The sequence below is a fragment of the Pipistrellus kuhlii genome, unplaced genomic scaffold, assembly GCF_014108245.1.
Source record: "Pipistrellus kuhlii isolate mPipKuh1 unplaced genomic scaffold, mPipKuh1.p scaffold_m20_p_14, whole genome shotgun sequence".
Taxonomy (NCBI): domain Eukaryota; kingdom Metazoa; phylum Chordata; class Mammalia; order Chiroptera; family Vespertilionidae; genus Pipistrellus; species Pipistrellus kuhlii.
This window is the reverse complement of record NW_023425449.1, coordinates 21,210,347-21,346,992: the sequence shown is the minus strand read 5'-3', so window position 1 is coordinate 21,346,992 and position 136,646 is coordinate 21,210,347. Positions and strand designations below refer to the sequence as shown.

The 136,646-nt window shown below is 38.8% G+C and overlaps 1 protein-coding gene across 7 annotated transcripts; it reads left to right on the top strand.

Annotated features, from left to right (window-relative positions):
- Positions 1 to 26,822: 26,822 nt before the first annotated feature.
- On the top strand, positions 26,823 to 128,293 carry ENPP2 (ectonucleotide pyrophosphatase/phosphodiesterase 2). Of its 7 annotated transcripts, none has more exons than XM_045581394.1 (27): positions 26,823 to 27,023; positions 52,044 to 52,146; positions 62,599 to 62,754; positions 67,024 to 67,149; positions 69,492 to 69,552; positions 71,377 to 71,474; positions 71,698 to 71,777; positions 72,715 to 72,834; positions 79,920 to 79,975; positions 85,654 to 85,719; positions 86,523 to 86,595; positions 91,029 to 91,184; positions 93,252 to 93,360; positions 96,400 to 96,525; positions 99,857 to 99,888; positions 100,581 to 100,708; positions 102,877 to 102,964; positions 103,112 to 103,199; positions 104,244 to 104,428; positions 107,839 to 107,890; positions 113,074 to 113,148; positions 114,476 to 114,612; positions 115,785 to 115,920; positions 116,952 to 117,029; positions 120,787 to 120,919; positions 122,880 to 123,036; positions 127,690 to 128,293. In XM_045581394.1, exons 1-27 carry the CDS (start codon positions 27,003 to 27,005, stop codon positions 127,858 to 127,860), a joined length of 2,811 nt encoding a protein of 936 aa, XP_045437350.1. In that variant the 5' UTR covers positions 26,823 to 27,002; the 3' UTR covers positions 127,861 to 128,293. The 7 variants fall into 7 exon arrangements, with proteins under 7 accessions (XP_045437350.1, XP_036292743.1, XP_036292741.1 ...); XM_036436850.2 differs by lacking the exon at positions 26,823 to 27,023 and adding an exon at positions 51,678 to 51,825 and having other exon boundaries at positions 104,244 to 104,416; XM_036436848.2 differs by lacking the exon at positions 26,823 to 27,023 and adding an exon at positions 51,678 to 51,825.
- The last annotated feature ends 8,353 nt before the right edge of the window (positions 128,294 to 136,646 follow it).

The window sequence follows — 136,646 nt, the reverse complement described above, 5'->3', positions numbered from 1 at the left end:
GTAGGAAGACAGTGACAAATAACTACCTACATAATTTAAGCATCTCTTATGTATTCAGCACTATATTGGGCACTATGTTATTTCTCAATAGCATATTAATGTATGTTTCTTATGAGCAACTTTTTTTTTATTGTGAGTTTTCAGCTATTCATGCTGATGATTAGGAGCAAACTATATTTTTGAAATAGGTAATTATGCATAATCAATCCAAAGTTCTAGTGTCAGTCTCTCTACTATCATTCCCCAGAGGCAGTCACTGTTGCTGGTATTACACACATCTTTCTGGAATAAGTTTATATGGTATATACATTTTTAAAGCAAATGATACTTGGAGAAATTTTTTATTTTTGTATAGTTTATCTTTTATTACTATCACATTTTGTGTCATACTAACAAATGTCTTCCTCAATGCATGATTATAGAAGAATTCTCCCATTTTTTCTATTTTAAAAGCTTTATGTTTTAGTTTTATATCCTTTATTCAACTGGAATTCATCTGGAATGTATTTTAATAGATGGTAGGGTACTTTCTTTCCCCCTCTAGAATGCTACCCACTACTGTGTATTTAAAACAACATATTTTTTTCTCTAGATTTCAAATGTTAGGTACTAAATTTCCTAATGTATTTCTGTTTCTGAACTTTGTAGTTGGTTTCATGGATCTGTGTGCTGAACAGCCAATGCCACACTGTTTAGATTACTTGTAACTACCAGATACAGTAGAGCTAGCTTCCCCTAATCTCTTTGTCAATTTTTTTTTGTTTTTATTATTCTTGTAGGTTGTTTTCTTTTCCTGGTTGACTTATTGATTTATATACTGTAATATTCCTTATACTGTACATTTTTATGGGTTTTGACAAATACTTGGACTTGTATATCCAACCACTACTCCAGAATTCCCTTCTTGTAGTCAACTCTCCTACCACCCAGTCCCTCCCTGGCTTCCACTGGTCAACTTTCCATCCCTATAACTTTTAATTTTTCTGGGTGTATTTTTCTATATAAATATTGGAATCAGTCTACCTTCTCCTTGAAGTTGTTTTTGTAGTAAGTATTGGTTGTGTGTTAAATCAATAGCTAATGTATTGTTGATGTTACTATCAATATAGTATTTTTTAGTTACATCATAAGGTGGTTTATTTTATGGTCTGGCATTCTATAAATGGTGGGGGTTTTTCATTATAATATGTATATTCTTTTAAGCTGATTTTGTACTTGATTAATCAGGGTTCACAGAGAAACAGAAACTCACATCTTTGTTACAGAGTATCAACTCACATGGTTATGAAGGCTGAAAAGGCCTACAATCTGCTATCTATTATACAAGCTAGAGACCCAGGAAATCAGTGGTGTATCCAAAGGCCTGAGGGCAAGAACCCACAGAATAGAATTCAGTCTGGTTCTGTAGGTCTGAGAACCAAAAAAGGCAGAAGATTGATGTCCCAGCTCTCCTACAGTCAGCCTTCCTCCATGTTGATGTTCTATTCAGACCTGGGGAGGACCATCTGCTTTACTGAGTTCACCAGTCCAAATGCTAATGTCTTCCTGAAACACTCCCACAGACACACCCAGAAATGATGTCTAACCTGCTATCTGGGCATTCCTTGACCCAGCCAAACTGATAAATAAAATTAACCATTAGAGCTACATGACTCAATCCTCATTACTTACAATATGGCTAATGCATTTGTTGGGTTTTACTTGAAAATAATCAAATCTGCTAATGATGGTACTTTTATTACCTCTTTCCTAATTTTTTTTTACATTTAATTTTCTAATTTCTTCTTTTGTCTGACTTCCCTCTCTTGCTGAGTGTGCCTGGGAGCTGCAGGGATGGGCATCTTCTTTCAACAGCATCTCTGCACTTGGCAACCCTTCCATGTGTGTTGAGGGTTTGCATTTCAAATTTCTTAGAATGTGAAGTTTACAATTTTTGTTTCTTGTTCTCCTTATTTCTTTTGGACAGTTCTTAAGGAAAGGATCTACTACCCATGTCTTGTAAAAGTAAAAAGATACTTTGATCAGAATACCATTCTTACATAGAAATCCTTGTGAAAGCTCTTAACCTCTGGCATCCCTGCCTTTGAGTGGGGGCTGGCCTAAATGACTTCTGAAGAAGAGAGTAACTTCACAGTTAAGAAAGACAGACCCTACCTTAACCAAGTGATCATGGGAAGCATCACCAGTGAGAAGTTCTGTTAGTATCATGTCCTCCTCCATATGCCAAGATGCAAAAGGCATCTCTATAGTTATAAATAACCACAATCCCAGGCTACCCAGTCTAATCATGAGAAAAAACACCAGGCAAACCCAAACAGGGATATTCTGCAAAAAATTCCACAATACTATTAAATTCATGAAAATGAAAGAATGACTGAGATACCATCATAGACCAGAGGAGATCAAGGGAACATGGGTTTTCCTGGATTGAATGCAGCAATCAAAAAAGGACATTAGTGAAAAAACTAGGGAAATCCAGATCCATGTTGGAGTTCAGTTAATGGACCAATGTTGATTTCTTAGTTCTGTTCATGTACTGTGAGAATGTTAACAGTAGGGAAAATTGGGTGAAGGACGTAATTGCTGAGAAGGAAATTTACTAATAGAATTGTAACCCTCAGCTATGAATATATTTTGATCATTGCTGGAGCCTAAATTATGATGATGATAATATTGTCAATAAGACAGAGTCCCTGTCCTCAAAGGTCACACCACTGAGAACTGGTGCTTTCTCTTTTCTCATGTCTCACAGTGCTCACAGTATTCATCAGGTAGTGTGGCTCAGTGTTTTACTATAATGTCCTTTGCTTGGAACATTGATTAGAGTAATACTGATGTGCATTCACTTAAGTGATATTCTTTTTTCTCCCCTTCTTATTGAATTTATTGGGGTGACTATAGTTAATGAATTTATACAGGTTTCAGATGGATAAGTCTACAACACATCATCTGATCACTGTACTGTGTGTTCGCACCCCAAGTCAAGTCTCTGTCCATCACCATTTATCCCCCTACCCTCCTTCACCTCTGGCAATCACCATGCTGTTGTCTGTGTCCATGAGTTTTTCCTTTTGTAATCCTTCCTCTCCCTTCCCCTTTTCACCCAGTTACCCTACTCCCTGCCAACAACTGTTAACTTGACCTCTATCTGTGAGCCTGTCATTAAGTAACATTGTTAATTGGATTGGTGTTAATAGTTACACGTTTGCATGCCAGTGTATAGATTGATGTGCAGCAGTTTGTACAAAGGAGAATTGCACAAAGTATATTATTTCATTTTCCTACTCAAACATCAAGGAGCAGGCTCTAGAGCACTTTGCCTTTTCAACAGATATATCTAGCTGCCTGTACCAGATATTCTGTGTAATGTTAGAAATCCCAAGTATAGTGCAGAAGGAGGGAAGGACTCAGCAAATTGAGTGGGTTGAAAAGGTTGAAAAATGTTATGATTCCTCAAGATAAACTTTTACTCCAAAAACATGTTGCTTGGGTGTGAGAAGTCCTTCCCATTTGATTATGAGTCACTGAGTGAGGGTGGAGGTCATCCTGTTATCCTGTTTATGATGCTTATTCTCCGTTAACCATCTAGTGTCATTGCAAGTCACTATTGGCACTTACAGGCTCTGTTCTTATTGAATTGAATATAAAAGCAGAAGGTGATTTTATCAGCCAGAAAGTAAGTAATATTGTGGAGAGATCATAGTTCTGGGAACCAGTAAACCTGAGTTCCCTGTCCCAACTTCACGGGTGAAACAATCACCCAATCTCACTGGGGCTATTTCTTTGAAAAATGAGAAAACTGGATAAGATTGTCTCAAAGTTTTCTTGCCAGTTGCTAGATTCCTGTTATTATTCTGTTTCCATTACACAGTAAATACCAAGAGAAGGTTGCACTTTGTGGAAGAAAATATATTGTAGGTTATAAACTTTTTATTGCAGCTTTTATATATAGACATCCTTGATTGGTTTATTTGCCTTTTCTAAAAACATATATTTCAGTCTCAGACCATCCATGTATGTTCAGTGCATGTGCATAAGACATTATGAAGTTAGATATATGAGGATGAACAATTTCAGTGGACTGTACATTATTTTTCCTGATCTCTTTGGATAGACCCATCTCCTCCCAGACCAGCTCACAGTGATGTTCATCAGCTGCTAGGCTTGGCTTTTAAGAGTTTTGACAGATTGCACACTCTTCGAGCTCTCACTGAGACAGTAGGTATCCCTAATGCGAGACTCCAAGGACAGTTTAAGGCCCCTGTCTTCAAGGTGTTTAGGTTCCAGTAGTAGACTTAAAATGAATGCATGAATAGTAATAATAGAACTTGAATCTAAACTTTTGAGATACTTGAAGGCAGGCCATGAGGGGAGTAGAGACAGTTTGCCAACTTCTGCAATTACAGATACACTCTAAAATTTTCTAGTGGAGATTGGTAGTTGCACACATCCTGAAACTCCTGGGTCCTGCCTGTAATGCTATAGAAGAGCCCCCTGTTCTTGAGGTCCAGTGTCCAGAAAGTCTATCTGGGACTGAGAGAGTGAGGCTAGATTGATTCTATGACTCCTGAATGCTAATCTTTGCATATCAAATGAACACAATTCAGATAAAGGAGTGAGGTTTAATAAAGCTCATTCCTTTTACTTTGAGGACATATATGGCTACTATGGTTGCTTGGTGCTCAAAAGTCCTGTTTTGAAATAATGACAGTGGCAGTTGGTTGGTTGTTATGACTGTCATTTTAATGTTCCTACTTGGCAAGGTCAAAGTTGATAAGTCTTGAATTCCCCAGGTCTTGCAAGCACTGCCATCAGTCCTTTGTCAGCATAGCTATTGTCTTCTTGGAATGTGTCTTCTGCTCTTTCACCCTATGGGGGGAAGTCAAGGCGGTAGTCCTCTGCTCATTTTATGGTTGAGCAACCAGACTTGGAACCATGTGTTCTACATTTTCTATTAATGTATTACAGGCTGGTCCTGACATTTATTAAAAATCTGCTCCCCAGACCCCCTTGTGCTCAGTAATTACATGGATAGAGTTACTATATATGAGGTCACATGTTCCTTCCACCTTGCAAATATAGAGCCAAGTCCTTTCATGTGGGAGGGGAGACATCATCCTCTATGTGTTGTGGTTTTAATTAGCAATGGTAAATGTTTTCAACTGCAAAATAAAGATGTCTGTTTTCCTGGCGGAAGCTCCTAACATCTCTTGACTGTCTTGCTTTGAGGGGTCACTTCACACATCAGGTTTTGACTCTCATGTGGTTGTTTTCCATTCCTAGAGGAGCCAACCATTATCTGAGGATACCACTATTTGGTTTCCGTGCTTAGTCCAACAGTCGAGTTTCACAGATACTTTTCTATGAAATATGGAGTTTTCTATTAAATACAGATGTCCTTGTGCTGCCTCTTAGGTAATTGCCAGGTGATCTGAAACCTGAACAGAAGAGCTGGCTGCTTCTCACTTCTTTTCCCACTGATTCCTGCAGGGGTCCTGCTGAGGCATACCTCAGCACGTCTAGGAAAGGGGGAATGTGAATCTTACATAGAATACAAAAAGTGGTTTGGGAGCAATGGGACTCCTTATCTACCCAGTTGTCCTTTAGACCCTTTACATTGTTACTGCTTAGGCATTGGAGTCCAAGGCTGCCCTTGAACCTCATCTCGTATAAAAACTGTGTGAGTTGGGGTAAACTGTTTAACCTCTCCAGTAAACAAGAAAGCAGTGGGCATCTGTTGGCTCTGGATGAGGACTCTAGGCTGTGTTAAGAGCTTAGCATGGATTCTCTCAATTCTTCCAGTGTGGTAAACACAGCTTAAGTGCTCACCCACTAACGTTCATTCTCCCCGCCCTTGCTTATACAGTAAATCTCAATTTTGTGTGGATGAAAATGTGCCTCCTACATATTTTCAAGCTTCCTTATAGCTCAAGTGGCCACCTATGACAGAGATCTGGCTGTGGGGACATAGGGAGATATCTGGTGTTCTGCCTCAGCTTTCCTGATCAAGAGGACCCCTGTGGCTGATACCCTCTTCTGTTGTCTTTTTACCCGAAACACTGATGTGATATTAGGAACTGCCGCAGCCATCTTGTGCTCCTGAAGAAAACGCTGAAAGAATCACAGACACCAGCCCTGGCATCGTTGAAATGCTAAACCAATATCTGTGGATACATTTATCAGACTTGCCATTATATAGAAGAAAAAACCCTTAGTTTAAAGCCATTGAGGTCACTTGCAGTTGAATACCTTCCTGACTGCTACAGGAAATATTGTATTATCTCCAATCTTCAGATGAGGAAACTGAGAGTCAGCAATGTTAAGTAACTTGCCTGATTTACACAGCTAGCTATCGGTGGAACTGGAATTCGGACCCCACAAGGCTGACTTAGAGCCCGAGTTCTTAACCACTTATCTTGTGATTTTTGGAAAAATGCAGGAGGCAGCTGATCAATGATTCTCATTATTTTTTCTCTCTCTCTCTTTCTCTCTCTTCCTCTCTGAAATCAATTAAAATATATTTTAAAGAAGAAAAAGAGCTCCCGGTCTTGTCAGTTCCTCATCAGAGGATACGGTATTTTGCCAACAGACAGGCCAACAACCTTCCTGATCCCCTCCACCTTTAAATTACAGAGGGCAAGTCCCTAGTGAGTGCAGCCAAGTGCTTAGGTATTCTCCATCGAGCCCCCTTCCTAGGGTGGGGGCTCCGTCCCACGCATGGTAGTCTGAGAATAACGGGGCCCTGATCCCCCTCTTCCCAGCTGACTCAGAGGCTGAAGATTTCTGCCGGGAAAGGCAAGCTGAGAAGACCAGGGGCTACTATCCCTCCCCAGGTCTCTTATTTTGATGCTGAGATTCAGCCATTTGGAATCATTGGTGGCTTAGACTGCTATTGTACCTGACCTTGCTTTTCACCTCAAGGAGAGAAACTGCTGGAAGTTTACAACTGCAAACCATTTTTATGTAAACATGAACCAGAATTAAAAAAAAAAAATTCTTTGATACAATATAAAATTTATAATTATAAATCAAGCTTTAGATTAAAGCATATTCCAATGATTTGATCTTTGTTGCAATTGATTTAAAATTAAAGACATTGGTTTGCTGTTTAGCAGGTGGTTTTTCTTAGAAACCTTTCAGCACTTCCTCTTCTTGAGAATTTTATTCTTACTGAGTCAGCTGAACAGTAGTTGTACTTCCATTTATTATTTTAGTTTCGTGGTTTCCCTTTCCAAGGGGACTTCATTTATTTGACTGATATATCCTAAAGAAAATTGAAGAGTAATGTAGACCCTCTACCACGAGGTGGAGATAAAAAGTTGTGTGCATATATTTGCAAGATGAGGTTTAATATAATCATTACTATATACACAGCAATGCTGGAGATATGAAGATGTGAACGTGATTAAGATAGGACAGTCCCTTGTCCTCAAGGAAATTGTCATTTCAAGGGGCGGGTTGTCCTAGAAACAAGGAATTCTGATGCAATGTATTGAGTATTGTATTAGACAGAAGCCTGAGCGCTCTGTGACAAAGAGGAGGACACCACACAGGCAGCGTGGGCATGGAGCATGGCAGAGGATCTCAGTCAGGGAGAGCTTCTCAGAGGAGGCAGCCCAGACTTCAATAATGTGTGTTTGAGGCAGAAACATATGAACTTTGTGTGCTTTTTACATCCTAATTGATCTTTACTAAACAGTAAAGAGCATTTGAGAACAATTCTTAAAGAAAACATGCCAACAATGCACATTTTATTCAGGAATTTCAAATTCAATGGACAGATATCCAATGAAAACCAATGTAAGCGAAAGAGGGAATTTACTGAGACATCAGGCTCAGGCAGACTTGTATCAGAGAACTCCAGTGATGTCCCTGCTCTACTCTCTAGGGTTGCTTGTCTTTGTATGTTGGCCTCCTTTGCTCCTATTGCAAGTAGAATTTACTACCTGCAGCTGAGGTGTGATAAGGATGCCATAGCCCTGATGATATGGATGCCATAGTCCTGATGCACTAACTCTCAGTTTAGTAAGGAAGCTTTTTTCTTCTACCGTTTATATGGCCAGAGAAAACTTCTCAAAGGAATTTTTCTCTGGCCATCCTTGCCCATTCCGGGACTTGCTTGGGCCGTGTGCTCATCTTTGGACCACGCAATAGGCCAAGAGCATAGGGTATGATGATTTACCCAGCCCAAGTCACATTCCCACATCTTGTAGAGAAAGTACTGTGTAGACCACATCACTAGCACCACAAGTGATGATGTAAGTTGAGGAAGAGTTTTTTGTTGTTTTTTTCCTGATCTTTTAGGAAACATCTTTATTGTTGAAAGTATTACATATCCCTTTCTTTTCTTCCATTGACCCCTTCTAGCCTACCCCTGCCCTGCTCCAGGCCTCCACAATTGTCTGTGTCCATGGGTTATACATATATGCATACAAGTTCTTCAGTTGATCTTTTCCCAACCAACCCCCGCCCCCCCCCCCTACCTGCCTTGGGTTTCATTGCCAGAAGAAAAGGGCAGACTAAAACAATAGCTATGCAAGCAGAGAATGCCAGTGGTCCCTATCTTACCTATTTTTCTCTTTTTTTTTAAGCAACCCCCCCAGTGTCCACCGAGGACAAAGGCATATATATATTTCAGGCTCACTTGCAACCAGATGTGGCCATTTAACTAAATCTGGTAAATGAATTCATGTAGGATCGCTGTGTGACAGTTTCTGAAAATCTCTCTTTAAAAAGAGCTGTGATGCATCCTTTGCATCACTTTATTTCTTAGTTTTTTCCCCTCCCTTTCTTTTGAAAGTGAAGAGATGATGGCTGGCTTTGTACCTACCATATTGGACCAAGAAGCAAAGGCCACACCAGAGAGTCAAAGTCAAGCTGCCATACTTCCCTGGACTGCCTAGTTCCAAACTTTTCAGTGAAAGAGAAAGAAATACCTACCTTGCTAAAAGCACCATTTTTGACATACTCATCACAGTCCACTTCTGGGAAATTCACTACTTTCTCCTAGTAACTTTGCTTCTTCAAACCTTACTTATGTTTGAATACATAGTGGAATGTATTTATTCATTTAGTCAACAAATATTTATTGAGACTTAATCATGTGCCAGTTCTAGGCACTGGGTCTGCAAAAGTGAACTCACTTGTTCAATAGTCAAAGCTTACATTTCAGTGGGACAAGAATAAATAAGAGATGTACAATTTATAAAGGGTGTTGCATGCATGGTTCAGGAGATACAGAGGATATGGAATTGTTAGTATAATTTTATATGGGGTGATAGAAGATTCCTTCTTTCTTTGATGAAATATTTGAACAGGGATATGAATGAATGGAAGCTGTGATGGTTAATTTTATGTCAGCTGGGCTGGGCCACAGAATGCCCAGATGTTTGGTTAACTATTATATATGTGTCTGTGAGGGTATTTCTGGAAGGGATTCACATTTGAATCAGTAGACTTGAGTAGAGCTGATTGCCTGCCCCAGTGTGGGCGGACTCCATTCAATTCACTGAAGGCCTGAATCGAACAAAAGCCTGAGTAAGAAAACAATTCTCTCTCTGCCTGGCTTTCTTTTAGTGGGAATCTCGGGTTTCTCTCAGCTCTGGACTTGGCCTGGAACTGATGCCATCAGCTCTCCTGAGTCTCCGGCTTGTCCGCTGTGGATCCTGGACTTCTCAGCCTCCATAATCATGTGAGCCAATTCCTTAGAAGAGTAACTCTCTTTTGGGCATGGAAAGGCAAGCAGTGGTTCTCAAATTGTTTGGTCTTAGGTCCTCTTAGCACTCTTAAAAATTATTGAGGATCCCTAAGAGCCTTAGTTATAAGGATTCTATTGATATTTGCCACATTAGAAGTTATAAATTGAAAAAAAATTAAAATATTTGATTCATTAAAAAATATAAACACATTGCATATTAATAAAAGTAATATTTTTATGAAAAATAGCTATATTTTCTAAAATAAAACAAATTTAATGAGAAGGGTAACATTATTTTGCATTTTTATAAATCTCTTCAATGTCTGGCTTGCTAGATAGAGGTCAGCTGGATTCTCATAGCTGCTTCTGCAACCAATCCATTATAGTATGTTTTGGTTTTAGTATATGGGGGAAAAAATGTGGCCTCACTCAGATGCATGGTTGAAAAATGGAAGAATGTTTTAATAGCCTTTTCAGACATTTGCAGTTATTCTTCTTTGATATTACATCAAAACTCACCAACTGGGAGTTTTTTAAAGGGTAGTTGCAATGTGGAATCAGAAACTATATCAATAAAGTATTCTCTGTACTCTCATGAGAAAATGGGCATGAAAACATTAGAATATTAGCATAATTAGAATATTAGAATAAAATTAATTTTGATCTTTAGACTCCTGAAAGCATGTCAGAGACCACACTTTGAGAACCATTGCTTTCGAATAAGTGAGGAAAGAATGGATGAGGAAGTGCATGTAGGAACTTTCAGGTTGTGATGAAGACTTGGAAATTTATTCTGAGTAAAATGAGAAGACATTGCTGGATTTTGAGTGGAGAAATGAATTGGTCTAACATTTGAAAGGTATACTCTCTATATATATGGACTATGGAGGATGGAGGTGAAGGAAACAGGTCATCCAGGAGGCGGTTGCAATAATACAGATGTAGATGATGGCAGCTTGGACCACAGAAGGCATGAGGGAGGTGGTCTGGTTTGCCAGATGAACAGTCAGACTGACCTGTGTGTCCTAGGACCACTGTTGCTAGATGTATGATCTTGGACATAATAACTCTGTAAGTCTCCATGTCTTCATGTACACATCCATCCACAGGAAGCACTTGGCTAAGGGCCTGGTGTATTTAGTGCTTAACATTTAGTGCATTCAGTGTTTGTGTTGCTAATGGATAGGGTCACTCACAACGTTTGGTGCAAAGCTGGAAGACTCCCCATCATCCTGAGGGTGTCTTCCACTGGACCTCTGGACCGTGTGTGTGTGTGTGTGTGTGTGTGTGTGTACACTGCTTCTAAGACATAAAGAAGAAGAGAAAAAGGGGAGACCTGAGCAAGGAGATGATTTGAATGAAGGGATGGTTTGTGGCAGGCACATGCTTCCCTTTAGCCTGATGTTGTTTCTCAGGAACATCTGTTTTGCTTTAAGCATGGGGTCCCCTTAGGGAATGTTTTTAAAAGAGATTGACTTTTTCCTCGGGTCCCCCCACCCTGCTATGTGGTTTGGTGGAGGCCAGTGGCTTTCGGAGACTGTGCACAGGCAGCTCTGCCTCCTGGGAGCACCAATTTAGCAAGAATGATCATGGACCACTGAACAGTTGTCAGGAGGGAACAATTTCCCAACAATTTAAATCTAGAACAGATTTGAATTAATGCCATGGGATTAAAAAGCCCTCCTGGCTCCAGTTGAACAGAGAATGATGTTTGCAAATGCAGTTTTAAGCATGTTGCTCAGAAGGGTATTATGTTATAGTTTACCTTCCTCTAGAGTGTTAAACATTTTATGATTATCTGTTGGGTCCAGTATGGTTTGGATTAAATGATGCTGACAATTCGGGGAGAAACATGGTCTCTGATATATCCACAAAGTATAGGCTTTCAGTACCTAAAGGTCATGCTTTTATTTTATTTTTTTTATTGATTTCAGAGAAGAAGGGAAAGGGAGAGACAGAAATGTGAATGATGAGAAAGAATCACTGATGGGCTGCCTCCTGTACACCCCACTGAGGATCTAGTCCACAACCCAGGCATGTAACTTAACCAGGAATCAAACCATGACCTCCTGGTTCATAGGTTGATGCTTAACCACTGATCCACACCAGCCAGGCAATCATGCTTTTATAGAGTGTCCACTCTATCATTTCAGGACCTTGATACTTAAAAATCAATCACATATAATGAAATAATGTTTGATGTGCTTAAGGTAGAAGGCAGGATGGTGTGTAATGGTAAGAAGATGGATGATGAAGTCAGAAGGACACATTTCAGTCCTCTGCTTCCCAGATGTGTGACTTCAGCAAGTCACTAAAACCGCTGGAACCTCTCTTTCTCCATCTGTTAAATGGGTGTAGTAAACATGTTCTACTCAGGGCAGGTAGGAAATTTAAACTGCACAGTGGGTGTTGAATACTTAGCTCAGAGTCTTGAAATTAGCAGATGTTCTGAACACCAGATCACCATCCTCTGCTCTCTTAATGGTCTTGGGCAAAAGGAATGAATCACATTTGTCCAGCCCAAATCATTAAGACACTTGTTAGAAATCTTCAGTTCAAAACGAGGCATCTTGGGTAGCTTTCCCATCACATGGCAAGTGCTGGGAGGCAAATCCTGCAGAGAACTCAGGGTATTGCCTTTTTCACTCTCCATGGCTTTCCTGTGATTGGTGATATTCTGCACCGGGAAAAAGCAAAATAGAAAACAATAGCAAAGGAAATCAATAACCAGTGACGCCAAACAAGTCAAGCCTGAGTCACAAGTTTAGTAGGTAGAACATGGGATAGGAGACAGCCTCAGCGTGGGCTAAGTCTCCTGAGAGACTCTGAGAGTTAAGAAAGGGAAGTTTGAGATTCCTGGACAGATAGGAAGACAGGCCAAAGGGCCGGGCACAGTAGCTCCCTCAGGGTTCCCGGGACCCAGACTGCTTGGGAGGATCACAGCGCCTGGCTCCAGTGAGAGACCACATGTGGGCCCTGTGTTCACCTGTTCTGCTTGATGGGACTGCACCCACAGGACTTATGTCCAGGTGTCACCCTAGCTACTGAGCTCAGCTCCCAATTGTCTCCCTTCTCCTCCTGCTGAAATGCTCAGGGTTGCCATGGGCGACCACCTTTCCTTTACATGAAAGTGTTTTTTTTTAATTGATTTCAGAGAGGAAGGAAGAAGAACAGAAAAATAGAAACATCAATAATGAGAGAGAATCATTAATTGGCAGCTTCCTGCACTCCCCACACGGGATAGAGCCCGAAATGTAGACATATGTCCTGACTGGGTATTAAACCATGACAATCTGGTTCATAGGTTGATGTTCAACCACTGAGCCACACAAACTAGGCTTAATTACCTCTTTAAAGGCCCTAACTTCAACATATGAATTTTGAGGAGACACAAATCATCCTATAGCATGAGACTTCACACCTTTATCCTCAATTCAGGAAGGGGAGAGGCTTTAGGGCGTTTCTTTTATTAAAGTTTACCTTTGATAGGTAAATAAACATATGATCTTCTGGCAAATTGAAAACCAGCCTGGAAAAGGCAAAGCATTACAATTTTCCATTCACTCAGGATTTCATTGTTTGATGACGATGGTGATTTTCCCATTTTTGGCACTAATCTCTGTTAACCATCCCTGACTGTTTTGTTTATTGAGTCCTTAGTTACAGCCTGGAGTTGACGTAGAATGTCTTCCTCTGGAAATGTGTACACGTTGTACAAGCTCTAAAAGGAAAAAACATGATGCATGTGCTGGCTTGAGCTGAGCTTTAGTATAAAGAAGGATTGCAAGGGTGTCAAAGAGGGGACAGATGATGTTGAGCAAGTTTATTCCAAAGGACAGAGATGAATTATTTAGATGTGAACAAGAAAAAAAATTTTTTGACTTGGCATCAAAGGGAATAACATGATATTTAGATTGTTGGATATGCTATCAACAAGAATCTCTATGCTTTTTAAAGATACCTCTGTTACCATAGAAAACATTTTCATTTATGATCTTAATTATGACCTGTAAGAGCTTATGTGAAATAATGAAAGAGAATGCAAAATTCCATCTCTGAGCCAATATTATTATAACTTTTTTTTCTTTTAACTATCCTTATTCTGTGCATGGAACACTAGAATGGGGCTATTTTGTTTTGTTTTTTCCTTTTTAAAGTTTTATTTTTGTTTATTATTATTATTATTATTATTATTACTATTATTGTTATTGTTATTTGTTAATCCTTCACCTGAGGATATTTTTTCATCAATATCCTTTATTGATGGAAGGATATTTATTTTTAGAAAGAAACATTGATGTGAGAGAAACACATTGATTGGTTGCCTCCTGCACATGCCCTGAACAGGGCATGGCCAAGGACAAGCCTACAACCAAGGTACATGCCCTTAACTAGAACCAAACCTGGGACCCTTTGGTCTGCAGGCCAATGTTCTATCCACTGAACCAAACTGGCTAGGGCTAGATTGAGGCTGTTTAGAATAGTACAACCTATAGATTTAAAATCTAGTAATGTTATTAACTTGATTTGTTTTCATTAAGAAAAAATAATTTTGCATAAAGCATACATAGCATAGTTGAGTTCTATGAGATAGTATAAGGCATCTATTTCAACTCCCTTATCAGGTGAAGAACTTGAGGTTAGCCGATGTATATAGCTCTTGTGGTCATCAACACAAATGAATTCAACATTTTCTATTTAGGGCTTATTCTAAACTTAGATTCACAGAGCATTTGTGCTAAATAGGACCTTAGAGGATGATGAGTCCAACTCTCTTGTTATACTAAAGTAATTAGTTATTAATTTATTGTTATTATTATTATTAATTAAGGACTTTGAAACTCACAAATGTGAGACAGTCTGCTGAGGTCACAGGAACTGGAACCCTTCACAGAACTAAGAGAAGGGAACTAAAAATATATCTATCATGTTAATAGATTTAAATGGGTTAAAATGACCTGTTAAAAGACACAACGAATGAATAATAAAATAAAAGCCACATCTGATACCTTATAACAAAATAAACTCATGATTGATTGAAAATATAAACAAAATAGGAAGTCATAAAAGTATGAGAGAAAGCATGGGTTCATTTAAAAATAACATTGGAGTGGAAGAGACATCTCTAACAACTGGCCAGGTCCCAGAAGTCATAAATGAAATCATGGTTGACTCACCTATTTTCTTAATATATAAAGAGCTCTTATAAATGAGCAAGGAAAAGACCGAAAACTAATAGAAAAATTGGCAAGGAAAAGAAAAAAGCTTTTCTCAGAGAAAGGAGTACAAATGGTTTATTAACAGTCACTTTTCTTCACTTAGTTATAGGAATGTAAGTCAAGATAAGGGAATTTTAAAAGCTTAACTTATATTGGCCAAGATTTTGTAGTTTGATAACAGAGTAATGTCAAGGGTATATGGAAGTAGATACAGTCATACGCTGGTGCTGGGAGTATATAGGCACTTTTTTTTTTAATGGGCAAGTTGAAAATAGCTCTCGGATTTTAAAAGCACATATCCTTTGACTCAGCAATTCTGCTTTTAGTCTTTCTTTTTCTATAGGAATATTCTCACATATTTGCAAAGATGTGACTCCAAGGATGGAGTGAAACCTTGTTTGTAATAATAAATAATTGGGAATGATTTAAATATGTATCATCTAAGAATTAAGAATTTAAAGGATGATATGACAATCTAAAGTGTGGTATGCATATACTATTTAAAACACTGAGGTGACTTTATATTGGCTGAAGTGGAAAGATCTCTGAGATGCATTGTAAAGCAAGAAAGAAGCACTTACACTTGAGTGTATAAATATTCATTTACAGGAAGATTTATAAGAGGACTCATATGTAAGATTTCTGGAGGAAAAGGGAATAAAGGTTTACTACTGAGGAGTAGACCCAGTAGTTTGGGATAAAGAAAGGGATTCATGCTTTTGTACTGTTTGGATATTTTTGTATTAATGTGTGGTTTTCATAATAAGAATAGAAAACATTAAAACAAAATACAGATGGTCCCCAACTTAAAATTTTTCTTTTACTTTATGATGGTGTAAAAGGGATAGAAACTAGAAAGTTCCAAATTTGAAACCAAATCCAGTAGAAACTGTACTTTAAATTTTGAATTTTCATCTTTTCCCAAGCTAGCCATAGGCTGATACTCTATCATAACGCTGGGTAGAGCCCCAGCTCCCAGCTAACCACAAGACCTTGAGGGTAAACCACCGCTGTCTACAGTGCCCCATGTTGCCAACATTTTTTAGGGATTGTGTCCTGAGCAAGTTTAAGTAGGTTAGATATATTAAATGCACTTTCAACTTAGGATATTTTCAACTTAAACTGTGGGTTTATTAGACATAACCTCATCAAAGGACTAAGAGTATTTGTACAATAAAATACAAAAGAGGAACTTTCAAATTGCTTTAATGAACCTATAATTTATAGGATTAAATCCAGAGCTCTGCCTCGCATGGCAAACTCTTGGGAAACTAGCCCAGTTGCCCTGGCCAGCTATCTCCTAGCGTTTCTCTCATTTACCTTTCCTCTAGCCATGTCTAACCAATTATAGTTTCTTGAGTACATCGTGGCCTCAGTGTCTTTATTCATTTACCCCTTTTACATGAAATATCCCTGATTCCCTTCGAGAAAATGTTATGTGGTCATTAAGGGCCAGTTCAAATGGTGTCTCATCTATGAGATCTGACATGACTGTTCTGGGCAGAATTAGCTCTTCCATCCTTGCTCTTGTAGCACTGTAATCTGAGAGAGGCCAGATTTGTTGTGATCTCATCTACCCAGTGACAGGAGGGTGAGGTGACTCTATCTGAGCCCTTCACAGAGCACCCTGATCTGGTCTCCAGTTGTGGGTGAATCAGACCCATTTCCTTGGAACTCCTGAGAGTGGGGATTGTGTACAGTGACAGTTTGGGCTCCACACTTGCTCAGGCATGTCATCCTACAGAAGGAAAGGGGCAAGAAGGGCCCATGCATGTCTGCTAACATCACACTCATGTATATGTTACCTCATTTGGTCTTTACTCTTCAAAGTAGGTCTTATCATTCTTGTTTTGTAAATGAAGACATCTGAGGCTTCAAGAGGTGAAATAAATTACTCAAAGGAAGTGGTGGAGTTTGGTTTCAAATTTGGGTCTTTCTGGCACTAAGTCCTGTGCCTATTCCATTCTGAAATCTGTATTCTGGGAAGGGAAAGAGGGAGGGGAGGTTCTGAGTGAAACAACAGTGTTCTCACTTGAGAGGATCATTCCCAAACTCTCTTCTTTTGGGATGTGGAATTGGACATGGACTGGGTTAAGGGTGGGAGCATGAAGGATTGGGAAGATGGGGAAAGTTGGGTGGGGCAAACTTTCCTCTGCATGGCATTGACTTACTAACTCTCAGTCTGCGGAAGTCCTGGATTTGCAGATGTTCTCCTGACCCAGGTCCTGTCCTTCCAAAGGCCAGCTGGAGTGATTCTGTTTTCTGAAATTACAGAGGGAGGAGGAAGATTAATCCTTGGCAAACTTTGGGGCAGGAAATGTGAAACACGTGCCTGCCTGGGGTCCCTTCAAATGTTTCTAATCAATGAACCAGATTGCACTTGAATCTTTTATGGCTTCTCTGAAATTTATAGTGAAATTGAAAGCCAACTGTAGCCCTGAACCAATTTGTGGTTGCTTTAATAACTAGCCCCTTTCCTGACTTCTTCCACCGCGTAGTGAAAACTATTATTGCAGTAAAATTACTTAGTCATACTTTCCAATGGGTTGAAATTTTTTAGCTGGTCATATGGATAAATCGTATGTGAATACTAGAGAAGTATGTTTGTATGGGTCTTTGCATGGAATTTGACAGAAGACACAGTTGAAATTGGATATTGAAAATTCTATAGGTAAGATGTACCTGTAGAATTCAGTTCAGTTCAAGAAACACTTTGAGCACCTACTACAGGGATGCCAGAAACTGGGCATACAGAGATGGTCTCTGCCTTTATTTCTTAAAGTCTATAACTTAAACTGGACATGTCTTAAAGTGAACTTACTATCTTTACAATCCTGAGATCATATGATGGCACCATCAGTAACCAGTTGCTGATGCCAGAAACCTTGAAATCATCCCTGATTTCTTCTCCCTCCTTTATAACCATGCTTAATCAAATGCACCACTAGTCTTTGGGACCATTATTAAGTCAAGTAAGGATGACTTGGACACAAGCACTGGGATACTACAGCAGTAGGTCTGATAACCTATATGGCTACTAAGTTACTAGTGGGCGGGAAGGGCATACAGCTGGACAAAGAAATACATCATATCCCAAGTGGGATGGAGCAGAACTGCACAAAATTTCATCACCCTACAAAGAATGGTACATAATTTAAATCTTATGAGTTATTTTTGGATTTTTTAATTTAATATTTTTGGACTATAGTTGATGATAGATAATTCAAACTGTGGAAAGTGAAATACAGCTAAGGGGGGATGACTTTACAGGTCAGTATGTAATAAGTTTGTGGAGCTCTTTTAGTCAAAATGTGATGTTCATTGGATACATAAGTTCAAGTTTTCTTTTTTAAACATATTCATGTGTCCATCCATTTAGTCATTTATTTCTTTAATCAATAGACATTTATTGAATACATTTTGAGGTTTCAAAGAACCATGGTATAGTCCTTGCTTTCAAAAAAGGACAGAGAATTGGGCAGTTATAAAACTGTAAAATAAGCACTCAGTTATGAAAAACATACGGTGCTTTGAGAACCCATATTAGGAGCACCTAACCCAGTCTAAGAGGGCCAGAGAAGATGACACTTAAGTGGATAGCATGGATAGCAGCAAGAAGAATGTTAGTTGCCCAGGGGAAAGGAGGAATGAAAAGAAGTTCAAGTGGAGGAGAACATGGGCCAAGCATCGGGAGTAGAACAGAGGGAGAATTTTGAGATGCCAATGCAGTGGGAATGTAATGCTTAGGTTAGGATGGAAGCAGGTATAGGGGGATTAGATGTGAGCCTACAGCAGGAAGTGATAGGCCCTCCAGGATATACCTGTAGCCTTTTTGGGGTCTGAAGCAGAAATGGACCCATGCTGGGTTTCATGGCTAGCCATGTGGAACATGGACTGGTTCCAGCTCATGCATCTCCTTAGCTGTGGACCTTTGTCTTCACCAAGTTATTGCTAAACTATTTGAAGGAGTTAATGCTTTATTTTCTGAACAATCAGGAAATCCTGCAGGATATTAAGCAGACTGAGTGGATGGCCAGGTTAGCATTTTTGGACAATCTCTGTGGTTGAAGCATGGAAGATATATTAGAAGACTTCAAATTGGAGTAGAGAAGGATGGTTGGGTGACTCTCAGTGATCCAGATGAGAGATGATGTTGGCCCGATCTATGGCATTTGTTGACATTAGTGCCATTATGAATAATTAAGAGAAACTCAGCAGTAGCTAGGCAGGAATCATAGTCTTGCTCTTTCTTATCAAAAGTCTGCCTTTGTGAGAGACACAGAACATTGAGGCTTGCTGGACTGTGGTTTTGACTCAATGAGAAAACTGTGAGTTTTTTAAACACACACACACACACACACACACACACACATATAAATATATATATATATGTATATATATATATTTGCATTAATTTCATATAGAGGAAGACAGATAGAGAGATAGAAACATTAATGATGAGAGAGAAACATTGAAAGGCTACCTCCTGCAACCTGGTATGTGCCCTGACAGGGAATTGAGCCTCGATCTCCTGGTACATGGGTTGATATTCAACCACTGAGCCACACTAGCTGAGTGAAACTGGTTCTTTTTTAAAAAACACATACATTGAGGTATAATTTATATTTTAAAAAGCCACACACATCTGATGTATCTAATTTGATGAAGTGGACACATGTATATACTAGTCAATGTAACAAATATCCATCACCTTCAAAAAGTTTTTAATAATAGATATTCAACAAAGGACTAAGGACAAAAATAGAACAAGATTTTTTTGTGCCCCAACCTGGCCCAAATAAGTGTCCCATAAATCCTTTTGTTGTATCATAACGTCACCTGAGCCTGATGGGAACATCGATATTTGTGACAACTCGTTCTGTTTTTCCTCCCACTGGAAATGTTCTCACAAGGCAATTGAAGAATCTCATTCATTACCCCAAGAAGCAACTCAAGCTTTCCATGGTTGTGCAATTGCACCAAGTTAATTTTTTACAGGCCCTTGCTTGACCTAGCGTGGGCAAGATGTAAGCCAGCGCATGGGGATGTAATTAGTACAGTCAGACAACAGTGGAATAGCCACATTGCAGATTTGGGTTGGTCTGTATTTATATCTTCAATCACCAACTGAAGGGCTAGTGCTTGAGCTGGAAAACCATTAATGAACAATTTTCTCTAGTTTCCTAACCATGTTAAAAAAAAAAAAGTCTTTTATTATATTTCATCCAGGCCTTGGGGAACTTGATAAGAAATCTTCTCTGGGCCTCATTTCCTCTCTCAAAATTCATTTCAGACATAAAAATCCCATGCTTCTGAAGTGTCAGCACACAGTAGGTTCTCAACATATATCTGTAAAATTGGAGCAATGAAAATTGTGTGCTAGCCCAGGGCTATTAATGGGAGACACAGAAATAAATGAAGAAGGCCCTTATGTTTGACTTGTTCACAGCTCAGCAGAGGAGCTGGTCATATATACAGGTGACAACTGGACACTGTCTTACAGACATGTATAAGGAACTGTGGGATTGCGAACTGAGAAAGCAAAGAAAGAGATAGCTGAGCACTAATCCAGGGTTTGCTGGATGTGAAGGAAAGTCCTTTCAAAGCAGTGGAAATCAGATGAAGGCCCATTAATTACCCCCCATTACTCAAAATATAATAGACACTCCGTGCTTCCATGCAAGAACAGCTCCCCTAGAACCAGTAGGATAACTGTCTGATCAGTTGGTAGCAAAATTGGTATTTCCTGTGGCCACTTGCTAGCAATGGTGTGTCTGATCATTGAATTGTCTTTCCAAGTTCTGAATTCAGATGTGCTTAAGAGACACCCCAGGTGGACTTAGCAGAGGATGCTCCAGGCAGGTCTGCCAAATAAGAATAGTAGAAGGAAAAAGAAAGAAATTGCTGGAGAGAAGTGCAGGCGAACAAATGAGACCTAAGATCCATAGAGCCAACATTTTCTTCCTATTAGCGACACTGATGAGCTTTAAAAAATTACATATATATATATAATTTGGAGCAAGCGCAAGGGAGAGAGAGAAACATCAATGATGAAAGAATAATCGATTGGCTGCCTACTGCATGCTTCCCCCACCAGGGATCAAGTCTGCAACCTAGGCATGTACCCTTGACCATAATCAAACCTGGGACCCTTCAGTCCACAGGTCAACACTCTAGTCTCTGAGCCAAACCAGAGAGGGCGGCACTGATGAGCATTTGGTGGGAAAACTAGGTGCTTTCCATCAGCTTTTATGCCAGAAATCGTCCTAACCCACCTCCTCCCCACACTTTTCTTTAACGATTGCTCTTTAGCTTCTTGCCACCACCCTTACTGTCAAGCAGAACACAATGACCCTCTGTCAGTAGATACCAGCATGGTGTGTGACGTTTTTCTATAACTTCTTGTCTTATTTTTTTTTTAAAGCACCAGAACTCCCTTTTCATATTAGCTGTGGTCAAACTTCATCATTACAAGAGCATAAATATTCACCAGGCTTTTATAATGTCCCAGGTGTTGTGCTATGTACTTGATAGACATCCCCTCTTTACTTAATCTTTATAATAATGTAATGATGTGGTACTTGAGAGGCAGGAATTATTTTTATCTGCTTTTTAGAGATGAGGAAGCCAGGAATAAACAATTTCAACTAATATCTGGCAAACCTGGAGTCTGGCCCACCTAGTTTCCCCTCAGTGGGAGTTCCTTATGGCATAGGAGGTCCTGCCCCAACAGCCATACCACAGTGAGGCAGAGCTGAACCATTCTGGAATCCATCTCCTCTCCCCTTATTCTGTGGTAGTAAGTGTAGCTAAGCTTCTCTATCCCCTTTCCCCTAGCTCAAGAATTTAGATAATTTACCAGGTTTCTATGTAAATATTGTCTAAGAAATACTGCCTTGGTTTGTCCTTCAAGATCTCTGCCAGAGCCCACGCTCTGTCACATTGACTCAGTGTGAAACAGGTGCTTATAGCCAAATGAGTCTTCAAAAGTGGACCTTGATGCCAATCACACAAAACACACAGTTATTATATGATTCCGCTTATATTAAATTCCCAGAGTAAGCAAATATATAGGGACAGAAAGTAGATTAGTGGTTATCTAGGCTGGGAGCCTGGGGACACATGGGGAGTGACTTGATTGTGTGGATGATTAACTGTGAATATCCTATAAACTATTGAATTGTACAGTTTAAATAGAGGAATTGTATGTTATGTGATTCATAGCTCCATAAAGCTGTTAAATGAAAAAAACCCCAAACCAACCAACCAAACAAACAAAACAAAGAAACGGTAGAGCATCTCTTTAAAAATGCATTCAATGTAGGTCCTGCGGTGTGCCGTGTCAGCACAGCCAAGGGTTTGGCAAGCCTATGGGAGGGCTGGTGAAGGATGAAGAAAAGACAGTCAAAGAGAATAAGCTGGGTCTAAGTGGATCTTCTGTGCCTGATTGAGGCCACAGAACAGAGCCAGACTGCAAGCTGATGGTTTATTTTACAGTCATAGGTAAACAAATTTGGCAGCACTTGCTGCCCTTCCCACAGCCCATTATCTACCCAGGAAAGATCTAGGGAGCAGTAATAAGATCAAGTTTAATTATGCTTAGAGGACTGTCCTCTAAGCTGGGACTTGTTTGCGACTTTGTCAGCAGGTCATTCCGAGGCTTAACCCTACAACCGCTCCCTATTTGGAAGTGTGTCTCAGTCTGTTGATATTGTCCTGTGCACTAGGGGGTTACAGGTTTGATCCCTGGTCAAGACACATATAGGCATATAGGAGGCCAGTCAGTGTTTCTCCTCTCTCCCTCTCTCTCTCTCTCTCTCTCTCTCTCTCTCTCTCTCTCCTTTCCTCTGTCTCTGGAAGTCAATTTAAAAAGTCCATTCATTCACCTGGCCTGCATGGCTCAGTGGTTGAGTGTAAACCCAGGAACCAAGAGGTCACTGGTTTAATTCCTGGTCAGGAGTCACTCCCCAGTAGGGGGTGTGCAGGAGGCAGCCAATCAATGATTTTCTCTCATCATTCATGTTTCTTTCTCTCCCTCTTCCTTCCTCTCTGAAATCAATAAAAATAATTCATTCAATGTATTTATCTATTAATTTGTGAGTTCATTCCATAGCATCTGCAGAATGCCATCTCTGGCCAGACAGTCTGCAGCACATGGGGATACAAATAGACAAAAACGGTCATGACACAGCAGCAGGTGGCAGCAGGAGTATTCTTAACAGGGTCATGTGCAAGGAGAAAGGAGGCTGAGAGCCCTTGGGACCTGGGAAAGATATGGCAGAGAAGATGGTATTAAGCCCACACCCAGATTTCACTAGGCAGTCCAACAGGAGACTCCTTAGGTAGCCGAGATGAGGTCCGGGGGTTTTGGTAGAAATGAGAGTACTTGGCTTGTTTAGTGTTTGCATGCCTGGATGACATGCTCTACATGTGGAAGGACCACAAAGAGAAGGATTGGAAGGTAAGCAGGAGATAAATGACTTCCTGCCGTGAATCATTCATTCATCCATTCATTTCTCTATCAAGCATCCCCTGTGTCAGATTAGGTTGGATATCTTAAGCTTGGCTTTTAGAATTGCCTGGAAAGCTTACAAAAACTGATACCTCAGTCTCACCCCACAGACAACTGGCCTGAGGGTGATTTGAGCATCAGGAATTTTCAAAGTTCCTGGGGGCAATTCTCTTCATAGTCAATGTAGAAAACCAGTTGGCTGTAGGATGGAGATGGGGAGGGGGGAAGAGTAAGATCAAAGCAAAGATGGTCCCAGCACTTGGGAATTTAAAATCAATAAATGTCTTCTGAGAGCCTACTAGGTATACCCTGGGCAATGGGGATACAGCAGCGAGTAAAAGACAAGAGTTCCAGACCTCACGAAGGTTCCGACTGACAGAAGCAACAGAAACCAGGAAGTAAACCAACAGAGAGGTCTCTCATTACAACAGGGGATAAATGATATAATGGAAACAGAGATGGTTAACAGTTAACATCAAGAGAGAGGATATTTCTCCAGATTGGCTGGTCTGGGAAGGGTTTCTTTGAGATTATTTTAAGGCAAGTTCTAAAGGAAGGAACCAGCCTTGAAGACCCATGGGAAGTAGGTTTCAGGCAGTGGATATACGTGGCATATATTACAAGGGACAGCCACAAAAATGAAGTTCATTGTATGGGAGAGACTACAATGTGTTTTATTTTTCCTTTTCTGCCCAGAATCCAAGATACTGACTGTATACAGTCATTTTATAAATGTTAACTGAACATATGAACTAAGGAAATCAGTAGGGAAGAAATGGAAAGACAGGGGGATGGTGGATGAAAGACTGTTCTAGAGGAATTGAAGGAGAGAGAGTCCATAACACACAGAAGAAGGGGCACCCTGAGCTGAGGGGGAAGGAACAGAGACTGGAAGTCTCTGTGCTTTCTGCTGGGGAGAGTGAGGCTGATTGCTGAAGCAAGGCCAGCTGGGAGTGGGCTCAGTGTTCTGAAGAGGGGGTAGCAGTGACTTCATGTAACTGCAGAGGCGGCTGCCCAGGGACACTTGTACGGAATACAGTGGTGCTGGGCACCCAGCCGAGGCTGCAGACCACACGTAAAGGGTAGTGACAACGGACACGGTATGTGATGATGTGCAGCTCTAGTAGATAGCTACCTCCTGGGCTGGGGTTTTACAGGGGTGTGTGGCAGTGGTTGGACAGGAAATGAATACACTGAGGTGGGAGGAGAGAAGAATGGAAACCCATGTGAAAGTCTAAACTAGGACATAAAGGAAGCAATGTCTCCAAGAAGCTGGACAATACGTGGAAGGAACAAAGGACGAACTCGAATGCATCAAAAGCCCTAAGTATGGTAGGAAGAAAGGAGTGAGAAAAGTGGAAAAACAAGAGTTCCTTGTTACTCCATGTAGGCACCACACACATTGAATTACTACCTTTGATTGAGTTCTACTGTATGTCAGAGGAAAGGCAAAGGGTTTTACCTAAATAATTTCACTTAATCTTTATAGCAGAGCCCATAATCCTCATTTTACTGATAAGAAAACTGGGGCTTTATGAGGTTAAATATATTGCTCACATTTTGTAGGTAGAAAGATGAATACAACTATACCTGTCTGATGAAGTTAATGTGCCTGACCACTGACCTAGGTTGATTATCTATCTACTTACCTATCTTTTTCTTGTTGTAGAACAACATATAACTCCTGTATTATTTTTATTTTTTATTTATTTTTTATATATATTTTATTGTTTATTGTTTTGTTTTGTTTTTACAGAGAGGAAGGGAGAGGGATAGAGAGCTTGAAACATCGATGAGAGAGAAACATTAATCAGCCACCTCCTGCACACCCCCTACTGGGGATGTGTCCGGAACCAAGGTACATGCCCTTGACTGGAATCGAACCCTTCTGTTGGCAGGCTGATGCTCTATCCACTGAGCCAAACCGGTTTCGGCGACTCCTGTATTATTTTCATGTGAGTTGATATTATATTAACTTCTACATAGCCCACGTGCACTGCAGGATGAATTCCACATTCCCTAAAGCAACACAGGAGGCTTGTCAGAGTCGAAACTCACACCCTCTTCTCTGGACACAGCCTCCCTCGCCCTGTGCTCCCAACTGCAAGGACTATTTTCAGGTCGCCCAAGGCACAAGGACAACTTTTGTGCATAATTTTGTCTGGGTTGATGACAATCCTTCTCTTCTTGACAGACTTCTAGTTCTTCCAAACTAAGTATATATATAGCCTCCTTTACCTTTTTCCAAACTGGAAAAAAAAAAAAAAATGAGGATACCACCTGACACCCCAGGTGGCCCTTGGGCATCTTGCAGACCTCCAGCACAGGTCTCCTCATCACACTGAAATTCAGGGCTCTTTTTACCATCCCACAGCCCTGTTCCCTTTTGTTCAGCTTTCACCATTGGGAAGGACCCAGCAAACAAAGGGGAAAGGCTATGAGGGTGGCTGGGGATGGACTCTGGTAGTAGCCTCAAGAGTCCCTGGCTTGTACCACTTCTCAGAGTGGCCAGGCTGGTCCCCATGGCTTCCTTTTAGTGGCCGGTAAAGACAAAATTTAGACAGTAAAAAAAAAAAAAAATTGTAGTGAATAAATTCAAAATATCTGTGGGTATCAATAACCAAAACAGCTCTTATATTAAAACAATTTCTAACAGTCATTTTCATAATTGAAAATGATAATTGAAATAATGATAATGACAGTTGCTGTATATTATGCATTAGAGTTCTTTGTTGTGCTGTAAGTAGGTTGTGCTATAATTGAGTTAGTGTGGCTGGTCACCCAGCAGGGAGGTGAGTGGTCTATGCCTGTGGACAGGAAGGTGGTTGAGGGCCCAGATTTCACTTTCTGGTTGGGCGATTGGGCAAGTATCTTATTTTGCTGGAGCCTCTGTTTGTTTATGCTGCAAAAATGCAGTAACAGCAGAGCCTCCTGGCATTGTCCCGGAGGCCAAATGACAGCGTGGTTGTGAAAAGCCCTTTGTAAACTGTAGCGTGTTCTAGGAAAAAAATAAAATAATGGTGGCATTATCCCTGAGAGTGTGCGGGGAATTTATATAATAGAGGCCTGCCCACGGATAACCTGGAAGTGCTAATTCCGGGAACTCCTAAGCAACACAGCAGGAATCTTCTGCAGCGGAAACCCTTTTTGCAAACTGGGAAAATGTACTGAGCGAGGGAGAAATGGCAAATCAAACCTCCCGGAGACTCTCCTTGAAAGATTGCAAGATGAAAAATTAACTTGGCACAGTAGGGGGTGAGAATGTGTGCCGCTGCCCTTGATGCCTCGTCTTCAGCCTCGGGACACTCTCCTTCCCCAAAGCCATTTTAGTCAAAGGTCATGTGTGAGTCTTGTCAAAGGCCAGCTTCCAATGGAATCATTGTCCCTCGGGACAGCGGCCCCCTGAGCACATCTGCATTGGAGAAATCCCAAAAGCAAACGGCCAGTGCAAACAAGATCAGCCGGGGCGGCCTTCCAGGGGCAGAGCTCACAGGTCCACGGCCGCAGCAGAGGCTGCGTCCATCCGTCCATCCGCAGCTCCGAGGCCCCGACCCAACACCCAGACGCCCACAGCATGACCCGCCGCGCCGATTGGGTACGGTAGGCGCCTCTCTCTTCCTGTCCTCCATGGCTTGGGCTCCTGGGTCCGAGCTGCTGTCCTTGCAAAGGGCCTCCAGATTTTCAGGAAAGCGGTCCTCTGCTGGACTGCGTTCCCGTGCACTCAGCTGGAACAGTTTCCAAGCGCGCAATGCGCAGAGAGCTTAACTCATTCCTTGTGTTTGTTGCCAGAGAGCGTTTGGGTTTGTAAATCTGTGTCTCCTGTCTGCAAAACGAGCCGGTAGAACTTGCAGAGAGGGGCCGTGGACTAGTCCCCAAACTCGGGGCCAGTGGGAGCTGGCGTGGGCACATCGGTTGCATCCTGTGAACCCTGTCCTCCCGGGCCCGCCAGGCACGTTGGGGTTATTATTACCTGTTGGACATGGGCTTTTTGCAAGAAGGATGGCAAAGGGGGGCGGGAGGTAAAGCCATCTGTGTCAGTCATGTCCTCTGGGATACAAAGGCAATGGAATCATCTCGCAGATGGAAGGAGCCCCTTCTGCGCGCAGGGTCCCCTCGCGGGCTCCACAAACTAAAAGGGATTCCCAGGCACAAAGGCTGCGGCCAGCCTCTGAGCCATTTGTTACTTAACTATTTGAATAAGCCTTTCAAATCAACTGCTAATTTGGGATAAGAGTTGGAGGAGCCTGGGGTCTCGACAGAGCTGGAGGGCTTTTGATCTGGACTTGGAGATCTCCCAGGGCAAACAGAGCAGGTGGGGAGAGTCTGAAGGGGCAGTGGGCAGGAGCGGCGGGTCAAAGGCTTTCCCGGATGGCTCCGCTGCCTCGCTCGGGTTTCGCTTTAACAGGTTAAGCCTGGAGCCTGGTCTCGCTGATAAAGACAATGAGAACAAAAGCCTTCCTAAGGCTCAGCAGGACGAGAGGGAAGCAAGCTCCGGTGTTTGTTTATGTGTTTCCACAGAGGATAGGAGGTTTTCCACGTTTCCATTCATTAGATGTTTTTTGAGCTTCTGCTCCCCCTCTTACCCCTGCCCCCATCTCCTCTTCTTTCCCATCAAGTTTCTTAGCAACGTCGATCTCCAAGTCCTCACTACCCAGTTACTCCACCCAGTTACCAGACATCTGCCTTCCTTTCTGAAGACACACCTTGGTCAGGGCCAGCAAACCTTGATGCCTGAACCTTAATAGCTAAACCTTGCCCTCTGGTCTTCTCCGTGTCATTTTGAACTGTTGGTTATTCCCTCTCTAGTTTTCGTGTGTGGTTTTCTCTGTGCCAGATTCCATGATACACATGCTTCTCTGGTTTCCTTCTGACCTTTTAAGTTACTGTTTAATTCTTTTAAAGGACTTCCTTTCATCAATGTTGGTGTGTCCCATTATTCCTTGACTCTCCTCCCTTTCCCAACTGCAGACTTCCTGGATAATCTCATCCACTCTGGGGCTTTGGCCACAACATAAAACTCTATAGCCTAGCCTTTTATACAGAATATCTCCACTTTGATGTCTCATGGAGCACCTTAAAATCACAATATTCAAAATGGAATTTGTCTTCTCCCAGGCTAGCTTTTCCTCTTCCATTGCCAGTTGTCCAAGCCAGACACCAGAAACATCCTAGGTCACTTCCTCTCTGTCATCCGTGGCATGTTATCAGTCATCAAATCCTATCTATTCTTCCTGCTTAATGCAATTCATGCACATACCTTTGTCTCCTTCTATCTCTCCTGCTACTGTTTTAGTTGAAGTCAAATGGGAAGTTGTGAGCAGAAATTCTATTCTGCTCACAATTTCCCATTAGCCCCATTTGGAGCCAGTGCTGTCTACTCCCAGACCTCTTTTCCTTTTGCTATATTGTGTCAAATGCCTTTTACTTTCCTTTTCAATCTCATCTCTTTGTCATTCACTCTCTCTCCACATTTTAATGCACATGCTATGCACATTGTGTGCAAGTTTGGGCATAATAAACTAGTTACTAAACACAACTGTCCTCCTCACCCTTCTTTTGTCTATATCTAACTTTATATTTCCTTAAAGACTCAGCTAAGAGCCATTTTCTCTTAGAGATGACTATACCATCTGCTCCCTATCTTTAGAATGGATATCCAACATGCTTCCAGAGCTTCCTTTATTTTGTAAGAGTATTTACCATTTTTTATTGCAACTATCTACTTTTCTGTCCCTCACTGGTCTGTAAACTCAAGAGCAGGAATCAGCTCTTTTTGTCTTAGAATCCTTAGAACCTGGACTCAACTGGGATGTTCAATGAGGTCTTGTGAATTCTTGCACAATTCTTGTCAATGTCAGACACTGAATAGGATGGCAATTATACAAAAGCATATCTGGAAATTAACATGGTTAAGAAAAAAGAATGAAGACCAACCATGCTTATCAGGAAGAGTCACAACTTTCACTAATTTAACAAAGGAAAGGTTTTTGAGATAATACCCCGTCTCCATGTTTACCAGGTCCCTGTCTAATTTACATCTCCACAGATGTGTTTCTCCTATTGCTATCTGTACCTATCTTAACCTTGCTGAAAAGCTGCATGAAAGGACTTTTACAATTTTGCTTTGATTTTGTGAAGGTAAAGGGGTCCTTTTCAGGCTACAAACTGGCATGGGATGAAGGTAGTAAAGGCCAAGAAAGGTGCCTTCTAAGAGAGCCCTTTGGTAAGCTAAGGGACCCTGTCTATGAAAGGTAGATGCTGGTCTTTTTTTGATACCAGAGAAGATGTCCTAGGACCTTCAAAGGGACAAGCAGGTGAGATTTCAAAGGGCTTCTAGAGAATTATGGAGGCTTTGGGAGAGGTTTTGAGAGACTAGAGATGAGAAAATTCAGTTTTGATCTTCTGTGCATCCTGAAACTATAGACAGAGAGGTGAGTAATGATTAAGTTCTATAGAGAGTTGTTTAAATTGAAAGTTGTTCTTGTTTGAAGCCATGGTTCTTTTGGAGATTTGGATGTACATTAATCTCAGAGAAAAAATTCATTATATATATATATATATATATATATATATATATATATATATATGTAATATATAATATATATCCCTTTTCACAAACTCTCTGAGGGGTTCATATAAGTCCACCCTTTGGCCCTCTTCAGTTGTCATAAACCTCAGGTTAAGAATCTCTAAGCAGCCAAAACTGGTTTGGCTCAGCGGTAGAGCTTCGGTCTGCGGACTGAAAGGTCCCAGGTTTGATTCCGGTCAAGGGCATGTACCTTGGTTGCGGGCACATCCCCAGTAGGGGGTGTGCAGGAGGCAGCTGGTCGATGTTTCTCTCTCATCGACGTTTCTAGCTCTCTATCTCTCTTTCTCTCTGTAAAAAATAAATAAAATATATTAAAAAAAAAGAATCTCTAAACAAAGGATTTTTTTCAATAGATATTTGGGACAGTGATTAGTAGGAGCCAGCATCAGTCCAATGATGTATATGCTCTCTTTTGAGAGGATCCCAGTGGAATGTGTGGTATTGACCATGAACTCGGAGTCACAGGATCTGATTTCATATCCCTGTTCTGGTATTTACTAGTTATAAGTTTAATTTCTCTCTGAGTGATAGTTTTATTATCTATTAAAAAGGGATAACAGATGTTGGGAATTTTAGCTAAAATAAAGTATTTGGAAACACCTGGAACATGGTTATATTCAATTAAAAACACATTAACCAATTTAAAACATTGATTACAGGAAGGACCCAGATCTTGTGATATTTCTGAATTAGAAGGGTATATGTAGGCTGAATTAATGGCTGATTGAATGTATTCAATAAAGGAGAGATGATATCTTTGGTGGTATGCCACTGGGCTCTGATTTCATTCCTATTTTATTAAATAGCATTAACATCCATGGAGGCATAATACACTGATCACATTTGCTCAGAGAAAAGACATAGGAATTAGGAGTCCAAAAGCTATCAATAAGTTGTAGTCTATTTTGAGTTTTTTATTTTTGGAGGAGTGCGTATTGTGCATGAGTCCTAAAAGTCAATTGCAAATTATTAGGTATGTGTTTGTATGAGGGAAGGATGGAGGGGGCGGGGGGCAGTGAGAGGTAGAGAGAAAGAGGAATAGAGAGAGAGAGAGAATAGAAATTGGCATACAGAGGCAGAGAAGTCCCAGAATCTGTCATCTGCAAGCTGAAGAGCCAGAAAAACTGGTGGTGTAATTCAGTTCAAGTCCAAAGAACTAGAGAGCTGGTGGTGTAAGCTCCAGCCTGAGTCCAAAGGACGGAGAACCAGGAGTGCCAATGTCCAGGGGCAGAGGAAGATGGATGTCCCAGCTCACGTGGAAGAGCAGATTCCCTCCTCCTCTGCCTTTTTTGTTCCATTCAGACCCTTAATAAATTGGATGATGCCCACCTGCACTAGTCAGGGCCATCTTCCTCACTCAACGGATGCTAAGCTCTTCCAGAATCACCCTCACAGACACACTCAGAAATGTTTACCGCATCTCTAAGCCCAATCCAATTGACACATCAAATTCACCATTACAGAGTCTTTACAGAGGTTATCAAAGTGAAGTGAGGTCATCAGGGTGGGCCCTAATCCAATATGACTCGTGTCCTTATGAAAAGAGGAAATTTGACACAGACACACAGGTGGAGGAAAGATGAAGTGAAGAGACACAGGGAGAAGACGGCCAACTACCAGCCAAGAAGAGAGGCTTGGAACAGATCCTTCCCACACAGCCTCAGAGGAAGCCCATCCTGCCAAGCCAGCACTCTGAGACAATAAATGTCTGTTTTGTAAGCTACACTGTTTGTGATATTTTGCTATGGCAGCCCTAGCAAATTAATACAGATTTTATTAGGACTTAATCCCCTTAGCATGGTTTCTGCTGGTAACACGCCATGCAACATTATTTTGCTCTTCAATCACCAGAGATTTTGCTGTTGTTGTTCATGGAATGATAGATGACAGTGAATTGATGTTTCTCAGCAAAGCATTTTCATATCCATTATCTCTGTTGACCCTGACTGAAGCCTAAGAGATGGGGCTGCTTATATCCCTGTTTTAGGGACAGGTTCAGAGAGATTAAGTGACTTATTCAAGTTCGCACAGCTGAGACGTATGTGGTAGAGCTGACATTCAAGCATGGGCCTTTTGATACTAAATAATGTGCTATTTTAATGAATTAAAACATGACATCTCATGGACATGTCACATACCATCTTTCTTCTTTAAAGTTTAAAAAGAACTGGTTTGTGGCATGCTGAACTCCCCCCACTCCCATTAAATCCCTTAAAAATGATTTTATCATTCTACTTATTGGACAATATCTGCTGCCTGAAGGCACCTACTCCATCCCCATCTTCATTATCAAATATTTATCAAAAATTTAGGCGCCTGTGTTTATGGGCACAGAATATTTCTTCTCTACTCGGAAGCTCTGTTTACTGACAAAACAGGCTTTCTCGATAACACAATTTAATTACCACCACATCCAACTGCAAAATGTTGGAGCTGTTGGATAGAACTGATTTTTTCCATCATTAATACGGCTCCGCTATTAATTCAACATAGTGACGTGAGGGGAACCTCACATTTTCCAGGAAGCCCTTGACTTTAATCAGCAGGAACAAATGCAAGATTATGGTGCTTTTCCTTGGGTGACCTAAGTCTGTTCTTGGCACCCTCGAGCGCCCTGGCCCAGGCTGTCTCAGAGTGTTTCAGTGGCTCCTACCCAGGGGACTTATTACTTTTGAACCTTGGGGATAATTCCCTAAGAATGTAATCTTTTCTCCCCAAAAGAACAAAATGTTGCTTGTGTTTGGTTATTCCTTTTTTTTGTTTTTTTGTTATTCTTATTATAAATAAAACCAGTGGTTCCCCAAATTTTGGAACCATAGAGGTCTATAGGTAGGGTTGCCAGATTTTGGGAAAAACAAAACAAAACCACAGACAAGAAAACAAAACAGACAACAATAACAATAACATAAACAAACTCAGGATCCTCCAATTAAATTTCAAATAATCAGTGAATATGTTTTTAGTATAAATATGTCCCAAAGATTGAAAATACTAGAAAAAAATATTATCTCTGGCAACCCTGCCTATAAGGTAATATTGGGAAGGGGGGGTTAAAGTGTTGATAATTTTTCAAAAGTTTATGAAAATTATACATTTACCCAAGAAGGCTTCAGACAGTCTCATGCTGGCACCAGAATTAAGCTACCATTTTTGATGACTTGATGTATTCTAAGGATCATGCAAAGCACATACCTTATCTCATGTAATCTTCCAAACCAGGGGCTAGCAAACTACAGCCTGCAGGTCAAATCTGGTCACCACCTGTTTTTTAAAATTAAATTTTATTGGAACACAGCCACCCCCATTTGTGGCTGCTTTCACGCTATCCTAGCAAGCTGAGGAGTTGTGATACAGTGATTGTGGATGGCCCTCAAGACCTACAATATTTATTATCTAGCCCTTTACAAAACCACCCTCTGAAGAAGTAACTGTTATTTCCATTTTTAGAATGAAAAATGAAGGCCTGAAGAGGTTAACTGGGCAAGGTCTCATAGTTCTTAGAATTCAAACCAAGGTCTGTTGAATTGCAAAACTTCTGCTCTTACTACAGCTGACCTGAAGGTCATTGCCAGTTGCATTTGTCTTAAATGACTTTAGCAATGGGGAAACTGGTGGGTGACTTCTAATTAAAAATAACCATCTGAAAGACAAAGCAAACGGGAAAACGGGATGCTGTGTTGATTAAGTGCTGAGACCCTGGGGCCACACTGTTGAAGTCCCAGTGAAATTACCAGTTTCTCTGTACCTCAGTTTCTCCCCCAGTGAAGTTACCAGTTTCTCTGTACCTCAGTTTCTCCCCTCCCCCCATGAATTATAGATAATAATTATATCTATTTGGATGGTTGTGGCTGTAGTTTAATGAGATGATGTCTAAAGAGCAATTAGAAGAGTACCTGACAGGTGATCCACAAAACACTTGTCATTTCTATTTCAAATAAGCATTATTTCCAAGTAGGGACAAAGTAGAGTTTGAAAAAGTTGGGAGCACTGACAAGTGGTCTGATGACAGACACTTCAACAAGGAAGCTCACAGCGCACGGTGGCCCTGCTTGTCAGGTGACAGCTATGGAAGGTGCTTTTCCAGCTTCCTTGTGAGAGAGGCCTTGGGCCTGCACATTTCTGTTAGTCCTTGGCTGGCTACGTTGCTTTGTAAGTTGTGTTGTGAGATGTTACAGGATGTTCATCCCATTTTTGCTGAACCCTGAACTGTTGCCTCTGATATTTATAGTTCTAATTTCCAATCCCAGTGGCTCCAGAATGATTACAAATGTAGCCAGGCTGCCAGAAAATGGCTTTCCCAAATAACACAAGGCAAGCCTTTTTCCTCAGCAACACCTCAATCTATAATTTTATCCCAAGGCAAAATACAAGGGGAGAAAATCAGTTTTTACCAGTATTTCTCATCCTCCAAAGCATATTTTGTGTAAGGAATCATGAGGAATAAACTCTGTATTGCCCTGGCTGGTGTGGCTCCGTTGGTTAGAGTGTTGTCCCATGCACCTAAAGGTTGCTACTTAGATTCCCCAGTAGGGCACGAGCCCAGGTTTTGGGTTCAATCCCTAGTAGGGGGCATGCAGAAGGCAGCCCATTGATGTTTTGCTCTGATGTAGATGTTTCTCTCCCCCACTCCCTTCCTCTCTCTCTAAAAATCAATTTAAAAATCTTAAAAAAAAATCTGTATAAAGTGCATATTAAGCAGATTAGAATAGCCTTGATCTTTTGAGGAGATAAGAAAAGTTTGTTCCCTGAGAAAGAAGGGAGTGGAAGCCTTGAAAAGACTGGACAAATGTTCAACATTGTAACAAACAACTCATGACTAGTCAATATGGTGGCCAAGATGTCTGTAGTCTTTGTTAAAGAGAAGCAGAAGCATGAATGTGATGATGTGGACATCATCAACAGGGTTTTACAATGTTTCCAGCATGTTTTGGGTACAGGGGACAATGGGCCAGAAAGTGGCATTATTTTCTAGGGTTGGGGCTTACCATTCTTCTAGAATCTAGAGAATTCTTGAGAACTGGGGCCTAGCTGAGGAGAAATGGAGGGAGCAGGCCCCAGCAACACTGCTACAAATTTCACAGAGTGAAACTGCAGGACAATTGCCTGATTCCTTTTCTCTCCTGACTCAACAACCCCCAACATCGACACTGGTTACACTTTTTTTCCTCTTTCTTTACCATTGTCTTCCTTTGTTAATTTACTCAACCCCTATTTATTGAATGTTCCTGTGTGCCAGTTACTGTGCTAGGCTCTGGGGATACATGGGAAAGGACATAGACGTGTGGAGCTTACAGTCCAGTGGGAGGGGCACGTATGCCAGGAATTAGAGTGAAGAGTTTCAAGAGAGAAGGATGGAGTGAGAAAGAGCATACTGGGGTGGAGGCAGTGTGGTCGGGGAAGTTCTCTGCACTGAGAACTGAGAAGTCCAATGAGTCACAGTTTCCAAACTCAGCCAACCAGTAAGTGGCAGGACTGAAGTTTGGGCCTACATTTGCCTGACTCTAAAAACGATCTACTTTTCATTGAATTTTAACCAAGAAGGGAAAAAAGTTATACTTGTTCTCAGAATGTTTCCATTTAGCTGTGTTGTACTCCCACAAAACAATTTGAGCAACAATGAGGAGAAAAACCATTCAGCCATTCTGGGTTGGTCACAATGTGCTAATAAGTGCCAAGTGCAGCTGCACGCACCACTGCTGAGGAGTGTGGAGAGAGCATTGTTGAGCTGGAGCTGGGTGATGCATTAAGAGTCTGCCCCCTCTTCAGATGCGTCACAATGCCCTCTTTACTCCCTGGAATCGTGATCTTGATTATAATGCAGGGCGTGTGAATCCCACTTGTTTATTCCTTTCATTCTTAGACAAACACAAATCTAATAAAGAAGCAAGTAAGTTTGTCCAGGTCACAAGTCCGTGTGGAAAGGCAGGTGTTTCAGGGAGGTTGAGCTAATGCTAGCAGGTTGTCATTGCATCCCGAACTCTGAGAGACATGTGGCACTCTGGGGTTCAAAGGTAGTACTGCCCTCCATGCTAATTTTGTACTGCAAACCTCTGCCAAAGAAAGTTAAGAAGGTCTGAGACATAGAATTTAAATTTCTCTCTGTGTGGGGAAGGCAGCTGGTCCAGATGCAGAAAGTTTAACACTTTCTATAAAATAAGTTCTATAACTTGCAGGAGATGATGGCGATGCAATCCCTGTCTTTGAGGAAACTTCAGCTTAGTTAGAACAAATTCTGATCTGTCAAACTCAATAGCTGGGGCAAGGTATGGTGGAAAGATCAGGGACTTTGAACCACTAAGACTGTGTTCAGCCGAAACCGGTTTGGCTCAGTGGTAGAGTCCGTCTGCAGACTGAAAGGTCCCAGGTTCAATTCTGGTCAAGGGCATGCACATTGGTTGCGGGCACATCCCCAGTAGGGGGTGTGAAAGAGGCAGCTGGTCGATGTTTCTCTCTCATTGACATTTCTAGCTCTCTATCCCTCTCTCCTCCTCTCTGTAAAAAATCAATAAAATATATTAAAAAAAAAAAAAAGGACTGTGTTCAAATCCTTTCCCCATCCCCACCACTTGCCCTGTAACCTGGAGCAAATGATTTCATCTTTCTGAGTTTTGGTTTCTTTACTCATAAATTGGAATTTGATAAGTAATTCATGTACTTATATAATCACCTTAAGATGTTATTATTGTTGCTGTATTTACTAATGTTATTATTAGAATATGGCCAATCCCTATTCTAATACAGACCGGCTGACTTTGGGCATATTATTCCAACTCTTCTCTTAAATAGGATTATTCTGATAGTCTTATTTGTGTGGCTCAAGAGCTAACGGCATTTTTTCATCACTCACACCTCCCTATTTATTCTGTATTCATAGCTCATCACCAATTGATATAGTTATATATTTTGTCTTTTTCCATGCATTAAAATGTAAGCTCCCCAAGCAGGTATTTAGGTTCTCTTATTAATTGCTGGTATCTTTTGGGCCTAAAAGAGTACCTGGAACACATTAGGTTCTCAGTAAAATATTTGCTGTGTAAATGGATGAATAAGCAAATGAATGAATGCCAAATCCTCTGTTATATGTTTAGCAAGTGGAGGCTCCCAGCCCACAGTAGCTTCTCCTGTGCTTAGTGTCATTATGATCAGAATATGGTGTGTGTCGCCAGAGGAATCAATACAGAAAGGTTGCTGCCAGCTCCGACAGGTGATGATCTTTGTTCTTAGCACTGGCATCTTATGCACTGTGCTGTAGTTGGGCTGAAACAACCAGGTCATTGTCAATAGTAAGGTCACATGAGACTAAGCAAAAATCAGAGTTTCAGAATTTTTTTTAATCCATTCTCAGGAAGAAGTGGAAACAGCTGCAGAAAGGGAGGGAAGACTGGGTAAAGGAGAAAATAGCATCTTTTGCAAAATATTTTATCACATGAGGCCACAGGCTATATACATCTGTGACCTAGACTTACCCAGCCCCGAACCTAAAGGCGTGCAAAACCAGCTGCACTGCTCAGATGACACAAAAGAGTACGTGGGTATAATGGCTCCAACCTCCACTGGGTGCCCACATGGAAAACTTGACAGAATCTCTTCTGTTTCTGAACTGTGAAAGGCACTAGAGAAAACCCCCTCTACTGGCCTCCAAACTTGAGATTGGAGGACATTGTTTTAAAAGTAAGGACACAGACAATAGAGTGGTAAAGGCCTTGGCAGGGGGTGGGGGCAGGCTTGAAGAGGTCAGTGAGGGGAAAAGAAGGACATATGTAATACTTTCAACAATAAAGATTAAAAAATAAATAAAAGTAAGGAAACTAAATGTACCACAATGGTGTGGACTATAGCAAGAAATGCTTAGAAGTGGGACTCTGGTTAGGTAGGCAGATCTGAGTTTAAATGAACCTTTGTGAATGTGGGCAAATTAACTTAAACTTCTGTGAGTGTCTCAAAAAGAGAAAGCAGTATGTGCTGTGCAAGATTGTTGAGAATTCAGTGAAATCATTTCTGTAGGATGTCTGGCACATTCTAGGAGCTCAGCCAATGGTAGCGATGGTTATTGACAATGAGCCCCACAGGGATTCTTTTATTTCATCCCCACAACAACTCTTTGAGGAAGGCACTGGGATGATTCCCATTTTACATATGAGGAACTGGAGGTCCAGAGTGGGTTCCTAACTCCAAGGCCCACAGCTAGTAACCAAGCCCAGTAGCCCGGGATTTTAGTAATTAACAAGTTGTATAACATCTCTTCTAAGAGTATCAAAAGCTTAGCAGGACAACGTGAGGGCCAGAACTTACGTACTTCTGCATGTTCTTGCATAATACTCCAGTGGCAAGCTGGGGTTATTGGATTGCAACTTTGAAGTGGCTCTGTGTTCACAAAGGATTATGAGAGTCCTATAAAACTGGGAGAGGCAATATAAGGCCAACTGTCTCAGGCCCATCTTCTAGGTCAACCCAAAAGTATGTCACTACATCTCTTGCTTAAGTCTATCAAATTATTTTGTGAAAGATGTTTCTTCTTAACCTTGGCCAGTGTTCCATTTACTTGCATTAATTAAATCACACACACTAATTTTGTATTAGTCCATACCTAGCTATATCTATCTACATATTTCCTTCAAGAGACCAAAGAGTAAGAACAAAGTGTGTGCAAGGATCCTTCCCTTTCCTTTTGACTTATCCAAAAAACATAAAACTGAATTCTGGTTGTTTAATCATTTGAGTAGCTCTTTGCTGGTAGTTACTGAGGGAGAATTCAGCTCCCTAAGAGTTTTAAGAAGAGAGGAAAATAATAGATGCTCTGAGTTGGAAAGGACTTTACATATTGTATAGCCAATCTTCCTCTCAGTTTAGAGACTTTATGAGAATTCATTACCAGCAGCACCCAGCCTTTCCTTGAACAGTGACTGGGAATTTTATTTTATTTTATTTTATTTTATTTTATTTTATTTTTGGTAAGAGAACCCTGATAGCACCGATTATTAGAAAGTTCCTCTGATTATGAGATGAGGCATGCTTCTCTGTAACTTTTAGTTTTGCCCAAGGAGATACATACAATAAAACTCATATGCCTTGCATTGCCCTTTGAATATTAAAGAAAGACAGCCACACCCACCTTCTCCCACCGTTCATGCAGGGCACCTAGGTTGCATGGTCACATGGTCCTTAACCACTTGCCAGGAAGGGGAGCTCATTAAATACCCATTCTCTCAATACTAGTGAGAGTGAGCCTTTTGAAACACAAATTGGATTATGTCACTGCCTGGCTGGCTCAGATCCCTCCAGTAGCCTCTCTTCTCACCTAAAAGGAAACCCAAAGGTTCCACTATGACTTTTGAGGTCCTGTGTGAGCCAGCAGCCCACATCACCTCTTGGACATCATTTGCTATTCCTCCCCCCAATTTCTCCTTCCACTCCAGCCACGTTGGCCTTCCTGATCACACACAGGGCTACTGCTATCTCAGGGCCTTCCACTTGCTACTCCTGAAGACACCTGTTCCTTCCACCCACATTTATGTTCAGATATAATCTCTTCAGAGGGACCCCACTAACTGCCATGTACTATGTATCATGGACTGACTCAAAATTCAGAAATACCTTAACAGGTTGAAATCAAGAGTTGAAAAAAAGTGAAGAGAAACCAGATCAATCTATCTGGAATAACATCCTTGAAAAAGAATACTAGGAGAGTCCAGAATTGACAACAATTCTTGTAAAAAGAAACCTGGGAGTTTTTGTTACCTACAAGTTCTACAGAAGCCCATTTTTTTTTAAAAAAAAATATATATTTTATTGATTTCTTTTACAGGAGAAAGGGAGAGGGATAGAGACTTAGAAACATTGATGAGAGAGAAACATCAATCAACTACCTCCTGCACACCCCCTACTGGGTATGTGCCTGCAACCAAGGTACATGCCCTTGACTGGAATTGAACCTGGGACCCTTGAGTTCGCAGGCTGACTCTCTATCCACTGAGCCAAACTAGTTAGGACTAGAAGCCCATTCTTGACCAGAACTCCAAATAACTTCATTTTAGCTTAGGTTCATTTAATAAACAATCACTACCCAATTACTAAATCTGTGTTGATCCAATATTATATAAATCTTAAAAATTCTGAATTTCAAAGTTTAGGGCAGTTGTCTCACAATGCCCAGCATTTTCTTTTATCTCTTAGGAATTTTGAAATGACATGGCTATGACGCCCATGATTGTGGTCATTTCCTCATTATTAGCAATTCTTCTTTTTTGGAGATCAGAACAAGGTCAGTCTAGAATAGAAGTTTATCTGTGGCTTCTGATATAATCTGAATTAGGAAACATTATCAAGTGTTAAAAACTTATCAAACATTAATCACATTCTCTACTTTTATTTTATTTTATTAAAAAATATATATTTTATTGATTTTTTTACAGAGAGGAAGAGAGAGGGATAGAGAGTTAGAAACATCGATGAGAAAGAATCATCGATCAGCCGCCTCTTGCACACCCCCAACTGGGGATGTGCCCGCAACCAAGGTACATGCCCTTGACCGGAATCGAACCCGGGACTTTTTAGTCCGCAGGCCGACGCTCTATCCACTGAGCCAAACCGGTCCCGGCTCATTCTCTACTTTTAATAGACTCAAATTTCTTCTAGCAAATAGTTGAAATTTCCATTCCTTTTACATCTTGCTAGTTTCATAATCCTCATTGGGAAATCAGGGAGAAAAAGATGGTTCCCCCAATTAATAGGTATTTGAACATGGGCACATAGCCTTGACTCTTCTGACTTATAGGGCTGTTTTCTTTTTTGTTTCTTTTTTGTTCTTCAAATGCAAGGCATTGTTCTTTTTTAAAATTGAGGTATAATTGACATAATATTATTTAGTTTCAGGTACACAACATAATGATTTAATATTTGTATATATTGCAAAATGATCACCACAGTAAGTTCAGTTAACATCCCTCACTACACATAGTAATATTTTTTTTCATGTGATGGGAACTTTTAAGATCTGCTCTCTTGGCAACTTTCAAATATGTGATATGGTACTATCTATATATAGAGAAGCCTAAGTGACCGTTACAACTAGTTGACCAGTCATTATGACACACACACTGACCACCAGGGGGCAGATGCTCAATTCAGGAGCACTCCGACAGCCAATCTTTTGCCATCAGCCAACCTTCTGTGATCCTTCCTCCCAGCTGGCTGGCCCTGATGGGCCCCTATCACTGGACAGGTCAAGGGACCCGACCTGTGTATAGATTCATGCATCGGGCCTCTAGTTAACTATAATTATTAGGCTGCACATTGCATCTCCATGAATTTTAAGTTTGCACCTTTTGATCCAGTTTTTCAATTTCACCTACACTCACTCCCTATCTCTGGCAAGTGCCAATCTGTTTTCTGTATCTATGAGCTTGGTTATGTTGTTTGTTTTTAGATAACACATGTAAGATCATATGGTATTTGTCTTTCTCTGTTTGACTTACTTAGCTTAGCATAATGCCCTCAGTGTTCATCCATGTTGTTTCAAGGCATTGCTCTTAAATTCCCACAACTGTACCAATTCACAAATTCTGATTACAGTTTTTTGCCATTAAGATTCAAACCCCTTGCAAACTGGGTTCTCTTCTTAAGCTATTTTATGTGAAAGTAAAATGAAATAAGACACCTGATGAAAGTGGTATGGCAGAGGGCCTAACTTGCTCTGAGAAAGCCCCAGGAAATCCTTCTATTTCTAGGAATGTTCTGGTTTCATCATACACAGAGGATGGTTAAAATAGGTCCATACCACGAATCAAATGCTTTTTCCTGTTGGTAGGTTCAGAGGGCAACTGAGGTGACTCTGGAGACAGCTTTGAAGGCACTGACCTGAGAGCCAAAGGCCAAGGTTAATGTTCCTTTTCTGTGAGTTCAGAGGCGTTGGAATTTGCTTCTCTGCAGTGATAATTTCACTAGTTCTGCCCTGCCCTTTTTAGTCCCCTTCATCTCCTCTTTTTGAGGTATGTTTCTTAAACCATAAAGTCCATCCCTTTAAGCTGTATATTTTGGTAGGTTTTAGTACATTCTCAGGGATGTGCAAATATCACCACTATGTAATGTTTGAATGTTTTCATTACATCAAACAAAACTTCATACCCAAAAGCAGTCACTCCTGCATCACCTTGACAACCACTACTATTCTTTGTTTCTCTTGGATTTACCTATTCTAGATGTTTCATATAAATGGAATCATACAATATGTGGCCTTTATGTCTGGCTATTTTCACTTAGCATGATGTTTTTCAATGTTCATTCATGTTATAGCACGTATCAGAACTTCATTCCTTTTTATTGCTGAGTAATATTTTATTGCATGAATATATTTTACTCTATTTATTAGTTGGTAATTCTGCTATGAATATTTATGCCCAAGCTTTTGTGTAAACATAAGCTTTTAGTTCTCTGGATATATATCTGAGAATGGAATTGCTGGGTCATATGGTACCTCTATTTTCACCTTTTGAGAAATAGCCAAACTGTTTCCCAAATTGGCTGCACCATTTTAGAATCCTACCAATTATGTCTGAGGATTTCAATTTTTTTCTCTTACTTTCCAATACTCATTGTAAGAGTTCTTTATATACGCTAGTCACTAGACCTTTATCAGAAAATATTTATCAATTTTTTCTCCCATTCTGTAGGTTCTTTTACCTTCTTGCCATCTTAGCAAATTTTATGTCATCCAACCCATGAATGTGAATGTCTCTTCTCACTTCTTTAGGTCCCTTATACTATAATTATTTCAGCGATTCTCTCTTGTTTTCCATGTACAAGTTTCATACTTCTTTTGTTAAATTGATCCCCAAGTATTTTAGACATTTTTGATACTATTGTAACTATTAATACAATTGTTTTCTTAATTTCATTTCAGATTGTCCATTGCTAATGTGTAGAACTATAACTGATTTTTAATTATTTATCTTGTATCATGCAACTTTCTAGAACTTATTTATTAATTCTAGTAGCTTTTTATATATTCAATATAATTTTCTATATAGAGGGTCATGTTGTTTATGAATATAGTTTTTTTCCTTTTTTATTTGAATATCTTTTAATTGTTTTTATGCCTACTTGCCCTAACTAGAAGTGCAATACTGCATAGAAGTGGTGAGAGAAGACATGCTTGTCTTGGTCCTGATCTTAGGGAGAAAGCATTTAATCTTTTATTGTTATGTATAATGTTAGCTGTGAGTTTTTGTAAAGTCTTTTATCAAATGGGGAAAGTTCCCTTTTATTCCTAATTTGTGAAAGTCTGTAGCTATTGTTCAATTGCAATGGGAATCACAGAAATGGCAGTTTTGCTTCCTCCCCATGAGGAAATCATTGTGCTGCTGAGCATGTGATTATTCCATTCCAGTAGCAAGCATACACTTCCTTTTAGGTTTGAGTTCAAGCAAATGTCTTGAGTTGAAACTCAAATTCTTGGGGCTTTCCAATCCAAATAGAGGGTCTTTATTATTGTAGTTGAAACCTGTAATTGAAAGCTCCCTCCAGAGTCATCCTACCCTTTGCCAGGCAAGTGCTGCTCATTTTCTCCTGAGGTTAGTGAGGATGCAGAAAGAATGATTCATAGCATTTCTAATTTTAATTTACATATAATCTCACCATAAATAAAAAGGAATTTTCCTAGAACCTATGTCACTACTAAGCACCTATTATGTCACATGTGTCAAACACAAGGCCCGCGGGCCAAATCCGTCCCGCCAGGCCTTGCAATGTGGCCCGCACCGCGCTGTCATCACTGCACTGCGCTGCGTTTCCATCACAATGACAGTTTATGACTGTTCAGTAAACCATTCGGCCCGCGATTTAGGCTGGATTTTAGATTTTGGCCCCTTCTCTGATTGAGTTCGACACCCCTATATTATGTGCCCAGCACTTTGCTGAATGTTGAGAACATGATAGCAGATGCAGTCTTTATCCCCCTGTATATAATAATGGCTAATATTTGTCTATTTTCTATGTTTCAGGCACTGAGCTACTTATTTAACATGTATTATGTACTTTGGTCTTCATATCAACCCTGGGTGACTATCATTTTGTTGTTGTTGTTAAAAGTTACCCAAATGTTAGAGAACTTAAGCAAGGTCTCATGTTTGAAAGTGGCAGAAAACCAGGCTAGTCAGGCTCTAGAATCCAGGTTCTTAGTCTCTATATCAAGTGGTTTCTTTCTCTTGTTCTTTGGGCATTTATGCTCTTTTTGTTAAGAAATACTCAGATAAAACAGGGAAGCCTAGAGAGACAAGAGACAAATGTCTTCGGGTAGAATCTAGGTATTCATGAACTGAGAATGATGCAGTGGGTGCTACAGTTAAGAGAAGGAATATTGTGAAGATGCTGATCCCTGAGGAAGGCTATGGATTGACTAAGAATTGGATGAGTGCATTGGGAAAAGGAGGACTTCAGGGCTGAGAATCAGCATGAGGAGAAGTGTGGATGCAAAAATGAGCCTGGACTCCTTGGGGGAATAGCTTGATTGGAATGAGAGTATCCATGGCTCATCAATGAAAGATCTGACTTGAGACAATTTGGGTCAGATTTTGGGATGTGTAAACTACAACACAGTTTTGGGTCAGATTTTGGGATGTGAAGATTACAGCACAGGGTTGGATTTAGAAAAGTATTTAAGTGGTGGACTTAACTTAGTTATTTGTTGCTTTGTTTTCACAAATTACACTTCTTGAATTTCCAGGTTTCTGTGAAGGTGCTGTTGGGAGAAGGGATGTGTCTGGTTATCTAGAATCCAGGCTCCCTGCTCTGTTAAAGTACAGCCATTTTAAATTTAGATGTTGGTATTCCTTTTGAGATTTTAGTTGAAAAAAGGGTTTTAATGCTTAAAAAAAGGGTTACAAAGCACAGAGTTGGCCAATAATTCTGCTTTACAGATGAAGAAACGTGGGCTTGAAGTGACAAAGCCAGTTAGTAAGAGAGCAAGAATTCAAGTTCCAAGTCAAGTCTCAATGCCAAGTAACTTCATTCAACAAACATTTATTGTCTGGCTGTTGTCTCCCAGGAAAGATGCAAAGCTCTGTGGAGTGCAAGAATGACTGGTCCCTTCATTCTAAGAGAGACCACAAGGGATAGGGGTGCCTAAAAAGAGATTACAGACAATGTGGGAGCAGAGAAAAGGACCGAATTGCTTTTCATGGGAAGGAGATAAGCAGAGAGTGGGGAGAGTTCGCAGAGGAGTGACACTGGACCTGAATCTTCATGACTATGTTGGAGTTTTTCAGGGAGATTTGGTAGAGAAGGGCATTCTAGGCCAAAGAAACAACATATAATAAGGAATGAAGGTGTGAGAAAACACAGCTTAATTAAGGAATAGCAAATATTTTTCTAATTAAGAAAACTTAACATTTATTAATCATTCTTCTGTGCCACTCATTGTGCTAGGCATTTTGCATGGATTATTTCATCTAATACTCTTAAGAAATCCTATGAGCTGGAAACTGGTGAGAAAACCAAGTCTTAGGATGGAGAAGGGTCATGCAAGGTCTCACAGTTAAACAGTGGTAAGAGCTGGGATCTGAACCCAGGGGACTTAATGTTACCTTGAAAGTCCTATGCACTTTGGTAGGCAGTTTGGATTTTATCCTCTTGGTCGGTGGCTCTCAAACTTGTATCAGAATCACCTGGTAGGCTTGTTAAAAACCTGGATTCTGGGTTCTATCACCCATGGAGTTTCTGATTCTGTAGGACTGAAAAGGATTTGAATTTCTGGCAAGTTTCCAGGTGATTCCAACCCTGTTAGTTCAAGGATTACACTTTGAGAATGACTGTGATGGACAGCCATTAGAAGGTTTCAAGTTTGGGAGGAAAATCATCAGATTTGCATTTTATGTAGGGCTCTCTGATCAAGGAAAGGGAATAAATTACAGGCTGAATAAGAGAGAACTCAATGAACTGGTTTTTGAAGTGGGCAGAGAGGACATAAGGAAGAGCAGCTAAGAGATGAACTTCTAATACCCATCCATAAGCATGAAGACGATGGGATGAGTCTAAAAGGAAAAGGAAAATAATTTTGGTACTAATAGCATTCAGAAAGCTCTGATAAATGATGGTAATCATTTTAATTAATAAATAGAACCTCTGGGTAGAGTGTCTAATTTAACAGGTAGATGAAAGAATGGTTGTAGAAGAAAAACTAGTTTTAAAGTTTCCTTGAGTAGAAATGAAGAGGGGAGGGTGAATGTGTTGTTTGGGCAGCTGTGTCTTAGATGTGTTGAGTTGAGGCCCTTGTGGGGTGCAAGAGAGACTCCACATTGTAGAGAGAAGAGGACTAAGCTGGCAGAGGGGACTCGGATTCTAGTCTTGGCTCAATCACTTATCCATCACTTTGGAAATGACATGCACTCTTTGAGCCTCCATTTCTTCACCTGCAAGTGGAGTTAAGAACAGCTTTGCCACTTGCCTATGTAAGACTGGAAGGTAAAGGATGAGAGTCTTCATCCCTGTGATGAAACTTGGGATAAAAAACACTTTTCTCTGATTATGGAATGCTCAGATATTCCACAATCCACATACTCAGATATTCCACAATCCACATTACAAGTAGACTCAAGATGAAAACTTTCAAGAGGTTCACATACATGCTGGTGTGCCATCTGGCCAAATGGTGACATCCTTCTTGCATTCACCTGGCTGTCTCGCATGCAGGTTTCAGAGCAGTTGAAAAGACGAAGACTTAAATTGTGTTTTGAGTTTTAAAATGTTTTATTACCAGCTAGAGTTAGGGACAAAGCTGCATTATTGCTTTGTGGTAATTATTGCTTTGTGGTAATTATTTTTAAACTCAATCAATCAAGAACCAATGTATTTTCAGTGTTTAAAGTCAAATATAACTTTACTTTAAATCAACTTTCTCAGTTGATTTTTAGAACTACTGGCTGATGTTTTAAAGCTACTAGCCTATCCCTTATAACTATGTAATTCTAGAAGGTTAACAAATGGATGTCTTTCTTATAAGCCAATTAAAAGTTTAGAAGTGACTTGTATTTGGTCATCATAATGGTTGAATAGTTATTAACTCAGAAGTCATACTTAACGCTTTTTTGCCCCTCAACCCCATACCCAATTCATTAACAAGTCTTTATCCTGACTCAGCTGGGTTTCTACCTCTCCACTACTCCCATAACCTTTTGAGTGGGAGATATCATTATCTTTTGCCCCAATCACTGACATTATTTCCAAACTTATCTATTGTATTCATTTCTGACCCCCTCCAATTCTTATCCACATAGTACAGAGATTAATACCTCAAAATCCGATTAAACATTCACCTGTTTAAGCCCTTTTAAGCCTTTCCATTGCTTTTAGGATAAAGACAACACCACCCAGCATGACCATTGAGGCCCCATGTGAACTGGCCTCTACTAACCTCTCCAGTCTCATTTCATTCCACGCTAACTTTTGCTTTCCCGATAGAAGTCAAACTGGCTGTCATTTCACCTTATGCATATGCCGAGGCCCACTCTACACAGAACCTTTGTGCACCCTGTTCCCTCTCTCTAGAATCTTTCTCTCCTCTCTTACCTAGTTACTCCCAGGTCCCTGCACAGCACAGCTCAAGTGATACTTCACAAAATCTTCTCTGATCCTGCTGACTAGATCAATCCTGAATTACAGTAGTTCCCTCTTGTCCATGGTTTTGTTTCTTACACTTTCAGTTACACAAAACCAATCCTGGTATGGATATTAAATGGAAAGTTCCAGAAATAAACAACTCATATGTTTTAAATCGTGTGCCTTTTCTCTGTGTCTATTTGATGACAATGGAGGGCAGCGGACTATATCTGGTTCAGTTCCTGACATAATACCAGTGACCAGAACAGTGTTAGGTACACAGTAGGAGCTCATGAATATTTGCGCAATGATTGAATATTCTTAGCTGAGATTGTTCTGGTGGAGGGCCTTATGCTTAGATTCCACTGGCAGTAAATGAAACACATGGAAGTTTATGATATAAATTGAAGCCCTTGAAAGATGTGACATGTTGATTTCAGCTCTCAATTGTGCAATAACAGATAGCACAAGCCCTGTTTGCATTTGAATAGGCATATGCTATTTCTCCACTGGAGAACCCCCCCCTGGGGACATAGATTACTCACAGAACTTTGCATCTGTGGTTTAGAATCTTAAGTGGTGTCTACTTGGTACACATTCATAGTCCTGGATTGAAGGAGCCAATTGAGCCAGCTTGTTTCTCTATTAGCTGTTAGAATGTCTTGCTCAATTTAGATTGGCAAAGGACTGCTAGCCTGTTTTTATTCTGACTTTTCTAACAGCCCTCCACCACGTCAGAATTGAAACCCAAGACTTAACTCAAAAGTTTTAAAACAGACGCTGAAGAATACACCTGGAATTTGTCTTCTTTCTTTCATAGTGCATGTGCTGTCGTTATTGCTAACTGATGCCACTGAAATTCAGGTGGTCAGCGAATTGTCTAGCATCCTAGGGTTAGAAGTATTCTGGGAACGGTGTTAAAGTCAAGGCATGTTAATTCTGCATAATGAGACACTGGGTATAGATAGAGTTTGAAGCAGTTCATGAAAATGTCATAATTACTGCAGGCGGCAAGAGTGACAACCCTCAATTACATCTCTCTCAGATCTCACTGTTAACCTCAAGCCCTCTTACCTTAATCAGAGCTTGGGAACAAGGATTCACAGAGCCATTTCATGAAAAGGTAGACTGTGCATTTGTATAAATGCAACCACTGTATTGCAATTAAGCAACACACACACTGCTGCTTTGTGCCACCAGCAAGGTAAATAAAAGACCGTTCTGCTGCTTACAGTTTGGGGATGATTTCCATGGAGGAGAAGCCATAGTTTGTCCTGAAGAGATCTGAACTTTAATGTCCAATCCATAATAAATGCTATTAATATTATATTAAAATTACATTATGAATTAGATCGAGCAAGTCATCTTTCAGGGCATAAACAAATGAACTCAGAGTAATTTATTCTAATGCTCTATTTCTCTAAATGTGGTCCTTACATTACTTACATCAGAATAGTCTATTGTGCCAGTTCTTGTCTGGTTCTTAAACCCCTCCTTCCCTGTCCCCACCCCTTGGACCTAATACATCAGAATCTTGGGGGGTAGGCCATAGGCATCAACATTTTAAACAAGCTCCCAAGGTGGTTCTTTTGCTTAAGAAAGCTTGAGAACTACAGAGTGATTTTTAGGGCCTGAGACTTTCAAAGATTTGTTTATAGTTCTGGCTTTTCTTCTGCCAGGGGGCAGTGTTTTCTGACATACAGCTAGATTAGTAAAGCATCCTGGAAATGAATTTCAGTCTTTCTCATACATTTTCTTGATTACTGGCCCGACAGTGGATGACCTTATACAAAAATCTTATAAACTTCAGAGTAGGTGAACTTTCTTAATTTAGTTTTGTCTTAGGATATTTTGGACTTGTATTTCAGTCACTTTAGTTGAGTGTCTAGACCTACGCATTATCAGACTTTTGGTTTTCTCAAATTTGGACAATGAGAGGTTTTTTATTGTTATTTTTGAGAGGTAATTGTATTTTGTAATTGATTTGATGCCCAAGGTAGGGGTTTTGGTCATCTTCCTGAGAATTAATATATAATGATATCTTATTATAGTAAAGTTCTGGTTAACTATGGTAGATGGTCTTGTGTGTGTGTGGGTGTGTGGGTGTGTGTGCATATGCGTGCACATGTGCACTTATGTGTAAGTATCTGTTAATGAACTCCATATGCACAATGACCTGGTAGAAGATAAAGTTCTTTGGCAGAATGATGAACAGAAATAATGACTGAGCTCAATCCTCTTAGATAATTGGTAACAAGTGCTGTACAGAAGCCAATTATGGATCAACTTGGCTATTTTACTTATGGCTTTTTCCTCCCTGCACAGCTACTCTGCATGTCAAAAAAATTAAGAGATGGTGTTCAGCTCCTGAGTCTAATTTTATTTTCAAGGAGAGCCCTCATCCTTCTCAAACTGAGTTTCCACGATCAAATGTCAGACAGAATCTGGAGTCCGGCAGGGGCTAGGGAGGTTGGAAGGACAGGGAGGTAGGGTTTGAAGGACATTGGGAACATCGTGGCACAGGATGCCATCAAGGGCAGCCTTAATGTGTTTTTCCTTTTTGGTTTATAGTGGGTCTCTGTAAAAGCTAGCCTGCATGTTGAAATTGAATATAAGTAGGAGAAAAATCTTGCACAGTTTTTTGTTTTGTTTTTTAAGCTTTGCTGAATACCCCACTCCAAATCATTTCAGTATGGCACACAGATTAAAGTAAGAGACTTCTAGAGAAAAATTCATGAGCCAGCCCTCTCGCCAGACTGCACAACTAAAGGGGTTTTAGAAAGGCAAGGTAATGTTTGCCAGCGTTTTCTTTTTTTTTCAGTGAGCTGTTACTAAGTTCTAGGATATATAATGCCGCCCAGGCCTACTGTGCAGCCCACTATAATAAACAAGTTCTTGCTTTTGTGCTATCCTGCTTTATTTAAGCAAAGCCACCACTCCGCTGCATGGTGAGTGGTGTATTTGTTTATATACACGCATGTTCTCTGTGGGAGAATGATGGACGCTGGGCCGGGGGAGAGAAGAACCAAGGCCAAACCTTCTTCCCTCATTTGAATCCTAAAAGCATGTAGCATTTAAATAACTTTCAGATTTAAATGACTCGATTTCTTTTCGATGGCTCCTGGCTGCCAAATAGCTTAATAAAGAAACTTTAATGCTCACAATAACCTCAAAGGACACAATTTGGGCGGGGGGAGGGCTGGATGATAATGTAACTGGGAAATAACCAGGGAAACAGTTCTTCAAAGATAAATTCTTGCACCACTGAGATTTCCTTCCTAAATTCAATCACTAATAAAGCTTCCCCATCCACACCCCCACCCCCACTTTCCACTCACCCCACTCCCCACCCCCAACAAACACGCACCAAGCTGACAGTTTTTCGGGAAGAGGAGGCAGAAACAAATGATTTCCCCCCTCCTCCAGGGCAGAGGACTTTCTGCTGCTTAGCTGGCATTCCCCGTGGTTGTGATAAAAGTTACTTCTCTAAACTCTCACAACAGGGGGAAAATAATGCTGTCTCTTGTGTTAGTTACAATCTGGGGAGACTTGGTCCTGAGAAATGCTTGAGGAGTCAGGAGTAGCTGCGAATGTGGCAACAGGAACAGGTCATTTCAACGGCCAGAAAAAATAAATACACGAGACAGAGAGGGGAAGCAATGAGGTTTATAAATGATAAAACCTTCCTGTTTTTTGTTTTTCTTTTAAAATAGTGCGGTTGAGGATCCCTTATAACTAACTACATTGCATACCTTCAAAGCTTAAAGCTGGTAGGAACCCCTTGCCAGTTCTGTTTCATTTTTATCGGATGAAACACATTTGGTTTCTTTTTGAAAAGACCATGTTTTTGTGAGGGAAGGAAAATGAACATGAGCTGTTATTGGCCTCAGCAACCCAAGAAGCCCTCATGTTAGCAGAGGAAACCACATGAAAGTGTGTGTGTTAGGGGAGGGACCGATAAGGGGGAGGAGAGAAGGAGGCTGATGTGTCCAGCCTCTTCAGCTCAGGGCTGTGATTTGTGAAGAGACTGTGATGCAATTGAGCTTTGGGCAAATCAGAGCAGCCTGTCAACCTCCCAGGTGGGATTACATGCAGTTAATAGACTGAGCTCAGAGCCCCAAAAAGCAGTGCATTCAGTGTGGGCATAGAGAGCACACTGCAAAAGGCTTTCCAAGAACCCTCTGCCATGGCAAGGAGCAGCGTGTCCCAGGCGTGGCAGGTAGGAGGAAGGTGGAATGGGAGTGCTTGGTCTTCAGAAGCAGCTCCAGATTTTGTTTTTCTTTTTGTCGTTTTGAGAAATGAAGGCAGCCCTTGATGGTGCATTTTGGAAGCTGTGGGATTGGGTGGTGACGTTGAAATCATTTGCATTTGCCTTCCTAGGATTTGATGCAGTCTTGTCTAGCTGTGTTTGACAACTTGATCTCTTTATTTGCTTAGATAATGTCCCTGTTCACTTTTGCTCTTGGAGCCAATATCTGCTTGGGATTCACAGCACATCGAATCAAGAGGGCAGAAGAGTGGGATGAAGGCCCTCCTACAGGTAAGTGTTGCACCTACCTGCATTTTCAACCTTTTAAAAATGTTATACACTAGGTCATCAATAGAAGCTCAGGGAGAAAGGCATCTTTAAGTAATTTTGCAGTATAACTAATTTAGTCCTTGGTTTCTCCAAAATACAAGCAGCTCTGTGTATCAATCAGGTGAGAGGACGTGGTTTTGATCAGAGAACATTTCTGATGTCTTCATGATAACTAGCCATTTAATTCTTCCTACATTGCAATTCATACATGTTAAGACAAAATTAGAAGTCTTGTTACTAGACAAGGCTAAACTAGAAGTGGTGAGAGCAGGCACTGCTTTAATATTGGAGAAGCGTCAATCCGATTGATTATCCGGTGGCGCTGGATATAGTGCTTATCTCCAGAAAGTTCTGACCTAGGGGTAAAGAGGGGTAAAGAGGAGTGAGAGTAAAAAAGGCAGTGAGCTGACTTCAAGAAACTTCAGAAATTTAGGACTAGCAGAGTAAAGTTTACCTAAAATAGGAAAAAGATTTTTAAAAAAGGAGGTGCTTCAAATTTGAGCTCATTGTTGTTGTTTTTCTTTCAGCCTAGAGAAAGGTAAGTTTTAACAGTGTACCTAAACTCAGCTCATAGAACCGAAGTGAAAGCGTTTCCTTTTACAATACACTGTGCCCTAAGCCGTGTGGGAGTTCTTATAAAGGAGCTCTTGTGCAGATGGAGGGGGCTTAACTGACCAGGTCTTAAGTAATGAGTTGGTTAATTTCCTGGAAATTGGAGCTGCTGATGGTTTTATAAATAAAAACTACATATTAAGTAATGCGTACTCTAGGGGGCAATATTTTCTTGACTTTGCCTGACATCTCAGCATGTTTTTTTGTCTGCCTTCCTGTGCATTTTGCATTTCTCTGTATTTCTTGACCCGACTGCTATAAAAGGCTATCACCTGTCTTTGGTTAGCCAGCATGAGCTTGTATTCACCAAGTTATATTGTTGGATTACTAAGTCTTCCTTATACTGAGAAGTTACTTTTGTGTGTCTTGCCAGAATTATATGAGAAATAGTTTAGTGAGTTGAAGTGGGATATGGCTGGGGTGAAAAGTGAGAAAACAAATAATAAAAATTGCACCCCCCAGGAACCAAATGGACACAATGAGTTGTCTTCTGTTCGGAGGTGAGGGGAGAGAAGAGTGGATCACTGGGCTGGAGAATCCTGTTTTTATTGGTAACAAATGCTCTCTTCAAAGACCTCTTGTTCTTGTTCCAGACAAGTATAACTCCCATTAACACCAACTGTAACTGCACAGACTGGAGGGGGTGTGCCCCCTAACTGATCCTTAGGATGGCTGAGTGGGCAGCTAGCAGCTCAGCAGCCCACTGCTAGATCTTTCCAATGCACCCTACAGGGAACTTTCTCCAGTTTTGTATTAATATATCACTGTGGCTGAAACTGATAATTAGAAGCTGTTTCCTTAATGAATGTGTAAAAGCCAGCCACTCATTATTTTTGAAAAACAGTCATGAAAGTCCTGGACTTGACAGCCTGAATCCATGTAACTTGCTGTGTGGTCTTGGACAAGTCACTTGTGAAGCCTGTTTCCTTAGCTGTTCAATGAGGAGGAGATCTAGATTATTTTCAATTTTTCTACTGGATTAAAAAATAAAAGCCCACGATTCTATGTATCCTGTGCCATTGCCTCTGAATGTATGTGCTCTCTACCGGAGAACTTGGAAAGTGTAGGCTACAGATATTAATCCTGGAACATATTTTGTATATAACAAACTATTTCCCTACCTTATAAGAAGCAGCTATAAGAACTAATGAGCCGAAGCCGGTTTGGCTCAGTGGTAGAGCATTGATCTGTGGAGTGAAAGGTCCCAGGTTCGATTCTGGTCAAGGGCATGCACATTGGTTGTGGGCACATCCCCGGTAGGGAGTGTGCAAGAGGCAGCTGGTAGATGTTTCTCTCTCATTGACGTTTCTAGCTCTCTATCTCTCTCTCGTCCTCTCTGTAAAAAATCAATTAAAAAAAAAAAAAGAACTAATGAAATAATACTATTTCTGGGAAAATAATATGATCTATATTATAATAAATCGAAGTGATCTATACTATAAAATATTTGCTTCTTGAATTATTTGAGGAAATCATCTATTATTTTATGGTATATTCTAGAATAATTTATTAATGAAAAGTCTATTTATATGAAGCTTAATATTGAGATATAATGCAATTTACTAATAAATCTTAGTGTTAGGATTTTGGTATGCTGGCACAGTTTTTTATTTTTTATTTTTCTATTGATGGAGCTTATCTGTCATTTAGGCAAGACCAGAGATGTACTTTGGAAAATAGGCAAAGGCATCATGCAGAGACTTGGAGCATTTTAATCCTATTAAAGGCAATATGTGCCTAGAAAGGACCTCCCTCAATTAACACATTGTGGCTAGGTAATCTGTCAGCAAAGATTTCACATCAGGAAACACTGGCTGAACTTTTCTGTTCATTTTAGAATAAGATACTGGGAAGAAAGACAACCATGCCTTTGTTCAGAAATTTGGGAAGCTCAGTGCTTTTAGATTGTTTTACAAAATAGAAGGAATACAAAGGGTATTAATATATGGCCAGCTACAGACTGATCAGAGCATGAGCCCCCAATCAGAAGCACACAGTGCTTTATTTGGTGAATGTCGTTTCTCAGAACTCTCAGCAATAGCTGAGGACGTCCTACACACATGCAACTGCTGTACTATGGACTGGGCTGCTAGTTTCAAGGCTGTTGCAGTGCAAACAGACTGTTATAATTAATTAACTAGCACATTTGTTAGCTGGATTTATTGTTGGGACCTGGTGATATATTGGAAGTCATGGTGGAATAGGGTGTCTTCTACCAGATCATAAAATGTCTATAGATGTATCAGAAGATGTGAAATGAGAAGAGCCAGTTATAATTCTGTTGGGTAAATATAATGGGCAATTAGGCAAATGAGATGGTTGAGATACATTTTCAGAGACAATGTAAGTGATAAATGCAATTTAGCTTGACGTCTTTATCCCATATCTAAATCCAATGCAACCAGTTTGGTTCACCTTTAAGACGGCAAGAGAATTTATGTGTATACAAGTGTGTGTGCACTCATGTACATGTGCATCCATGTGTGTTTATGGTGTTGTGGAGTCTATTTTAATAAAGTTTGTGACAGATATTCTTTCAGTCTCCAGGTGAAAAACGCGATATCCTCTTAAGTATAAGCAACTTAATACTTGGAAGATGAAGGGAAATTGTAAGCTTGTGAATGGCTGGTTAATAAACTTGAAAGCTCAGTTCAATTTATTGTCATTTTTAGTGGCATGAAAGTTAAAAGTTTGTGAGTGTGAATGAAATGCATGGGTATAAATATGAAATGAATTTCTCTAACAACTTTATGAGCAAAGCTTTTCTTTGTGAATCATAGAGAAATCAGACAATAATTAGAGGAATGAGGTTGTTCATGTTCATTTGATAACTTTAAGAATCTCTTTTTACAAGGAGAAGGATAAGCTATTTACAAGATGGGCTAGCAGCATGTAGGAAACTGCTAAGCTGGCAGATATATCAACCCTCCTCTGAAAGGAAAACAATCTCATGATGTCACGGGGCTTTGTGTTAAACCTAGTGTAGAAATCAGGGGTTTCAGTCAATGGACTGAAATGACCTGAATTCAAATCTAAGGAGAGCACAGATATTTTAGTTCTTTGTTACATGGAGCTTTGATGCAGCGATTTTTCATCTATCTTAAAACTATACAGAATCCCCTATCTTGTTTGCAAAAGCAGAAATTTCAGTCCTCAATAAAGTTCAACATAGAATCTTGAGTCAACAAAAAAGTATCAACTCTTCCAAAATCATGTCTTAAAAAGAACATAATTTAGATAATTCAGAGCCTATGTACAAAATGTGAAAAATCCTTTGTTAATGAAAACAGTACTGTAGTTATATTCAGATGATCTAAAATGTTAGCCAGGCCGTTGCTAGCTCAAAGAAGGCTTAGAGATCAGATTTTCCAACCAGAAAAGTGGGATAATGTTGCCTCTCTATCAGAAAAGAGTTTTGAAAAACAAAATGCCATTTTAATGCTGGTGACAATACAAGATGTTGAGTATTTGATGATATATTTAACTGACCTTCAATTATGTTTGAAGGCCAGTGTTTAAATTTTTATCTCGTCAATTTGAAAATAACTTGTGGTTAAAAAAGGACAGAGTTTCACTGTCTTGCAGCAGCTTTGCAGGTCATTCAGAATTACATTACTGACTACCATCACAGATGTGATTGGAGAGGTTTAGAAATTCACATTTTTGACTTTTAAGATTGAAGTTTATAAAACTCTGTTTTGTTGCAGCTTATGAGGTCTTTCTTTGTGAGGACGCTGCATTTATCCACACACTGAAAGAGCAGGTGTTTGAAATGCCCCAGGCAGACTTATTTATTCAACACATTGTCTGTGAACTCTGACCCAGCACTTGTCAGAGGAGGGAACAGTGGTGCTGGCAAAAAGGGGTATTTACAGACAGTGGTGAATTTGGGAAGCAGGCCTGTATGAGGGTGCTGCTTGCTAAGATATGAGGTAAAAAATATCAAGGGAAAATGGCAACTTCGACGCAAGAAAGTATGACCAGAAAGAACCAGTCACCTGATCCAGAAGAGGCATAGACAGTATTACCTTCTAGAGTTGGGTGACGTCTCGAATGTCATCCATGTCCCCTGCCACCTTTCCCTGCCTTTCATACTTCAGACGAGGTGGGCAGACACAGGCAAATCGTTATGTTTCAAGACATATCATATTTACTCTTAGAAAAGGAGGCAGCATGGTAGTCTGTGAGCCGATTCAAAGCTTTAGTTGCTCTCAACTTTCAGGAAGCACTCCAGCTGAGAAACACGGGAAACGGGAGGAACAAATAGGGTGCATATCTCAAACTCTGCTCCCAGGGCCAGACAAGGCTTAGAAAGAAGACTCATCCAGCTTTGGGCTGAGCTAACTGTTTTCAAGCTTAAAATACTGCCTCTCTCATCAGCTATCATTGAAATCTGAAAGTTTCTGTTTTGCAGGGAGATGGGAAGGGAAATATGATCGGGAGTCCAGGAGGAAGTAATGTTCAGGTCACAACTCTTGTCATGAATTAGGTCCTCTCCAATGAGGTTCTTATCAATAGTATTTTTACCTGTGTAGATAGCACCAGAATTCTACAGCACTACCTCTGTATATATACGATAAGATGGAGTCCTTCATAATTGAGGTCTTATTTAACAAAGTAAAAATAATTTTACTTGGTTTTCTCAGAATTATGAATTTGGAGGAAATAAATCATGTTTCACATTGGTGTTTTTCAAAGTTATGCTACTGTGAAAAATAAGGGAAGCAGAACATTGCATTTATGCATATCATATATGTACATATATGCAGGTTTTAAAATTTGAAGTCCCATTTAAAAATAAAAAGTGTCACTAGAGACCTATAACCTGTATATTTTATGACTGTGGAACTGACTTGTATCTTTGAAGTAAACTAACGTCATTTAAGTATGTCATTAAAAAGGCAGCAGTAGTCATTTAATCTCATAAAAGTATTGGCAAATGCCTCGTACAAAATTCAAACCTCCTTCATACTTACACACATTTCTGATTTGATCCTTTAGAGAGTTCTTTTCTTTTATGGTTTTGTTGTTGTTTTTTCTTTAAGTTCTTTGATAGCTCTGATCTTTTATGGGCATCTCAGTAATAATCTAAGATAAAAATTATGAGATACCACAAGTTTATTGATCCTTCAGTTTTTATTACACCTTTCAATAATTATAGAGCCAAAGTGCTCATATCTATATTCTCTTGGTTTTTAGGTTAGATAAAGGAAGGTTTTACAGATATTTGAATTCAGATTTGTAGTAGGGCAGGGAATCTTTCCATATTTGGCCATTGAATTAGGTACAATAAAAAGAGAAGTCCGAAAATCTGTTATTAGCCTGGAGTGGGGAGAAGGATAGGGGACGTGGGCATAGCATGAGAAAGTCAGAGCACAGAGGATGACTTACAAACTACAAAGAAAGTAGGGGCAGGAACTTGTTATAACAGAAGAGGCAGGTGTAGACTAGGCGCTGTAAAGGCAAAGTTCATTCTGTTCTACTCTATCACTTTATATTATTCAAAAAGGTTCAGCAGTTCAAATTCTTGGGGTCATTGGATTCAAAGTACTACATGGCTCAGTCCATTTTCCCACTTGTTTTCCTGCCTTTGTCACCTGAATCCACGTCAGCCATGAATGAATTTTGACATCTGTGTCCCACATCCACACACACCCGGAAATTAACTCCGATCCAAAAGCTGGTAGTAACCCAGTCTTGGGTACAATATTTTTTAGAAGATCGATCTTGCCATTATGAGTGTAAAGACAGCTTTCTTAATAAAGTTTTCTTCAATTTAAAGGTTGGAAAGAAGTATTGTAATTGATAAAAGCCAGCTATTGAATGAGATTCAATTATTTTCAAAAACAAAGTGCAGGATAAATTTAGAGAATGATTAAGAAAATAGAAAAACTCATGTTGATAGAATGAAGAAAGTTTAAAAATGGCTAAAATTCATTAGGTATTTTAGAAGTAAAGAAAGATAGTAAAGAGATTAGATGAAGGAAAAGCAAAGGACATGAATAGAGGAACATTTCAAATGCATGCTGAGACACCATAAAGAAGAGGAGATGGGGCAAGTAAACAACTGTAAACAATGTATTTTGAGATCTCTTATAATCTCAGCTATAAGCACAGTAAAGCATATTAATGCATGCAGCTCATGGGAGTGAATGCTATTCAGAATTTATTAGATGACTATTGGAAAGATTCTGTCGAAGCACTACTCTTAAAAACAAATAATTCAATCATAAGCATTTTCCTTCTCTTTATTTTTATTATAAGACTGCCTCTAGTTTTCCTTTTTTCACATCTCAGTCTCCCATGTCTTATCTCTCCCCTCCCCCTGCCCCAGTTTCTTATGGTCCAGCATGCACTGTTGATAGGTTGGCCAAAGTCAATAGAAAAATGTGGTTTATGAACCAGAGGGAAGGCATTGCTTTGGAAACCTGACATTAGTTCCTAAATGGAACTGGCTTGATTTGTATGTATTTTCAACATCCCACAGTCAACCATGCAAAAGCGTTTCACATCTCATGGTCTAGTGAATCTGTTTGCTTTAGCTGAACTGATCTGATGCCATAAAGGCTAAAACAGGGTGATTCTGACTTCAAAGAGGACAGAGGAGTAAGGGATGAACAGGATGTTCAGATAAATGGCTTCGCTGAACCTAGAAATGTCATTTAGCATCTGTTCTCCCCTGTGCCTCTGTTTTCTTGATTTTAAAATAAAATGCATATTGATTATAAAAAATTAAGATTATAAACATGTAAATAAGGTAATAAAATTATAAATAGCATGGCTTAAATAACACTTTTGATATTTATATGTAATACATATTATGTATTATAATATATATATATATACATACATATATATATGCATATATACATACACACATGAGAGGCAGAAGTATATAAATAAACAAAAAAGTAAAAAGCCTCTTTGTCTCCCTCTTTGTTTGTAATTTTCCCCAAATGTAATTTCTGTAAATATTTCATTTCAGGAACAAAAAGTTTAGTTTTAAAAAGTTATGCATACTTGCACTTTTTCTTCACACTTCTTCCCCCATCCTTTTCCCCTCCCTCATTGCTAGCTAGCTCTGGCTCTGTTTTTATTTTTGATCATTTTCTTTATTTCTTTTTTTTTAATATATATTTTATTGATTTTTTACAGAGAGGAAGAGAGAGGGATAGTTAGAAACATCGATGAGAGAGAATCATTTATCAGCTGCCTCTTGCACATCCCCTATTGGGGATGTGCCTGCAACCAAGGTACATGCCCTTGACTGGAATCGAACTCGGGACCCTTCAGTCCGCAGGCCGATGCTCTATCCACTGAGCCAAACCGGTTTCGGCCATTTTCTTTATTTCTTTTAAATTTTTTAGCACTAACCGGTTTGGCTCAGTGGATAGAGCATCAGTCTGCAGACTCAAGGGTCCCATATTTGATTCCTGTCAAGGGCATGTACCTTGGTTGTGGGCACATCCCCAGTAAAGGGTGTGCAGAAGGCAGCTGATTGATGTTTCTCTCTCATTGATGTTTCTAACTCTCTCTCCCTCTCTTTTCCTCTCTGTAAAATTATCAATAAAATATGTTAAAAAAATTTTAAAGTACAGTTTACATTCAATATTATTTTGTATTATAAAGGTAACATTTTAAATCAAAGGAAGAATGAAAACTTCAGTTTCATTTCAGTTATATGTACTACATAATATTATAACACTTTTGTATTTTGATCTTTTGTTCTTGTTATTGTTAATCTTCACAAGAGGATATTTTTTCCATTGACTTTTAGAGAGAGTGAAAGGGAGGCAGGGAGGGGGAGTGGGGAGAGAGAGGGAAAAAGACACATCAATTGGTTGCCTCCTACATGCTCTCTGACCAGGGTGGGGAATGATCCTGCAACCAATATATTCCCTTGACCCAGAATCCACCTGCCAGTTGACATTCTAACCACTTTGAAACACTGTCCAGGACTGTACTTTGATATTAAAAAAGAAATTGTTTAGACATTTTGTACATCTTCCCATATTAGCCTATACAGATCCACTCATTCTTTTAAGGACTGGGCAATATTTCATTTATGGCTATAGTGATACTTGTACATATATCTTAGCAAATTTTTGCAAATATATATGAGAGGTAAATTCCTAGTAGTGGAATTTCTGGATGAAAGACTCATATGCATTTTAAGAACTGGTAGATATTTCTGAATTGTATTGTATTTTACAAAAGTATTTATCTCTAGCAATAGGCATGGCACTACTTATACATTCAAAAGAAGGTAATTATTTTATAAGCTAGGGTGAAGATCCAGCTTAATTTTTTTTTCAGACAGCCTGTTGTGCTGGAATAACTTACTGTTTAATCCTTCTTTCACTTACTGATTAAGTTTTTATTCTCCCTTTGATTTAAAATGTTACCTTTATAATACAAAATAATATTGAATGCAAATTATAATTTAATTTAAAAAAAATTAAAATGTTTACTTGCATTATAAAATAAATTCTCAGATATTTGGTCCTATTTCCTCTCCCCAACCTCAACACTGATCTACTTACTTTCTAGTACCAATCAGTCTATGCTAATTATTTAACTTCAGAATATATTTTACCATCTACTTTTCATCAAACTACTCTTTCTTTTCTATTTTTTCTATATTTATTTTTATAAACATTTAATATTCTTTCAAGTAATTCTTTCTATTTTTATTATAAATGTAGTGAATCTTTTTTAAAAAAATATATTTTATTGATTTTGTACAGAGAGGAAGGGAGAGAGATAGAGAGTTAGAAACATTGATGAGAGAGAGTCATCGATCAGCTGCCTCTTGCACACCCCCAACCGGGGATATGCCCACAACCAAAGTACATGCCCTTGACCGGAATCGAACCCGGGACCTTTCAGTCCCTAAGCTGACGCTCTATCTATCCATTGAGCCAAACCGGTCTCGGCAGAATGCAGTGAATCTTTAGGTTTATTTAGGAAGAACTGATATTTTTATAATGTAGATCTTTTTACCTCCAAGATGGTATGTCTTTCCATTTAATTAAATCTTTAAAAAATATCCTTATATAAAGTTTTAATGTGTTCTCCATGTAGGTTCTACACGGATCCTATTACATTTATTCCCAGATATTCTATCTTTTAAGTACAATGCTGAAGGGAACTTCCATTTAACTTTTAGTCGATTCTTAAGATTTCTAGCTATGTAATGATTGTATGAAAATAATGAATGGGGATGTATTTTTGACAAGCCGAGATTGTGGAATTTCTGTCTGTGTAACTCTAGTTAGAAGTATAGGTTTTGTGGATGGAAGAGATCTTAAATCTCAATTTCAATCCCTTATGGCCAGATTGTTCTCAGAACATGTAGTCTCACTTTTCTTTACAAAAAAAGCTATGGATTTTCAAATAGGTCAGTGAGCTCTTGTCTCTCAGTGCATAGATCCAAGTTCTCTTCTGCCCTGACATCATTCACATCCACAGAGACACTGACTCTCACAGATTTGTAGTCATAATAATTGTAAAAAGCATAAACCCAATAGCCAACACTTGTTGCACTTTCTCTATGTCTGACCGCCTGTTAAGTGTTTTGCATGGATTGTTTCATTTAATTCTCTTTATAACCTCGAGTTACTTTTATTAATCCCCTCACTTAACAGATGGGGAAACTGGCACAAGAAAGCAATAACCTGCCAGCAGGTGACAGCCATGCTGCTCAGCCAGAGTCTGACTGAATCCCCGCACTGTATCGCTTCTCAGGGCCTCCCCTCCATGGTGACGTGACTCACTTCTTTTGTCTCTTGTCTCTTGCAGTGTTATCAGACTCCCCCTGGACCAACACCTCTGGATCTTGTAAGGGCAGATGCTTTGAACTTCAAGAAATTGGGCCTCCTGATTGTCGGTGTGACAACCTGTGTAAGAGCTACAGCAGTTGCTGCCATGACTTTGATGAGCTTTGTCTGAAGACAGGTATGCAACCTTTGGGTCCTCTAGTCTTGATTAGATGGCTTACCAATCCCTACTGCTGTGCACCCTGCTTTTGCCAAACCAAACTCTGGGTTGGAGTTTTGTTTCTTGAATGACAGTCAATTGTGTGATGAGTATACCCAGCGTGACTCTTGTTTCCATACAAGAAGGTTCTTAGCTACAGTCATTACCTAATTTTGGAAATATTTGTGGCTGGGCTTTTTGTTTTTTCTTTAATCTTTATCATTTCTGTCTTTTACTATCAATTTCTGCATTCACTGCTGGGGCACCTGGGCTAAAATTGTGCATTCTCATAAAGTATTTTTAAATTTAATTTTATTTGTATCTATCTATCTATCTATCTATCTATCTATCTATCATTTCTGTCTTTTACTATCAATTTCTGCATTCACTGCTGGGGCACCTGGGCTAAAATTGTGCATTCTCATAAAGTATTTTTAAATTTAATTTTATTTGTATCTATCTATCTATCTATCTATCTACCTACCTACCTACCTACCTATCTTGCACAGCTTCTGGCATTTGTTATTTTCATTGTATCATATTGTGAGTGACTATGGTCTGCCCAGATTTTATTTCTCATTCTCTCTACAAATGAAAAATTGCTCTGGAATTCTACTTGGGATCACTTGCTCAGGGTGGCTCTAAAATCGCTTCCTGGCATATTTCTTCTATACTAGAACAGTCAGTAGAATAGAGAGGCTTCTGAAGCACTTTTGGAGACTTTTGCTATCCCACCTGCCCTGTTTCCAAAGCCCAGTACTTTATGTAGGACTTGGGCGATACTTGTTGGCTTCCCATCGTGCCTCTGGGCAGCATCACATGCAGACTCTCTGAGAAAGATGACACTCAACCCTGCACTTCAGGCCACTAGGTGCAGAGGTTCCACAGCTCTGTGGCCAAGTTATTATTTGCTTTTGGGCCTTTATGATGAGCTTACTCTTTAAAAAATCTAATTCTATTATCATTGATTTTGCTCTGATCTTTCTATTAATATCGTTAGAAACAGAGACATTATTCTCCTCTACTAAGGAAATAGTCCTTAATTTATATGAAAACTGACATCAACTCATTTATTAGTTCTGATTTGTTTGTTTTCCCCAATTAAGAAATGTTTTATTAGGTTGTTTTGGGGTTTTTTTTTTTTTTTGCACAATACATTTTCCAAACATTTTGGCATTTTTTGGGGAAAAAAGGGGGGTTACTTTCCTTTGGAACTTCTCCCAGTTCCTCGGTTGTGAGTCTGCAAACTTAAATGCTGAGAACCTTGTAAACTACACATATGGATGGAACAGATGTTTCAGCAGAGTCCGTTGGCTCTAAAACATTATTTCAAACCAGCAGCCGGTGTTTGCTTGGCAGTGAGGAACTAACTAACATTTTACGTTTCCTTTCTATGTGGTGTATCTTATCCCTGACGTCATGGCAACCATCTGGATTTCTGATCTCAGAGCCCCTTGCAAAGTTTAATGGATCTCCTGGTGCTAGCTTAGCCTTTTCTGAACGTAGCTCATGCCTTTCTTCCCAGGTTTAATAAATATGGTCTACAATAACATTTTAGAACTCATTTATTATCCACGCATAAAGATAACATATGCCAAATGTGGAAGAATCAATCAAGTATTAAATAACCACAAAAGGCTAAAGGAAACAGTCTTTGTGATTCTACTTTGCTGATGGGACACTCTTTGGAGATAAGCACAATCAATGTTTCAGTGTAAATTCTGACTATTTTGTGTTTTTCTATATTTATACAAGTGTGTATATATATATATGCCTTGTGAGGGTGTATCTGTATTTACATATCTTTATATACACCATCCTTTTAATGCCTACATAGTAGTCCATTGAACAGATATAACCTACTTCATTGAGAAATTGATCAGCATGTATATTTCTCTCCATTTTTACTATTATTAATGTATCATTGAATGTTATTCATGCATATTCATATTTTTGTCTATTTTCCTTAAGATAAATTCATATGAGTGGGATTAAAATATATATATATATATATATATATATATATATATATATATATTTAAAAATTAAATATTTATTACAAAAATTACACTCTCAACATTTATATTCCTCTCCAAGGGCACAAGAGCTGCTACTTTATTTTCAGCAGTTCTCATTTAAAAAAAAAAAAAAAAAATATATATATATATATACATATATATATATATATATTTTATTGATTTTTTACAAAGAGGAAGGGAGAGAGATAGAGAGCTAGAAACTTTGATGAGAGAGAAACATCGACCAGCTGCCTCTTGCACACCCCCTACCAGAGATGTGCCCGCAACCAACGTACATGCCCTTGACTGGAATCGAACCTGGGACCTTTCAGTCCGCAGACGGATGCTCTACCACTGAGCCAAACTGGTTTTGACAGCAGTTCTCATTTTTAAAATGGATATCCTCATTTTTAAAGACTCTTTTTCAGTTCTGATAGGTAACTGTCTTATCATCCAGTAAGGTTAAATGCTTTATGCTTATTACCATGCTTGCTTTGAAAATTAGGCAGTTGATTGAGTAATACCTTGCATTATAGTTCACTCTGAACCCTGAATTTTTAAAAACTTCATTATTCTATGAAGTAAGTAGTTCCTCAATAAATCAAACTTGTTAATAGTGATGCTGTTTTGCAAGCAAATGGATTTCCTTATGGAATTTGGGAAGGAATAAAAATATGTTGGAGGGTAGAATTATCCTTAAATTGGAAAGGAAAATCCCATGATCTCTATCAGTCAAAGTAACTTTGGAAAATGGCTGACCATTGAGACTAGAAAGTTTGGTTAAAGGAATTCCAAGCATTTAATTTCTTGGGAAGAGAATGCAGTGGAGATAGGAGAATGAAATCAGAAAATGGAATCAGGATGCAAAGGTAACTCTAAAAGAATGGAAATGAAACAGTAGTGGCATGATTCCCTAGAATGGCAAATAATATCTCTTTATCTATTTATTCACTTAACAGTGGCGTGGCTTAGTAGACTATTAATAAGGAGCAGCATGGCTTTCTAAAATCATTGCCTTCCCCTTAGGATATATTTTAGGAGATGAAGACTTGAAGTGTCTTGTAGCTCAGAAGAGGCTTTCTTGACCATTCTCTCTCAACCAGAGACCCAACCCTATCACTGTCTGTCAGTGCCTCTTGCTGTTTCTTTCCTAGCACTCAGCACAATTTGACATTATCCTGTTTTCTTGTTTCCTTCCTTATGGTCTGTCTATCCCAATTGGAATGTAAGCTCCATGCAGACAGGATCGGGTCTTCCCTCTTCTTCACACCTAGAAGGTGGAAAACATAGTAGAAGTGTTTATTGAAGAAATGAACTTACTATGAAAGTGTCTCAACATGGCAATCCTGAATTTAGAGTCATATTTTATTTTCATGGTAATTTCCAATGGGATGGAATAGATGTCATGGAATACTGCAGTGTGCTAGGCACAGTCTCAGGCATTGGAGACTGAATGGTGAAAAAGGGAGGAGGGTGCTTTCCTACCTTGGAACTTATGGACAAAAAAGTCTAATGGACAAAAAAGCCAAAACAAAATATAAAACACTCTCTTTAAAGTGAAAATATTACTTTTCTGAAAATATCCTCTGGGGAGAGTTGAGTCGTGAGCTCTCAATCAAGTATGCTCCGACAGAAATCCATGACTGGCCTCCTGGCCTTCATGAATAGAGGGACTCTGACCTCTCTCATTGTAGGTAGCGTTCCACTTTGGTGAATGATTGGAACTTTAGATGTTTTTAATAACCCTTTATACTCTTTTTAGGACTTTAACCTTCAGTACATCCAGAAGTAGATAGAGGGCATTTAGTTACACTATCATTTATATATAAATCAAGCTGATTAAAGTGAAGTAAAGCTACTTCGGAAATGAAGAGCTGAGCTATAGTGACTATGCCTACAATGGTATACTAGTATACCCCTTATTACAAAACTCAGATCCTATACATTTTATTGGGTCTTTTAGGGGAGTTTGCAATCAGTAAGGGTTCCATTTTCCCCCCTAAGGAGCCTGATCATGTTTGGCTTTGTACTCTGATTTAAAAATCAGGCATTCATTCTATGTGTAAGTCCTCCAAATATCATCTGGGCTTCAGGCCAACTCTAATTTCACAAGCAGATGAAATGATGTGGGGCTTTTAGCTCTTTTTGTTGGCAACCCTTGTAAGCAATTGTGGCCTCTTTCATTTGGTTTTCGTGAAGTAGCGAAAGTGTTTTCTTGTGCCGATTTCAGCTGGTGGCTGGGAGTGTACCAAGGACAGATGTGGAGAAGTAAGAAATGAAGACCACGCTTGTCACTGCTCAGAGGACTGCTTGGCCAGAGGAGACTGCTGTACCAACTACCAAGTGGTTTGCAAAGGTACATGTTTCCTTGAATTGGCTTGGGCTTTAAAAGAATAAAAACTGGTGTGGCTCAGTGGTTGAACTCAGCCCATGAACCAGGAGATCATGGTTAGATTCCCAGACAGGGCACATGCTTGGGTTTTAGGCTCCATCCCCAGTAGGGACCATGTCTCATTGCTGATGTTTCTATCTCTCCCTTTCTCTTTCTCTCTCTGAAATTAATAAAAATAAACATGTAAAAAATAAAAACAAAAGAGTAAAAATTGGAGATACTCCAAGACATCCTGGCTATTAGGGATATAATGCCTTGGCTATGGGCTCTGGAGGAGGAAATGAGAAGTGCCTTTACATTTCTCATGATCCTTCTTAGTTTTGCTTCCCTGTATCTTATTGATCTGAAATAACAAGGAAATAACCCTAAGCTAAAGCTAGAATCACAGTAATGAAGAGATGTTTAAAGTTCTTGGCTTGGTTGGTTTCCTAGAAGCAGAGTCTGAGAAAGGAATGCCATACATGGATTTATTGAGGGAATATTCTGCAGAAAAACCCATATGAGAGAGTAAGGGAAATGGGAGCAGAGGGAGGCGAGCAAGGATGTTGTCCCAGGTAAATTTTCACTTTGGACTGCTCTACTGCAGAGCCATGAAGATAAATTTGTGTTCTTACCCTGAGGCCAGGGGTCCTGACAGTTGTAAGCCCAGGCACTAGCAGCAGCCGGAGGAGGTAACTATGAAGGTTGGTAAAGAAGGTCAGGACATCAATAGCTCCTTCCCTACCCCGAAGCCATGCATGCATGTGCACTGACTTTGGCTGCTTGATGGTATGATATTATGGTTTTCTTCCAATAATTAATAGTGGACTACCAAAAATATAAAATATGCAGTTTCTGTCTTTTAGGAATTTCAGTTGCCATGTGCCCACTTAGAGAAGTTAATGGAAAGATCCCAGAATCTTTATGTAAAGTTTGCTAGTCACTTTTTAGTGTCTGACTTAAGTTCTTCTTCCTAGCTATGGCATGGAATAGTCAAGAAGAGTTTCTGATAAGCATAGGAAATCTAGACAATATCATTGTAGTAACTATGTATGGTTTCAGATGGGCACTGGAATTATCGGGGTGATCATTTCAGAAATTATATAAATCAATGTCTAATCACTATGTTGTACACCTGGAGCTAATATAATATGTCAACTGTAATTGAAAATTTTAAAATATTAAAAATAAAAGTTAAATAAAAAACTTGAGGGAAAAAGCAAATCAGTTCTGAAACATGTGTAGTATTTGGCTGTGGCAAAAAGGTATTACATTAATATTAAATTAGGAAAATTCCCCCTATCCAAATAATCATTCTCTGTCGATAAAGCATAACTTTGATTGAAAATTTGTTTCCTCTTCCCTTTTACTTCCCCATGTAGTAAATGTACCAATAAGCCACAAAGGCTATTAGATAAGAAAATAAAAAGTCCGAGGTATCATTGGTCATTGGATCATTAAACCAGCTTTTGCTGGTTTCAGTACTTTTGTGAGGCCCATGCGTGCACCCTGGGTTATTACATATTAAGGAGCATGGCACTTACTTACACAGTTGTTAGTACTTAGATTCTTGTTGACCAGGGAGATTTCCAATGCTATTTACATGGGAGCAATTTCTCCAAAGTCTTGGTCACAAATTTTACTCATGTTTAAGACTGTGATTTTTGTTTGTTTTACAACAATTTAAGGTAAATTATTTTGATAATTTTTATTTTCCCTAAAGGAGGCCAAATTTTTTTTTAAAAAAAATCTGAGTTCTTTATTTTCTCTGTTCTTAGAAGATGTTGTTTGAGCTCTTAGATCTTGGTGGAAGATAAAAGTGAAAGAAAAGCATTGGTTTTTATTCCTGACCCACTGACAAATAATCTATTGCAGTCTTCCAGCTATCGTCCCTGTCCCTGCATGTTCTAAGCTTTTTCTCCCAACCTAAGAAAAGAGGTGCCATGCTGTCTCTGGCTTTGAGATGTTTGGGGGGAAGGAGGAGGGAGGATGTTCCATCTAATGACCAAACAGTTTATTTCTGGAGGGAAACAAACATGAAATGTTATTCTCTGACGCCACTGGTGTTTTTATCTAGGAACCATTTAGACTCCGAAGGTTCGCATAAACAGCACTCAGGGTTATTAAACCGTAGATTTCCCATTGTGTACGGGTGTGCTTTAGGAAGCCAAACCAGACACCAGGCTTTATTTTTGAGTTTCTTTTTAGATGGTGTCCCATAAGCAACGAATATCAAGCAGGACACAGGTCCTGGAATTGTACTCTTCAAGGCTATGGGTGGCACTTATAATTTGATTCACCAATACATTGACCCATTTTCCTTATAGGAGAGTCGCATTGGGTAGATGATGACTGTGAGGAAATAAAGACACCAGAATGTCCTGCAGGGTAAGTGCATTTTATGAATAGTATGAAATTTAATGTATTAATTGATGAACTATCGCAGGATATAGATGGGCAAATGCTTAAAAAGGATGTAAAATGAAATACACGTATACAGGCGAACTTATGAATAATACAAGTGAAAAGCTACAATATGCATCTTGAAATAGATAAATTCACAGAAATATTTTTCTAACACTTTTGACATATCAAAGACTAGTATTCTCTGTTCTCTGACGTAGCTGGAGATTTTACAAAGTGAATCTAAATGTCACTGAAGGAGGAAAGAAATGTTTCTGCAGAGACTTAGTGTTTTTTTTTGTGTGTGTGTGTATTTTGTCCTCCTCTAAAGTGCTGCTTTTGCCTTTTTTGGAGGGTAGGGTGGAGGGAAGACTCTAGAACTCAAAAATATCACCTGAAATGGTAACATCTACAAGATGATGTAGAAATTTGACCTACCACCAAAGCAGAGTGATACCCCAATACTCAAGTGGGACCAGCAGAAGGCATTTATTATGCTTTTTAGGAAACTGTTGAAAATGCATGGACCCTTAAAATGCCTGTCAGAAAATAATTTGTCAACAAATGTGTTTCATAAATATACTTGTTGGAACGTGTTTTTTGTTTTAAGCATAGCTTGGGACACCAAATTTAAGTGTTCATTTATTTTAAATTTATTTTTTAATACATTTTTATTGATTTTAGAGAGGAAGGGAGAGGGTGAGAGAGATAGAAACATTAATGATGAGAGAGAATCATTGATTAGCTGCCTCCCACATGCCTCCTACTGGGGATTGATACCGAAACTTGGGCATGTGCCCTTGACGGAATTGAACCCAGGACCCTACAGTCACAGGCTGATGCTCTACCTACTGAGCAAAATCAGCTATTATAACTAATTCAAATATTTAGATATTATCTTGATTCTGGCCTCCTTTTTTAACTGTAATGGGCCACCTGAATGTCTTTGGACTGTTAGAATGGGATAGCAATGATTTCTGCCCCCCCAGTGCATGAGTTTTTGCATACTGGATCACTGGTATAAATGATAAAAGAGGTATGAATTGATATCTTAAAGCCATGGTTGGCAAACTGCGGCTCGCAAACCACATGTGGCTCTTTGGCCTCTTGAGTGTGACTCTCCCACAAAATACCATGGCCTAGGCAAGTCTATTTTTAAAAAATACATATATTTTATTGATTTTGTACAGAGAGGAAGGGAGAGAGATAGAGAGCTAGAAACATCGATGAGAGAGAGTCATTGATCAGCTGCCTCTTGCACCCTCCCCCCCACACTTGGGATATGCCCGCAACCAAGGTTCATGCCCTTGACCGGAATTGAACCCGGGACCCTTCAGTCCCCAAGCCGACGCTCTATCCATTGAGCCAAACCGGTCTCGGCAGGGCAAGTCTATTTTGAAGAAGTGGCGTTAGAAGAAATTTAAGTTTAAAAAATTTGGCTCTCAAAAGAAATTTCAATCATTGTACTGTTGATATTTGTCTATGTTAACTAATGAGTTTGCAAACCACTGTTCTATGCAACTATAACAGCTTTTTACATTGTGAAAAACCTTGTTTGCAATGTGAGAGGCAGCCATGAAGGAAGTACATTAGGGGATATTGGTCCCTTCACTGGCTATTTTATGACTTTGGCCATTTAACTCTAGATTTAGGTGCCACAAATGCTAGGTATGTGGCTGGAAGCCCAGCAGTGTATAAGTATCTTTGGTTTCATCTTGGAAATCATTGGTCCCAATTATTTACAATGACTCGGCCTAATGGAAATGCTGTGGCAATCATTTTTCTAAAGCTTAATGTGTTACATTTCAGGTTTGTTCGCCCTCCATTAATCATCTTCTCTGTGGATGGTTTCCGTGCCTCATACATGAAAAAAGGCAGCAAGGTCATGCCTAACATTGAAAAACTAAGTAAGTCATTTTCATACTGTGTTCTCATCTGTAATCCATGATCTGCTAAGTAACTGCTCAGCTATGGGCTGAGATCTGTGAACACATGGCTGGAAATGTATTTTGTTATTGGAAATATAAAAGTAAAGATTAACACGTGCCTTTGGTGGCTTATAGAATAGGTTTCTATGCACCAAGTGATTCCTGTCAGTTCTTTTGTTCTGATCTTAACTTCTGTTTCCAGGGTCTTGTGGCACACATTCTCCCTACATGAGGCCTGTGTACCCGACGAAAACTTTCCCCAACTTATACACTTTGGCCACTGTAAGTATTTTTTCAAATGATATAAATTTAAAGGTCTGATTTCTTCCTGAAATGACTTTTAAAGGGAGATTTAAAAAAACAAAACATGTTCCTTAGTGTTCAAAGAAAATATTTCTGTTTCCATCTTATCTGCCTCAGCTGTACACAGAAAATGCCTTTTACAACTCAATGTCAACGTAACTTTAAAATAATTTTTTTTGTACAGTTCTCTCTGAACACACACATTAAACCTCTGAATTTTTAAATAAAAATGGTGACTTAGCCGAACCGGTTTGGCTTAGTGGATAGAGACCCAGCCTGCCGACAGAAAGGTTCTGGGTTCGATTCTGGTTAAGGGAATGCTCCTTGGTTGTGGGCACATTACCGGTGGTGGGGGGTGTGCAGGAGGCAGCTGGTCTATGTTTCTCTCCCAGCGATGTTTCTAGCTCTCTATTCCTCTCTCTTCCTCTCTGTAATAAATCAATAAAATATATATATTTTTTAAAATGTTGACTTAAGGGCTGCTATGTTTTAATTTTCAGATACTTCCATTTCTACCTTGCTTTCTTCTTTAAACACATCCTTAGTTATTTTAATTATTTTTTGTTTGGGGTAGAAATTGAACTAGAAAAAGGAAAAATGTATGTAGATATAAAAATGGTTTTGGAGCAACATAGTAAATTTCAATTAAAGATTAATTTGGCATAAGTGTTGCCATCTTATTAAATTGCACTAGTTGCCAAATATTAAATTTCTTTATAATAATGTCAAGTTTATCAGATGTCTTAAGATCAGTTCATAGGTAATATTTATGTTTGCTCAGACACATATACTTTTAGAAATTGTTTCTATAAAACCGTCTATGATAAGAAAATTTATAATAGAATTAATGTGGGTGGATTGTTTAGTGATAACTTTTTTTTTTTTTTTTTTTTTTTTTTTTTTTTTTTACTCAAAGGGGCTGTATCCAGAATCACATGGAATTGTTGGCAATTCAATGTATGATCCTGTATTTGATGCCACTTTCCATCTTCGGGGGCGAGAGAAATTTAATCATCGATGGTGGGGAGGTCAACCGGTAAGTTTTGCATTTTTGTGTGTGTGTCTATGTATTGAAACATTTCATCCCCAAATTGGTTTCCAACAAAAGAAGTGCATATAATTTCTCATGCTTAGCAATGCTTCTTTCTTTTGTTAGTATGTATATATCTGTAGGTGTATGTGTGTATATAATATATAGGGTGGGACAAAAGTAGGTTTGTGAGTGCATAAATAATTTATTCTTGTATTATTTTTATATGGAAAATAATATAATTAAGAAAAATAATACTAGAAGAAACTGTATTTTGTGTACTCAAAACTGTAAACCTACTTTTGCCCCACCATGTACATGTATATAATATGTATGTGTATCTGTATTTATACATGTATGATGTATTTCTATAGGCATGTGTATACATGTGCATTTATAATTTATATATACAGATATTTGTGTGTCTGTGTGTACGTTTATGTGCGGTTATGATTATAAAGCATGAGATGAAATATCTTCATTAGGGTGATAGTGGTGGAGATGCTGACATAGGGATGAATTTCAGAAACATTTTGAAGAAGGAATAGCCAGACATTAATGATTTATTAGATTTGGGGGTACAATGAGGAAAAGGAGTGAATGACTATTACTATCCCAAAATTCTGGCCCAGGTGACATGTGAATAGAAATTGGGAACTCAATGAAACCCACAGTAATTTAATTTTTTTTGTTTAACCCAACTTTTTCAAAGTCCTGGAAGTTTCATTTAATATGTGGAATCCTACCTTGCTGCTGGACCAGAAAACTAATACTTTGAAAGAAATTATCCTATTTACTTCAGATTAAATGGTTGAGCAGAAAGTAAAAAGAGGTATAGATGGCTTTCCACATAATATTTTTCCTGTGACCATGTGCTTGGTTAAAACAATTGCTTTGGTCAGACATGAGCAAAGCAGCAACACAGGGCAATGGTTATTGAAAGTAGAGAACTGACTGAGGGCAGAAGGATCAGAATCCCCACAGGAACACAACCTGGTACACATAGTCAATCAGAAACCTGTTGAAGAAGAATGGCAAATGGTTCCATCTCTTGTCAACTGTGACTGGGGGCTGTGTCACCCTGGGGTACTGGTTAGGAAAGAGGGCTGGCAGACCTCTGTGGGATCACCATGGCAAGAAGAGCGGACAGGGGCTGCACACATCCGTGTGTTTACCATCCTGAAATGACCTCATACCTGGAAATGTTTGCTGCTCTCTGTGGGCAAAATGGAGAATATGAAGTAAGAAGAAAAAATGGTATTGCCCTATGAGAAAAGGTCACATAGAAAAATATTCCTATCGCATAATAAGTCAGCATACAAGGCTAAATAAGGACTTTTCATTAAAAAAATAAATATTGGAAGACTTCCCATATGTCTGTAGAAGTGTTTCTTTGTAGTAGAGGGCCTGATTCTGCTGTCTATTCAGGCTGGACTCCCAGAAGTCTAGGGTGACCTAGGTTATGAACATTGTGACATTTGTTTACAGGGTGGATTTCACACACAGAGTTTATGATAGAGGAACAGTGTATGTGTAAATAAAATGATTGAAATCAGAACACCATCAAGCTGTTGCTAGTTGGTCTTTTACATTAATTTTGTCATGGAAGCAGACTTGCCTGGAACCACAAAGGATATAGAGATAAATAGTAATTTTATCAAATTGGATCGCCTTCCACCAAATGTTGACATTAGGTTTCCCCTGGGTTGACATGACTCAGAAGATGAGTCCACACATTCATTAACTTCTGCAGAAACGGAGCAGAGGGATTGCTGTTAACCGGCCCAGTGAAGTGAAGCTTCTGTCTCCACTGTGTTTGCCTGTTTCCTTAATGACGCTCAAAGTTGACACATTTGACCAAGTTTAGTCCTCTCCTAATGCTGACCAAGATTTGTGGTGAAACTGATTTTGCTTCTATCTTCTTGAACAAGGCACCACCGTAAGAATTCCAAGGATCATAGTAGCTGTAATTTAAAAACATATTTTATTGAAATTTGGCCTATAGGAAAAACATGGGCAGAAACCATAAAAAAAAAACCACTATAGTATAAGAGTATCAGATACTATAATTAGTATAAGAAGAGTTACACCTTAATAAATACTTCTTAAACATTTATATCCTCTTCTGAGAGGCTTGTACATTTCATAAAATCACCAGTAAAAAAAACAAAACAAAAAACAATAGGAATAGAATATTTACAAAAATATAATTAAAATATTTATAAAAAATAAAAATCTTAGATAATTAAATTAAACTCAAATTATTTTTATGGAGTGATGAAACCAGGAAAGTCATTTGGCTAAATAATATAGAGATCTGATTAAATGGTGAAAAGAATCACTCTTAACCTAGTTTAAAATCTAATAGATGGGATGAGGCGTTTGTACAGTGTCTATTTGAAAATTTGAATCTCACCATTAGGCTCCCCCCCCCCCCCAAATTTCTATAATTTAATTTCATCTTTTAAAAAATCTTGATGTAGCCACTTCAGCAAAAGTTGAGTCTGCTTTTAATTTGTCCATCTTTAGAATGTGCTCTTAAAAGTTGTCACTCACTCTATGATCCTACATTTCCCATACATATTTTAATGGAATTTCTTTTGTTGTTTTAAGATTTACTTTTTTCTCATTACAAATGTTCAGTACTCTTAATGAAATTTTTTTTTTTAAGTGTGTTTGTTTGCAAACTCTCTCTGCTATAATCCTGTAATTTTTCATCCTGAGATATCTCAGTGGGCAATTCCCTGTTTAGTTTAAATCTGGACCTGAGCAAGGTGGAGAAGGAATGAGACTCCAATGGGCCCACTACATTGGGAATCTGAGAAACAAGTCCAGCGTTCCACCAGATGTGCAGTCTTTTAAAGCCCTAATTTCTGGAGGAAGGCCTTTCTAAGAGAAGCAGATACATTATCATCACTTCTCCAGTTGCTAGGCCCACTGCCATTTCCTACCAGTATTGTGATATAATGAGCTGGTATTGAGGCCATCCTCAACAATGATGGTAATCTAAGAATGCAGGAAAGATGGTGAGTTCAAGAAAGAGACTGCAAAGAAAATGGCATTGGAATAGAGTGAACGTCCCAGTTAATTGGATTGACTTGAGGTTTCTTTTTGTCTCTTTTATTATCCTGCTAGTGGGAGGCTTTACTTTCTTTTCAGGAAAGTTTTATCTTTTCTTTATTCTGTTGTTTCTTTCCCATATACTGCCAGAAATCTGTATTTCTTTCTCTTTCGACTATATATTCACATGCTTAGGATGGACTCTGCTCACCTGACTCCTTGCTATAGGCTCTAATTTATCTTTCAAATTGCAGTTGAAATATCTGCCCCCAAGTAGGCCTTGTGAGGCTCCCCTATCCCCAGCTAAGCTCAGGGACCCTCCTTTGGGTTTTCATATGATTTCTATCATAAATTTGACCGTATCATTTTGAAACGATTCACATGTCTGCTTTAGGGCCTTGATTACTTTATTTTATTATTCCAGGACCTAACCCACAGCCTGACACATATAGGTGCCCCACTTATGCATTTTGGATAGATTTGTTTTGCACCCCCATTTGCCTGTATTTCCTTCCTCCATCACTGACCTTCTTTGACCCTAACCACCTGGAAGGAGTCACACTGGTCCATAGTCTCTTCTGCTGGATCATCCCACAGATTTCACGTCCTTAGTTTGTTCTGACTCTAATCTCAATGATTGGTTTACTCCTGCTGGTACCGGACCTCCACCCTTCCCTCAGGTCTCCCGGAATTCAATGCATCTCAGGTCTGTGCCTTTGAATGCAAATAAGTCATTTCTCTGTAAAGAACTGCTTAGAAAGATTACAACACTGATTCATGTTTTTGAAAACTATGTTTTGCTTATTTTCTTTTTCAAAACTCCTCTCCTCCCACAGCTGCATCCTTTATTTAATTTGAGAAAATGTTGGATTTCACATTTAAATCCTTCTGGTTGCAGTGGGAAAGCTTCCCTCCTCCCCGCTGCGCTGCCGCGCCCCCCTCCCCCCGCACATCCCCTCCATGATAACATATCAAGAGGGTACAATATTATTTCCACTTGTCTCTTTCAAACTCTAATATCTAGGACACAAATGTTGAAAACTGTGTCTCTTGATAAAGCAGGGAAATGGAAGAAATATTGGGATTAATGGCAGGTGTGTCTAAACCCAGTGTCTTTGCAGCTCATTTTTAAAATATATATATATTTTATTGATTTTTTTACAGAGAAGAAGGGAAAGGGATAGAGAGTTAGAAACACCGATGAGAGAGAAACATTGACCAGCTGCCTCCTGCACACCCCCTACTGGGGATGTGCCCGCAACCAAGGTACATGCCTTTGACCGGAATTGAACCTGGGACCTTTCAGTCTGCAGGCCTACACTCTATCCACTGAGCCAAACCAGTTTTGGCTCTTTTTTTTTTTTTTAAGCTGTGTTGTTTTACCAACTACTGAGGAAATTTACATTACATTTATATTCAGAGAAATCATAATTCCATTTATCTGAATTAGCCATTTGTCTCTCATTTCTCTCTTTTATGGCCCTAGAGATTCTACTTCACTTTTCTTCTTTTGAGCCATGATATAGTGCCTTTTTTTTTTTTTCCTCTGTAACTACTAGATTTAACTTTAAAAACATATGACTTACAAAGGAACTTTTCTGGCTGCTTATGATCTGCCATAATGTAAGCACTCTTTATGTTTCAGTCTGGTGCCATTGGCCAACCCTTGACAGGTGGCTTCCTTACTGCTGGAATTTGTTTGTTTGAAATTTTTAAATGTGTTTTTAAAATTTTAAGTATCCGCTCTTATTTGTTCTCTTTCTGCATTTTTCTAACCACGCTGCCAATTTCCTTTTAGAAAAATTCTCCCAGAAAGCAGGGAGAAATATTTTGCTGCTTCTTCTTCTTCTTCTTTTTTTTTTTTTTTTGAGAAGCAATAAACATTTTGAACTTTGGCATTGTCTTCATCGTTCACATTGCTCTTTATATAATTGGTTCCTTTTTTTCCTGATTACAAAGATGTTGCTTGTCACTGTAAGAACCTGGGGAAGTTCAGAAAAGCAGGAAGAACAAAAGATCTTGGTTTTGCCATCGGGATATGTCTAGCACCCCCTCTTCCCCCAAGAAGCCGACTTCTGGTGATCTTGAGTGTTACTGACTGAAAGTTATTGATAGGGCTTTCTGTTGCCAAGATAATGCCAACATCAGCACTTTTTCTACAATACCAACATTTGAAAGTGCAGGGTCATCTTTTGACAACATTGCATTAAAAAAAAAATCCATTAGAAAACCCAATATTAATATTACATTTCCTATCTGCCAAATATTGCCTAGGACAACTTTCTTGAAAATAGCAAGCCACTCAATTTTCAAGGAAGTTGTTTGGAAATAAATACTCGAATCTGTGTCCCTGAAATAAAATTAAGTATGCAAACAGATCACTTAACTGACTGGTCTCTCTGGGATCTAATGTGGTATTGAGGACCAGTGGGGTGTCTGGTCCTTAGTTTGAGTGTATCTACTTGCTCATGGAGGTGCTAGAACATGAGTGAATGGAAGTCCAGGGCACAGTTTGAATCCTGGTTGGGCTGGGATACCCGGGCATACCAGAATTTGTACATAAGGTGGAAAAACACTCTGGACGAAACACTTCTTGGAGCAATCTGAGAACCTTATCTCAGATTTATCCCCATGGGACCCCACCTCTGCCAGGCTGAGGACATCCGGGATCTGACAGGGTGCATATGCTTTCCTGCCCTATCCCTTGTTTTCCAACTGCAACAGCTGCAATTTGGGGGGCTGAGGATTTTTGTGCACCCCGCAAGGACCTAGGAATCTGCAGTACTTTACCAGGCCAGCCATCTCAAACCATGGTCTTCTGAAACCATGGCCGAGCTCCTCCATGCCTTACATCTCTCAATGACCACTTTGATTCACAAAAACCAAAGGTTTTCGCTGGGGTCAGGAAGACACATTCTCAAAGTCTAGATGCAATGAAACCAGAAAAGGGAGTGGCTATAATTCCTGGACCATTTTTTGCTTCAGTTCTTATAACAAACAAGCCACTCTTCTCCTTCCTGTTTGCCTCCTAAAGTGAGTGGGTTTCTTCTCACAGACTGCTCTTCAATGGGACTCATCCTAAGATGTTTTTAACGTTCCTAGAATAACTAGATTGTATCTTTCTATTATTGCAGAATAATTAAGATTAAAATTAATCAAGTGTTTACCAAATGCTAAGAAACTGTTTTAAGGCCTTTAAATGTATTATGTTCTTACAGCTTAGAATAAGCCTATGTGCTAGGGAATATTACCTATATTTTAAAGAAAACTGAAGCACAGGGAGCTTAAGTAACTTGCTGGAGGACTGCAGGCTGGAAAATGACAGGGAAAAGGCATAAAATCCAGCCACCTAGCTACAGAGCTCGGGTTCTTAACGGCCCTATCTCCTGCCTGACAACCGTATGGGCTGGAAAGAATATTTTAAAAACCTTAATAAAATGCTTGGTTCGCCTAACTTATTCCAGGAACTTCTACCTACAATTCCATTTCCTCACAGGCTAAGTAAAAGATACAAAGGAAAATCCAGAATAAAAAAATAAATAAATAACCTTTCTCTTCCTCTTCATTCACTTAGTTTAAAGCAAAACGAGACAAAGCTAGATTTCGAGACCCTGACATCTGTGTGCCAAATTGGGCTTCTTTTCTGTAGGCTTTCAATAGTAAAGGAAACATATGGTTCACTCCTGGGTCCTTTGATGATCAGAATTCTGCCATATACGTGTGATGTTCAGAACAATGATCAGACGAGAAAGGTACAGAAGAGACTTTTGAGATGAAATAAGAGTCTTTCAAAATGCCACTAGACTCAGGGCAGAGCTTTTGAAAGCTGTTGCAGTGAACAGATCAAATAACGTTTATGGAAATAATGATTCTGATTTCCAGATGTGAAAAAAAAAATCATTGCAAATAATGTGAAATTTATGGTCTGGGTAAAGTATCAGATAGCTGATCTAATGTGCTTTAAAACTTATTTTTTTCTTCCTTGACCAAAGCTCAGAACATGTTATAAGGCTCTTATTTTTCCTCATTAGCTATGGATCACAGCCACCAAGCAAGGGGTGAAAGCTGGGACATTCTTCTGGTCTGTGTAAGTTACCTTTATTTTGTTAATGTTTGTAAAATTACAGTGATGACTGAGTTTGTAAAACATTGATTCAATTTTATTTCATTTCAGTTAAATGGAAAAGTGCGTGAACTTACAAAAATTTTCTGATTCAAAATAGCCTTCCAGTTATTTTTTCTAGAGATCATCTCTCTGGCCCCCCTTCCAGCTCCTTCTCCCACCCTCTCTTCCTCTTCTATCTCTCTTTTTTCCTATCTTTTCTTAGTCAAATGGAAGGAAGATTTTCTCTTCTTCTTCTAATCATTCCTTAAATTTCTGCCCCCTCTTATAGGTTTTTGATAACTTGCCACCCAGGGAATGTGTATTTGTCTTTGTTTATTGCCATGGTTTGTATTATCATTTTCTATAAATACTAGAGGGCCAGTGCACGGATTCGTGCACCAGGGGGGGTCCCTCAGCCTGGCCTGTGCCCTCTCACAATTTGGGACCCTCTGGGGGATGTCAGATTGCTGGTTTCAGCCCAGTCCTCACAGTCCAGGCTGAGGGACCCCACCAGTATATGAGTCCATGCACCAGGCCTCTAGTATGATATAAGATTTTGGTTAATCTCTTCCCATCCTTCCCCTCCCTCTTCCCTCTGAGATTCATCAGTCTGTTCCATGTTTCTATGCCTCTGCATTGAGTTTCTGTCCCCTGGTGGTCAGTTTGCATCATAGCTACTGGTCAAACGGTTGAATGGTTGAATGGCCACTGAGGCGCATATATATATTCTAACCTTCTATATTTATTTTGTCTCACAACTTTAAAAATGTAGTATGAACTCAGGCTGATATAGCAGTGTAGATAGTGATATTCCAACAGGAGGCAGGGGAAGCCTTGATTTTTTACCCCATTTTCCTATTAAACCCCAGGATTTCCCTAATTAGAAAAATGGACCACCCCACCCCCCAGGTGATGGGGAGATTAGTAGTTAATGTTCATAAAATGGAAGAAACTTACCTAATAAAAGTGCCAAAATGTTGATTATTTTTAAGCCCTTGGTAAGAAAAGGAATCTGTTTTGACTTACATGGGGATTTTGTCCCTCCTGAGATGTTCTTTCCATCTTTTTTTTTTTTAAACCACCTAAAGCTGTTTCCATGTTTGCCCCATATTCTTTAACAAAAATCTGACTATTCTATAATAGTAGTGTGCTGACAGCAATCACAGGTTTAAATTAATCCAGAGTGGTACTGTCTCTATTCTCCAAATTCAGGAATAAAAGTAGCTTTTTCAGATTTGAATGGTTAAATTGTAATTGGGTTTGGTGATTTGAAGTGAAGACAGAGGACTCCTTTAAAAGTCTATTTTCCCCTTTTTTAAAGAGGTTTTCTGAGTTGTGAAATACACACAGGTACGTCAAACACTTTACGTAAATGGCATGTTGATCTACTAGCTTAATCCTACATATTACTTTTTCTTTGACCCTTGACTGTCATAGATGCTTATAGAAGTGATTTTTTTCCTGTTGGACAACATATTTGCCTGGCAAAATGGAGAGGAGCCAACAATGTAATTAATACTTAGTCCCTGGCCTTACCCCCGCAAACTGCTGTAAAGCTTTATTGAAAAGGCCCAGTGTCTGGTTCTGAATAGCCATTTTCTCCACCCATTTCCAACCACTTATAAGAATGTGGCTTTTGAGTGCTCCAAAGATGTCTGTGGTTTTGTTTTGCTTCTCAGGCTATTCTTCTTATATCTATATCTTGAAAATGATTTGGATTCATTTTTTGTTTTCTCTTTAAAATACTATTTTGTAACTTAATAAAAACATGGTCATATTTTCAGTTACTTAATGGAATATGTGTCAAGGAAATCTACACATAGTACCTTTAGAAAAAAATTTAATTTAAAACCTGATTCAAGCCATAGACTTAGAAGGCCATCTTTTTAGCATGATTCTGTGCTGCAACCTAGATAATTCTTGCCTTTTAAGTGATAGTATTTCATTTCAAAATCATCCTTAGCTAATACTGTTGCATTTTTTAAAAATGTCAATTCATGTTCAAGGGCAGCAATTCCTTTTATATATGAGTGTTTAGGTTGATTCTAATGACAGCTCTGCCACTTAGTAGATTGTTGATCTTGAACAAGTGATATAATCTCTCATTAAAACCATGTCCTCATCTTGGATGGGCATGGTAGTGCCTTCATCATAAGATATTGTGAAAATAGAATGAGTTAAGTTATTTAAAGTCCTCAGTAGGAAAGTTAGCACATAGAGAACAACCAATAAATGCTATTTTTTCTTTACATCATCTATTTAACATGACCAGACAATGGCTATGTATGTTCTAAGGTAATTTGTTTTTTTTTTTATCACTAAATACCTTATCTAATTCTTCATTTTGCATTCCTCTTTTTTTTTTTTTTTTTCTGACCATGTCCAGTGTATGAGGTCTCATGACAAATTCTGTATCAATCAGTGGTGGTCATGATGACAGCATGAACCCTATTTTCATTTCTGTTTGGACATACATTCTTTCTTTGTTAGATATGTTTGTGTTGACTCTGAATTGTATTTTAAACACTAATGGGTAAGGGCCATATTGTTTTGGTCTGTGGTTATTTCATAAAGATAATCTAGAACTCCTCGGAAATTTAAACACCACTTTGCCCAATACCTCATTTTTTTGAGATTGGAATACTAAAGCTTAAAATGTTGTGTTCGAGGTCATACTTAGAATAAGTATTCAGGCCTCCAATGTTGTCATCTTACACTCAATACACACACACACACACACACACACACACACACACACATACACACACACACTCGCAGTCCTGCCCAGGAAATCATAATGACCTGCTTATCTTTCTAAGGAGAGAATGGTGACTCCTCTGTAAGAGGTAGGTGTGTGTGTGTGTGTGTGTGTGTGTGTGTGTGTGTGTGTGTGTTTTGGTAGAAGTATCTTTTATCTTTAATTTTATTTCCACAAATGGCTTGAACATAATAAGCTTTTAACAAATATTTTCTGAATGAGTATATAATCTCTTAGGACCTGTGAATTCAGCACATAATTGTAAAAGCTAACGTTTTTCTAGACTCTTTCTATGTGACAGGTATTGTTCTAAATGATTTATATATATTATGTCTTTTAATTCCCACAACAGTCTGGTAATATTATTACCATCATTTTATAGAGGCACAGAAGGAGTAGGTAACTTGCCAGTCTCATCACCATCACATGTGGAGTCGGGATTCAAACCCAGACATTCTGGCCTCTGAGTTGATGTTTTATTCCCTGCCCCATACTGGTCAAGCACCCTGTCCAATGAAAGCCTTACAGGTTGAGAACATTCTGAATTGGACACAAATTCTAATAGTTTGTATTTTTCCATTAGCATCAAATGAGTTCATCAAAGTCCATTTTTATGACTTAATGCCGATTACATAAAATAAAGCAGCTTGTACGTAGGTAGTGAAGTAAGATAAGATGAAAAGGCATTTTTTTTTTTTTAATTAGGAAAGAATTCAAAATATGTAATTATTTTGTTCAGGGGATTTCTAAGGCTGACAAATTAAATATCTTATGTGATTAACCTGACTTTGCTATGCCTATTTCTAATTCAATTATAATATATAATAAACAGGGTCACATGTATTCAATTGGAATTTGCTTACACGAGGACTCATTTTATGGTAAACGTGATTTTCTGGGTCGGATGATTTAGACAGAGAGAGACCCCTTGAGAAGTGAAAATCCCTAGTCTATCAGAGAAGACTGGAGTGGGTGGGGGTGGGGGTGGGGGAAGCTTCTTATTTAGAGATCCAGCCTTCTACCATGGCTCTGAAAATTTGTCTTTCTCCATGCTCTCTCATGCCCACATCCACAAGGAGTAAATGTTTAAATGGCTCACCCAGCATTCCAGGATACATTTTTAAAATAGTTTTTAAGAAAAGTTTTAGGTTCACAGAAAGATTGAGCAATTGGTACAGAGATTTCCTGTATATCCTCTGCCCCCACACATGCATAGTCTTTCCCATTATCAACATCCTTCAGCAGAGAGGGACATTTATTACAACTGATGAGTCTGCATCGACACATCATTATCACCCAGAGACGGTAATTTACACTATGGCTCACTCTTGGCCACAGAGATTTTTATTAACCACAGTTAAACTTGAGCTTTAGTTTGAATTCATCATAAACATACTCTAATGCCCAGTGTTGGATGACTGAGCAGAAAATCATGCTGTGCTCCTTGTTAGGAAAGAATAAGCACATTTCCCTATGAATAAAGACATCACTCAGCTTGTGAGCATCTGAAGGAAACTCTCCCAAGAATGCATTGTGTCATGCTAGCCAAGAGCTCTTTAGGCGAGTGCCAGATTTAGAGTAATTATATTTCAACAAAAGAATGAGACTTAAAACACAAAAGTCATTGTGGATGAAGATTATACCCTTTTTGTCAGGCTCATAATTATATGTGCCCGTTCCTCATAGATTTTTATAGAGCCCAAAGAGAATTTCAAGAATGCCTTTCTAAACCCCTTATTTGTAGAAGAGGAATGTAAAGTTTCAGATTAAATCATGTTTCTAAAGGCATACATATGTTTAGAGATAGAACAATAACTAATTCTGATCATTAACAAAAATAAGGCTTCTTTTTAATACTAGGGGCTAGAAACTGTACATGCCCTTTGCCTGTCTTGTCTAATTTCATCATTACAGCCAGCTAGTATATGGCATTTTGCTTTTATCTATATTTTACTGATAAGTAAACTGAGGCCAAGAGAGGTCAAAGAGGCTAAGAAGTCAAGAAAAGTCACACCACCTTCCACAGGCAGATTGGACCTGGCCTGGTAGCTCAATTGGTTAGAGCTCATCCTGATATTCCAAGGTTGTACATTTGATCCCCTGTCAGGGCACATATAAAAATCAACCAATGCCCTAGCTCAGTGGATAGAGAGTTGGCCTGCAGACTCAAGGGTCCCAGGTTCGATTCCAGTCAAGGGAATGTACCTTGGGTGCAGGCATATTCTCAGTAGGGGATGTGCAGGAGGCAGCTGATCGATGTTTCTCTCTCATTGATGTTTCTAACTCGCTATCCCTCTCTCTTCCTCTCTGTGAAAAAAATCAATAAAATATATTAAAAAAAATAAATAAAAAAGTAAAAATCAACCAATGAATGCACAAATAAGTGGAACAATAAATTGATGTTTCTCTCTCTCTCTCTCTAAAAAAAAAAAAAGGCAGATTGAAGATGTAAATCCTGGTCTCTCTGTGGCCACAGCTAACAGCTTTACCCACTACATGGCAAAGGTTCTGAGCCCTGGGTCCTTTCTGCCTGTAGCCTAGTCTCTGATCAGCAAGGCAGGTTCCTCATTTGACTGTGAACCAGTTTCCAGTATCCTTTGTGGTTGAGCAATGTAGTATGTTGCAAAGGGAAATGGAAGTTCAAACACTGATTTGAAGGAGGCTCTTTTACGACAACGAAGTGAAAACAGATGGTGGTAATTAGAGAGCACTTGGCCTGGGTGCAAGAGCAAGTGCTCAACAGGCTGGAGCTTGTTGACACACAATCTCCCATCATGCTTTGCTTGTTATTACCCTACAATACTCCCATCATGCTTTCTTGTTAATATAGTACAAAACTCCCATGTGTTTTGGTTATTACCATACAAAACTCCCATCATGCTTTGCTTATTTTACTTTCCAGGGTCATCCCTCATGAGCGGAGAATATTAACCATACTGCAGTGGCTCACCCTGCCAGACAACGAAAGGTATCTGTTTCCCTGTTACTGATTTTTCTTTGCCTTTCCTCGGTATATTTTAATCTTAGGTTAGAATTGGGTAAAAACAAACAAAACAACAACAAGCAGGCTGTGAAATAGAAGCACAGCCAAGGTTTGATATTATTAAGTTTTGTGGTTCTTAGCCTTAAGCTTTACTTTCCCAAGAAGATACAATAGACTAGGTTATTGGGGAGCATTTAATTACATGGATTACTACAGCTATTAATCCTGGCCTCTCCCACACATTTTAAGGGAGTTCCTGGCTTGGATAAATGAACCAACTGCATTCCAAGGATTGGGGAAGCAGTAAGACTGACTTTTCCCTGTGATGGAGCTACTGATTGCATGGCCCCTGGGAATTGTCACTCAGCTGTATTATCTTGAGGATCAAAGACCTGAGTGTGTGTTCAGATTTTCCTCTGTGACTTTTTTCCCCTTTGTGAATTTTGATTCCTGAAGGCTGTACCAGGCAGTTACTGCCTTCAGGAATCAAAGGGATGGTGATGTTTTACTATGCTTCTCTTTCATCATGGTGGTGGTGGTGATGGTGGTGGTGGTGGTGGTGGTGGTGTGTGTGTGTATGTGTGTGTGTGTTGGGAGTGGTGGATGTGGAAGCAATAGAAACCAAAATAAAACAGAAAACAAGAACGTGATGTTTTCCATGGTAAGATTAATAGTGGTTGGGAGATTAATCTGATATGAGAAGATTTTTTAAAAATGTGTAGGAATGTTGGATGTTCTATGTTATATGTAGTTTGGGAGAGATTCTGAACCTTCCTCTTTTTCTCTAGGCCTTCAGTCTATGCCTTCTATTCAGAGCAACCTGATTTATCTGGACACAAATATGGCCCTTTTGGCCCTGAGGTTAGTAGCTTACCATCTGCCTGCAGGGAACCTGTGTCCCTGGGCTACCTGATCTCTGACCTTATTTCATGATTTGTACAAAGTCTCTCGGGGTGTACATACCTGAAAGGTTTGTACATAATAAAAGAATTATGAGACTAAATAATTTTTAAAAATCTTCAACATTGTTTCTCTTGCAGGGATTTCACTTCAGATTGATTTGATATTCAAATAGATTTTAAACTTGGAGTTGATGGGAGGGATATAGTCCATCCTTGCAGGCATTAGTCAAAGAGTGAAGGATGGGGAAGGGCTGGCCTTTTCCATCACAGGAATAGGAATGAAAAGGATTCTGGAGATAAAACCTGCAGCATAAAACATTGCCGCTGACTTTCAACTCCTTTAAAATTGCTATGCAGTTCAGATGGGGTATGTCAGCTACAATCAACCAACCATATGTTATAGCTTTGTAAACTTTTTATTTGATAAATTTTGACATTGGCATATATCTGTGAAACCATCACCACGTTCGAGAGTATGAACATGTCCATCACCTCCAAAAGTGAAATGAATTCTTAATGGAGAAAAATACTGTTGAATGAATCTAGTTAGCCGAGCAATGTGACACCCTTTATCAAACACTAAGATGTGGTAGAAGACAATTTGTTTGTAAGGTAGTAGCCTGTATCACTTCAAATTCAGGAGGGGAAAAGGATGGGATGTTTTATTATGTCCCTCTTTCATCTAGAGATGGAACTCTTCCAGTGTTTCAGCAATGATCATTTAAAAATTGCATGACATTTGCAAAGCTAAACCTTTTAAGATTTTCAATATTTTTACTACTCATTCTTAGAGTGATGAGGACTACACCAACATAATAAAACTCGATTCTGGTTGAGAAATCATTTAAAAACATTGTTAATGGAAATTGCCTTTAATTCCTTTAGGCCATGACAACACTGTTGGCTATAATTAAGTTTATTGTGTTCAGCATAAGAATGAATAGGATAACTGTAATACGGATAGTACTTGTTTTAAATATTTTTTGAGCAAAATGCAGCATGTTTAAGCAAAGACAGTAAATACGAGAGAACCATAAGTATTTCTGAGTGCATTCACATTATGTCAGTGGTGATTTTTGTAAGCACTGGAAACTAATGGCTATTTAAAACCATTCTTAGTTTGCCTTAAATCATTGAAGTCATATAAATCTGATGCTCTTTTTCCTATCCCTTTGATGTTCAACCAGTGTTGCATGATTATGAAACACAAATGATAAAACGAGATAAACATCTGCATGCACGAAACACAAACTTATTTTTTGCCAGAGCAAGCCTGGCTGTTTTATCTTTAGGATGTCTTTCTTTGAGATTAAAGTGAACAAATGGAACCACATTTCATTAAAATGTTAAAAAACAACAACAACCTCTAAGCAGTTCCATGTGCCCTATTTAAAGATCCAACTTTAAATAGATAATGATATCCCCTAAAAGACCCTGTAGCATAGGCAAAATAGGGTTTGGGGAATCACTTGGTATAACTATGCTTTTAAAAGCATGAGGCTGAACTAAAGAGGTTTAGGGCTGCTCAAGTTGCATGGCTGATAAGTGACCTTAGAGATAGGACCTCAGAACTTCCAACTCCCAGACCAGGGTTCTTCCCCTGGAATCATTTAACCCTCCTTCAGTCCAGGAGATAACCAGAGTGGTCAGTTAATAACTATGTTCAAATTATACAAGACATTTTATGATGTCAGAACTTGGCTTTTTACAGTAAGCTCTTATAATCCTCATTTTCTTAAAAGTTGTATGGGATAGTAATAAACATTATTGTTTAATGGACCTCTGGATTTCTAATATGTGTAGTTCAGTTAAGATTACTTACTTTGGTGTATGTGTGTATGCTTTAATTAAGAAATAAACTAAAAAGTTTTTTAAAGTACCGAGCAATGATAAATGAAACATAATATAGGATGTTTTAATTTGCTGAAATGATGGGTCTCATTAATTTACAAACAGATTTTTCTTGTACCATTTTTTAAAATTAAGAGTTGGAAGTATTCAAGAATGCTATGTTCTTTTTAGAATTAATACTTTTTATAACTAGGATATTCTCACATATTTACTGGGTATAACAGTCTAAATTAGATCTATGGGAATATGTCTTCAGTTATGATAACCTGGTAATCTGGTCACTTTCTTCTCTTAATACAAAGGATATTTTCAGATGTCACTATTTTTTATTTAGTTCTAGGAATCTTATTTTTAACTGAAAGAAAAAAAAAGTCAGTTTATACTTTAAAACCCAAACCAAAGCAAGTCAGCAAAATCTCTCTTCTGTTATAGACTAAATTGGTTTATATACCTATATATCCATTATATACATTTATTGCGCATGTAAAGATTAAATTAACTGCAGTATTATTTTTAAAATCAGGTACATGTTTTCTTTTCCAATGAGAAAATATATTGCATTTGAAATTTTATTGAAATGATTGAATCTAGCAAAATGGTTTGTGCTGTACACAGTTGAAGTTTGTACTTTCTTGCTTAATTGAGTATACTTTTTTTCCAGGACAATTCTCAAAGGCTATTCAATTAGATGACCAAACATTGGGCTAATAGTTTCAAGAAATGGTGTATTATTGCTCCTGGTTTCATAGTGTAATGGTGAATGTTCAGAAATATGCTTGCTTTTGATTATTGGCGCAACTTTTTTCTCTTTGACCTTCTATGCTTCCTCTGTGACCCCTTGTTCGGCTGCTCTTCCAGGCCTAGAGGCAGAGCTTTGGCTGGCTAGTGACTACCTTCAGATGGCAAAGGATCCTGAAAAACAGGGAAATTTGCCCCTCTCCCTACCATCCTCTTAATAACCTCAGGCTAAGTCTTCTCAAGTCAGACTAAAAAGTATGGCTGGTCAGTGAACACTTAGCTTCCGTCTACCTCTAACATTCGAAGAAGGAAATACATGCAATTTAATCACTGGATGAAAACTCATTTTGACTAAATCCTGTTCCTCCCGCTGCTCTTCTAACCTGCTGCAATCGGAAGGGCCGCCTTCAGAGTCTTCCGGAATGTTGAGGTCTCTTGCAAAATGGCCGGGTATCTGATAGGCAGACTTGAGCTCTAGCTGAATGTATTTATTTGGTGACCATGAAATGAGAAACCTTCTTTTTCCTTTGCTTCTCTTCTCATGGAGAATTGCTTAAAACTAGAAGCATTAATAAAAAAAAAAAAAAATACCAAACTCAACCAGAGTCTGTGGGGCTGTGTCTTTCAATCGCTCTGTCGGAGAACGAGGATGAGACAGAAATGGAAGTGCCTTTGCAGTTGCTTGCTCTGGAAACAGTGAAATCGCATGGCAGATGGCCTCCTCTGTGGATACACTAACATTGTTCCTCCTTTTGCCCCTTCTTGCATCTGAATGAGTCTCTGGACAGTCCTACTGAGAGAAATCAGCTAGGTAAACAGCAGAGCTTGCTGCTTTAATTCACCTTTGCACCATCAGCAAATCAGGGGCCTGGTTTTCTCCAGCATCTGGGAAGTCCCAAAAGGTTATGTTCCTTATTCAGTTTATGCATTGGCATTTATTGCTCTCTAGATTTTCAAAACAAGATGCATAATACTGTCACTCCCCTCAAATGGGTTTCTGATAGAAAGAGTATAATTTTACTCTTTCTTGATATGTGTACTAAGATAAAGAGATATTGATGACTTTTTACATTTTATCTAATTATACAAGAGAATTAAAAAAAAAAGACAGTTCTATTTATGTTTATCTCATGGCTTAGAGGTTCTCTGTATCAGAAACCTAAATTACAATGAATGACAAGTTCTCTCTCCTGCTGAAAGTTCTGATTCGTGCAAGTACATTCATGACCAAGGAGGATTGCTTATTATTTATGTTTTACTTTATCCTTGGTTTAAAATTTTTTCCTGTTTTTTGCCAAGATATAGTTTGGTATGAACAGATAACTATCAGATTCTGAACTGGAACCACCTACATAAATCCCACTGTCACCTTGAAATCACCATGTGACTAATATTCTATTTAGTTTTCAGCTAGTACTTTTTAGATGGAGAGCTCATCCTAACCAAGATCCAGTCTCTCCCTAAAGCAGGAGTTTTGAAATGTAGAATTCTGGGTCATCATTAGGTGTGTCCATGCCTATCAGTAGGCTCCTCAGGCATAAGACATTTACATGGCAAGATGCTCTTAAATTATATGCTTGTTCTCAGGGAGGAAGCTGTGATAGCAGCATCAAGATCAATTTAGGGGGTTTCTCTTGATAGAGATCCCTGAATAATCCTTCATACCAACTTTTTCTCACTTAAGGAGCCTTAGTTTTTCTAACTAAGACTCTACTGGCCTCAGATGGCAAAGTGTGAGCTATATAATCTGACCCAGAGGGACAGACGACTTCTGAGTCCAGACATCTCTATCCGCCAGTACAGGAGAGTAGTTATGGCTCACCTCTTACTCCGGCTAAGAGACCTAAGAGGAAGGTTATCCCTAAGAGGAGGCAGGAAAGACCAGTTGCTCCTCCAAAGAAAAGAAGAAGAAAATTACATAGGATGGATCATTATGCTGTGGAAACGCGTCAGGACAAAGTAAGTTTATCTATTGTTCCAAAGCTTTGTGGCGGGTAGGTCTGAGTTGAGGTTTCCTTCGGTACCTTGGCTTAAAACTCAGCTGAATGAGTTTCAGAAAAACTCTGGTGCATCATCCTTTGCTTTGAGTCCAGAAGAAACTGGTACTGCAGAGGTTAACACTGATGTGAAGACCTCCTAAACTTTCATCAAGACAGGAAAAAAGAGTCTTCTACTTTCTTTAGAGTTAAAGTTGCCCTAAAACTAGTATTTACATTGAGGCTTCAGTGAATGTTAAGAAAGCTACTGGCTTTGCTTCCACTTATTCACAGAATTGTTACAATGGTTCTTGAAAACAATGTAGATTAGTGCTCTATAGAAAATTAGTTTAGATGTGTGGTCTGTTCTTTCAGAATTCTGAAAAGGTCTTAGGTTATGGACAAGAGAATAGCTGAGACAGAAAGAAAGAGAAAATAATGGGTAGATAAAATGATGTGTGTTTTCATAGGGATAATAAGTAATGTCTAGTCTTTTTAGTATAGTCATAACAACCTAGAGTTTCTGCTCACTCTCAGAATTCTTGGATTTAAATGGTTACACTACATAGGAATAATAAGTAATGTGTAGTCTTTTTAGTATAGTCATAACAACCTAGAGGTTCATATTCTCAAAACTTCAGATGCCTCCAAGGCACATTTATGATGGTCTGAACTTATCACCAAGAAGTAGATTGTGGATTTTATCTAAGTTGTCTTGTTTAATAAAAGAAAATAAGTAATTGTCAAGGTTGATGAATGTTGTATATTAAGTATTTCTTTGTCTAGGCAAACATCTTAGAGTAGAACATGGTGTTCTCAGAAGCAAATACCACTCAATCCCCCATCTGTTAGTCCCTTCAGATTATGCATCTATCATTCTAAAATCTTCACTTGTGACTTCTTCCTTGGGACATAATTTGAAATATTGACTCCCATCATGAAGAAAAACAAATTAACAACTGACTTTACCAGTGACATGATATGAGGAAAGGTCTTGAGTCATCTGAGAAGATGTTAGTGGAAGATAATATTGTATGTTGGGATGAAAAATGATATGTAGATCCCTTCTGTTCTTATCTCAGTCATTTTGAGTGCATGTGTATAATTGTAGCTAAATTTAAAAATTCATCTAAAGTGCTGTCAAGTCTTTGATGTTATGGTTCTTGAAAATCTTTTTGTTGCAGAGATGAAAATGAAGGAGAGGCTACTAGAATGTGGGAGCATTCATACTGTTAGACACTTTCATTTGAAGCAAGAACATAAGGGATGGATTATGTTTCTTAGACTTTGGATATGTTCTTCAGAGAACTAAGTTTTTGGGTTTTTGTTAGGCTAAATGAGATCAGTGGTTTACTTTTGTGTGCTAAGATTCTTGTAGATTCTTTTTTACTCAAAATTGGCTTGAAAGGGACTAAATTGATATGCAGAAGAGATTCTTCTATTAAGAACCTATTATTCTCAGAAATTGACAGTTACTTGGAACATTAGATAGATTACATTGTGTTAATGATATTCTAATTTAGCATCCAGTGAAGATTACTTTTAACCTCAGAATTACTTTTGATTCACTTAGCTTTGGTCTTCTTGCTGTGGTTCAAAGCTTAAATCTTCTTTCTGTGGTTCAATGCCTAACATGACTTCACCTAGGGTACAGGAGACTTAAACAATCATCTGACTTTCTGCTCACTCTCAAAATTCTTGGATTTAAATGGTTACATTTTAGAAAGGCATCTTATCTCTAAAAAAAAAACCCAACCCCCCCCCCCCAAAAAAAACCCCACAAGTTCCCTTAATATTTCTTACATATTTTTATATCAAAGTATCTTGAAAGGGATTGGATGAGGGGAGATTTTATGCTCCTGAAAGAATACAAATAAAATGCTTAGACCAGATTTCCATCAAGAATGTCAGGAAAATCCCCCTAGACAAAGCTCTGCCTCTGGGCCTGAAGTTTTCTTTCCAGAATGTTCTAGGAGTAGAAGATCTATGAGAAACTGAGAGGAAAAAAACAAACAAAAACTTGCAAGGACTAATTTGCTCCTTTTTCCAGATGACAAATCCTCTGAGGGATATTGACAAAACAGTGGGGCAATTAATGGATGGCCTGAAACAACTGAAGCTGCATCGCTGTGTGAATGTCATCTTCGTTGGAGACCATGGTAGAGATTTGTTTCTTTTTTGTTACTAGGATAGTCATTGATAATGTTTCTGATGGTGTAGACACAGTGTTTCCCAAACTTTTGACATATGTGTACTCCTATAATTTTCGTAATGCTGAGTACCCTTCGTACTCATGAGAACGTAGAATTAGGCACAGCTAAGCACAGTGCAGTGCATATCCCCACCAAACTCCGGTGCAACGTGTACCCCCACCAAATGCTTCCCGTACCTCTGGGGGTACGCATACCACACTTTGGGAAACACTGGTAGAGGAAAGGAAGGAACCCTTTCCCTCAGAATCCCAGATCCGGTTCTTCACCCATTTCATCAGGATGGGGAAAGATATCATCAAACCATGACTCAAACTAAGAGATGACCTGAGGTGACCTCAAGTTCATTTTGATCAAAACAAAGCACTTCCTCTATCTGCCTATTCTCTGTAGGAAAAGCCTTCCTACAGAAATCTTTCTCTTATTAAAACGTTGCATGCAATTTGCTTGTTATGTTAATATCTTCCTCTGTGAGTGTGATGTTTTAGACAATAATACCCCATCTGTGATAGCCATATCCCCAAAAAGGAGTCCACAGGGTTTATGAGACTAAAAAATAAATCCAAACATGATAAGGAGGCAGAGACATAAGTAAAAGTGTATGTCTTTGCATCCACTGAGGGAATTTAAAGCAAAACCAGAAAACCCTGCTCTATTAGCGAAGACAGTTGAAAGAGTGGAAGGAGCATTTCTAAATCACAGTGCAAAGTAGAAAAATTCATGACCCCTTTTTTGAGGTGATCAAGAATGTCATAAACATTATATGATTATAGGGCTGGCTGGAAGGGGTCCTCTGAGAGCCTTCTTATTTCACAAGTGCTCAGATTGAGTTCCTGAAAGCAGCTACTACATTCCAGAACTTTTAAATTGAAACAGTGACCCTGGAATATGGGGCTTCATTCTTCTGGAACTGGAACATTGGTTGACTATTTAATAATTTAAGAATGAATGACACACAAATTTTCCTAGTAAACAGCTCTGCTCTGGGCCTGAAATTTTCTTTCAGAATGTTCTAGATGATCTATGAGAAAGTTAAGGAAAAAAAAAAAAAAAAAAAGCAGTGGGACTGACACTGACATGCTCTTTTGCAGGGACTAAATGTGACCCTCTGCAAAATCATGCTCCACAAGTTTCACTTTGTGGAAAGCTTCAGATAGAATAGAGTCTTTGGAGCACGGGACACAGCTGATTCAATTGAAGTTACTCAGAGGGGTCAAGAGCATTTGGTTATATGTTGGAGCCAGATGTCTAAGAAGTAGATGGGTCCTGATGGAGCACTGTGAAGGTCTTCGGTATATTAAGACCTTCACAATGTGTAGGCTTCTGAGATGAGTAGATTGCTTTGATTTGGGGAAGCCATAGCATTTCTTACATAAAAGGTAGTATGGTCTGGTATTTCAGAATCTGGACTTTGGAATAAGAATGTGTTTCATTAGTGTTCAAATTGTACTTTACCACTTAAGAGCCATTTGATGTGGAGACATTATGTGACCTCTTGAAGTCTCAGCCTCCTCGTCTATAGAATGAGAACACTAACCCACTTACATAGAATTTGTCTGGTGGGTGAAGGGTTATAGCAATTCAGAAGCACTTTCCATATGGTTTTCGAAAATGGGAGAGGTGGTTCACTACTAAGGTGGGGTAGTTGACTTCCTAGAAATGTAACAAATGGAAGATTCTTCCAATCTTCCATTAATATGTTTTATAGATTTCCCCTTCCTGGGTTAACACTGTACTAGAACATAGTAGCTGTATATATTTTTTTAATTTTTCTTCTTGTTAAAAAGCAAGATATATAATAGAACCCTTGTGCTGTATTGGGGTATGTTGTTTTCTCTCTTCATTTGAATTTGTTTATAAAACAGAAAGGTCTGGATCTGGGATCCCAGAAGGTGATAATTTGAATTTTATTAGATCCAGGCCACTTTGGGTTATAATTATTTATAACAAAAACCTCAGGACATTCTTTATAGAATTACTTATTTCCCCCTCTTAGAGAATATGCACCTAATGGCTTGTGCAAAGCAATGTATTAAACTTTCACAGTTCTTTGTCATCTCATACATTCTGAAATGACAATAAAGGTCTCTACCAGCTTTCATGGTCTATCATTCTAAGACTTGCATTTGTTTTTATTTATATATTTTAAACATTGATCAAGAAATTATCCTTGTCGAGGCAGGAAACAAATCTTGGGTCTGGAGGGATATTTGTTGATTAAAAAAATTCCCTACCTAGACCCTTTTGTCTTCTAGTTGCTAACTTTCAGTTTTGACTGATTACATTATTTACCTCTTGTTTTCAGTCTTATTATGCTTCTCAGTGTTATTTTGTTCTTCAGTTTGGGTGGTCATTGGGGGTGACATTTTTCATTTTCATCTGTTGTTGCCAGTATTGTTTTGTCAGTTACATCCAAGGCCACCAGTGGAGACAGAGTGAGGATTGGTGATTATGTACTCAAGTCAGGAGATATATTAGGGAGAGAGAGGGTTGGAAAATGACATTTTGTAAAAGAGACTTGAAACTATATATTCCAGTTATTTACACCACCCCCAGCGGGGGGGTGGGGGGGAAGGGGGGGGAGTGGGGTGGGGAGAGAATAAGATCCTTTTCATAAGGATTGTGTAAATAGGTTTTTTTTTTGTTTGTTTTTGTTTTTGTTTTTGTTTGTTTTTAAAGATTATGGTTGCTTCCTTTTCCTTGCAGTTCTGGCTGAATGACATAAGATGATAATTGAGATGATACTTTTTAAACTATATAGCACTGTAAGATAACAAATCAAAGCCTGATGCAAAAATTATACAAAGAAGCATAAAAAATGTAAAGTCAATTAAGAAATCTCAAAAGAAGAAATCCTTGAATGTAGCTGTTAAAAACTAATTAAATAGATGCCTGAATGTTATTAAGATGTGGCTGTGTTAAGATTTTAATTTTAAGATTGCCTGAAAAATCTTTTTTTTAATTTTTTTTTTATTTTGGTCCCCACAGGAATGGAAGATGTCACATGTGATAGAACCGAGTTCTTGAGCAATTACCTGACTAATGTGGATGATATTACTTTAGTGCCTGGAACTCTAGGAAGAATTCGACCCAAATTGAGTAATAATTCCAAATGTAAGTCGATCCTTAAAATACTAAGTTGTTAGAGCGGTAATATTGAAAGGGCTTGTTATCTGAATACTTGGGTAAAAATCCTGGCTCTGCAAAGATTTAGAATGAATTTAAATGAATAAGTCATTTAAACTCTAAGCCTCAGTTTTTCATCTGAATAATGGGGATAATAATAATAGCTACCACATGGGGATGTTGTGAAAATGAATCTATGCATATCACTTAGAGTGGTTGCTGGCACATGGGAGCATTATATAAATATTTGCTCTCATTTTTATTTTGTAGAGATACATTTCATTTGAGGCATGTGTATAACCATAAACTTCTGTTTACAAGAAAATAACTCTTCAGCAAGAGGTTCAGGCTTGCTCTTGAGCTGGAGTTAGGGAGCCCAACACAAGACCCTAAGCATCCCTGCAAGTCCGGTTGTAGAGGAGTCTTTATCTTAATAAAAGTGATTGACAGAATCTGGGGGGGGGGGGGGGGGAGAGGACTATTACGCCTTTGGGAAGTGGCTGCTGCTTTGAAAAATTAGAAATGAGCAGGAATAATCTTATCACTTATGTTTTGCACATTCCGTTCTGAGATACAACCAACAAGAACTTTATGAACTAAGATGTTTTAGATGCTGCTCACCTAGTTTTTGGGAAGTCCATAGTTTTATTGGAGACATGCTGCATTGTGGGGGGGAAATACTTTTAGAGTGTTTAGCCTTGGGGCTAAGAAACCATTGGCACCAAGAGTAAAGCTTTGGAAAATTAAGTTTTTCTCAAACTATGTTCTTGAGTCAACACAAATGGGAACTGTTCCAAGGTCAGCTGCAGGCAACGTTGTGAAATCAACAAACCATCAGTGTTTCCGCTCTCTCTTTTTAATGTCCTTTCTGCCCTCCACATCCTCCCTTCTCTGACCATTTGAGATGGGCAGGACCTCTTCAGAGACAGGATACAAGTCACTAGGGCTCCCCTGGAGTTAGTATTTGCCTTGTAGCACTTACGCACAAAAGCTTTTTATCTATTTTTGAAAGCTATCTTAGACCTCGGTAAATGTAATGGGGAGGTTGTTACGGGGGAAGAAACAATAACTACCAATAATTGTCTGTGTGATTTCATTTTATGAGAGACATTAGAGTGGTGGTTAAGAGCACAGACAATGGTGACAGGATGTCTGGGCTCAAATCCCTGCTCCGCCACTGGCTCCCTGGGACCTTGTGCGGGCTGCTTAAACCCTCTTTGCCTTAGTTTCCTCATCTACAAAATAAGAATTTTTAGGAAGAGTCAATGAAAGATTACATCTCACTTAGATTAGTGTTCAACGTGCAGTCCAACTAAATAAATGTTAGCTATGACGATGATGTCTTGGTGGCATCCCTATTTTAGCTAACTATATGCACCATCTTAATTAATCCTCCTGATGGCCCTGTGTGATAAGTATTATTGTCCCCTTTTACACACAGTAGAAATCAAGGCTCATAGAGAGGTGAAGAAATGGGCTTAGAGTATGACAGTAAGTGGCAGAGCCAAGATTTAAACCAAGATTCTCTGATTCTTAACCACTGTCCTGTGCTGGGGGCCTCTTGTACTCACACAATGTGAGAATTGCTAGCATGAGAGGACCAACTACTTCGGAAATGATGGATTTGTGTCCCAAATGTGGCCTCGGGCATTTGTTACTTTCCATGCTCTTTGTTTTCTTTTATTATCAAAGAACATGAACTTGCTCTGGTCCTGCTGAGGACTGTGGTCCATGAGGCCACAAATTAAAGAGGTTTAAAGCATGGCTTGCTCAATCAGTGCTAGGGTCCCAGTATGTAAGCCCCTCCCTCGACCTTCTAAATTCCCACTGGTTTAGTGAGAGTTCTAGCACTTACCTCCCGGAGTTGTTATGAATGATTGGCGAGAAAGTGCCTACAGAGTCTTACAGAATGCACATTGTCTGGACACAATTTAGGTTAACCATTATTGCTACCCTCATTACAGTTACACACTGCTTAACAACAGGGATACCTACTCTGAAATCCACTGTTAGGTGGTTTCATCATTATGCAACGATCATAGACTGCACTTACACAGACCTAGCTTACTACACACTGGGGCTGTATGGCATACCACCGTCATACCACCATCGTATATGCAGTCCATTGTTGACCAAAACATCATTACACAGCATATAACTGTATTTGCTTTCCATGACAATATGCAAGTAAAATTTAGCCCTGTTTAAGTAGAATGGAATCCCACTTCTTAGCTTTGGATTTCATAGCTTTAGAACTGTGATTCTGAACATTGTCTTTGATTGTATATGTTTATATCACAAGGCAAGCTTATTTATGCATTTTCAACAAATATTTATTTATATCTATTACTAAACATTTATGGAGTGCCTACTGTGCACAGGGCCCTGGAGATACAGCAGGAAAGGACACGGACATGACCTGTCCCACTGATGCTTTTATTCCAGGGAGGGCTGTGTCGTGATAGGCGGTACCTCTTCTAAACTCTGTTTTCCTTTTCTGCTGATTCTATAATAACATGCTAAGGCAGTTTTTTTGTTGTTGTTTTTTTTAAACAAAACAAAGTCCAACTAACCTACAATCTCCTGTTTCTCCCTCAACTCCCCTAAAGGGGGCCTTCAGATAATATAATCCTGTCCACAGTTTATACACAGCCATCATTTACATAGTTTTGCTTTTAGCTAGTTTGGGGTATTGACTAAAATATCCTTTGTTTGCTGGTAGTGAAAATAAAGGAGGTGCATCCGTGTGTGTGTCTGTGGCTGGAAGGGGCCGCTACCTATGTAATTAGACCCATGATATTACCAAGGAAACCCAATCCCCTTTAAAAAACATAACTCAATGGATTAGACATTCATCTCAAAGTGGATGATAGCTTGTTTTAAAGATCCAAAGATAAATAGGAAGTTATAGGAAAAGCCCCAAATGCCCAGCTTAGTTCCTGATGTTAAATTGCAAATAAACTAAATCTAGGCTCCAGGGAGATAATTTTGGACCATTTGGGGTACCGTAAAGAAGCAATTACTTAGCTTCATCTTGATGCTCTGGAACGAGCAATTCCCTTGTGGAAGAGGAGACCCAGACCCAGCAGGGGAAGTTCACTGTATGAATTGTGCCACTTACTTAACTGCTTTTCATTTACTGTAACATTCAGTATCCACATGCAATGTAAATATATTTTAAAAAAACAAAACAAAACACTAAAGGGACCGCCCTTCTGGAAGAGGGGTAAAAAAAGAACGGAGTCTCTTGCTGCAAAAATGATTTCTCTCATTGTTTCTTGTCATCTCTTTTTGACATTTGTCTTCTCTCTTTGAACAGATGACCCTAAAGCCATTATTGCTAATCTCACGGTAAGTACTGCGTGTGACCAGACCTCTGCTATTGGAGCAGCTTCCGCATGCTCATCTCCTGTGTTCACCTCCCCTGTGGGGCGGGAGGAGCACTTTCCCCGTTGCCCTGCAGCCTGTATATTTGTTCTCAGAGCTTTCAAAACACCTGGCTTGTGGACAGTTGCAGGCTCCCTAATGGTCTTGGCAGTGATACAAACAGACAGTATTTGATCTTTCCTCATTAGTACTGAACAGTATTCATTCAATATTAAACAAATCCTTACTCTCTCTGAACCAGATCTGCCCACCACCCGGTTCCATCACTCCCCCATCCAGGACAGAGACATTAAAAGCACATGAGGATCCAATCACATGGGCTTCAACATGTGTCCACATCCCTTTCTTTCCTCCTCCCACTCTTGATCGAAGCTGCTGGGAAAGACCTTAGAGCTTGAATTGCTCTTACTGGGTCAGGAATGTATCTTAAAAATGCCCTCTGATGATAGCCTTTCATCTCCAAAGTTACTGGATCTTCTTTGAACCTTTTTTTTTCTTCTTCTTCAGTTTCTATTATTTGAAAGGGGTAACAAATTCCATTTATTCACTAACGTTTTCTTTGGCTTAAAACTTCCTTCAGCTTTCTAGAGAGAGACTATCCACACCTTTTTCAAGAAGAAACTTCATCTAAAGTCCAATTTTCATTTACGTTTCAGTGTAAAAAACCAGATCAGCACTTTAAGCCTTACATGAAGCAGCACCTTCCCAAACGTTTGCACTATGCCAACAACAGAAGAATTGAAGACATCCATTTATTGGTGGAGCGCAGATGGCATGTTGCAAGGTAACTTGGGCTGGGCTGGCCCAGTTTCTTATCTGCATATAACCAGTTCTTTGGCAACTAGAGTGCCTATATGGTCCTCAGCCATCCTAAGAGGAAATCTCACCCTTTCTAAAGGGTTTTCTATGCTAAATAAAAAATTCGTGCTGAGATAATAATACATTTCTGTTTTCTGGGCCTCAGCATCTCAGTGAATCTCTCCTTTCCAGTTTTTGAATTTGCATTCTAGCCTCTATTCTTATTATTTGAGTAAGTCAAAAGCATGACTGAGGCACTGCTTTGTCACCCTAAACAGATTTGGTCTCAGTTGACAAGCCTTAGCCCATAGCAATGTTTATAGAGGAGTTCAGAACATGTTATTCTTAAAACCTCTGTTATGTGGACATGTTTTATTTGGGATTACAAATTTTCAGTTGTTTATCTGTTTTTGAACTACCAAAGAGTCCAATATTGAAGAGTCCATTTCCTGCTCTTGAATCTTTTGTAAAACATATCCTCCGGAAGCTCTAACCATTTCCTTAAGAGATAAGCATTTAACATTTACCCATTTTCCACCCAAACCTGATAGCAGTCCCTTCCCACTCACTCTTATTCTGACTTTCTCCTTTTAAAAAAGTGCTGAGAATCAATCCGTAGTAATGACTAAACAGCTTCTAGATGCATTCTAGCAGAGCTCTTTAATGAGTTTCCAAGGGAGAGAAGATAATGAGAAAATGTTTATTCTCTAGGAACTTACATCCATATGGAACACATGGAGAGACATATGACATCATAGCCCATTGTTACTGTCAGGGGGGTACATAGAGTTAAGTATGTAAGATGATGCAGAGAGATGTATGAAGACCAGAAATTATTGAGATAATTGAGGGCAGACATGGGGAGTCTTCATGGAAAAGTTACAAAGATATGACCAAATGGCTTGGCTGAGTATGTCCTCTGCAGGACCATTTATGTATGGGTGGCTTAGAAGAGAGAGCAAATTTGGCACACTTGGTAGATTTATATAAAATAAATGTGGTTGTTGAATGGAAGTTGAACGAAAGATGATGACAGTTAAGCAAATTAGTACTAAAGCCAGACATTTTAATTAGCAGCAAATCTTTTAACTCTTGCATTGTTGTGTTATTATATGTTCATATCTTATTAAACCAAGCTGAAAGCATTTTTCTTAAGGGTTGGGATCCAAATGTTTAATTTCTTTAGTTTCCCCTAAGCATTTTAGTTCAGTGTGATGTACTTAGCAAATATTTGTATTAATAAACATGGGCCCTGGCCCGTGGGAGTCATCCCATGCACTGAGAGGTTGGTTGATGGTTTGATTCCTGGTCAGGGTGAATGTCTGGGTTGCGGGCTCCACCCCAGGTAAGGAGTGTGCAGGAGGCAGCCCATTGATGTTTTGCTCTCACATCATTGTTTCTCTCTTTCTCTCTCTTTTACCCTCCTCTGTCTCTAAAAAGTCAATAAAAATACTTTTTTAAAAATGTAAGTTTTTGGAAAAGTGTTATATGACACTTAAACAAATGGAGTCATCTTGTCACAAATAAAGTCAAATGGTTTTGATATATACAGAGCAATGTTCCATTTTCTGTTTCTGTATTGAGATAATTATATAGGTGAGGCTGGGCTTTTGTTAGATATGTCACTACTACCACACAGTTATACTCTTTAGTTGCATTATATCATAGGTAAAGTTGAATGCAAACATTTTATAGAACACAGATCTTCATTCTTTGATTAAACTTCATATATTTAAAAGTGCCTACCATGTGTTTGGCATTGAGCCTAGTGACAAGTATAGAGAAGTGAGCTGGAAAACATAGCCTTAGACTGGAGAATCTTATGATCTCTGAGCTAAAGCACATAGGTAGACAGAACATTGCCTGTGACAGGTGCTTTGCTTTGTCCACAGTGTACAAAACACAAGGTACAAGGAGGGCACCGTGACTTCAGGTCAGAGATACGCACTTGACCTGGATTGATTGTCAAAGCAAAGGCATGTGGGAGAAATGAACAGCATTGCCTTTTTATCACCACAAGGATGATGCAATTAAAATAGAGATAAATATGCTTGGAACATTTCTTCTTAGAGATTCTTTGAGCACTGAACTTGGCTTTTTATTAGAGTGATTTCATGTGAAATCCTGACTGATTGTGCAATTATTTCGATGTAGGAAACCTTTGGATGTTTATAAGAAACCATCGGGAAAATGTGTTTTCCAGGGAGACCATGGCTTTGATAACAAGGTCAACAGCATGCAGGTATGAGCAAAGAACTGGTATTGGTGATTTTTAGGAGGGATGGGGAATGGAGGTGTGAGTGAAGGTACACGGTATTCATAAGTAAGAGAAAGGTTACTACTAGATATTAGCAAAGTCTAATTGTTCTTCTTTTCTTATCACTGGAAGACTGTTTTTGTAGGTTATGGCCCAACATTTAAGTACAAGACCAAGGTGCCTCCATTTGAAAACATTGAACTTTACAATGTTATGTGTGGTAAGTCACTTATTATTCATCAAAACCAATGAATCAATCTTGAGTTAACATAGGAACTTCCTCAAAGTCAGAGAAAGAATTGAGGTGACTTCTTTTGGGGAACCCCTCATCTCCCTGCAAAAATAATACTGCCCATTGGTCAGAATGTCATTCCCTACTATGGCTTCTTTGTCTTCCTCCACCAGTTGACTAATGAGGGGTTTTCATCATGTTGCTTTTGGCAGCCTTTGGCTGATCCAACATAGCATTACAGTGTGACACCACCGGTCAGAGACCTAGTGAAGCAAGAATTCTGTACAGAGCTTTCTCCCACCTCCATCTATCGTATTGCAGTTCAGTTAAAATTTTGCCAGCTTGCATCCTGGCCAGCTATTTATGTACTCCTAATTATTTTTCTTCCTTGAACCTCTAGTCGCTGAATGAGGACAACTTTTCCTATTTAGTAAGGGAGTGCCAGTCTGGTGGTTAAAGGGGGAGTCTGAAAGTCGGGTCTCCTGGGTTCGTTTCCCAACTTGGCTGCTAGCTCTCCCCTCTCTGCCTCTCAGCTTAGGCAAGTCACTGTGTGCCTGCTTGGCACCTATTCACTTTGCAATGAAGTCAGACTGTTCATTTCAGTGGCACTACAAGGCCTAGGGCCAAAGCCTCCTCTTGTCCCTGTACTTCTGTGGAGTGCATTACAGGGCAGGCCAGAAGTTATTGATTATAAAACTCATTTCAACATTTGGGATACAAACTTTCATAGAGATGCAGAACAGAACAGCATGACACAGATAGTCTTTGGGTTCCTTCACTTTTTCTTTTTTGGGAATGTCTGCCTATGACTACGCAGTGAACATGCTGTTTCAGAAAGCTGTGGCAAGATGTGCCAGGCTCAAATGATTCAGGGAGTAAGAATGGAGTGTCTACTATCTCAATTTAGTTTATCCCATTTTGATTTGTGTTCAGAGTTTTCAGACTCTTGGAAGGTGAATGGTTTTGGCTTCCGCCATAGCTCATCCAAAAATATTTACAAAGCTCCTGGCTTCTTTTCTTTCTTCTCATCAGATCTCCTGGGATTGAGGCCTGCTCCTAACAATGGGACCCATGGAAGTTTGAATCATCTCCTGCGTACTAATACCTTCAGGCCAACCATGCCAGAGGAAGTCACCAGGCCCACCTATCCAGGGATTATGTATCTTCAGTCTGATTTTGACCTGGGCTGTACCTGTGATGATAAGGTAGAGCCAGAGGTAGAAATAATATTAATAGTTATGTTTATCGTGGAAGAGGTTGTTGGGTATAGAGCAGTGTTGTCCACTAGAACTTTCTGTAATATGTAAATGGTCTATTTCTGTGCTGTCCATAATGGTAGCCACTGGCCAAATGTGGCTGTTGAGCACTTGGAATGAAATTTTTTAATTTTGCTTAATTTAATTATTTATGTTGAAAGAGCCATATGTAACTTATGGCTATCATATTGGACCACATTTCTATACTATACCACTATAGATATAAAAAGTGAAGGGCAAAAAGTAGAATTTGTTAAGCTATTTTGTGGGTTCAGAATTCCCAGTGAGTGACTTTTTCTTTTTTTCAACCTGGATCATTGTCTATTAGTCATGTCCCATTAGGAAATAGATGGCCCATGCCAAAGAGGTTTTTTAATAGAGTTTAAAGGGGCTATTTCCATCATGTTTAATGAGAGGACTATTAAAGGCTGAGCAGTATAGAGGGATGTCATTAAGGGATAGTGAAGAATCCTGGTGCCAACAGGGGACCAGTCCTAAGCCTAAACAATTAGAGGCAGAGCAGTTATGAAAACATGGAAAGAGAGTTATATGTAGAAAGGAACTATGGAATTTGGTAGATAGGTGCAGCTTACTATAACCCTGTAGGGAGTAATGTTGGGGAATACATACCCCTTGTTGTCTTTCCTTTAACCCCCTGCTTATGCCTCCTATTGGTAAAGCCCAACAAGATGCCAGAGAGCAAGCTTGTTCTTCTGATCTATTCTGAGAGGTCAGTTTCTCAAGGCACAGAGAAGAGAAGGGAATGGTACAACCTGGATGGTGATGGTGGGGGGTAGGGGAGTGCAAATAGAGACTACCCAGCAGATCGTGTTTGGACAGTTTTGAATACCAAACTAGTAATGTTAAGCAATAATTTGTTGAGTTTCGTATTGATCAAAGATCTTTATATTGGCCAATCAGTGCTTCTGACAGTAAGAAATTATGGTGTTGCCACACTGAGTTGACGTGATTCCAACACAAAGCAAAGAAATGGGTTATTTTTGCATGTGTGATTTTATTATGGGTAAACCTGTGATCTATTATACCTTGAAGAAATGTAAACTAGTTCTTCTAGTGCCCCATCCCATCCTCTGCCATTTGTTATCTCCCAAAATTCCTACAGGCTTAGGAGCCATAGTTTGGGATTTCACCACTGGAGGAATTCAGTTTGTCCTTTATCCCCTACCCTCTTTTTTGTTGTCCTTAATTTTTGCTCCTGACAAGAATCAATGAGGATAATTATTCTCAGACCACAGCTGAAGAAGTTGCATTGCCAAACAGGAAGTGGTTTTGAAAGTGGAATCCAAATATAATCTTAGAGGAATCTATTAGTTGAATCTTGATTTCCAAATTAACTTTCTTGTAGAGGACAACAAATATTTTGTTGTTATCTTAAGCCATATTAGAGGAATAATGAATTGTCTTTATTTTGTCTATGAGTTTTCCCACAAGACACCTTCCTTTTTTAAAAATACAACAACAGCCCAAGCTGGTTTGGTTCAGTGGATAGAACATTGGCCTGCAGACTGGAGGGTTCTGGGTTCAATTCTGGTCAAGGGCACATGCCCAGGTTGTGGGCTTGATCCCAAGTAGAGGGCGTGCAGGAGGCAAATGATCAATGATCATCTTTTATAATTGATGTTTCTATCTATCTTTCCCTTTCTCTGCCTCTATAAAATCAATAAAAATATATATTTAAAAAACAACACAACAGATATATTGAAAAGGTACAGAGATTAATAAAATGACTACCTCAATACATATATCATGAGAAAGAAAACATTACAGATTCAGTGGAAGCTCCTTTTGTACCTGCCCTCCCCCTAATTCCACTTTCTTCCTATTCCAAAGGTAACTAGTATTCTGAACATAGTGTATAATTGTCATGCAGGTCTCTATACTTTTACTTTATACAAATGCATCTCTTAATTGATTATTAATTAATCTTCAGCATAGTTCCCCAAAATAACCTATAGTATAGTTTTGCATATTATAATTTTTATATAAGTGCTGTTAAACTATGTGTTTTGAAATTTGTTCATCATCATATTTTTTGAGGTTTATACATGTTAATACATAAAATTTTAGCTAATTCAGTTTTACTTTTATTTATTAATAGAGGCCCGGTGCACAGATTTTTGCACTGGTAGGGTCCCTCGGCCTGGCCTGTGCCTTCTCACAATCTGGGACCTCTCAAAGGGCATCAGACTGTCAGTTTTGGCCCAATCCCCGCAGGCCAGGCCAAGGGACCCCACCAGTGCACGAATCTGTGCTCTGGGCCTTTAGTATGCATATAAGATCTTTGGTTAATCTTTTCCCACCCTTCCTTCTTCCCTCTGAGATTCATCAGTCTGTTCCATGTTTCCATGTCTGTGCATTGAGCGTCTGCCCCCTGGTGGTCAGTACACATCATAGCTAACGGTCAAACAGTTAACAGTTGCTTAGGCATATATATATAAAATTTTACATATTTTTATTGGTTTTTAAAGAGAGAAGAAGGGGGAGAGAGAAAGAGAGAGAGAGAGAGAGAGAGAGAGAGAGAGAGAGAGAGAGAGAGAGAGAGAGAAACATTGATGTGAGAGTGAAACATCAATTGGCTGCCTCCTGCAGGCTTCCCACGGGGGATTGAATCCACAACCTAGGTATGTGATCTAATTGGGAATGAACTGGCAACCTTTCCGTGCATGGGACAATGCCCAACCAACTAAGCCACACCAGCCAGGGCTCACTTCTACTTTTAATAGTTTATATTTAACTAGAAACATATGTCATAGTGATTTTATTCATTTTTCTATTTGAGAACATTTTGTAATCTCCAGTTGTTAGCTCCTCCAAAAATGCTACAAAAGTCATTATTGCAAATGTCCTCTTGTACACATATGTTAGGTATATCTCTCAGATGTATAGTGAAGGAGAGAGTTGCTGAGCCATTTCTTTTCAGAATTGCTGAGGCATTATCTTTTCAGCTTTGAAAAAAGCAATTCTATAAATTAGTTGAGGAATCACTTTAATGTACTGAGGGATTAATATGAAATATTGAGGCAAAATATTGAATTAATTTATCTACCTGGGCCCAAATAATCATCATTATCAGCATGGAAGGTTGGTACCATGATTATTCAGTGTAAGAAAAGGAAAACCAACATCATGGAGAGATTACAGAAGATGCCCATGACCATAGAACTTCTAGGAAGTGAATGTCGATTTGAGATAAAATTGTAATTCCTCTATAGAGTTTATCATATTGATAGCATTTAGGATCTTGATTTGAATTTAGCAAGCTACTAAGTAGACACAAAGGTGCAGAAAAGAAGGAATATTTCTGACTTGCTTTCTTTTCTCTTTCCTTTTTTTGAATTTCACACATGAAGAACAAATTGGATGAGCTCAACAAACGCCTTCATATAAAAGGGTCCACAGAAGGTAAGGGATTGATGGGAAAAGCAATCAGATATGTTTTGTTTTCTAGTTTTCAAAAATTTAAGAGGCTTCTTTACTTCATAGTGTAAGCACAATATTTTTTAAATTCAAATTTGGATTGCAAAATGATTTCAGTATCCATCTGGCAAAGGGTATTGGTTTATTCTATGTACACAGATGCCAGCTGTGTAATAGAAAAATTCAATTTTCTTCAATAATTTTTCAGCCCTTTAAAAAACAAACATACGATTGTGTCGCTGATGGGTCATAAGTTAAGGTGCTGATGGGAACTTTGATGAAGGGACTGAAAGTCACAATTACAAATAGTAGCCACTAGTACCTATATTGTAGCTCACTTACCTGGTACATGGAGAGTCAAGTGTGCCTGTTGTGGTGGGGAGAGATAGACAGAAGGAACCAAATCAGAACTCCCTTTTCACACCAGGATCACCTTGAGCACTAACTTATTCTCTTATTTTATGTCTAATGTTAATACACATGTGTTAGTCAACTTTTGCAAGATTGTGATAAAAAAAATAACTTGAGTTATTTATACCAAGAAAGCTGTATTTCATGCTCACATTTCAGCATGTTGACTAATAGGCCTAAGTGTGGGTCTGTCTCATTATTCTGGAGTCCAGGCAGAAGGAGTAGCCCCTAGCTGAGATGTGCCCTTTTTATGACTGAAGGAAGGAGGAATGACAGAACCATGAAACAGGTCTCAGGCTTCTGCCATTAAGAGGCATTTGTTAACTTTGCAGTTCACTGGCAAAAGCAGGGCACATGAAAACAGTAGAGTGAATAAGTATATTCTGTTGATGGAGATAATGGTCCTGGAAGTCACATGGCAGTGGGCAGAAGTAATAATTAAGGACAATAACGCATCTACCCCACAAGCCCTTTTATCTGGTTTTGAAATCCCAGAAAATTAGAAGAAATCAGAAGGGGAGGAAAATGCCTCCATGCAGTTTATTGCAATAGATAGGTTAATATCTTGTAACACCGAGGGGAGGACTAAAAGTTTATTAAAAAGTAAGTAGAACTCAAGCTCAGCAGCCCCCAGTCATGCAGTAAAGATGCAGAGTCACTGTCTCCTGAGAGCAGTACTTGAGTTATTAGCTGACATGTGGTTCTGTTTATCACATGTGCTGTTTCCAATCTGATGAAGTCAAGGTTAAGGAAACGAGTAGAAGATTTTATTTACTTATTTTCCCTCTTTATAAAGATCTTCATCTTGTTTCTTCTTCCCTTTCTGCTTTATCCTTTTCCACCCCCATCCCCCTTCTTTGATCATAAAACACAGACTCTTTGACATATAATTGGAAGAAGACAGCTTTGAAGATAGAGCTTGGTTGGTGCAAGGTACTACAGATCCTTCACACATCCTAGAAGCGATTTGAAATGTTTGACATCTAACCTCTAGTGCACTTCAGTGTCATTATAATTAGAAATACAGTCAAACATCGTGTCTCAAACGTCTCCCATCTCGAACAGTTCTGTTCTTTACCAAGTTATTCACAGAAAATATGTCTGGGTTATTTAGCCAAACTTCAGTTTCGATCTGACAACCCTTTCATGCTGATACCTCAGCACAACAAAAATTGTCTCTTAGGCTACAAAGGAGTGAATGCTTTTGTTGCTGGTAAAGTCAATGATTAGCACAATTTTAAAACATAAAGAGGCCATCGAGAGTGCTAATGTTGCTAAGGGTGTGAGAGAAATAATGATCACAGGCAATGGACAAGAAACTGTTGTTTATTTGAATAAACAAAAAGCTGTTAGCCAGTGACAGCCATTTCAGAGGCTACAAGAACAAGTACAGATGCTGCCTGCTGATCCGAAAGACACCCTGGAACAAGTGCTAAAAGTGATTCTTTTAAGGCTAGTAGGTGGTGGCTCGATCAATTTAAGAAAGGAATTGTTTATTTATAGATTAAACAGTACATTTAACATGTACTGCATATAAGAAAAGTTAAAATGGAATTATTTGGGGATCTGGAGAAGATTAAGTTGACATTATTTCTAATGAGAAAATATAATTCAGTTTAACAGCCTTCGGGAATGAATTAAGTTCGAAACCCAAAGTTCTACTGTATTTGGAACTTTGCCAGGTGTGGAAGCTCATGATTTGAATCTTTCAATATACCATCACCAAGACAGAGAAATAATGCTGAGATGTTTCTCTCCCAAAGTCACTAATGAAACAGGGAATTGTGATAACTTTATTTATTATTTTTAAAAAAATATATTTTATTGATTTTCTACAGAGAGGAAGAGAGAGAGATAGAGAGCTAGAAATGTTGATGAGAGAGAAACACTGACCAGCTGCCTCCTGCACACCCCCTACCGGGTATGTGCCCACAACCAACACACATGCCCCCTACCGGAATAGAACCTGGACCCTCCAGTCCACAGACCGATGCTCTACCGCTGAGCGAAACCGGTTTTGGCGAATTGTGATAACTTTAAATTGAATCCCATGTTTTGCTGATTCAAGTTCTGGCTATTCTTGGCACTAAAACATTTCCATCTAGGGGGGAAAAAATCTGCATTTAGTTTGTTGGTGGCAGTGTGCTCATGTTAAGAGCAGCCCCACAACTCATGCTCAGTAGCCTCAGACTTCTGAGCATGAAAACCAGAGGTGTGTCTCAAGGTGAGTCACTACCTTTCAGAGCTGGCGGAACTATAGTTAGACCTCACCCATCCATCCCTCTGCTAAAGGCCCTATACTGTCCAGTGAAAATCCTTCTTACTCTAAAGACTATGTCAGGAGAGAATCTGGGTATTGCTATGTAGTTGAATTATTTTATGCAAATCATTACTCTCCAGCTCTTTCTCAGTAAAGTGGAGATGAATTCATCTGGGGGTTATGTTTGGCAGGCCATATTAGAAATCTGCTTCTTTAGAGTCATAAAGTATTTTTAAAAATAAAACAAGCATTCAACAAGTATTTACCAAGTAGATATTTACCCATCAAGTATTTACTAAGAAGATAGTATATGGTTGATATTATTGGAGTTAGAAAGATAATAAAAAAAATAAAAAAAATTGATATTCTTGTTCTTATTTTATTGTGAGATTTAGCCAGTTAATGAATTACAATATAGTGTATTAAGTGTTGAGGTAAGCAAGAAGAAGACATGAATAGAGGCATTGAATCTAATTCCAGAGGAGGTTGACATGGTAGCAAATGATAGTATGAACTTGCAAGGCAAGGAGGAGAAAGGGAGGCAGGAAAAAGAAAGATTGTGGGTAGAGATTTTGTGGTAAAATGTAAGAGTACATTATTGAGGACAATTTAAAAATCACAAAAAGGAGGGATTTTCATGTGGCTCTTAAATTAGCCAGCTAATGTCTGAGACTATGAATCAAGAAGCTGAGGAGGGAAGAGAAACATAAGCTCAAGTCTAGGTGGCCAAATTTTAGAAGACAAGAAAAATGAGCATTGGGGAAGTCCACACCACTTAAAAAGATTTGACTCATATTGTTTTTCCAAGTGTGGTATCTGAGGGAGAACCTTGGCATGTATCCCAAATGCCAGAGACTATTGTAAACAGGGAACTGGGGTGTGGTATGAAGACTCTGTATGAAATTTCATAGAGTAGGGACCTAACCTAGAAAGATATAGACTATCAAGAAATCACAACAAATATATTTCCAAAGCAGAAGCTCTCGGATGCGTCTCTAGGTAGCTGGTCTCAAGATAAAGAGTTTATGTGTTCACAGACTGAAATTCCATCACACGATAGGAACTTTGCTAAACAGAAATGCAATGGGTGGCTTACCAGAATAGCAGTCAGGTTGTGATGTCATACAGAGTAAGCAGTCAGGCTGTGACCAAGAATCTGTGGTTATTTGAAACTCTGATAAACTGGGAAAGGAAAATCTAAATTTTGATTCTGGATTTTAAAGTTTGTGTTTCTTGTTTGGATTTTAGAAAATGGTTGAAACCACCACATTGTTTTTTTTCTTCATGACATATTTGCCCAGTTAACAACTGAGAAAAAGTAGTCCATATGATATATTTGTGCTTCAGCTGCATGCCAAAAATTACAGTTGTGCATAGTTTGGAAGCTCTGAAGCACACATTTCTGAAAAAAAAAAAAATTGAGTCTTGCCGAAACCGGTTTGGCTCAATGGATAAGAGCGTCGGCTTGGGGACTGAAGGGACCCAGGTTTGATTCTGGTCAAGGGCATGTACCTTGGTTGCGGGCACATCCCCAGTAGGGGGTGTGCAAGAGGCAGCTGATCGATGACTCTCACTCATCGATGTTTCTAGCTCTCTATCTCTCTCCTTTCCTCTCTGCACAAAATCAATAAAAAATATTTTTAAAAAATTGAGTCTTTCCATGCAGAGCAGAAGAGATGGAGTAACTTAACTGGGGAAATCTTTCAGGAGAAAGTGAATCTTAAAATGCCACTTCCCTTTCTGCCCCCAATGTGACATTTTTTGTCATCCACTTTTGAGTATGGAAATAAGCACTATTAACAATTATGCCAAGGCAACGGCATAAACTGGGATGTGGGGTCAACCTGGCTTAGTTTCCTATATTCTGAGGACTGTACTGATGCCACCTCACCCCATCCACGGCATTCATCACGCTCTGTGTTCCTATTACGCTCTGTAGATATCTCTCACATAGTGTGCCATGTTGTTCTCTCCCCTTAAACTGTGAGCTTTTTGAGGGTAAGAGCTCTATCTTAATTATCTTTGCCTTGTATCTATCTATTCTATAGCCCGCGGGCTGACACAAAAAAATGTACTCATTGATGAGAGGGAATATATTAATGAAAAATGTGGAGGTAGATAACAGGATTGGTGGAGAAATTATTCCCAGTAGAGAGAAAGGCATCGCATGTATAAAAAGCATAGTGTTCTTAATGATTATGAGCTGAGTGTTGCAAATAAGTCAGCCTTCATGGAATGGAGTGTCCTGTTGAAAAATGGCAACAAGTGATTAGTGGGGTGGGGGGAGGGCAGAGTTGGTAGAGTCTATTAGATTGTCCAAAACTATTATTTGGTGGCTGTTCCATGGAGAGACATGGCTGCTGCCACCCCTTAATGGAATAGACTGGATGGATGCTAGGTTTGCATTTGAATTGGAAGAATGTGTTTGGTAAGCATTAAAATTTGAATGATAAAAAGATAATAGCTTCTCAAAGAATTTTGATACTTCTGCTTCCAGCTGAAACCAGGAAATTCAGAGGCAACAAAAGTGAAAACAAGGAAAACCTTAATGGAAATTTTGAACCTAGAAAAGGTTTGGTTTGAGTTTTGAAGGAAAGTCTGACTTTGTTTACTACCCCCAAGTACTACTGTTACGATTTGCTGGCTTTTTTTTTTTTATTGTTCATTATATTTCATTTATATAAGACGATCATATGTCCTAATTCTTCCGGATGGGCCCCCAAATTTAGCTGCTTAACCAAAGCTTCTACATTTACTGAAGTGCTGAAACCAGACTAGGCAGAGCGGGCTTGTGCTGTAACAGTGTGGCCGCTTTGCCTCAAATCAGCAGTTTTACTTGGGGAGGGTCTTGCAAAGTATTCTAGGAAAAGTTTCCTCTATTAGTTGCATAGATGGGCAATACTCTAATTAAAGCAACATGTATAAATAATTTAATAAGTGGCTGCCAGAACTGATTTTCTCTAATAAAAATAAGCATACATATATTTTTTTTATGATCGCTTAGGGAATTGTGAATTGCCTAAAACTCAATATCTCAATCTTTAAATATTTTGGTCTGTAAGACCCCGATTTCCAAGAATCTATGGAAGTGCTGACTTCAGCCCATCCAAACTGGGCAGAGCAAGCTCCAGGCAGCTATTGCTGGTGTGGAATGAAAGCTTACCCACGAAACTGCTATCTCTTTCTGGGAGAGTGAGATTTCAGACCTTATTCTTTCCTGAGAGAAGAGCTTTCTTTCCCTTGGAGATCTGAATCTATATTCTGGGGTCTTCACCGAGTTCTTTAGTCACTGATGACCTCCTTTCTTCTGTATTCAAAGGATGCTTCTAAATGCCCACTTATTTTATCTATACATGTTTCTTTAAGTTCTTACCTAAAGATTTTTCCTCCATGTGATGAAGCTGCTTACTTTAAATGCTCATTACTACTCACTGTTTATGCTGAAATAATGCATATTTGAGTTGCTGTTTGCAACTAATGATCAAAGGGTGCCTTCCTCTTAATTAAATCATTGGTTAATTTGATGAGCCTTTTTCAGGGGTCAAATGAATTAATTCCACCAAAATCAATCCTATTGACTGCTCATTCTGCTGAATCATTTCAAAATTTGCTAACCATTTTTCCTTCCTATACAGATAAAAATCCTTTACAAATGAAAAAAAAGCATGAAAGTAAATATGGCATAATAGTTTTGATAACTGTAAGCCTTGACCCACACTTAGGTAATCAGATAAACCACCAAGTGTTAGGAAAGTACTTGATTCAATTAAGGAGAAGGAGCTCTACGTTATTAATAAGTAAGCAAGCAAATTTTGGACAACTGGACTCTTCCAATGTTTCTTTAACATTTGATGTAAAGTGTAATTTGTGTTTAACACAGTTTATTTTTTTCCCCCTAGAGAGACACCTCCTCTATGGACGCCCTGCAGTGCTTTATCGGACTAGATATGATATCTTATATCATACAGATTTTGAAAGCGGTTATAGTGAGATATTCCAAATGCCACTTTGGACATCATACACTGTTTCCAAACAGGTCATTGAGGAAATTTGGTTTTATACATTTCTTCATGTGATTACATTCCTTGCATTCATATTATAATTGCTTGCTTAACAGAATTTTGCCTTAGGAAAGATTTTAATATTTTTCTGATTTAAAAAAAGCACATCATATGTTGAATCTATTGCAAGATATTCTAAACTGGACTTTATGCAGTGTTCTAATAATGTCTTGGTAATATGTTAAATATTAAAAGGGACATACTAATTATTTTTGTTACTTTTACTCTGCTTGTTATTGCCCAATAGTTACAGAAATCACAAAGATTTGTTTGTTTTCATAGACTTTATTTTTTAGTGTAGTTTTAGGTTTAAAGCAAAATAGAGTGAAAAAGACAGAATGTTCTCATATATCTCCACCCTTACATACAAACAGCCTCCCCACTATAAACATCCTATTTAAAAAAATATATTTTTAATGATTTCAGAGAGGAAGGGAAAGAGAAAGAGATAGAAACATCAATGATGAGATCACCCTACTGGTGATCAAGCTTGGAACCTTGGCATATGCCTTGATTGCCATCAAACTGTGACCTTCTGGTTCATAGGTCAATGCTCAACCACTGAGCCTGCTGGTCAGGCCCTATTTGTTTTGTAATATAAGTTTTATATTAGAGTTTCAGTTGTAATGAAGGCAAGTTGATATCAGGAATTAGACACTTTTATTTGACAGTTGAGGATATGTTTTTAATTTCTAAATACAACTGAGCACTTCCACTACCCCAAACCCAGTTTCTTGTTAATTTATACTGTGTGCATGTGTGTTGCTCTGGCATTCAATACAGTCTTTCTTTTCATAGAGACCAAGTTTATATTATTTCTCAGAGTTATTATTTTTTAACTATTTTCTGTGGCATCCCATTTATTATTTCAACAGTGGGACTCTGCTATATATATTGTTTTACTTAAGATTTTATGAAGAAAGTTCTGCTGCTAAATAGATAAGTAGTTTGAAAATTACTGGCTTACTGTATTTGAACTAAGGTTTTTATTTTTATTTTTAAGGAGTCAGGATATCAGAATATGAGCTACAATAAAAGCTAGAGGGGTTTGGATGCTGCATAAGAATAAACTGGTTTCAGCATTGCACTGTCCGTTGGATGTTGTCTTTGTGATGGCATTACTGACCACCTCTGACTCACCATGCAGGCGGAGGTCTCTGGCATCCCTGAGCATCTGACCAATTGTGTCCGGCCTGATGTTCGTATTTCTCCGAATTTCAGTCAGAGCTGTTTGGCCTACAAAAATGATAAACAGATGTCTTATGGATTCCTCTTCCCTCCTTGTAAGTTACAAAGTATCAGGATCTGACCGTCCTAGAGGGGTGTAATTTTGTGGAGTCTGGAGTGTGCCACTTGTATTTAAGACTTCATTGGTTTCAGCTTTTCTTCAGGAGAGCTGCTCAAGAGACTGAAGGGATGACCTTGTATGGGATCTTTTTAAAACTGGCCAGAAAAGAGAGCAGCTTTCACAAATCCTATTCTCTAGGGGAATTCTAAATAAACTCCAAGGGAATATTCTGTGTGCCTCCTCATATCATTAAATGGGAATCTATTGAGTAAAAGTGAAATAGTAAATCATTAAGATATTATCTTATAGAATAATCCTCTAGAATAAAAAGGTAATATGTAAATCGACTAAACAGCTGAATGACTGGTTGCTATGACATCCACTGACCACCAGGGGGATAGATGCTCAATGTAGGAGCTGCCCCCTGATGGTCAGAGTGCACCCGTAGTGGGAGCGCCACTGAGCCAGAAGCTGGGCTGACAGCAGGTGAGCTCAGTGGTGGTGACTGGAGCCTCTCCTGCCTCCGTGGCAGGGCTAAGGATGTCAGTCGGACATCCCCCTGGGAGCTCCCAGGCTACTAAAGGGCACAGGCTGGGCTGAGGGAACCACCACCCTCCCCCAATGCACAATGTCATGCAACGGGCCTCTAGTTATTTAAATAATACTATAGATGCGATCTCTTAAAAATACACGAAGCCCTTTAATTATCTTTTATTAGCTTGATGACATTTTTTAAAAGTCCAAATTATACTAGTGAAATAAGGACTTTTTCCCACAATATTTAAGAGATCCAAGACTAGGTAGGAAGAAGAAACATTATAAAAATTCTTGAGATAGAGCTATTGACAGGAGGAAAGAGATTGAGTGGGGGGAGGGGGAGTAGGAAGTTCTATATAAAATAAGGATTGAGTAGGAATAAAAGAGTAGATTCATCTACTTCAGGCTGTTTGGATTATTTTAGAGGATTGATTATTTAAATTGATATAGGTTTTGGTAAGTAATGGACACTGTTTTTCTAATTTTTAGATCTGAGCTCTTCACCAGATGCTAAATATGATACATTCCTTGTAACCAATATGGTTCCAATGTATCCTGCTTTCAAACGTAAGTCCAATATTTACCTAATAAACTATTATTTATGAAAAAATATTTTTAAATTTACCACTTAACTTTTCTACCTCTGTATTACCTTTGTGTTTAGCTTTGCAACACTTGTAAATTCTCTACCATTAATCCAAAATATGAATCTGTAACAGCGGTAATTATATTCTTTATCCATTGTTTAAAACGAAGAAATTGAGTCACAAGAAGTGACCCAGATCACCTGGTGTGGCTCAGTGGTTGAGCATCAACCTATGAAGCAGAAGGTCACAGTTCGATTCTCAGTCAGGGCACATGCCTGGGTTTCGGGCTCGATCCCCAGGAAGGGGCATACAGGAGGCAGCAGATTGATGATTCTCTCTCATCATTAATGTTTCTATTTCTTTCTTCCTTTCTGAAATCAATGAAAAAATACATATTTTTTAAAAAGTGACCCAGATCATGAGTGGTAGAAGCTGAACTAAACCAAGTTCATGTTTTCATTTGACCTGGTATTCTTTCTGCTTCACTGCTGATTATATGGCTGGTTAAAAGGGGGGATTCTCTGTATTTTGAAAGCTATTTGACATTCAACAGCATCTAATATGTATTTATTGAATGTTCCAGTAAAAGCTACTAGTACCTCTTGCCAAAACCAGTTTTGCTCCGTGGTTAGAGCATCGGCCTGTGAACTGAAAGGTCCTGGGTTCGATTCCGGTCAAGGGCATGTACCTTGGTTGTGGGCACATCCCCAGTAGGGGGTGTGCAAGAGGCAGCTGATTGATGATTCTCTCTCATCAATCTTTCTAACTCTATCCTTCTCTCTTCCTCTCTGTAAAAAATCAATAAAATATATATATATTTTTTTTTAAAAAAAGCTACTAGTACCTCTCTCCTTCAGGATGATGGTGACAATGTATTTTGAATGTTGACGTTGAAACACAGTAAGAGCTCAGTTGTCTTCTGAATCATCAGAGTATTGAATTCAGATGTTGTTTGGAGTTCTGCACATTATCTTAGTTTCTGTGAACACATTATTTCTTTGCATATAGCATAAATATTTGTGGATGATAGTGATATGACTGATATAAGCACATTAAGCCCTGGGTCAGAAACTGGGTTCTAGTCCCAGAAGGATGACCTCTAATTATAGATCATATAGATGTCAATTAACATCTCATTTGTAAAACTAAGAGATTTAATTGCATGGCCTCTATGGTTTATATATAGATTTATGGCTTAATTGGCCCAAACAATTTATTTTCTATTTCTGATAACAAAGAATTCATTCATTTTCTCATTTATCTATCCATTTGCTTATCCATGCATGTATTCAAACATAGAGAAAGCAGTGTAGAGTAGCTTTTACTTCCATTCAGTTCATTTACAGTGAACAGACCTATATACTTACAGGAAAGGTAGGAAAAGGAGGTGTCTCTCCCTACTTGGTACGTGAGCATTGGGCTGTGTTAAAGGACCCTCAGGGCTGAAATGAAGTCTCAATATAAGATCCATAGGGACAAATGATTGTAGAGTATCATTGACAGTGGTAGGACTTCCCAACTTGACTTTGGTGAAATGGCCAACATGGTTTAGAGGGAAAAATATTTATTTGATGCCCTAGGTTACTAAATAAAGGTTTATTTAAATGTGAAATCCACTGCTTATAAATGAAAAATTAAAGTATGCTCTTAAAAGGTTTCCAGGTTTGTTCTTCAACCCAACTGAGAAATGTTTCAGCAACCCATTTTGATACATGTCAAAATATTATATAAAATGCAGCTTCTTTAATTTCCAAAAATCAGAGTTCACTGGATTTCTTTATTCTTACTGATGCCTTTTGACCAAGCAGTAATAAAGGAAACACTTGGTACCACCCTGAGGCTGGCATGACAGAAGGCCTTTCATAGAGGGCTCACTGTTCTTCACTGGGGAATGGTTTTCTCATATGCCACAATTCTGCGGGTTTGGCCTTTTGACTGTTCTCATTGTTATTTCTTTCCCTATTTGCCTCGCCAGTTTTTATGCTTAAGTTAACATTTGAATGTCTCTCCTACTATCCTCCTTCTTTATTGCAAATAATTATCTGTAGTGGTTTGGCTCTGGGGACCTGCTCTTACCCACTCAGAGCATTAGGAAATATCATATGCAGTTGAAGTACTATGGGCAAAATGGCCAAGTACTTTTGAATGGTATTGGTAAGAAGTGATAACAGCCTGCACCTTACCACTTCCATGTGGAATAGAGGTTAATAAGTTGAATCCAACTTTTCAGAACCAATGCATTGTTTGCCTTTCCTGTTTTCTTTTATTTCCTTCTTTTGCCTTCTTCTTTCCTGCCCCTAGTAATGCAAAATGGAGCTAGAGTGGACAATTAAGTTCTCTCTAGCAGGTTATTGAAACCAAGAAATGAGTAATGGAGAAGAAACCTGACTTAATGGATCAGGGAATGACATTTCCAGGCAAAAAGAAGATCAAAGGCAAAAGTTTAGTTGGAAACAAGTTGGCAAGGTTGGGGACAGGAAGAAAATCATGTACCTCAGGGGAAAAGGGTAGGAAGCAAAGCCATGGAGGTAGGTGGGGTCTACAGTAGAAAGTTGGGATTTCATTCTAATTATATACAGTGAGAAATCACCTGGATTGTTAGAAATGCATGTTGGGGTAGTGTGATGCAGCCTTATTTATGGTTAAAAAGAATCTGTCTATATAGAGCACATGTGTCAAACACAAGGCCCGCGGGCCAAATCCTTGATAGCATGTGAGTTGGTTAACAGCACTGTTAAGGAAAAGATTGTTCCACTCATTTTAAATTCACATTTCTGGTTAACATTGTCAGTTTATGACTGTTCAGTAAACCATTCGGCCCGCGATTTAGGCTGGATTTTAGATTTTGGCCCCTTCTCTGATTGAGTTCAACACCCCTAATATAGAGAGTGGGCTATAGGAAAGTGAGAGTTTCTTACAGAGAGCCCAGGAAGTAGTCTTTTGTAGTAGTTTCTGGAAGAGAGGATGGTAACTTAGACCAGGGTGGGTAGGGTGAAAATGGTGAGAAGTGGTTAGATTGGATGACTGGGATGTATTTTAGAGATGGCACAGTTGGGTCTTGTTCACATGTATATGAACTAAGGAGAGAAGCCAGTGATGACTGAGGATTTTGACCTGACCATCTGGGTGTGAATGTCATTAACTATGATGGAGAAGACAAGAATTGGGACAAGATTGGATAGGAAAATCAAGAATTCTGTTTGTATATATTTTTGTTCAACGTGATTATTAGATTTTCAAGTGGACCATGAGATGGGCAGTTGGATAGTATGTCTGAAGCTCTGTTTAGGGCTGGAGACATAAACAGGGGAACTAGCATACCTATGAGATTATGAAAAAATAGATTATAGAGTAAAGTCTTTTTTTACATTTCTCACAAGTATTATACTTCTTCTTTTGTACATACTATTCCCCCTGCCCGGAATGTCCTGTCACCACCTCTTTGCTTAGTTAACATCACTTGTCCTTCAGATCTCAACTCAGTAACCACTTCATCTGCAAATTCTTCCCTAAGTTATTGGGCTAGGGTAAACTTCCCTACCAGTGTCTCCATATCTTTCTATTTGCTGGTCCATAAATGACACACACACACACAGCTAATGCTTTAGGATGGATTCTTCTCAGCTCTATCATCTCTTGGTTTGTGACATTTGGCTTATAGAATATACTCTAGAGAAAACTTAGCCAAAGCAAGGAGCTTTATTCATGAAGTACTGATTTTGTCTTTGCACGCACAGGAGTCTGGAATTATTTCCAAAAGGTATTGGTGAAGAAATATGCTTCAGAAAGGAATGGAGTTAACGTGATAAGTGGGCCCATTTTTGACTATGACTATGATGGCTTACATGACACACAGGACAAAATCAAACAGTAAGCTTTTCATTTATACTTGGTGTGTGTGCTTTTGTAATTCTCAAGACTATTCTTCAAAGAATCACATATTGGAGAAGAGCTAATACCCCTTAAATTTTTTTGCTCTTTGAATATCTTTGTGATTTATTTAGTTCTTGTGGACCTTTAACTAAGCATGGCATTGGTGGTTGGAATGAAATTGGATTTTGTGGTAAATAAATGCACCTTTCCATTCCAGGAAAGAAAATGTATCAGAAGATTTAAAATTTTTTTGTTGCCTACTCTTCAACAACTCTTCTGTGGGAAAATGATAACTTTCATATGTCTTCATTATTTGGGGGACTTTTAAAATTTCTTAGATTTTCTGAGTTAGTATGTCTCAGTAGGAAATTGCATATAGACTTTCATTGAATCTAGTTTCTACCTTTTGTGGTGTTACTGGGGATATAATAAGATATGCAGAATACTCTGCTCACAATGAACATAATCCGGTGGTGAAGGCAAGAAGATACAAATAGAACAATTCATATGTCATCATTTAATTTTATACATACATGCAATAATCAGAGCAGCACAAAAATTAAGGTTTAATTGTGATTTACAGATAATTAGAGAAAATGCTATTTTTACATAGACAATTAATAAATTAGAGGTTATCTTACTCCCTTTCCAGTCATTCATTATATTTCATCATAACTGTATAATTACTATATTGCTGATTATTGTTACAGTTTTTAGCCAAAGTTACGTTATCAGCTCAATGATAATTTTCAATATTTTGAAAATTATTAAAATTAAGATAATAGAACACCAGGTAAGGAATTGTGATTTGTATACTTCATTCTAATGGAAAAGATTTTTAATACCTCTAGGTTTATCACTAGCACTCAGTCCCAGTCCCTAGTATTTCCTTTAGTAAGTTCTCTGTAACTAGTTCAGGATCTTATTGTGGCTTGAAAGGACTATTTTACACCTAGCTTCAGTGTGTATTCTCTCTGGCCCATTTTACACAACTATAAAAGTTATTTCCCTAAAACACGGATTTCACAATGATTGTTCCTAGCACAGAAACCTTCAGTCATGTGTTACTGCCTAAACAATAATGCCATAATGTAACCAAATGCAGTTTTGGCTGTCGGCCACAAAAAAAATCTAAAATCATGAAACTGGTCCTGGTAAAAAGTAAAGTGGTTTATTTAAGTGCCAGCAATCTTAGAAAATGGAGGATTATCATCCCAAAGCCCATTTTAACATCTTGGTGCAGACTGGGGTTTTTATCAGGAGCGAGAAGGAAAGCAGAACAAAGAAATTAGGGGGAGGGAAGGTTGAAAGTTCTTCACATGTAATTCAGAAGAATCCATTTCAATGATTATATTAAAACTGATCAAGCTTTTTATGATTGAGAGAAAAGTCTCCTAGAGCCAGAACATCTGGTTGCTGGAGCCAGCCTCCTTCCCTGAAGCTGGTTCCTGTAATATGCTGTTATCAATTCATTGCAGACATGACTAATCAGGCATTTTTTTTTTTTTGAAGGCATACACTCTATTCCCTGATTTGGAGAGAAGCATCAGTATATTTCACTTAATCAAGAAGGTTATTTTGTTAGCATAAGATTTCATATATTCTTTTTAACACAAACTGCACAACTTGGTACTCAGAATCCTTCATAATTTGAAATATGTTGAACCTCCCAGCCTCACTTTTCTACTATATTGTTCTATTCATCATGTCCAGTATCAAGTCTTGAATCAAGCTGTTTTATTTTCCTGGGATATCTTTTTTACTCTGCCAAGTTGAGAGAGAGGGAGAGTTGAGGCAGCTAAAACATTATGTTCAGAGATAAAGAAGTGGGCTACTCCTTAGAAGAAAAAAATAATTCAATTAAGTAGAAAATATTTTTAGTGACCAAGGCAATAAAAGAGTACACCCCTTGAAAAGGAAAACTATTACATCGGTTGTAAATATCTTCCTATTTTAGGTATGTGGAAGGCAGTTCCATTCCCGTTCCAACTCACTACTACAGCATCCTTACCAGCTGCCTGGATTTCACTCAGCCTGCAGACAAGTGTGATGGCCCCCTCTCTGTCTCCTCCTTCATTCTTCCTCACAGACCTGAAAATGAGGAGAGCTGCAATGTGAGTTCAAAGAGAGCTATTTAGGATGTGGTTACATAATTCATCTTTACTTCTCAATCTTTAGCTCCACTGTTGAACCAGAACAAACTTATTCCAAGACACTTGGACTATGCAACCAAGTGGAAAGAAGAAAGGATTCAAGCAAACTTTGCTTACTTACCACTTGGGAACTATGTCCTAATGGCTTTTTATTTTTCAATGTAAGAGTGTGGATGTATGTTTGTGTGTGCTTTAATGAAGTTCTATTTATGTATTTGAGTTTGACAAATGATAAAAGTGCCCAAATGCTTTGAGTTTTGCAAGAGACATACAGATTTTATAAAAAGAATGAGGAAAGTAGTACAATTTTGATAATCATTGAAACTAGATAAGAGTTGTCTCTACTTTGATGGGGGTTTGGATATTTTCATAATAAAAACATTTTTAAAAGACACACAGGGGAATATATTCTTTACAAATCAGAATTTATTTGCCATTAATTATGGGAGGGGGTCACCCCATTTTCAAATAGCACAGGGGACTCCTGACTCTTTTGTTTCCATGTAGAGGCATGATGGCATGATAAAAGCTCCCCAGGGAAGTAGACATGAGCCATGCTGTATGCTCTTGGCCCTGAACTAATTCTACACTCAGGCACAAATAACAGCTATTCCAGGTCTCATTGATGCAATTGAGTGTCTGTGCTCCAAGGCTGACTTTAGAAGTAATAGTCCTTATGCTTTGGTTTCATGTAATATAAAGAGAAGGGACAAAATCTACTCAAGATGATTTTTTGTCAATAAGCACAAACTCAAATTCCCAACTTGTATAAGATACTCTGGGAGAAACAGTAGTCTATTAAATAGTCACTGCCCCAGTGGGAGAGAGCAAATGAAATGGGAGAACAAATGAAACGGGTACAGAAATTGCTTCAGTAAAAGGCACAGTGCCATAGAGTAGCTTCAACAGAGATTATCAGCTTCATGGCCAAAGTGGCTTTTGGACAATGGTTTCAATTATAGGAGAAGATTGAGGTTATGAATATCCAAAGCAAAATAAGGGATTCAGGAAAAAAGAAAGAAAATTGAAATGATGGTCAAGAAAGCTAATTAAGTTCAGATGGAATATTGGAAATAAGAGTAATAGTGGGAGGTAAGGTTGTTTTTTTTTAAATTTTCAATTCAGTTGACAGCCAATGCTACATTAGTTTCAGCTGTACAATGTAGTGATTACACATTTATATACGTTATGAAAGGATCATTCCAGTAAGTCTAGTGCCCCTCTGACCCATACCTATTTGTTGCAATTTATGGATCATATTCCCTACACTTTACGTTATAGCCTCGTGACCATTTTTATAACTGGCATTCTGGTTTTAAATCTTGCTTGAAATCAAATTTAAAATAAAAGAAACAGTAACAGTAGTCATATTACCAGCAATAGTAGCTGTACCATTTATTGAGTACATGTGACCATCCAAGTCCTGTGCAAACCCTTTATATATATTATTTCTAGTGATCTAATTACCCTATGAGGCAGATATATATGCTCTCCCCTAGCACCTTTTATTAACTATTGAGAAACCTAGAGCTAATAAAGGAAAAGTAGGTTAGATGGTAACCTGTTTAGTCAATAGGAGAGCATTGATCAGATTTTCATGGTGAAACCTTAGGACCTTAGAAATTTTTCTTATTGCATAGGCATTAAAAAGCAATGTAAAATGTTTAAGCATAGGAGAAACATTGTAGGCTCCGCTTTAGGGAGATAAACTTGAATAAAAGAATGTCAAGCATGGTACTCAATGGCGTTTGGCAAGATTCATTTCATGGGATTGAGGTAATAACTTAAACTGGGATTGTGTCCTTAGAAATTGAAAAAGAAGGGTGAAGGCAGCAATGTTATACTGAAAGGATCATTAAGATCTTATAAAATTGTTGGATGGGAAGTGGAGAAGCAAGAGAACTGTGAGAGATGAGTTCTCATCAACATATTGGCTAGATCTCAATTTTGATTGTTTAGAACTACAAGAGTAGCTAGTGGTCCACCGGAAGAGTATTTAACAGGATATACTTTCTTTGAACTTCAAATTTACTAAAAATTTGTTGTGGGGAGGTAAATTATTTGCAAAAAACAAACATACACATGTTGTGGAGCGAAATTCAAAATTGCCATGCATTTTTAAGATAAAGTGGAAACGAAAAAGAATATTTAAGACTCATAATGAGCTATTTAAGGCATTCATAGGTTCCTAGGGAATACATGTTCAAGTTCCTCTGTCAGGAGAGGAATTTGATGATGGAGAATTTGAAAATGTTATTTTAAATTCAGGTCAAAGCAGGTCTTTAGTTACTTCAAAATTTTTATCTGACAAATGAAATCCACTAACGTTCTCATAGGTCTTTCTCTTCTTCTTGGTTTCTGGCTCTGCATAGAGCTTAGAGGTATTTCCTTTAGAGTTCATGGCCAGCAAGCTTCTTATTGAAGAACCTCTTATCCACATAGAAACATGTCCTTGCTTTGAGGTTCACCTTAAAACTGCCGGGGCTTGAATTCAAACTCAGTTGGGATAAAATCAGGGAGAACAGGCAGCTGGACAGTAAATTTTCATGTAATAGAGACAATAAGCAAATTCATGGATTGTGCTTTTGGTTGCATTAGTGTTCTAAGTTATTTATTCTTAAAGTTTTTCATTTCCTTCCCTCCCTCGGTACACATGAACTTTTATTTGAGTTTTATTAGTTTTGCATTTCACACTAGTTTATCCTTCAGCAAATGTTTCTGTAGATTGCCTGCTAATATCAGGTAGGAGACATTTTTTTTTCATGTTTAGCATAGCTAGTATTTTCTAATGATTAATTAGAGACTAGATTTTAGTATGCCAGAACCAGAAGAGAATGCCAAGTGAATTTGGCAAATCACTCTCCAAGGAAAGAAGTAGCAAAACACAGATTCAGCCCCCCCCCCCCTTGAATTCTTATAAATTTAAATTAGGAAAAAACCTTTTCACCCATGTCCACACATTAAAATGGCTGTATTTACAAAGAAACAAGTAGACTTACTGACCATTGAAAATCAAATAAATGAGTTGAATATGAAAATTCTCCCAAAATATAGCTTCGTGCTTACTCTGCTTACTCGGAGGGGGTCCTGCAGGGTTTGGAGACCTCCTACATCGTTAATTATATGGTCACACTGGAGACTGGTCAGTACCGTTGTGGGTAGAATTATATTTAGGTCTTTCCTGTGAATCTCAAAGATCTGGTTAGCTTGGGTTAGGAGGGTGGGACATGGAGTATTAAAATCCTTACTCCTTCAGTCTGCAAAGCAATTTCTTCATTTCGCCTGGGATGGCCAGGCATCAGTTTCCTGAACCAACACCCTCATGGTACATATTTAGCACTGGCACAAGCTGCTCTAGCTCCCTGTCCAGGTCGCTGTGGGTTGGAGCTTTTTGAGAAAAGCCATTGCAGAAAACCCATTCTTGGTCTTTGGTTCATTGATCCCACTAGCAGTAAAAGAGTTGGGTGAGGGCAGGTCTGAACATTCTCAGCTCTGAGACATACAGCCACCCTTCAACTTGTAGAAAGACTCTTGGGAGCCATTGCACTTCTGGGGCTTTTGGAAATGAAACTATTTGAAAAGGTTCTCCTGCTTAGTGTCTTCCAATGAAGGTATTTCTTCATAATTCTCAGAGCTCTCAGATTTTATTCTTGCTCTCAAAAGTGAAATAAGTTGTTTTTAAAATGTAAAGAACTGCTTCTCCTGAATTGCTTTTTGGTTTCATCTTAGACATGAAATAAATTGATTGGTGAGAGACATCTGACTGTCTTTCTTCTGAAATATGTGCTGGTGAGGCTATTGTAGGCAAGTAGTTAAGACACAGAGAGATTTTCTTTTTTTTTTTTTCCATGGTGCTGTTTTCTTACTCTCTCCCCACCCTTTCTTCCTTCCTCTTCTTCCTACCCCCCAGGGAGCTGCTGAGCTAAGCATTTCTCCTTGTGAACCAAGGGAGAAATTGAAGACTAGAGAGATCAACTAGTTTAACCAAAGTCTCCCAGCTGGGAAGTGATCCATCCACAATTCCAACCTAGGTCTCTTGGGCCTCAGAGTGCCAGGTGTATCAGCTGGGCTGCTTCCAGTCAAATTCATTATTCAAATGTCAATGCATTAGAGTCTAATAGATGATGTAGCTGATGCAGCGAGTTCATCTGAAGGACTAGGAATGCACACACATAATGTTGTGTATTGGACACAAACTTCTTACTTTCCTGGGGAGGCCGAGGAGCATTCCAATCACTTGTGCTCTGTGCTCAACACTGTAATTTGATGGGGAGGGGGCGGAGGGACAAATTACTGAATTCCCTAAGACCTTTGGTTTTCCTCATTTTGATTTATGTTCTGAGAACCTATTGAGTCCAATGCCCTTTCATACCACATGTTTCGTTTATTTAGTGCAGCTAATTGCTGTTGAGAATGTTTATAGCCAAGGGCAAGTATTTGTGGCGCATTACTGACAGGAATGCGGTAGAGTGGCGGGGAGGCGAGGAAGGAATAACACACTGGCTCTGGGTGCAGGAGTGCGGAGAGGTCATTCATGGACTTGGAACAAACTGACCATTTGGAGCATCTCCTCTGGAAAATTCTGACTCTGATTGTATACTGTATCCATTGCAGAGCCATGAGGATGAGTCAAGATGGGTAGAAGAACTCATCAAGATGCACACAGCTCGGGTGCGGGACATTGAGCATCTTACCAGTCTGGATTTCTTCCGAAAGACCAGCCGCAGCTACTCAGAAATCCTGGCACTAAAGACATACCTGCATACCTATGAGAGCGAGATTTAACTTTCTGATCATCCGCAGTGCCGTCTTATCAACTGGTGTATATTTTTATATTGTTTTGTATTTATTAATTTGAAACCAGGACATTAAAAAAATGTTAGTATTTTAATCCTGTACCAAATCTTACATATTACGCCTGAATGACTCCACTGTTTTTCCTCTAATGCTTGATTTAGGTAGACTTGTATGCTGCATAGAGCTTGTAAGAAATACTGCAGCTAGAGATGTTTAGTGGAAGCTTCTAAATGGTGCTGCAAATTTGATACATGCATTGAGGAAATATTGATTTTTTCCAATGCACAGTTGCTACATTTAGTCCTGAATTGTATTGAAACACTGATTTTTGTAAAGTTGCATTTATTTCTGTTAATGATGACAGACATATTTAAACCTTATAAACCAATCTTAAATATAACAAATCACACATTCAGGTTTTTTTCCTGGTTTTATTTGGCCTTTATTTTACTTATGAACTAGAGCGTTTGCTGCAGGTATGTTCATGCATGAAAGGTATACATTTCTTGCATTGGGTGGGCTCTCTTTCTAGTTGGATATAGTTCACACAATCAAAGGGGCATGCTTGATATTCAGCTACAGTGGTCTGGATAAGATAGTTTAGGTACATATCTATGGGAAAGCAGAAGGGAAGAGCAAAAAGGAAACCAAAAAATTCCTTAATACCCTTTCTCACTGACCTCTTTTTAAAATACGTGATCAAGTTGGTTCAAAGCTCTAAGTCTACAGACTCAACTGAGACTGTAGTAAGCATATATTCTATATAAGATAACAACATAATGATAGAGGATATGAAGAGAATTAAGACAGTGGGATGAGATACAGACATAAAAGTATAATTGACCAACCAAGGTAGATACTAATAAGTGCCAAGGAAAAAGTTCTAATAATAATAATAATACACAATAACAGAAGGGTCCAAATGGTAGGTGGGGTGATTTTAGTGAACATGCATGCCTTTTAATAATAATGAATCACAGAGTAATGAAATCATTCAAACATTTTCAGTCCTTCTGATTGTGTCATGGGGAAGACTCACAGTGTTGCCTTTTCTATAACAGTTCTAATCCTCCATTAAAAAAAAAAAAAGGAAGAAGAAAAGAGAACAGCATATTGTTTCGTTTACATTGCGTTAATTTTTATAGTTTCCCCTTTTATGATCAGTGAAATGCGCTTTAAATTTATATAAAAATGTAAGAAGGAAGACATTGTGTCAAAAATGCATTACAACAAAGTAGAACAGATGGTACAGGGACATGAGAGAAATCATGAAAGTGGTAATAGAAAAACTGATGTTTGGAATACAGCTACAGCAGTACATTGGGAGGAGGAAACATGGTAATACTAATGATAGCTATGTTTATTGAGACACCATTATGTCCCAGGCATGTCTAGCAATTCATATGCCTTGTCTCCCAACACTGAAAGGTGAGAAGCTCAGAGAAGATTTTGTGGAAAAGGGAAGTACAAAGATGGGAATGGGGAAGAATGCTTGAATTGGACTTTGTAGTTTGGACTAGGATAAAAGCTTGGTAGGTGTGAATTGGAATATGACTCATTCTTCATTTAATATTCAATAATGATTTATTGAGCATTTGCTATATGCCAGTCTCTATACTTGTCATTCAGGATAAAATAGTAAATAAGATAAACATGGTTTCTGATGTAAAGCTTATCCTTTAAGAGGAGGAAGAGACCCTTCAAAAAAATCTCTATGATTTAACTGTGATATGTGCTTCGAAAGAATTAAGCAGGCATAGACTGACCAGGGGGTGGAAAGAGAAGAGCTCTATAGATGATATCACAGCCAAGACTTGGAGGATAAGAAGAACTGGCCTCAAGAAGAATAGGGACAAGAAAGAAGAGCATGGCCAAGGACTGGAGTTGGAGTGGTCGGGGGATGTGTGACAGTCTGAAAGAAAACAGGTATGCCTGAACACAGTGGTGAGATTGGTAGGGACCAGGTCAGTAGATCCCTCCAGACCCCATTGCAGCATTTGAATTCTGTTTAAGGGCAATGGAAAATAATTGAAAAATTGCTAGAAAGGTGAGACAGGATCTAAGATTTCAGTACATTGACTTTGATATGCAATAATTACATAGATTGATTCAAATATAATTCCACATAAAATATATCTGATAAGAGAGGGTTTACCTATTAGATGTTGTAGTTCTGTCTTTTGACCGTAGCACTACAGGGGAGAAAGACCTATCCTATTTTTCTTTCTTTCTTTTTAAAAAAAAATATATTTTATTGATTTTTTACAGAGAGGAAGAGAGAGGGATAGAGAGCTAGAAACATCAATGAGAGAAACATTGACCAGCTGACTCTTGCACACCCCTCAATGGGGATGTGCCCGCAACCAGGGTACATGCCCTTGACTGGAATCGAACCTGGGACCTTTCAGTCCACAGGGCGACGCTCTATCCACTGAGCCAAACCGGTTTTGGCCATCCTATTTTTCTTAATAGCTGCAAACTCTTTGCTTAACTATGTTTCTATATCACCTCAGATTGAACTCTTTTCCAAATAGGTTACACCCAAAGTTTTAGAGGAGAGCAGTTGCAATTTTAGTTGAGTACTGCTGCTCTATTTTTATTCTTAGGTTGAGTCTTTCTCATAAATAAACTCCATATTCAGAGAGAACATCAACCACTGTGTATTTCAGGTGAGTGGCTTTGTAGGTAAACACGTGTCATTAATTGTGGGGGTTATTTATGAAAGTCTCTGAATGGACAGGGACTTTATTAAAGTGAGGTCTGGAAAACTATTTTAAGTTGGGGTATTTTCTTTTTTAAATATTGAGACCTTGGTCCATTCAAGATTTCATTGAGCAAGTTGCCAACTGTTTGCTAGCATGGTGGTCCTGCTCTAGTGGATGGATTCAGAAACCGCCTTTCTAAAATGAGCTCATGGTAAATAAGGTAAACCAGGAAAACAGCCACATCGTTTCCCAAGGACAAAAAGATTCTGAATTGTTTTTAGGAAAGTCAGCTTGGGGGAAAAAAAAAAAAATCTCTGAACAAAAGTAATGTTTGGTGCCATTTAGGTTTACATAACCCCAAGAACCACAGCCCCCAATTCCAGTTCCCATTATTCTTTGTGGTGGCTGGAAAGTGAGGGTAGGGGGTTGAGGGGGGGGAGAATGAAGTCCAGATGATTCCTCCTGTTTGTATTGGTCTTACTTCATCTGACTCTCACTATCTCTTTGCTGAGTCAGGACCCAGCTGCCTTGTGGGTGGGAAGTGGTAGAGGCAATGGGAATTCTCCCAGGGCTTTGAGCAGAGTGACTGTGCAAAACAGTGAGGAACAAGATTAAGATGTTTGAGTTTGCAGGCTGGATAAACACAGCCCTGTTGGAGTGACAGCAGTACTTCTTGTTTGAGCTACATTTTTTCCTTTTTTTGGGGGGGGGGGTGGGTTGTAAAGGGAGGGAAGAGCTGCATTTCTAGGAAGTTCTGTCAACCATAAAAACAGAATTGGCCAAAACGGATTTGGCTCAGTGGATAGAGCGTCAGCCTGTGGACTAAAAGGTCTTGGGTTTGATTCTGGTCAAGGGCATGTACCTTGGTTGCAGCACATGCCCAATAGGGTGTGTGCAAGAGGCAGTTGATCGATGATTCTCTCTCATCAATGTTTCTAACTATCTCTCTCTCTTCCTTTCTATAAAAACCGGTTTCGGCGATGCCCAGTTTTGATTGAAATGTCAAAGTGGATAGGATGCCTCTGCCCTAGAAAACTTTGCACTCCAGCTATTTGGAACAGGCAAAAGTCCAGTCCCAGTGTGAGCTTCGGGTACTGTTCCTTCAGGTGGTCCCTTACCTGCCTTTAGGCAGTTTGCTCACCAGGAGCCTTGGCTGCTGCTGATTAGTGTTTCCCAGAACACCTGGGACCCATTGCAGCACCTGGAAGAGTAGGACCACCAATGTTTTAGAAGAGAGTGCAGAGACAGGCCATATTAGGCAGTGGTTAAAAGCTGGAGATTTGTAGTTACACCATCTTGGGCAACTTAAACTCTAAATTTTTTCATCTGTAAATAATAATACCCACTTCTCAGTGTTGGCTTAAGAATTATGACAGGGCACCTTGCTGAAACATTAGTTGGGGAATATTTTCCTTCCATTTTTATCTCCACTTCCCACCAAGGAAGGCATGCCCTTTTAAGGTGTTTTCTTGGCTTTGGGGCATTTTGCAGAGTGGGGTAGGGAGCAAATGCAATCTGAGATTAATGGATTTCCAGTCTTTTGAGAAAACCTAAATGCACTGAAGAGGTGAAAAGAAATAGCCATTAGAGTATCGAGAGAGGAGCTTCCCTAGGCTTCAGAAGAGGAGAGAGTGTGTGTCTGAGCAGATGATTATACCTCAGGGAGTGCTGTATGATCCTCATAAGGAGGTGGAAACCTAGGCCCTGGGTGTCTGGTCATAGCTTGGAAACAGATTAGTAAACCTCAAGGGACCCGGCGCCATTTATAGTGGAGACATGCATGCTTGTTACACTCCTCACATCATTTCCTTTTACCAGATTCTGGTGTGACCCCAGGGAAAGATGAGAGCCTCAATAAAGACTGATTTAGAAAACCTCATAAGCCTGGACCATATCAGGCAGTGGTTAAGCTGGAGGCTTAGATTAGAAATAAAATTTATTACAAGGAAATAACGTTTGATTTCTTGTCAAGTGAGATACCAGCTACCTTTGGAAAATGCTTAGCACTGTGCTTGGTACAAAGTCAGGTGTTCAATAAATATCAACTAAATGAAACCAAGCCTGGAAAAAAAGAAAAACATCATGGAAGAAGCTGCCCAAGAGGTAAGAGAGAAGCTGGAAAGGGAGAGGGCATTGTGAAACCCAAAGATAAAGACACTTTCAAAATGGAGGAAGTGGTCAGTGATGTCAAACTCCAGAGGGAAATGAGCAGGGAATTTGAAAGCATCCATTGAATTTTGCAAGAAGGTGGTCATCTATGACCTTCCTGGAAGCACTCTTAATGAGGTGGTCTGAAAAGCAGCCAAGCTACACTGGACTGAGGAGAGAATGGGAGACCACACTGGAGGCAGAGAGTGGAGACTGCCCTTTGAAGAAACAGGAAATAGGAGACACAGTAAAAAATTGCAGGATGGGGGCGGGGGATGGAGCGGGTAGTGAGGGTTTAATTCTATTTAGGATGGGGAAACAGCTTTTATAGGCTGTTGAGAAGAATTGATGATCCCAGAAGGGCACTAATGGGTAAAGCAACAGAATTGTAAACAAATTTGCAATTGAAAGCAATCGATGAATAAAGAGTCAGCTGTAATAGATTTGCCTTCAAATTAAGGAGCTAATGTAATTATCTCTTGGGATAAGCTTTAGTAGAGAACATATGATGTTCATCAAGCTTTGCAAAATGGTGGCCTGCAGGCTGGATACAGACCACAGATGTCTTTGTTGTGCCCATATGATATTTTAAAAATAAATGAGATGCCAACATTTAAAAATCAACAAGTTTCACATGAAAATCCAAATTTTTGGCCTCTCTCAAAATGTAAAAATAATTTTTTACTTTGTCGTTGTTTGTATGTTATAGTTCATATCAACAATCAGTTGGCTGCCCTTAGGGCAAACATTCTCTACACTAGCGGTTGGCAAATGTTTTCTGTAAAAAGTTTTGCCATACAGTCTTTAATTACTTAAGTCTATCCTTATAGTACAAAAGCAACCATACACACTACCATAAATAAGTGGGCTTTGTTTTGTCCCAATAAACTTTATTTGTGGACACAGAAATGTGAATTTCACATAATTTCCACACTTCAAGAAATATGTTCTTTAGATTTTTTTTTTTTCTTAACCATTAAAAAATTTGTCTAAACTTGTTGGCCAGATGAAAACAGGTGGTTGGCTGGGTATGGTCCTTAGACCATGGTTTGTGATTACTGCTCTAGGTCACCATCTGTCCCATTTTTTTTCACTTTACATGGAGTACAAGTTGCCATTTTAAAAAATTGTGTTTTTGTTTTTCTCACACTTACCCTGGTCAATTAATCTGCTTTGTCTACCTTTAAGCATTTGATTTTGACCCCCAGGTAGGATGACCAGATGCCTTGGACTGAAAAACTTGCAGTGGTAACACCAGGAAATTCTTGGGTAAATCATGATCAGCCTGTCATGATAACTGTCCTTTCTATTATTTTACATTTCTATTAGTACTTTGCCATCAAAGAGCATTGCCATTCTAATGAATTAACTTAATAATATTTAATAACATTTTATCCCTTTCCTTAGGGCTTTTTATTTTATTTTATTTTTGCCAAAAATATCTCAAACCAGTGTTATACTTTAATGTCTTGTTCATCATTATTTTCAGAGAACTTTGCATAGTGCCTCACACAGATTTCATTATCATAATGTGATAAATGAGTGGCTGATGAGCCTTATTCTCTCTTCACCCCTGACAGTCCCAAGCACACAGGACAAATTGGTCACCTGAAAGCCCATCATTTTTTTTGGATGAGGAATCTAAAGTGTAGAGAAGTGATTTGCCCAAGATCATGTATCTGTGGCAGAGTTGGGACCCCAGTCACATCTCTTCAAGGTCATATTCAGAGTTCTTATTCATAACCCACTGTTCTTTCTTCTCTCTTTTAGCTCTACTGAATGTGGTGGGGGTGGGGGTGTACTTTAGCTGTCAAGTCCCAGTAGGAAGATGGTTGAGTAGTGTCTTAGTACTATGCTTAGGTTTTTTGGTGGGGTGGGAGGGAGTTTGATTTAAATTCTATCCAATGGGAAAGTAGTTTAAACTGGGGGTTAGGAGGGAGAGTAGAGGTGGAGTTTGACCTCTGTCTCTTGTTTTTTACACTCGGTAAAAGCACAAGATAAGCTCAGTCTTGTCTAGGTCATATTAACCTGCTCTCTGTGGCTTGTACAAACTCATATCACATACAGAAGGTCCTGAAATAACATCATTTTGAAACAGGTAGAATAAAGTGTTCTCTAAAATTGCTCCATCCAGTTGAGCCCTGTCAGAACAAATTGCTCCATTGAGTCAAGCCCTGCCAGAGCTATGGCAGTTATCATCATGCAGTTGTAGAACAATGGTCCAGGAACTACCCTGAATTCTTTTAAGTCTGTTTTTCAGATCTAAAACTAAGCCACCAATCACAGAGACAAACAATACCTTGTTGGGAAAGTCCCTTCCTGCATCCCATAATAAGTGCTGCACAATCCCAGAATGCTTTGCTTCGCTGACATATACTGGACATGTATTCTATACAGAGACATCAGTGTTTCAAAATAAAGGAAAATCCTGTTAACCTACTCCCTGTTTGGTTGACCAAGCAACTTTCATGTTCTCAAGCCATAAAAACCCATAGTCCCACATTTGGGGCACAGAATCTGGGACCCTCTGAAGTGTCCCGGGTCTAAATTCTTTTATATTAGGAGACAAGAACCCAAACTCTGTCCCAACTCTGCCACAGACACATAATTACGGTTGTTTTATTATAAGGTTAATGAGATTCCATAGAAACTTAACTCTTGTTTATATCAATTAGCCTATGGTAAAGTTGGTTTCATTACATATCATTTTGCTTAAAGTCATAAGACTTATCAATATAAAGTGAGGACTTACTATACATATATTGATGTAGTAAAGAGTTCTGTTGCTCTGAATTTGGTTAAATCATCCCTTTCTTTGCATTTACAAATTAACTTTTATTCAAGGAGTTGTACACAGTTTTACAAAATCTTAGTATAGAAGTGCCAGTTTGTTTTGACAACATGTGACAGAAGTTCAAGTATTTGAGGACAAAGTGAACTCACCTAATTCAATAATATTTTGTTCCTAAGTAATATTTATTAACAGTAATAATAATGATAAGGTAGCTTTTCTAGGCCCCTGGGTGGGAATGCTCAATGGGTGAGTAATACTTGGGATTCTGTAGTGAAAATGTGCCCTTCATCCATTTGTTATGCTTGAGATAGGCCAAATAAGAGTGACTTCAGAAAATGATCCAAAGACTCCAAGTAGCTGAAGAGCAGGAAACATCTGGTATTTTTATGGCATTTGCTTCCAGGTCCCAAGAAGCAAAGCCATCTTCGGACTGAATCTTGGGGGTGTGGCCAAGTTGGAGACTGTGGCATAGGCCTTCAGATTGAGTGAACTCTTCTATTAAAAATGCCCCCTTCCATTACCTTTTCTATGTGTCTTCAATTCTTGTGTTCATACAACTTCTGTTGCCTTTACCATCTTAATACATTACCTTAAAATATTATTATTATGTTTGAGAACATACTGGCCAGAAAACACTTGCTCCTGTTCTAACTACCCCTTCCTTCCACAAGCTGAGCTTCTGGAGTTGGACTAGCTTCATTTATTAAAGGTCTTAACTTCCACAAGTTAGGGAGCAATGACATTCCTTATCCTGTCACCCAGGGTGGATTTGCACCTGGAGTAACTAGAAGCTGACAGTTTGAGCCAGTATGACCTTGATAGTCAAGAAAGTATAAGGAGGATGGACAGTCTTCATTTTTTTTAATCCTTTAGCTATAATCATAGCTGTGTTTCACATTTTAAAATAAATAATTGCTGACCTTGCCAGGTTGGAGTGACTCAGTGGTTGAGTATCTACCCATGAACCAGGAGGTCATAGTTCAATTCCTGGTCAGGGCACATGCTCCTGTTGCAGGTTCTATCGTGTGTGTGTGTATGTGTGTGTGTGTGTGTGTGTGTGTGTGTGTGTGTGTGTGTGCAGTAAGCAGCCAATTGATGACTCTCTCTCATCACTGATGTTTCTATGT

Bases quoted from the DNA above. Each gene is read 5' to 3' on its own strand.
- ENPP2 (XM_036436848.2), top strand. From the start codon at position 51,793: ATGGCAAGGAGCAGCGTGTCCCAGGCGTGGCAG. The intron at 115,921-116,951 runs GTAAGTTACAAA...TCTAATTTTTAG, and splicing joins TGGATTCCTCTTCCCTCCTT to ATCTGAGCTCTTCACCAGAT. The intron at 120,920-122,879 runs GTAAGCTTTTCA...TTCCTATTTTAG, and splicing joins ACACAGGACAAAATCAAACA to GTATGTGGAAGGCAGTTCCA.